At 29.8% G+C, this 144179-nt stretch overlaps 14 protein-coding genes and 1 non-coding gene across 20 annotated transcripts in view; 9 read left to right on the forward strand and 6 right to left on the reverse strand.

Annotated features, from left to right (window-relative positions):
* Positions 1–2440: 2440 nt before the first annotated feature.
* On the reverse strand, positions 2441–4978 carry LOC109805676 (uncharacterized). Its single transcript, XM_020367847.3, has 3 exons — positions 3868–4978; positions 3034–3576; positions 2441–2890 (listed from the first exon to the last, which is right to left on the reverse strand). The coding sequence occupies exons 1-3, from the start codon at positions 4846–4848 to the stop codon at positions 2786–2788; spliced, it is 1629 nt and encodes a 542-aa protein (XP_020223436.1). The 5' UTR covers positions 4849–4978; the 3' UTR covers positions 2441–2785.
* A 4821-nt stretch (positions 4979–9799) lies between these two features.
* On the forward strand, positions 9800–11854 carry LOC109806009 (uncharacterized). Its single transcript, XM_020368335.3, has 2 exons — positions 9800–10517; positions 11541–11854. Exons 1-2 carry the CDS (start codon positions 9861–9863, stop codon positions 11697–11699), a joined length of 816 nt encoding a protein of 271 aa, XP_020223924.1. The 5' UTR covers positions 9800–9860; the 3' UTR covers positions 11700–11854.
* Positions 11855–16267: 4413 nt separating this feature from the next.
* On the forward strand, positions 16268–31723 carry PHOT1 (phototropin 1). 2 transcript variants are annotated; one of them, XM_083065052.1, is made up of 25 exons: positions 16268–16488; positions 16606–16665; positions 17982–18615; positions 18720–18902; positions 19910–20001; positions 22834–23128; positions 23648–23867; positions 23991–24061; positions 24176–24282; positions 24694–24743; positions 24885–24989; positions 25271–25330; positions 25415–25504; positions 25915–25991; positions 26392–26476; positions 26789–26869; positions 27228–27331; positions 27847–27896; positions 28510–28616; positions 28737–28868; positions 29469–29520; positions 29977–30089; positions 30943–31083; positions 31184–31298; positions 31386–31723. In XM_083065052.1, the coding sequence occupies exons 3-24, from the start codon at positions 18032–18034 to the stop codon at positions 31292–31294; spliced, it is 2910 nt and encodes a 969-aa protein (XP_082921178.1). In that variant the 5' UTR covers positions 16268–16488; positions 16606–16665; positions 17982–18031; the 3' UTR covers positions 31295–31298; positions 31386–31723. The 2 variants fall into 2 exon arrangements, with proteins under 2 accessions (XP_082921178.1, XP_082921179.1); XM_083065053.1 differs by having other exon boundaries at positions 17996–18615.
* A 4103-nt stretch (positions 31724–35826) lies between these two features.
* On the forward strand, positions 35827–41354 carry LOC109806754 (uncharacterized). The gene is made up of 3 exons (XM_020369263.3): positions 35827–36159; positions 36356–40613; positions 40942–41354. Exon 2 carries the CDS (start codon positions 36447–36449, stop codon positions 40599–40601), a length of 4155 nt encoding a protein of 1384 aa, XP_020224852.2. The 5' UTR covers positions 35827–36159; positions 36356–36446; the 3' UTR covers positions 40602–40613; positions 40942–41354.
* Positions 41355–44484: 3130 nt separating this feature from the next.
* LOC109805743 (uncharacterized) lies at positions 44485–49961 on the forward strand. 2 transcript variants are annotated; one of them, XM_020367924.3, is made up of 3 exons: positions 44485–44854; positions 45062–49234; positions 49686–49961. In XM_020367924.3, the coding sequence occupies exon 2, from the start codon at positions 45143–45145 to the stop codon at positions 49220–49222; it is 4080 nt and encodes a 1359-aa protein (XP_020223513.1). In that variant the 5' UTR covers positions 44485–44854; positions 45062–45142; the 3' UTR covers positions 49223–49234; positions 49686–49961. The 2 variants fall into 2 exon arrangements, with proteins under 2 accessions (XP_020223513.1, XP_020223514.1); XM_020367925.3 differs by having other exon boundaries at positions 44485–44833.
* Positions 49962–51660: 1699 nt separating this feature from the next.
* Positions 51661–57929, reverse strand: LOC109805989 (P-loop containing nucleoside triphosphate hydrolases superfamily protein). 2 transcript variants are annotated; one of them, XM_020368307.3, is made up of 23 exons: positions 57783–57929; positions 57430–57687; positions 57201–57330; positions 56677–56832; positions 56112–56588; positions 55709–55806; positions 55450–55606; positions 55282–55351; positions 55032–55108; positions 54889–54942; positions 54729–54809; positions 54524–54635; positions 54299–54385; positions 54023–54198; positions 53777–53938; positions 53580–53687; positions 53345–53503; positions 53156–53239; positions 52856–53061; positions 52675–52776; positions 52480–52589; positions 52255–52406; positions 51661–52118 (listed from the first exon to the last, which is right to left on the reverse strand). In XM_020368307.3, the coding sequence occupies exons 2-23, from the start codon at positions 57603–57605 to the stop codon at positions 51897–51899; spliced, it is 3156 nt and encodes a 1051-aa protein (XP_020223896.1). In that variant the 5' UTR covers positions 57606–57687; positions 57783–57929; the 3' UTR covers positions 51661–51896. The 2 variants fall into 2 exon arrangements, with proteins under 2 accessions (XP_020223896.1, XP_020223897.1); XM_020368308.2 differs by having other exon boundaries at positions 57430–57674; positions 57783–57904.
* Positions 57930–73710: 15781 nt separating this feature from the next.
* LOC109806447 (chitinase 2) lies at positions 73711–74981 on the forward strand. Its single transcript, XM_020368857.3, has one exon. It carries the CDS (start codon positions 73888–73890, stop codon positions 74800–74802), a length of 915 nt encoding a protein of 304 aa, XP_020224446.3. The 5' UTR covers positions 73711–73887; the 3' UTR covers positions 74803–74981.
* A 3557-nt stretch (positions 74982–78538) lies between these two features.
* LOC109806581 (ruBisCO-associated protein) lies at positions 78539–79625 on the reverse strand. Its single transcript, XM_020369033.3, has one exon. It carries the CDS (start codon positions 79574–79576, stop codon positions 78782–78784), a length of 795 nt encoding a protein of 264 aa, XP_020224622.1. The 5' UTR covers positions 79577–79625; the 3' UTR covers positions 78539–78781.
* A 17342-nt stretch (positions 79626–96967) lies between these two features.
* Positions 96968–99387, forward strand: LOC109806671 (uncharacterized). The gene is made up of 3 exons (XM_020369144.3): positions 96968–97363; positions 97887–98060; positions 98867–99387. Exons 1-3 carry the CDS (start codon positions 97043–97045, stop codon positions 99089–99091), a joined length of 720 nt encoding a protein of 239 aa, XP_020224733.1. The 5' UTR covers positions 96968–97042; the 3' UTR covers positions 99092–99387.
* An 11849-nt stretch (positions 99388–111236) lies between these two features.
* Positions 111237–115262, reverse strand: GAF1 (Polymerase/histidinol phosphatase-like protein). Its single transcript, XM_020368160.3, has 7 exons — positions 114769–115262; positions 114612–114689; positions 114430–114510; positions 113087–113241; positions 112360–113008; positions 111579–112266; positions 111237–111428 (listed from the first exon to the last, which is right to left on the reverse strand). The coding sequence occupies exons 1-7, from the start codon at positions 115174–115176 to the stop codon at positions 111304–111306; spliced, it is 2184 nt and encodes a 727-aa protein (XP_020223749.1). The 5' UTR covers positions 115177–115262; the 3' UTR covers positions 111237–111303.
* A 2629-nt stretch (positions 115263–117891) lies between these two features.
* On the forward strand, positions 117892–118720 carry LOC109806056 (Histone superfamily protein). The gene is made up of 2 exons (XM_020368402.3): positions 117892–118038; positions 118157–118720. Exon 2 carries the CDS (start codon positions 118189–118191, stop codon positions 118498–118500), a length of 312 nt encoding a protein of 103 aa, XP_020223991.1. The 5' UTR covers positions 117892–118038; positions 118157–118188; the 3' UTR covers positions 118501–118720.
* A 1953-nt stretch (positions 118721–120673) lies between these two features.
* Positions 120674–121505, forward strand: LOC109805561 (uncharacterized). The gene has a single exon (XM_020367695.3). The coding sequence runs from the start codon at positions 120837–120839 to the stop codon at positions 121227–121229; it is 393 nt and encodes a 130-aa protein (XP_020223284.1). The 5' UTR covers positions 120674–120836; the 3' UTR covers positions 121230–121505.
* A 3371-nt stretch (positions 121506–124876) lies between these two features.
* Positions 124877–128089, reverse strand: LOC109805763 (receptor-like protein kinase HERK 1). Its single transcript, XM_020367953.3, has 2 exons — positions 127777–128089; positions 124877–127670 (listed from the first exon to the last, which is right to left on the reverse strand). Exon 2 carries the CDS (start codon positions 127563–127565, stop codon positions 125046–125048), a length of 2520 nt encoding a protein of 839 aa, XP_020223542.1. The 5' UTR covers positions 127566–127670; positions 127777–128089; the 3' UTR covers positions 124877–125045.
* A 13992-nt stretch (positions 128090–142081) lies between these two features.
* LOC109806044 (putative NOT transcription complex subunit VIP2) overlaps positions 142082–144179 on the forward strand; it is a 2802-nt gene continuing 704 nt past the window's right edge. Inside the window, exons 1-4 of one of the 3 annotated variants that reach the window (XM_020368386.3) lie at positions 142086–142503; positions 143328–143363; positions 143448–143654; positions 143789–144179. The exon at positions 143789–144179 is cut by the window's right edge and continues 241 nt beyond it. In XM_020368386.3, the coding sequence (XP_020223975.2) occupies positions 143328–143363; positions 143448–143654; positions 143789–144179 (634 nt within the window). In that variant the 5' untranslated portion in view covers positions 142086–142503. Of the gene's footprint in view, positions 143364–143447; positions 143655–143788 lie in introns of all 3 variants that reach the window. The other 2 variants (XM_083065265.1, XM_020368387.3) reach the window with 2 other exon arrangements.
* LOC114916417 (small nucleolar RNA snoR35) lies at positions 143322–143402 on the reverse strand. The gene has a single exon (XR_003804867.1). It is a non-coding gene; the product is annotated as a small nucleolar RNA snoR35 (small nucleolar RNA).

The following is a 144179-nucleotide window of genomic DNA, read 5'->3' on the forward strand; positions in this document are numbered from 1 at the left end:
AATTATTATAGAACTGTGATTCACTAAATTAGAAAATAATTTAGTTTAATTTTTCTGAATTATTTTATAGTTTAGTTCAATTTCTATGAATTACTTTTATAATTTAGTATAGTTAACATGTAGTTAGTATAATCTTTTAAATACTGTTAGGTGCTACTTTTTTTTTTCTTCTGTCATAACCCTTTTTTTAGTAGGCAAGATTTTGAGTCCCCATTTTTTGTTTTGAATTCTAGGTTTAAACTTTTTGTTATGTTTTTAAATTTGTGGCCTTTAAATATTGTGGAAGTTCTTGCATTTGAGGTTTTTTTCTTACTTCGTCGCACATTTATGTTGTTTCTTGTTTGAGATTATATTTACTTTAACTTCTTGTCTTTGATTGTCAATGATCCCTTCTTTGTTCAACATGGATGATAAAATGAAATCTATGCATGTTAAAATAAGAGCGAATGGTGAAAGCTCCTCAGAAAACATGACTCGTTGGTTTACTGCAGAGTTAATATAGTTGTCTATAGAGGGACAATAAATGCGCCCCTGCACCTGTGTTGAATGGCTTGTGTATGATTAAGGAGGAGGAGGGGGAAGAAGGAATATCAGTAACGGAGAAGAAGAATGATAATAGTAATGGGAAAAAGGAAAAAGGTACAGGAGAGGAAGAAGGAGGAACAATGATAAAAGAAGACAAAGATATCAAATACGTAGGGTATTGCCCCCTGATTTTTTTTTTAATGTATATTAAACTTTAATTATTTGTATATTTATAGTTTTTATTATAATCATAATTACATTTTCTCTTTTATTTAGAAATATTTAAGTATTATCTATTCTTTTAAGAGTATTTTCTTATTTACTATTATTATTATTTAAAAAATTATAAATGATTACATTCATAATTAAATGATTTTATTAGTTTTTTTTATAATAATTTACAATAAATATTTCATAATTAAAAACTATTTATTATTAATCTTTGCATATGAGATAAACTTATGAACATTATGTAAGTGATTAATAACTTAAACTCTGAGACGTACACTAAATAATAATTATTTTTTTTATCACTATTCTTTTTATGATTTCTTTATCTATTTTCCTCATGTTTTCTAACATGCTTTTAAATTTAATTGTGCGAGTCCAAACAGACTACATGTTGTGTAAACTTGGGAAAACAAATACAATATTGAGTTGCCCTAAATGTCTATCAGAGTTTGTTTTTCCTATAATAGTCATTGTCACAAACCTAACATTATTTTTATGTTACTTTATAACTATTTGAAAAGTAAATTCTTCTTGTTAAATTCTATTGTTGTAAAAGATAATACGACGAATATCAAAAGACATTATTTTTCTCAATTTAATAGTTACTTATAATATTATTAATAGGACATTTTGTAAAAAAATTATAATAATATATATAAATTTTCATATAAATTAACGATAGTTATTATTGATATGTGAATGTAACAATTAATATTTATGTTTAGTTTATCTTTTATGTAAATGTTTTTTTTTATATAATCTTAAAATATTTAAATAACTTACAAATATAATATTTTATATAAAACTTAATAACTATATTTTTTTTTACATTTATTTAATAAATTTTAGTTTCAAAAAGTCCCCCCACCCCTCAACACACTCAGCATTTCCTGGCTTTGTCCCTAGTTCACGCTAGAATTGGTCATATCACTACGTATAAAATCTCTCTAACAACCTCTTTTGTATTTTTTTTATGACTCTCATTGTTTAATGAATCATGTAACATAAATAACTTGAAAAATCTCAAATTCAAATTTTAAATATATAATTGTGTTAAATATTTAGTTAAAAAGTTTTTTTTTTCTTATCATTTATAATAATCTTATTCCACTCATGTAAGATTGTTTATAATATATAAAAAAGTACATGTTATTTATAAAGTAAAAAAAAGTGAGTAATGCAAGTTTTCATTACTAATAAAAATGTGTTAAACTTTTTAAAAAGTTTATTAATAATGTATTGTTAATATATTTCTTTGATTATATATAAATACACATAAATAATTAAAATTATATCTAAATAAAATAACTTTTTACAAGATAAATTATAAAATTAATGTATGAAGTTTGACTGGCAATATTTTGATAAATTAGGTGAGAATGTAAAGCTAAATAATTTCTTATAAGAAACAAGAAATGGATTTTTCATGGCCTTGCTTTTAGAAAATTGAGTTCCTCGTTCTCATTGGATATATAAGTTGAAATATGATTTGAATTGTTATTTCATGAAAGTAAGATAATTTGACCTTGTTTATTTTAACAAAATATTTTCTCGTTTTCAATGAATAATTATAAAAACATCAAACTATTCAATTTTTCTTTGATATTAAAAATATTTATATAAAAGTGAGTCAAAAGGAGGTATTGTGTTTGTAATTATTAATAATAATAAAAAAACTACAAGCATTTGTTAAGCTGAAGATCTTTATTGTCGTAGACCCCACATTAGACAACATTAATGACGAACATGGTATATTCCAGGAAAATTACAACTGCTAATATGCTTTGTATAATTTACATAGAGGAAAAAAAGAGAAATAATCATAACAGAAGATGACAAAACATTAGTCAAATGAAGCAATTTTACTTGTGCCAAATGGAGGGGGTTTGGTGTAACTAGAGACTAAATTTTGGGAATATATATTTCGAAGCTTAGTTTCCATCTTTTTGTACTCATTTATTTCTATGCATAGTGAAGTATATTAGAAACAATATATATGAAGACAAAACAATACGTGAGGGTTCACATGCTACAATTCAGTAACTTCGCCTTCTCGACAATTTCCAACCCATATATATAGAGTTGATGAGCTTTTATGTGATGACAAAACTCTACAACAATCCCTCCTCGGTGACTGCAAAAAGAAAGAGTAAATCATTCAGTTAATTTTCAACATGAATCAACATAACGACCCATTTTCTCAGTGAATAAAATAAATGGAACGATATGATCTCACTGTATGTGCATGTATATAGGTGAGTTTAAAAGCATCTCTACCTTTTTCCAACGCAATGGATCTGGTTTCTTTGTAACTACAACGGAGGTGAATTTCTCGGGTGAATTCATTCTCCATCGACAGAAAGGGGATTTTGTTTTGTCACGAGTATAAACAGTAATGATGTTTTTTGTGGCGGAGTCATAATGAGTTCTGGTCATATAGTAAACGAAGGGCTTCTGACAAGGGTGTTTAGCAACAGGCCTTGTGTTGAATGCATATGCAGTGTAATCAGCCCTTTTGTACCAATTGAGAAAGGTTCGAGATGGCATCTCCATTTCTCTAGGGGACAACACTCCCCTTAAGATTTGAACCACGTAGCCCCATGAAACAGATATTGACCAATAATTGCTTTTGTCATAGCATATTGATTGTTGTATTATGCTGCCAGAGTCCTGATTCACAGCTTCCATTAGATGCCTCAAGGCTCTTACTCTTGTCATCCTTGGGAATATTGGTTGCACTACATCAAGGTGGTGTAGTGACACAAGTGGAGTCACTGGATGTGCTCCTAGAAGGCCCAATAGGTCTCCATATACATCATACTGCATAAGCAATTCAAGGGTATTAAAATCATAAACTATTTCCGATAATAATAACACAAGAGTATTAGTCACATACTTTTTCACGTGCCTTTTGTTATAGATTTTTTTTTTCACGTTTCACTTGATAATATATATGACCTCTACATTCTAATTTCTAACAGAGACATTATCGTCCACCCCAGATCATGATATGTAATATTATGTAGAGGGAAAGTGATAGATTTGACATGTAATATATAATGAAAAGTATAGAGATAAAAATATTGTGCTAACAAATGTGTTATTTGTTACCTGGTGAAAGCCAGGTTCCCTTGTGAGTGGCACTCCTAACTCAGACATGCAAGCTTGAATTCTATCATCACTACCATATAAAGCAGGGTATCGTTGAATGCAACGATCCTGCATCTTTGCTAGTTCTTGGGCCAATGGGTAGCTTATGGCAAATCCTCCTCCACCATATGCCATGGCATATGAGAAATGAATGTTTTGAACATGGCTTTCAGATGAGCTTCCAATATAATAAAAGTGTCTATGGTCGTATTTGGATAGAATTCTAACCACATTATCAACCATAAACACAGTGTCATCATCCCCCATCACGAACCATCTCACATCCTTCAGTCCAAGCTTCAACGTCTCAGTCACCACCCTTGATATCCTTAACGCTGATCTTTGACCTTGACGATTCGTATATCTGAATTTTGATGTGTCCCCTGAGATATGAATATCGGGTAACTCTTCATTTCTTAGAGTCCTAACTTTTTTATCCATCCACACTACCCCTCTAGTTTGTTTAGGTCTCCACCATATCTTAATGTATTCTTTTCTAATATGCCATAAGTTTGATGAAGCAGCAATCCCAAAAACAATGTGTTTAAGCTCAGTTTCATGTCTATTAGACAATTGTTCCGGGGTTAATCGAACTACCACAGGAGATTTGTTTTCTTCCTCTTCGTTTGTGTCTTCTGCACGAGATTCTTCGTCTTCTTCGTCATCCTCTTTTGCTTGGTTTTCTACTAATGGTTTTTTCGTTTCAATGCTTTTCTCGGTAGCTGTAGTTGAAGATGTGTTGTTGAAACTACTTATCTGGAGGTTTTCTTGCGTGGCATCCTTTAAATTGGTGGTGGAAGTGGAACAATCTAGTTGTTCATTGTTGAAGAGGATAATGTTGGAAGAATAAAGGGTGTAGAGTACAATGGTGATTAAGATCAACCAAGTGATGATGCTTTTGGAGCTTGTGTGAAGCATGCGTTGATGGGAAGAAGAGTACATTTGGTTTCTAATTAACACTAAAAATTTTAGTTGAGATCTTCAATTTCTTTTTTCTCTTTCTGGTTACCGGTGGTGGTGGGAAGGACTTTCAAACACAGAATAATCCGGATCATAGAAACAAAAAGAAGGTATCATTCTTACTATTTTGTTCTCATTTGGTGCTTCTAAGTGAAATTTGTTACGGTTAGAAACGAAGTTGGATGCGATTTTTGTGGATACTAGGTTGACAATTACATTATATTGGTCAACACAAAATTTCTTTAGTTATTTCATGGTTAATTTATTTTATCAACATTTTGACCTTACTTGCTTGATCTAATTGGATTTGCCCTGATTAAATTGTATAATTAAATATAGAAAAAGAGTGAAGTAACTTAATTACTTTTTGGTAGAAAAAAATTGATTGTATTTCAAACAATTTTGTATACCATATTTAAAATTAGTTATAGATATAATCGATTTTAAATTTGTGATAATAATTGATTTTGTAATGTTTCCAAATTGTAAATATATCATCCCACCAACTATTAAATCAATTGTGAGACTTCTGATTTAGTAGCCTAACATCATAGATTATTTTTGCACTAGTGCATATACTTTTCAAATTTTATTTTGTACAATCGATTCAATATTAAGTTTATTTTGATAAATATATTAATAATATTTGAAGAAAGGGGTTTATTTTTTTTCTTCTATAAATAACAATAACTAAAAAATCAAATTTAAATATGAGGGACCAATACAAAATTATCTCATAACAAAAAAATGTTACTATCAAATAGTATTAATAAGTAATATATTATTTAAACTTGTGAAGTACACAATGACAATTGATAAATTTAGTCTCTATTATTTATTAATGGGGGTGTATTAGTTTAGAATTTCATAGGGTTTTAAAAGACTTTTTTTGAGTAAAAAAAGTTCGTTGGTATTCGATTAGGATTTTATGTCACTTAAAAATAATCTAGTGGTATTCAATCTGGATTTTCAAGATTTTTTAAAGAGTTTACTAAAATCCATTGGTATTCATTTGAAAGTTTTTACAACTTAAAAATGTTGGGAAAATAATTCAAATTTTTAAATTCAAATCTCTAAGATATCATTTAGATTTTAAAAGATATTGATTCTTTTAGGATATTGTTTAGAATTGAAATATATTGTATTTATTTTAGGTATTTGTTTCCTTTTTTAAAATAGTGATGTAAGGTCAATAAATAGAGACTCTTGAGATGAGAAGAACCACCCGACCTGTAGAGAGGGTCACCGCCTTAAACGAGAGAGGAGATCATATGAATGAGGATTTCCAAGTTTTGCCAGAAAACTTGTGAATGATGGTTTCCAAGTTTCACCCATAAAACTTGTGAGGAAGGAGTTTTCAAGTTTAACTCACGAAACTTGAAGGGAGGATTTTTAAAATATATGTAACACATTTTGAAGTAAATAATGAAAATCTTCGTGGACGTAGGCATGAGGGGCTGAATCACGTTAAATAAATTTGTTTGATCTTTTCCTATTTCTTTTATGGTATTATTTTAATATGTTTCTCATAATCATTATTGTGCATAAAAGAAAAGAAGTTTTTTTGTTCTCAACAAGTGATATCAAAGCCGATGGTCTGATCAGGTGACCGACTCGACAAGTATGATGTTTGGCAAGTGGATCCAAGTTTGGGATCCCTTGTGTCGAAAGTTTTCCTAACTATGGGTCCATGTGGAAGAGAGTCTTCCTGGTAACATGGAGGGTTAGGAGGCGTGTCCTGCTGTCACAAGGTCATCATGGAGCGACAGTACAAATACTTAGAGCGTAAGTGAGTTCTATAGACCACCATCGGATAAATACTTGTGGATCAATAGTTTCCACTGCAGGGGGTAAACCTTGATCCTTTGTTTGAGGGGAAGATTGTTGGAATGCAAGCAAGTTCCCACATTGTTCAAACAAGAGGATGAACATGAGTTTATATACACACAATTGTCTCTATTGGTTGAAGGGCCTTTTGGGTGATGTCCAAAAGCAAAATCGTGGTGACTGGGCCCGAAGCGGACAATATTCCACCAATGTGGAAACATGTATATGTGTGTGATAACTCGTGATGCACAACAAAAAATAATCCATTGGTATTCAAAAATAGGATTTAGATTCTCTAACTTTGAGAAATGAAAGTTACAGTAACTTAATGCATTTAAACCGTTAGATTTATAAAATAAATCAGATTGTGACACGTGTATAATATATATTTTGACTTAAATGTACACGTGTCACAATCTGATCTATTATTACAAATCTAACGGTTTAAATGTATTAAGTTACCATAACTTTCCCTCCATAAAGTTAGATGATCAATTTCCTTCAATATAGGAATTTTAAAGGATTGTTGTATTAAAAAGATTTTGAATGACTTTTTAATGGTATCTATAAATACTAAATTCATAAAACAATCTTATCCAAACCCGTCAACTTTTGGATGATTGTTTGAAGTGACTTTTCATCTTTTCTTTTTCTATGCTCATGTCTTCTCCGTTTTTTTCTCTTGCTAATAATAATGCATTATTACTCATATATAATACTGTACTACTGTTCCCATTCCATTCTCCTATTTGGTGAAACTTTTATATGAAAATGATAGTTTCATTGACTTGCTCTATTTTTTTCTCCGTTCTCTTTAATTGACTTACTTTATTTTTCTCCATGTTCTCTTTAATTGACTTGCTTTATTTTGCTTTATTTAGTTGATATTGTTTCTCGGTTATATAACACAGAAAACGTTTAAAATTTCAACTTTTAGTAATAATTTTTTTTATAATATGCGTCAAGAAAAAGGAAAGATGAAAGCTAATATTGATATCATGGTCTCTATAATCAACTAGACCTTCAATACCTTATAATTAATTTGGATTTATTAGAACAAAAAAATATATATAAAAGATGAATTTGAGTTAGAGTATCTGTGAATAGAATGAGATAAAATGGATCTTAGTTAGGGGAAGAACCCTCTCAGCACAAAAATTGGGATCTCTCTCCCTCTCTTGAATTTGTTACTCATATCCTTCCCCTTTTATGACTCAACAATTATTTTATTTATTTATTTTTACTATGAATTTTATTTATTTTTTATTGTGAAATTAGGATTTTTTGTATTTTAAAAAAGAAAATTAACATAAGACATTGTAATATCTCACAATTCAATACTTTCACGAGTAAATAATTGAAAGCAATTAAAAAATTAAAAATTATTTTGTACTTGTAACAAATTTCAAATTTTTTTTTCTCCTAGTTGATGTTTGTAAATTTCTAAGATATTTTAAATGAATAAAAGTGTATGAAAGACAAACTTTCACTCAAATACCAATATAAAATGAAGGGACATATTTAGTTATAAGAGAGTAGGGTAGCTGTCTTACTATTTTTTCAATCATTTATAAATTCATAAATAAAATATTTTAAATCATAAATTATAAAAGAATTGAAATGTTGTTTAGAATAATTTTTAGAATGTGCAATACTACATATCTTTTTTCATAAAGAATGTCATTCTGATAAATTTTCAATTAGAGTGGTAGACGAATCTTCATCTTCAACATTACTAATGAATGAAAATCATAATTTTGATTCTATTATTAAAACTAAGGAGCAAGAGCGAAATTTTTTTAATACTTGGAGGACTAGTATAGCTATGGATATGTGAGTGAATATTATTTAGAAAGATATGATATTACGAAGAATTAATATTATTATTTATCTGGACATTGTTGTTTTTTTATATTATTTTTTGTCTTTAACTCTTTTTAAATTTGAATGTATGAAAAAAATCTTGAACTCTTGTCGTATGTAAAAAATTTACAAAATTTTACAAAGTTCACAAATCCTCATAGAATCTATTAAAATCCTAACTTAAAAGTCTTGTAGAATCCATTAAAATCCTGATTGAAAGTCTTACAGAATCCTACAAAATCTTAAAAGTCATGAAAATCCTGCAAAATATTTTAAAATCTACAAGACTTTTTTCAACTAAAAAAGTCTTTTAAAATTCTAATCCAATACACCCCCTAAGTTCACGAGTTGAAATAATTAAATAAAATGACAAAGCAGAACTTTAAATTCAATTTGTACATTACTATTTTCTACTTTCACAATAGTTATACACGTTCTTCATTTTGACATTATTATGTCTAAGATACTTATGAGTATAGTCACTCAATATATATTGAGCACATTGATGTCCTAAGTTGATTATATTAGTAGTTAAAAATAGATGAAAACTTGTGTATTACCATGCACAATTTTTTTTTATTAATGTGAAATTTTGATTATTTTATTTTGAAATAAAGATATTTATTCTTTTTAATTTTAAAAATATAATTTTTTTTTATTGATATCTATTAATTGTTAATTTATAATGTCTATTCATACTTAAATGATGTTACATTATAAGTAATTTTTTTAAATAACATGTAATAAAAAATTTATTAATAAAATAAATATTAATTATTCATAAATATGTATATATATATAAACGGAAATCTTTTGTATGTTATTTTTTAATTTTTATTTTTATATGTCATGTGAAGTAACAAATAATTAAATAACTTTAAAATTTAATGATTCACAAATATCAAATGGATGATAAAATCAAAATTTTATATTTTTAAAAATAAAAAAATTAAATAATTTTTTTTAAATTGAGAAATTAAAATTATAAATTAATAAAAATAGAGATATTAAAAATATAATTTAATTTTTTTTCTTCATAAATCTAATATGTTGTAATTTTTTTTAAAGTATATTACTTTTTATTTTTAAATACACCGATTGATTTTGAGTTCTTTAGAAAATTTTAATAGGTTGGTAAGTTAAAAATAATTGCAGTTATTTTTTTTTTCCTTCTTAAACAGTTGGAAAAGAAAAAAACAGTTAATGTTATTTTATTTTTTTTGGAGTATATATATTTAAGGATAGTCTCTCCCAACATAAACCCTAAACACACGAACCTCATCCACAGTCTATCTCAAACCCCAATGGCAGAACGAGGAGGCGGCGATCGCGGCGGCTTCGGTCGTGGTTTCGGCGGGCGTGGACGCGGAGGAGACCGCGGGCGCGGGCGGCGGCGAGGCCCTCGTCGCGAAGAGGAGGAGAAGTGGGTCCCAGTGACGAAGCTAGGTCGTCTGGTGAAAGAGGGAAAAATCCGAAGCCTGGAACAGATCTACCTCCACTCTCTCCCCATAAAGGAGCACCAGATCGTGGACACCCTCGTGGGCCCCACCCTCAAGGACGAGGTCATGAAAATCACGCCGGTTCAGAAGCAGACCCGGGCCGGCCAGCGAACCCGGTTCAAGGCTTTTGTCGTCGTCGGCGACGGCAACGGCCACGTCGGACTCGGCGTCAAGTGCAGCAAGGAGGTGGCCACCGCCATTCGCGGCGCCATTATTCTGGCGAAGCTTTCCGTTATCCCCGTGAGGCGTGGGTACTGGGGGAACAAGATTGGGAAGCCCCACACCGTTCCGTGCAAGGTTACGGGCAAGTGCGGCTCCGTTACCGTTAGGATGGTTCCCGCGCCTCGGGGTTCGGGAATCGTGGCCGCTAGGGTTCCCAAGAAGGTGCTCCAGTTCGCGGGGATCGAAGATGTTTTCACTTCCTCCAGAGGATCCACCAAAACCCTCGGCAACTTCGTTAAGGTTCGTACTCTCTTGTCATTTACTTGCTTTACAGATTGCTGAAAAATTAGTTTCGTGCTTTCAATGTCGCAATTAATTATCGCTTTTTATCTGAATTGTTACTGTAATTTATTTATATCTGAAATGTTGATGATGGGTTTTGTTTGGTTCGTTAGATTAATTTAGTTTAATGTAATAATTTGGTTTTTGTTTGAATGTATATTATCGATTATTGATAGAAATGTTTTGAAATGAATGCTACATCTTCTTTGTGGTTTGTACCCTATATCATTACTTGAATCGTGAGTGGATGTCTTATTAATAGAATTGGACTACGGGATAATGTATAGTCCTGCCTTTTGCCTATGATGATTGTGGTGCAAGATACCAGTTACTTTCATTATATGGGTGTTGAGCTTTTGTGTATGAATGTATTGGATTAAATTAAACTACCAATTCATCCCACATGTATTATTCTTGAATTTTTTCAATTAATGTGTTTTATAAAGTTAGGGACAAATTTGAAGGATTTCTTTGTATTTAAAAAATTATTTAGCATAACTTCTTTTACTTCTAAGTTTTAAGGATCTGTTTGGATAAATTTTTTCATAAACACTTATAGGAGAGAAAAAAAAAAGGAAGTAAAAATGAAATAAGTTTCTCTATAAACTGAAACTAGCTAATGCTAGTTAATTTGTAAAATTTTCTCTCATTAGCTTTTCCAAAAATTTCATAAGCTAATTTTAGCTTATGAAGAAGCTTCCTTCATTTTTCCTTTTTTTTTTTCTTTTCTTACAAGTTCTTATGAAAAAGTTTATCTAAACATGTCCCTAGACTGTTTACTCAATGTAAGTGTTGGTCTGTGATGTTTTTTTGCTAAAATTGAAGGCATTCAAAATGCATCATGGTCCATGGATCACTTGTGTGATTTGTTACTTGTGTATCTATGTGCATAATATTTTTCTGGAGTGGCTATGTTAATGCAATAATAGCTTTAATGTTGTTTTAGTATCCACTCATAATGATGCCTTGTATTTTTGACAGGCTACTTTTGACTGTTTGATGAAAACCTACGGTTTTCTGACACCAGAGTTCTGGAAGGAAACTCGCTTTAGCAAATCTCCATTCCAAGAGTACACAGATCTCTTGGCAAAACCAACAGGAAAGGCTCTAATCTTGGAGGAAGAAAGGGTGGATGCTTGATTTGGCATTTTCGATGTTTTAGGAACTTACTTATATATTCTGTTGCTTCTGTGCTTTACTTTTGGTTGAGAAACGGTATATCGCTGTATGCGTTTTGATTGTTTTAAGTTTTAATTGACTCCAGTTTTGAATGCCATAGTTTTCTGCCTGTTTTATTTGGTTGTAGCAGTTGAATGACATCATTCAGCGAGGAGCAAGTGTGCTTTTATGTTGCCTCTTCTATTTTTCCAATATAAATATAAACCTACTGAGACAAATTAAAATGAGGATAGATAAAAGTGTTTCTTTTGCTAAATAAAAATGAGAAATTGTCTAAGAAAATGAGATTTGTCAGTTAAGGGTGTCTCATTATTTGAGGTTTACCTGGACAAGATTTTGAGTTTGTAATGAATGCTTTTTATAAAATTTCGTTATAAAAGAATATTTCAATGGATGACGTGTATATATATATATACCTTACTATTATTTTCTATTACAGTATATATATAAGTAATGTTCCTGTTTTGATCATTTTACCGTCAATTAATTAATATATAATAATATAATATATAAAAGATATTTTGTGTCGCATACAACATGTTGATAGTGTATCGATCAGTGTGTGGAGTGAGCGTCAGCGATCTGTATTGGCTTCTTTACATTTCTTTAGCATCACTTAACTCAATTCTTGGTAACTTCTTCACATCGGGCCCCCGTTTCTCTGACTCGACAATCTAACTTTTGGTTTTAAAAGCTCATTCTACAAGCGATGAAAGCGAATACTATCCATTGTCTAAGCGACTTGACTATATGAGATATGCATTTCATCTGCTTCATTCTAGTTGCTAGAAATGATCATTTTTAACACAAAAATGGGGCTTGCATTCTCCATCATCTGTCTTGTTCTTCCCCAATAAGGATGAGGAGCAAATTTCCAGCAAAGGCTGGAGCAGGAAATTTCCAACACAGGATATATTAGTTTTCAAAGTCTTCAATATTCTTGCTCTTCATCTTCTTGACTTTTTCTTGCTCATCAAAGTCTACTTTTTCATTTTCGAAGCAGTGAGGCAAATGGATTTCTTTTGGATTCCATATTTTCAGATTTTTGGTTGATGTTTTTCTTCTTTGTTGTATCTCGTAAAATGACTAAGGGGGAGCATATGGAAGTATTAATCCGCATATATCCACTCAATGTACCTAGAAACCGATGGATCTATCACTCGACCTACCAAACATCTAAAACAGAGGTCAGCATATATTAACCCCCTTTTTGTAGGGGGTTATGTTTAGTAGTGTGATATTTCCTTTTCAATTTGTTTCCACAATTATTTATTTTAAAATAATAAGGAAAATTTATAATTTTTTAAGAAAAAATTAAAATAATTTTTTTTTATACGTTAAAGCCCAACTTAACTCGATACATCATTCACCAAATTGGTTCAATTTGAGTTTAATGGAAAAATAGCCCAATCTGTCTTTGTTGGTTAGAGGGTAATGGGTTAGGCCCAAATTGACCCATGAATATTTCTAATTACATTACACCATTTAGTTTATTTAAAGACTAAATCTTTAAAAATATTATATTAACCCTATTAACATTTTTTTCTTCTTCATATAATATACATATGTATAAATTATTTCCATAACATAACATGAAATCCAATATAAAAATTCAATTTATAATATAAATATTTAGGTCTATTTGATTTATTAAAAATTATGCTACTGGATAAGACAAATATCATTATTTTACGTTTGATTTATAAAAAAAGGATAGAACTAAAAAGATGGAGAAGAATAGGACAAAAGTTTTATTATTTCTCACTCAATAAACCACAAGACAAGATTTTGTCTCAGGTATAAAAATATTCATAGGATAGTATTAGATTAAAGGATGATATTAGATCCTTTATAACATAAGTTTTAATGATAACAAATGTAAACATTTTCAGAAAATAGTTTTTCAGATCATATTATAAGACGAATTAGAATAGATGCTTGGTTATGATGATGTATAGTCTCTCAAATAAACTACTTCTTCTATTAGACAAGTGCATTTAATATATAACATTTATGATATTTGATAACCAAAACATATTTGTCTATAATATTCCATAATAGGTCAAAATGAATAAAAAACTTCTTTGGTACTTGCACTTCAAAAAGCAACAAAAACATATTACTAGAGAAAGGATAAACAAATCCCTCAAAGTATACGAAATCTAAAAAAAAGTCATTTTTTATTGACACAAGCAATAAATCCTTTTGTTTGGTATCATAAAGATGATAAGTAACCTCCTTGATTAAATAAAAAGTGACAATTTGATAAAAACACATTTATTACTCACAATTAATGCACCAATAAATACTTTTTCTAACAAGGAAGGAAGACGAAGTTAGACAAAACAAGCCTATGAGAGATGTTCAAAGATTTGCAACATTCATCTTCATGAAACACTTATATAAAAAAGCTCGAAGAAAGCATAACTTTTGTAAAAATTCACATTCATTCTTTCTGTAAAAAATTCTATACTTAATTTGGTCATATCATGTCTTGATAATAAGACAAAACAAAGTGATTTCCTAACTTTGACTTTGTGTTATTGCTTGAAGCCTCAAGCGGCTTAATTATAAAGAACACTTACAAAGAATTTGTTGTTAGAGAGTACTTTGACTGTTGAAGCTTAGAGATGTTTTGTTGTTCAAAAAATACTTAGGTAGTTACTTGAATAGACAAATAAAAAAATCTTTAAGTTAAGCAATGCCAAAAGTGACTTGTCAAAGAATACTTGTATCTTTGTAAAAAATAGTAGAATTTGATTAGGTTAATAAAAAAATGATATAGTCTCGGTGATTGAAACGAACTAATATAAAAATATCTTGTGTTCTTTTTCTCTTAAGTATTTTGAAAAATATTGAGTTTTTGATTGATATTACTTAATCCTCCTTCTACTATTTTTTTTCCACATACAATATTATATCAATACCATCTCAATTCTTACCATTGCTACCTAACACTACTGCCACCACTACCTATCATTGTTGTGGTTGGCCTCCACCCCACCATCAGTGCGATGTCACCCACCATCACCTTATTTCTATCATTGTTGTTGTTGCTTCCGTCAACATTATTACTATCATTATCAATGTTATTATTGTCATTACAATTTTTATTATCATCATTCATGATAAAATAATAATAAATTATTATGATAATTAATATTAAAATATTTTTTATAATAATTTTATCATTATTTTTGTTTGTGCTACCCATTATTCACTAAATAATGCAAAAACAAAAACAAAATTTATCTAGTAAATTTAACATTTGTCTTGTGCTTTTCAGTTTGTTTTGTACGTTAAAATGTATAAAGAGACTCTGTCTAGATAAATATCACTTCTACACCATAAAATTTGTCATTGTGCTCCAATAAAAATCTAAGCAATAACAGTATTTAAATTTTTTGCCGACTACCTCAATTCACGAGAAGTTAGGAATTGTAGGTTTTTCCATATAACATAACGAAAACAAAAAATAATGGGAACATTTTGTTAGATCCCACCTACATTTGCCCCACGTGGGTGGTTTGTTGTATTTCAAATTGTTTGGGTGAAAAAGGATGGTGATGGGCCAGTGCCGTAAAAAGGGTAATGCAAAGATCTTGTCCAGGAAAGATGAATTATCAAGAATATATAAGTACATGGCGAGGTGATGGTGAAGGATAGGTATATAACAGACACAATTAACCCACAGGGTACCCATTATTGTGAAGTGAGCTGGTAAAAGGACATAATAGCTTGAAGTTTCAAAGTTACCTACGTTATGTATGTACGTATGCAGCCATAGTCTGAGTCTAGAATAGAATCGCAACAAAAGTATGCAGTGGTACTTAACATTGACACACTCGCCTAAATGCGACCATATGATTCTACCACTTCACATGGTTAAGGGCCTACACTTGCCCACCCACAATACATCCCCCATCTCATCTCACTCTTTCTTTCTTATGTCTACTTTTAAAAATAAAAATATTGTAAATAATAATGGGATTGGAATTAGACATAAGCCTTACCTTCAAATTCAATTACTAAATTAGGTAAAAAGAAAGAAAGAAAAATATTAGCACGGAAGAATAAGTATTGGTTCTGTGAGATCTGTTTCAATTATTTGAACCCCCGAAATGATTATGATTTATGAGTTTATGCCATAAACTAAACTTTGGCCTTATGAGTTTGATGGTCATGACTCGAGCTACTTCAATCACTTCCAATCATTATGAAGTAGCAGCCACGTCAAACAGAGAATTAGCAAAACGTCAAATCTCCATTTCCATCCTACTTTATAGGGAAATTATTACGTTTATATTAATTATTGACGATAATTTGTGGCTGTGGCATACATCGATCACCATGGCATCACGTGTCCACTCTCCATGCCTGTCATTTGGGTGGGTGGGGGAAGGAGGTGTTAAAATTGAAACTTGAGCACGATAGATAGATATAGATATATATTATGATTACGATTTTCTCAATATCCAATTGTTCGTAGATATTTTAATTTGTAGGTTGTCTCTTTTTGTTTTTATCCTTTGCCATAATTTAACTAACGCAGACACACAAGCACAAAGGTCTTTCTCTCCGAACAAACCGGTCGGGTGAGCATGCAAAGACCAACGTGCTAATAGGCAAAGGTTTCTGCTCTTGTTGCTTTTTTCATGCTTGCCAACCCACTTCCTAGGTACAAAGAAAACTTGATATCCTAATGATTCAAAAGTTGAAAGCTGGTTATATGGGAGCCATGTGAAAAACAGTGGGTAGCCAAACCTTTTTACAATGATTTAGCTTCTCTTTTCTATCACTTATCTTCTCTTGCCATTTCTACAAAAGTCAAGTTTTCATCATTTAATCAAGTTTACTATTTCTGAAGAATTAGCAAATTTCAATCTTCCTGATCCACCTCCTTCACACAAACACAACGCAGCTTCAGGTATTTTCTTCTATCGTCTTGCATTAATTATTTACTCTGCCATGCCATGTTATATATCAATTATATGTATACCCTTTCTGATTCTTTCTAAATAATAACAATAATATATAAGTATCCCAGAAACTTACAAAACAAAGTACTACTATTAAATTGTAAGATTATTACATGCTAATTCTCCATTGAGCAAGTTATGTGAAAAGTTTTCTGTGAATTCTGTTCCATGTATGCTTGCTTTGCGTCATTAATCATCTTGGCTTTCACATTTCTACTATCATTAATAATTTTCATCACAGATATTTGGCTTCCTTAATTTTGAGACCTAGGCAGGGAGTAGTTAACTGCTATTATTTGTCATAATTAGAAAACAACCCATTTCTAAAATCAATGTCTCCATGAGGTCCCAGTGATGGAAAATTTGATATCCCCCTCTCCAATAGTCTCATTTTCATTTGGCAAAAATACCCTTAAAAATGAGAGGCACTTGAAGTTCCTTGCAGTGATGCAACTACACAAGGAACACAAATAAGATAAATGAACATTTGCAAAGACGAAACAAACCCCACGCAATTAATTCTTTGTCCTACAAGACCAGACCCGTTGTATCACACCACACAATTACATCACTCTCCAAAGTCTCCATTACAATTACTAACACACACGACTACCCGTATCTTGTCCCCCCCCAGAATTAAGACCATATTTTCAAGTCCAGTCCAACTGAGATTTAGATCTTAATTAACCAAGAATGTTTTCCTCGGAACAAATAAAGAAGCATTAATAATTGTGAAAATAGGCTATTCATATTCATCGACAGTGTAATCATCTATTATATTATGTATGGTTGGTTAATTTAAAAGTCATAATAATAATAATAGTTTTTAATTGATTGAATGTATAAAAATGTTTTGAATAAATGATTTTAATTTATAAGTTTTTATCATTTTTTTTAGTCTTTAAATGATATTTGACGTTGGAGACTAAAAATGTTAATATGAAAAAGAAAAAAAACCATATACATTTTATTGATTAAAATTTGTATTGAATGATCATATACATTTTTTATGTAAAATTTTTTATATTATCGATGAATTAAAAATTATTGTTAATATTATTTTTAAAATAATTATTGTAAAAGTAAAATCGTGAATTATGATGATATGAGATTACATAAATGTTTTTCCTTAATGTTTTTGTCAAATTGTTTTAGAGCATCAATGAATGAATGAGCATTAAAGTTAAACTCTTAATAATTTATTTTGTGACTATATCATTATTATTATTATTATTTACTAACATATTTAATTTGTATATAAGAGGTTCCCATATATAGCAAAGTGGGAAGAGAGAGAGAGGGAGATAGGTAGCGATGGAGCAATCAGAAAAAATAGCGAAGAAAGTATCATCAGCGAGAACATCATTTCCGAGAGATCCACGTGGCTCACTCGAAGTGTTCAACCCAACCGCCACCTCAACCAACGCGCGCGTGCGTTCGCCGCCCCTTTGGAAATCCTGGACCGACTCCGAAGAGCCGCGCCATGAAACCGCCGCCACGTCGTGGATGGCCATCACTCCGCCCGCCGGAGAATGCGGCGCCGCCGCACAGAGAGCCGCCGAGTGGGGCCTCGTGCTCCGCACCGACACCGAGACTGGCAAGCCGCAGGGCGTCGCTGCCCGGAACTCCGGCGGCGAGGAACCCAACGCCAAACTCGCCGCCTCTTCCAGAAGGAACTCTCAGAACTCCAGCAGAACCTCCGGCGAGTCTTCCGACGGAGGCGGCGGCGGCGGTGGGATTCCGAGAGTTTCGGAGGACGTGATGGGCGCGTTGTCGGCTTTCCAACAAACTTTCGTGGTTTCGGATGCTACCAAACCCGATTACCCGATCCTCTATGCAAGTGCCGGTTTTTTTAAAATGACGGGCTATACGTCCAAGGAAGTTATCGGAAGAAACTGGTAGGCACATATTTTTAAAATTATTTTATTTTATTTTTATTATTATTAAAAGATATAATCTATAACTGTATTAACGATTTATACTTGCGGTTGGGTGGTTCCAGTCGGTTTTTACAGGGCGCGGACACGGATCCCAATGAAGTGGCAAAGATAAGGGAAGCATTGGAAGCGGGGAAAATTTACTGCGGAAGGCTTCTAAATTACAAGAAAGATGGAACACCTTTCTGGAACCTTCTCACTATTTCACCCATTAAGGATGACGATGGCAAAGTGCTCAAATTCATTGGGTAAGCTAGCTTTTAAATTTTAATTTAATTCATCTGTATAATATTAATAATGGTGTGATTATCATCTTTATTATCTTAGTTGGAGGGTATGGGTATGGGTATGGTTGGGACTTGGGACCAAAATTGACGTATCGTTAGTTATGCTGATGGCACACGAGGTGTCTGTTGCAAAGTTTAAGAAAAGAGAGCGTGGACCGCGAGACCTGCATGCATTGCATTTCTCCTACGTTTGCTGCTGATAAGGACCACTCTCTATATCCTTTTCGTTGCATTTACAGGCTGCCAGATATCATATTCACTGTTTCTCTCAATTTCTCCATTCCATTATTCACTCTTTCTTTCCTTGCCATCAATGTGTGCAAAGAGAGAAATACTCTTTGTTGTTGATTGATATTTATCGAAAATTAGAATTTTTGGTAAATTATGCTGTTAAATAATATGAAATTTTCATTAAATGAAATACGGAATTTATTAAAATTTGTGATTTTTATTAAATTCCTGTTATAGAAAAAAGTCGGTAGCATTCCTCTATGTAATTAATTGTATTTGAGATTAATTTATATGTATTGTCATTGTAAGCAATTATATTTTAATGAATGCTATTTATGCTTTTTCTAATATCTTTTTTAAGTTTATTGAAAACTATAAATTTTGACATGCGGTGGAAGGATAACGTAAAAAGATTTTATACCGTAAATGCATGTTTATTCTATATTTATTAAAAAAATATTTAAGTAAGTATATAATTTATTATTTATAAGTATTTAAGAATTATAACTCTTCACCTTTATTTCTCTAAAAAAAACTCATGAGCTTTTTAATCCGCGAATATCTGAGTTGGAATAATAGCAAAATGGAAAAATCCAATTATATATTGATAGTATGTGAATGTGAGGTTGTTGTTGTGATTTTGGGTGTGAAGCATAGCATATTGATTGTGTGTGGACCTTGATGTAATGGAAGGAGATAGTAGGTGGCATACTTACCCAACGTGTCTGTGATGGCAGAATGCAAGTGGAGGTTAGCAAGCATACAGAGGGGTCCAAGGAGAAGGTGCTACGTCCCAATGGATTGCCCGGATCCTTGATTCGATACGATGGTATTCCATTTCACTTCCACTGCAATAATCCAAGGAACAAAAATGTGTAAAACCAAACACCAAATATTTTATCACTGGATGCTTACTAATCAATACATGAAATATTAGCCAAAAGAAACAGTAACTCAGTGACACACATGACTACCTTTCATATATATATATATATATATATATATATAATTTATAAGTGTCAACAATAAAAATGTAGTATAGAACAGTAATGTAAACCACAGGTCAGTAAGAGTAAATTAATAATGGCTCTGTTTGATAAAATTTTTTAAAAAATATTTATAAAAAAACTGTTTTTAAATAGAAATTATTTGAGAACCAGGTAAGATTTATTTAAAAAAATTAGACAAACACAAAATAGTAATACATTCAAACAGACCCAATTTAACATTTGAAATCTGTTGAAAATAGTAATACATTCAAACATCGTATTAGAATCTAACATGTATTTCGTACGATATACAAATATATTTAAATTATCATAAATATTAAAAATATGAACAAAATTCTTTTTGAATTAAAATTTGAATGAAATTAAATAAATCACGTGTAATTAATTATATTAAATCTAAAAATATAGATAAAAATTATGAAAAGCATATGCATAGTTAATTTAATAAAATATAAATTTAAAATTAAAAAGATATAATTCATTATGGAAGACAGAAAGGTAAGACTAAAATAATGTATTTCAATTGCAAAACTTGCTATAATGAAAATAATTATAAAAATATAACCTTGATATAAAATAAAAACATCACAAAAATAAAGAGAATGAGGAAATATTTTATTTCCTCTCTTAGTTTATATATAATGATAATGAGATAGATTATAACTTTTGTTCGTTTTATTTAATAAATATATAATAAAAAAATTAAACGTGTACACAGTCAAATACAACTAACAAAAAAAGTTAGATTTAATATACAAAATAAGTTAATAAAGTATATTTTAAATAATTAAAACTATAATTAACTAAGAAATTATAGACAAGCAAGTAAAAATGTTAAAAATCTTATTTCCATTTCATATTTTATAGAGTGCCATCATGAACTTGTAAATATAGAAGCTAAAGTTAAATAGCAACAAATTGTTGATCAGTGATAAGGAAAATTACATTTACGGTAAAACAGTTTAAACTTAAAACCTAAGGTATTATCTTTAGTTACTACTAACTACTAAAATTAGAAGTAGTAAAGCAATTAACTATTTATTCTTTATATAAAAAGAAACAAACAAAGAAACTAATAGTCATCTTATATCTTCTCCTTGTCTTTTTGTTAATAATTTTAAAATTTAGAATTATTTAACTAAAAAAGATTTTCCCATGCTTTTATAAAAATTATTAATGTAATTTATTCAATATTTGTGTTCTTTAATTTAGGGTTGAGGTTTCAATTTTGATTTAGACATAAATTCGTAACTAAATGAACTATTTTATTCCTATAGGTGAAACAATCTATTGGGAAAGAATTATACTTTCTAGTTATACAAAGAAAAATTAGTTACATTTACTAGTTTAATAAAAAAATTATCTCATTTAGTTTCATATAATATATTCATTGAATATGTAATTTACTGTACATATTATTAAAATTTCTCATCATCCAATTTATTTCATCACATTTATCTAAAAATTGACAAAGTAAAAATCATTTATTTTTAATTTTTTGTTATCATTTCATTAGTATTGTATACAATAGATAAAGAAAGTAAACTTTGATATATATATATATATATATATATATATATATATATATATATATTAATTTAAAATCTAAATAACGGAAAACTGAGGAAAAAATAAAGAGTGTGAATAAATATATTAATATTTTTTATAGGAAAACTTAAAAAGGATAAAAGTGGAAAGATAAATAAAAAAATGAGTGTGAATAAGTATATTAGCCTCACCTTTTAATTTAATGTATTAACAAATATTAAATACATTTCATGAATATTTTTAATTTAGATAAAATTAAAAAGTATTCCGTATAAATTAAAACAAAATTTTAAATTATAAAGGAGGCATATATAATGAATTCATGCAAAATATAAAAATCAATCAAGTATAAAAACAATTAGAATTATAAAAAAAAATGTATAAATCATTTAAAAGAATTTAAACTTAAGTTTTCTAAATATTTAAAATTAGCTTATGTTATTATTTAAAAGTAAATTATGATGCATGACCCGTTTCCATTAATCTTTCCATGCATACTCTTACGTGGAATAAATATATGACTGTCAGTCTGTCACCTTATAAATTCTAAAGAAACTTTTTGTACAACTAACGGGTCATTACCACAGCACTTATATATTATGTCACGCATAAGAAACACTTGATGGTTCAATGCAAGTCCTAAAGTTTTGACAGGATATAGAAAGACACGGACATTTTTGGGGGAACTAGAGAATATTGTTACTCTTCTAATACTATAGTGTTAAATGTGGATTTCTCTTGTTTTCGTTTTTCATAAACATGAGAGCAGCAAATATTGATATCAATTGGAAACTCTGAAATGAGGATAAGATCATTTCAATTGGCATACATACTTACACAACAAACCTTTATGGGAAAGATTCAGCATCGATCAAATTGACAATATGAAAGTCCAAATATTTTGTTGACCATGCCATGCAACAATGACAATTGTTGAGTTTTTAATGAGTTAACAAAATTTGAACATGTATCACAAGAAAATATGAGTGAGATCATAGTTGTTTGAATCCATGTACTGTAGTAATTTATATGGAGTAGTAGTTAATAGATTTTATAGTGTTTATATGCATGAAAGCACTAACATTTAGTGTATTGCATTGCAGCTCGTCAGAAAGAGAAGGCTACAAGTTCAGTATCTGAGTTGGTTCAAGCCATTAAGCGTCCTCGAGCATTAAGTGAATCAGCGAGTCGTCCCTCTGTCAGAAAATCAGGATATACTCAGGAAGAAAAAATAGAAGAAGAAGATGAAGAGAAAGCAGGACAAACATTAAGAAGAAAATCTGAGAGTGGGACTTCATTTGGACGAAAATTAGAAGAAGGAAATAAAATTTCAATGCAACGAACTAGTGAGCCACCTGAAAATAAACACAAAAGTTCTCATCGTCGTTCTTTCATGGGGTACATATTGTTATTTTATTTTGTTATTAACATTTCTTTCTCTATGCATGAGATAATTTCACACAAGTCTTTTATACATTATTTTTCATTTCATGTATGATCCATCCAATGTTTTAAAGTACGGTATCAATTCTAGTTTCGTCATGATGTTCCTTGATATTTCGAAGAAGGACAAAATTCATATGCAGTTTCATATGTATTTTTTGTGTTGTTTTTCAATTAGAGTATAAGTTTCACTTTGCTAATCTTTGCAATAAAAGTTCTTCGCAAAGGTCGATATAGATTAACAAAGTGAAACTTCAATTATATTATAGGAACAACAATAAAATAACACTTTATTGGACTACATCTAAGTTTTGTCATGTGAAATTTTTTAGACAAATATGATTAATGTGGCTGCAATTGCGTCTCAAAATTTTCACCGAGACTCCAAAACCTTGACATTGTTGTTGTAGTTGTTGTTTTTGAAAAGTTTTTTATAACACAATTCGCAATGCTATCTATCTTTGTATGCTTCAGGTTCAGGAGGAAAAGTCAATCCAATGATGAAAGCATGAATAATGAAGTTATTGAGGATGTTAGCTCTGAGAGTGAGGATGATGAGAGGCCTGATAGTTTTGAGTTAGATGACAAAGAAAAGCAGAGAGAAAAGCGAAAAGGCCTTGATCTTGCTACCACACTTGAACGTATTGAGAAAAACTTTGTCATTACTGATCCAAGGCTTCCTGACAATCCAATAGTAAGATTTTTTTAACCACTTGTATTATTATACTGAATATATGTTTCCACTTTGTGTTGGATTCCTGTACTAGAGGTAAACATGTAACACGGTAAAGTTTGTACTTCACTTTTACTTTTTTAGATATTCGCATCAGATAGCTTCTTGGAGCTTACAGAATATAGTCGTGAAGAAATCTTGGGAAGGAATTGCAGGTATGTTTTAAATTAAATATCATTGTACAAATATACTTATGCTAATATCGATTTACCAATGATAAAGGTTTTTCTATAATTTCAAATTGTCTTGTATGTTATTTGGCTATTTAGGTTTCTACAAGGACCTGAAACTGATCGTGCAACTGTGAGAAAAATCCGAGAGGCGATTGATAGCCAAACAGAAGTTACTGTGCAACTAATTAATTATACAAAGAGTGGTAAGCTTGTTTCATTTTCTGTTAGGAAAGCCACTTTCATAGGATAATTTCTTATACGTTGGAATTTATAAGTATTCTACGAATATTTTGTATATGGTAGTAGTGTGAAATATATATTGAGTTTTAAATTGATAAAAAAAAAAGTTACAATATATTCAACATCACACATATAGTTTATTATTAAGAAAAAAAAAAATAATTGTTACCTGTAAGTTTTTCATGAATACCATAACTTGTACTATTACTAGTCGATAATAAAACAGTTCAAAATATTAATTTGCTATAAATTCCGGGTTTAGAATCTTGAATATCTTCCTTAGTTACAAGGGATATATAGCTATTTAACGTGAAGATCAATAATGTTGCGATTATTATTACGCTTGCTATTGAAGATTTCTCCATTCAACCCAGGAAAGAAGTTTTGGAACCTGTTTCATTTGCAACCCATGCGTGATCAGAAGGTACAACATATGATGGTCCTCTAAATATGTTGTCATACAAATTTTCTTTTGGGTAGTTGATGATTTTCTTTCCACCTATATTTTCAACATTAACATAATATGGATGTTAGCTTTAATCTCTTTCCATTGTTGGTTTAATAGGGGGAAGTGCAGTATTTTATTGGTGTTCAACTAGATGGTAGTCAACATGTAGAGCCTCTTCACAATTGCATCGCAGAAGATACTGCAAAGGAAGGAGAACAATTGGTTTGGTCCTTATTCAATTGCTTCATTAATTCATACATTATCTCAAATCATCATCAACATCAAAATTCTAGCTTAAAAATTTAATGATTTTTTTGTTTGAAAATAGGCTTTGAATTTGAAAGTTCACAGAAGCTATGAATTATGATTCACACTGATACATTTTACATCTATTATAAGCTCCTTTTTTCTCTATATAATAGTAGGAAAGTTTGTTCAATTTATTATTCATTATGCTTTGTACATCCTGAGTTATAACAAGTCCATTTGAAATCCAACCTCAGGTCAAACAAACAGCAGAAAATGTTGATGAAGCAGTGAGAGATCTTCCGGATGCAAATATGGTAACATCTATTGCTATTAGTTATTTTTGTCTACTAAAGAGCTTTTGACTTTAATTGTGACATGAACATTTCGACATTTTTTAGAAACCAGACGATTTATGGTTAAATCATTCAAAAGTAGTTTACCCCAAACCTCATAGGAAGGATGATCCTGCTTGGAGAGCTATCCAAAAGGTATTACTTCCATATTTGAGTATGTGTCATGTTTACCCAATTTCTTGTTATTTTTATTAAGTGCTTAGTGATTTTTGAAATCTCTTTTATATTGTACGACTATAAATTACAAATATGGGAAAATGTAGTAAATACTTCATATCTCATTTGACAGTTGTGTTAACTTGTCTATGTTTTTTTTTTGTCTTTCTATAGTTTCTTTATATTTTGGGATGTAGTAAGTGATCATATTTTTCTCTTAGATTATATATTATATTGAAGATTATTTTATTGAGTTGGTAGACATGCCATTGTACCATTATAGTTCCTCCTTTTTTCCACATGGTATTTTGGACTTTCCTAGTCACATCTTGCATGTTTGATACAATTTATGTTATTTTGCAAATTTTTATGTGACCATGGTTTTGCAGGTTTTGGAAAGTGGAGAACAAATAGGCTTAAAGCACTTTAGGCCAATTAAACCATTGGGCTCAGGAGATACTGGCAGGTTTTTTTTACCCCTGTTTCTCTATTGCATTCCCTTGTTTCACAACTGCAATTGCACGGGTAGCATGGGGATGGGGGTTAAGTGTTTGTCAAGTATGAAATGAATTGTGGTTGTACAAAATTATGATGATCTCTACATAACCACATATGATTGACATACTATTTTAAGGTTTCGCTAATTGTACTAATAATTCTAGCTTTTTTTTAATGGAATTTTTGCATATAAAAAAAACCCTATAAATGAATTAATCCCTGTTTTTAACTAAAAATTTGAGCTAATATTTTATATCCCGATTAGAATTTCTTCGTTGATTTGGGTGATAGACAATTTCCTTCTATACCATTATTTTCCAAAGCAAGCATATGTGGCGGTGATAGTTTCATATATTATTGGCTTGCAGTGTGCATCTGGTGGAGCTATGTGGAACTGGTCAATATTTTGCCATGAAGGCTATGGATAAGGGTGTTATGCTCAACCGCAACAAGGTTCTGGATGTGAATTATGTGATTAATTAACATGACTTTTTATCACGTCCTACCACTTATACATGTTTATGTAAAAGTCATTAAATATTGTACCGGCTTCATTTCTTTAGTCATGCATTTAACTGCTGTTACTTAAGTCCCTAACGATTTCTCAATTTCTCAACATGGAAATAGTATAGTATATAATATATAGACAGTCGTGTTTTTAATTACCTTGAAGTAACAAAATTATTATTCTAATTTTAATTGTGTAAATCAAGTTATGGAATCATTTATCACTCATTGTATTATGATGACCTTTACTTTCTCCAGGTGCATAGAGCTTGTGCAGAAAGAGAAATCCTTGACAAGTTGGACCACCCTTTTCTACCTGCATTATATGCTTCCTTTCAGGTTTGAAACTTGAATATTCCTTTTAAATAGGTAACACAATAATTATTATTTAGCAAATACGAATAACTGATAGGAACATTAGGATTTTTTTTTTGTTATTTCACTTTGTGCCTTTCTACACAAAAGCCAACGAACGATTATAGAGCTTTCAAATATGTCAGATCACAACCTTCTTTTTTTTTTAATCATAAAGCCCTGTTTTATGGATAATGTTTCATAACATGTACTCTATTTTACCCTTAATGTTTTTATTTCCTATTACATTTAATTTTCAAGTTACAAAGTAGCGAGGATATTCACATGGTTGCTTTACTATTTATTGAATTTGTCAAATATTTAGAAGTTGATTAATTTGCAGACCAAAACACACGTTTGTTTGATAACTGATTATTTTCCTGGGGGAGAACTATTTCTGCTTCTTGACCGTCAACCAACTAAGGTTCTCAAGGAAGACGCTGTGAGGTATATCATATTACTACGTATGAATATATATAGCACTAGTTTATTGTTTATTTTTTATTTTTTATTTTTTAAGAAAAGATTGAATAGAGTAGATATCATGATGGAAAAGTGCTTTGTTGAAGTTATTAAATTAGTAGGGCGAGTAAAAACATTCTTTGAATTTGATTTTTTTTCCCTCCTTTTTATTCTTCAAATTTGTTTTGTGATTCAAAACTTGAAAATGAAATTTACATGTTTAAACTCTTAAGGTCATCTACCTCAATAATAAAAAAAACAAGGATTTGTTTAGGTAAATTTTTCTACAAGCAAATATAAGATAAAAAAAAAGTAAAAAGTAAAATATTACTACCTCTAGTTGTTTTAATAAAATTTTGTTTGAAATTATTCATAATAATAATAATAATAATAATTTTTTAAATATAAACTATTGATAACTTATATTCCCAAGAAAAGGATAATTTACTTGTGTTTCTCTATTTTTCTTTAACTGACATTTAGTTCCTTAATATTTATAGATTTTATGCAGCTGAGGTAGTGATTGCATTGGAGTACCTTCATTGCCAAGGTTGGTTCTTATTCGGCTTATATGTGTGTTTATGACATCACGACAACTAATGTTGTTGCTTTCTCTTTTAACTCATGAAATTGTCTTGGGAGATACTTTTTGACAAAATATTTCAGAATCTACAGAGTAAACTTATCATGCTGTAATATTTTTTTATATTTTATTTTTGGGTAAAATATTTTTTAATCCTTATAAAACTATAAAAATTTATTTTTTAGTCCCTCTTAATTTTTTTCATCCTATTTTAATCTCTCAAATTTGCAAATGTATCATTTTCTATTCTCTATGTATTTTAGATAATGTTTTAAAAAAAGTTATAAAATGTTATTTAAACTACTTTGATGATTAAAAGTAGTATATTTCTAAATTAGAGAGACTAAAATAGGACAAAAAATATTTAGAGTGATTAAAACCAAATTTGAGAAATTTTAGAGTAACAAAAAACATATTTTACCCTCTCTTTTTTTCAAGTCATCATGTGTTATCTCCAAAGTTATAGCAATTTGCACCACAAATTTTCGTCCTAGCATGAAATATATTCTAATATATTTTTTGATGGCATGCCAAGACACTTGCTTACAACAAAGATTAATACGACATTGTTTGGTTACAGGGATAATATATCGAGATTTGAAGCCAGAAAATGTTTTAATCCAAAGCAATGGGCACGTGTCTCTAACAGATTTCGATTTGTCATGTTTAACATCTAGCAAACCACAGGTTCCCCCTAAAAACTGAGGACGTACTTGATTGTGCAGTTTTTAATTAGAAGCATTATTGATTTTTTTAAAAATTTAGACCACTAAAAATGTTTATTTGTGTCTTTTTGCCTCTTTGCAGCTTATAATTCCAACTATCAATTCAAAGAAGAAAAAGAAGAAACAACTGAAAAGTCAAGAGGTTCCAATGTTTATGGCTGAACCAATGAGAGCATCAAATTCTTTTGTTGGGACGGAAGAGTACATAGCTCCGGTTTGTTATTGTTGGACATATTATATATTATTAATCAACAAAAACTATAGTTCATCATATGCATGGTTCAAATATGTATTTTATTTTGCGGCGAATGTACCAATTATCATACATATATATGATGTCTTAATTAGCGTGTTTAATTCATTCTTGGCATTTTGATATGAAATGTTTTACTCTGCAAATATTTGATAAAATAGTAAAACTTTGTTTTATATATGAGTGACAAGTTTGCAACATGGATGTGTTCGTTATATTTTAAGTGTAATGCATATTAATCAAAAGAGAAGAAAACAAGCATAAATTAATTATCACATGCATAAAACAACGATTGGACAAACAGTGCAAGACTTCTCCATTCACTTTGAGCCTCCATTTAGTATATAAACCCTAAACTGCATAACTTCTTATACTTTTATTGGATTCAACTTGAACTTTTAAATTTCATAGTGATAATTAATTTCTCGAAAGGGGAAGGGTGGATGTTGGTGTCCATGCAGTATACAAAGTTTTTTTATTGCATTTGTGCAATTTGAACTTCTTTGAAAAATTTTATGCATTTCTTAGATTTTGTTGTAACTAATAGTTCAACTTATGCAGGAAATTGTAAGTGGTTCAGGTCATACTAGTGCTGTGGATTGGTGGGCTCTAGGTAAACTTTAATTCTTATTAGAAACAACGGCAATTGTGAATCAAAATAAAATTTAAAACATTAAAAATCAACATAAGTAAGTTTGAGTGCCTTTTACATTTAATTTGTGAAGTGAATATTAATTAATGTTTCCGTAGATAACCAAATCAGTTCATATGCATATTCTAATTCTCTATTTCTTTCAACTCATTTCCTTTCTTGCCTTTTTCTTAACCAAGGCTATTATCCATTTTGAGGACATGATGGGTAAAAATTGGAATAGTTGTCAATGGCAACTCAAATGCTCTCACTTGCTTGTTGCATTTATTTCATGTTAAAATACTGTGGTTAATTGAAATCATTGGCCATATCATATAACGGTTGGACTCTTTCACAAACAAATGGTTACACTTGGGTGAATATTAGAAACAGATTAAAATTATATCGCAGTACTTAACTTCAATGCCTTTTTTTTAGGTATTCTAATATATGAAATGCTTTATGGGTACACACCATTTCGGGGGAAGACAAGACAAAAAACATTTGCAAATATTCTTCACAAGGATCTTAAGTTTCCCAAAAGTAAGCCGGTGAGTGGTGACCATCGTAATTTATTATACATTTGTTTCTTACATTGTTTCGCTACAATATAGTTTTTAATTGTAAATTCACCTTTTGAAATAAAATTTAAAAAAATTTAAAAAAACCCTCACATTATCCATTAATATCCAACACTTAGTAGGTTCCCAATGTCACTAAAATTTGCAATAAAGATGAAGCATATATATCTCTAAAATGAGTTAATCGTGACGAAAAAAATTAGTCTCTAATTAGATTTTGGTTAGAGACTAACATATTAGTCTCTAATTTAATGTTGTATACCATTAATTACCATGACTTTGGTCTCTAATTACATATCAAATTTTTATTAATTATAAAGACTAATTTTTAGGGTAAATTACTTTGTATCTAAAATAGCCTCTAAACTAGTCTTTATAGTGACTGATTACTTTTAATCTTTAAATTAATTTGTATTTGGATTTTTTCTAATGATATAATACTTCTAAAACATTTTTTAATACTTTATGTAATATTGTTATCGCCAAAATATCTTCAAATAAAAATAAATGACTGAAATTTAGTAAGTAACATTTGCTTTTAGGCTTGTGTATCATTTTTCATCTAATAAAATCATATGAGACAAATATCCATATAAATCGTATGTTTAAATACACCTAATTATAGATTAATCAAATCATAGGTTTGAAGGAAAGAAAAGTTAAATAAAAAATAATCGCATCAAGTTCTTACAAAAATCTCATTCAAATTACTCGAGGTTGTAGTTATATGAATCTTGCTAAATTGTAAAACTTCCAAAAGCTTGAATTGTGAACACAAATTAAATGATAATATTGTTTTAATCATCAATGAGATTTGATGCAGGTAAGTCTCCAAACAAAACAACTAATTTACTGGTTATTGCAAAGAGATCCCAAAGACAGATTGGGTTCACGTGAAGGAGCAAATGAAATTAAACGTCATCCTTTTTTTCGAGGTGTCAATTGGGCACTAGTTCGTTGCATGGTAACATAATAATTAAACTTTAGTAGTATTTTTCATTGTTACATTAATTTTATCAACATCTAATTTAACTTTGTTATGATTTGTCTAATTATCTTTCCAGCAACCTCCTGAGCTTGATGCCCCGCTCTTACTAACAACTGAAGAAGAAGAAGAAAAAAAAGTCAAAGATACAAATCCTGAACTAGAGGATCTACAAACAAATGTTTTTTGAAAAGGTAATTTCTTCTTCTTTTTTGTGTATATGTTGTGGTTGTTCTTCATTTTGGTGACTAGTTTTTAACATGTTGTTTTGTGGTTTGTAGAATTAGAGGATGAAGGCATATGGCATTCACGAAACACATGATGAATTCTTTGCGATTTTGAATAATTAATGGTATTTCAATCTCTTGCTCAGAGGTGCAAAGTTTGATTGTGTTCATTGTAATTTATATGAATGGAAGGATCTATAATAAGATTTTAGATTTAATGCTACTTATGCTAAGCCTTCGGGTTAGAGATTAGGGATTGGGACTATCAAGCAATTAGTCTAGTGTGAAAATATGTGTATATTTCTATAATAATATTTTGAGCTAAGTAAAATATGTCATGTAGTATTTAAAAATTAAATATGCGTTGTTAAACATATTTTTGAAAACTTCCACATTTGGAGTTGATACTTGCGAGACATTATTTCTTTCATCTTTGTCATTTTATATGGCTACTTTCATGAAAACTTGATTTGTAATTACACACCAAACATAAAAAAAAGGAAAAGAAAAATAAAGTTAAAAGCATACAATTAAAATCAAATTCGAAAAAGATGAAATAAGAGATAATATAAAGAAAACTAGGCTTCAATTTTGGAAAAAAAATAAAATTTATAGCTATGAAAATAAATCCAACAAATCATTAATAAAGGAATCTTTATTTTTGTATTGGAACATCATCAACATAATTGTTTTATATTATCCACGTTTTTCTAAGTATACAAATATTTATATCAGTTTCATATATATATATATATGGAGGGATTCGTTTACTATAAGAATAAGTTTACCTAGACTTATTTTGTTCAATAATTTATGTTCTACATCAAATATTAATAATACAAATACTATAAATTTAAAGTTCTTAATGTATAAATCAAGTCTGTTAATTTTAAAAAAATTAAAAATTATTTAATACTTCGTTTTATTAATTTAAATCAATGTCTAAAATGATTTTATGATTATCCATCAATTTAAATTTAATGAAATGAAGTATCAAATAATTTTTAAATTTTTTAAAAACTTGCAGATTTGATATATGCACTAAAGACTTTAATTTCAACGATTGAATTGATAAAATTTGATGTAGAATATGAATTATTGAACGGTGTAAGTTTAGATAAACTTACTCTTGAAATAAACAGATTCCCCTCTTTATATATATATATATATTAGAAACATACTCTTGCCACATATTCTTTTATTAGTTAAAATTTATTAAAAATCATAAATTTAAGCAAGTTTTAAGTTCTCATGTCACTCCTAATAAAAAAAATGTATTAATAAGTGTGTTTCTAACGATTTTGCTAAAATATATCATACTATTAGTATAGATTTACCATAATAATATTAATAATATAATTTTCATTATATAACTATAATATTTATACCAATGAAAACAAATTTAATGGCAAATCATTAGTAAATGAATATTTTATTTTTGTAATGATAGATCATCCACGCTAAATATTATGGTTACAGCTAAATAGTTTCTCGTAGGAGTTCATTTTCACATTACTTTTTTTTGTATTTAAATTTAAGGTAGTGTTTGAATCTTTGTAATTATCATGATTTAACTGAAAATTATTTTGTTCTTTTATGATATTGACACTTTTTTCTCTTGTTTTCTGCATTACTGCATACACACTGTCCTACCAGAAAAGGCCGTATATTGGGTATCAATATTTGAAAATTTTGTAGATATTTTATAGTTCATATATTTAGGTTTAGGAAACGACTTGTAACTCATAAGTGAAAATTATGATATAAAATAAATTATGTTGAATAAAAAATATTCACATGAACTCATGATCTCAAAAAGAAAATTAGTCACTAATTTATTATTTTCAGTAATAAATATTTCATAATAATATAATCATTATCTATAAAAAGGAAATAATGGTGTATTCTATTTAGTACTAGTGAAAAATAAGTATTTGATATCTCACCGTAAAAAAATGAAAAAATAAAAATTGTGCATAGTTAAATAAATTAGTTAGAAAAACAAAAATGTCTAAAAAAATGTGACATTAAAATAAGATATATTTTTTATTAATATTATAATTTTATTTAGTAATTATTAATATTATAAATCATATATAATAGATCTAATATGAAAGAGGAAAAAAGCTTAATGAATTGAGAATTACTTCTTAAAAGTTAGGAGTATTTAGACAGTCAGAATAATCCAATTAATAGATTGATCGATCATTTAAATTAAAAAATTATAATTATTTTTATTTTATGATAATATTTCTAATTTAATCTCTTGGTTATTTTTTTAAAATTTATATCAATATATTTTAGATTATAATATTTTTTCATTTAATAATCTAATCTAATGTTATAAGTATCTTAATTTATTTATTTCCGAAAAAAAATCTACATTTCGTGTATTTATAAATATTTTTTAAAATATAAAAAAGTATTAAAGAGGAAAAAGAGTTAAATGAAATCAAATAGCATAAGCAACTGAAGTGTAAAACTTTAGTTATAATATTTATTTTTTTACACCAAATATTTGTTATAACTAATATGGCAAAGTCAGATGAATTATATATTATTATAGATGTGCATTTAATATGCATTTTTTTTTTGTTAAAGTTTAAATATAAATTAATAAACATAAAAATTTATTATTAAATAAAATAAATATTAGAATCAAAATATATTTTATTTATCTTTCATCAATACAAAATTAAAACTTACATAAGATAAATAATAATAAACATAAACCTTTTTTAAAATTATAAAACTTAAATATATTTTTAGTTCTTATAATATGAATGAATTTTGATTTTATAAGTATTAATTTTGATAATTATTTTTTATTTTTATAAAATAAATAAATTTTAATTTTAATTTCTACAAAAATATTTTTACTTTATTTTCATTTCCATAAAATTTAAAGCACTATCTTTTGTCGGATAATTTTATGGAGGATTTATAAAAGGTTAAAAATATCACACATTAACATGATATTACTTGTAAGTAACACTAGTCACTTGTTATTTTAATAAATAAATAATTAGTTACAAATGATTTCATAATAATTATGATTAAAATTAATAGTTCTAAATTTTAAAGATAAAAAAAAATATTTTTAAAGATATTAAAAATATATTTAATATAAAATACAATAATTAATTTATTTATTATAATTAGAAGGATTGATACATTTCGTATCTCTAATAATTATAAATAAATAGAATATTAGAAAGTTAACTTTTTTTTTTATCTTAGGAATATAATTGTCCATTACTTTTTTTTTATATTTCAAGGATATAATGATCTACTAATAAGTGAAGACAAAAAATGATTACATAGTTCAATATTTCCTTTATAATAGGTCAGTATTAGGGGTGAACATGAAATCGAGACTCGAACTGAACCTAAAAAATTCGATAAAAATTATTACTTTAAGGTGGATTCGAGCAAGTCTTATGAGTAAATCGGATTAAAATTTTGATTTTATACGAGTTATATTGGACGAGTTCGGTTTTGAATTTTTAAACCTACTAAAAACCGAACCTAGTTGGAAATGAGATAAGTTTAAATTTTTATTACTTTTGTATAACTAAACAATAATGACCCAAACTCAAAAGTTTTTATTTCAAGTATAATATAGTTATCAATTAGTAACTTATTTTTTTTTCCTTTTTCTCATAACCTATATGTTTTTTTTGTCTTCTCATTCCTCATTCAACTTCTCAACACACTAGTCCATTTTTAGAGTTTTCTTTTTGTTTCTTTTTTTGTCTTTCTTTTCCATCTTCCTGTCTCTATTTTGAATACAACTTGTGCTATTGTGGTTTCTTATGAGTTTTGTAATTTAACTTTAGATTTCTTTTGTATATAACAACTATGAATTTTGTTATATTTTATTTTAGCTTCTTTAGTTTGTGAATGTTTCATCTACAAATCTACTTGCACTATCTATTGTCACCTTCATTCTATTTTTGTACACTGTTTTAAAAATATTTTTTTACCATTTTAAGTTTCACCTTCGTTATTAAGATAATTTGATCTACAAAAAATCTCAAATCTAATTATACTCATCCACTCAAATTTAAATCTGTTTCAACTCGAACTGCCTCAAATCAAATGCTCAGTTAGTCAAATATGAATCACATTTTTTTAAAGTCAGTTTACAATAGATCGAACATTTTTCATCCGAACCCAACCAAACCCGCCCATTACCACCCTATAGATATAGTTAGATTAAAAATCCAAATAATTTAATTTATCCATAAGCATTTTGCAGTTGGAAGTAAATTCAGTGAACTGGGGAGTGAAACGACGTCGGATGCAAAAGGTTTATAGCGGTTAATCTGGATCTGACGCGTAGGATCGAACGGTGAGAAATTGGAATGGCGTGGGCCCATGAATAAGTGGCAACTCACAACGGTCTCTCTGGACTCACTTGCCTCGCTCGTTCCCTCACTCAGTCACACACTTTCATCTTCGCTTTCTTTCTCTCTCTAACTCCTAAACCAAACCAAACCGAGCCTTTTTTTTTTTTTTTTTTTTTTTTGTTGGCACACTTTTCTTCTTTTCTCTCGCGGCCTCTCTCTGGTTGCGTTCATCATCCCTGTTTGGTGCGGTGGAGTTTTTGGTCTTTTCGCTCTTCCAATCACACGGTCCCTCTCCCTCCACGTCACCTTCGTCTTCTTCGTACCCTTCCCACCTTCCTTTCGGTCTCACTATATAACAATTTTTTCATTCCCTTAGGGTTTCCAAAATACATTCTCCAATATCGCACTGCGCAACCCAACCATGCCTTCTTCCACTCATCAATTTCTCCTTCCACGTATCTTCTCTCGCGATTCAGGTATTTTATTTCTCGCTCGAATCTCCTCGCTTCTGATTCATTCTTATGTTCTCAGATTTTTCTTTTCCTTCTGAATTCGCTTTTCTGGAATGCTTCTGTGCTTTAATTGTTGTTATTGATATGTTGTTATTGTTTTGAGGAAGTTGAGATTGGTTTTTTAATGTTGTTTTTGAATTTGTGGTGTGGCGATTGTTAGGGTTTTGATTGAGATTTGTTCGTTTGGGGTTCGAGTTTTTGAAATTGGGTCCCCGAGCGCGTTTTTCGGCGGCAGCTTGGTGGTATGTTTCATGGCAATTGAGAAGAACAGCTTCAAGGTGTCTAGGCTTGATTCCGAGTGTTCTCCTCGAAGTAGGGAAAGTATGTCTAGTGACGAAGAGGTGATTCGGCGGCGTAACTCTGCCGCGGAATCGGACGATGATGACGAGTTTGATGATGCTGATTCTGGGGCCGGGTCTGATGATTTTGATTTGCTTGAATTGGGGGAGACTGGGGCGGAGTTTTGTCAGATTGGGAACCAGACTTGCAGCATTCCGTTGGAACTTTATGATCTCTCAGGCCTTGAAGATGTGCTGTCGGTGGATGTGTGGAATGAATGCTTGAGTGAGGAGGAGAGGTTTGAACTCGCTAAGTATCTGCCTGACATGGACCAAGAGACTTTTGTTCAAACCTTGAAAGAGCTTTTCAGTGGTTGTAACATGCACTTTGGGAGTCCCGTTAAGAAGTTGTTTGATATGTTGAAGGGTGGCTTGTGTGAGCCGAGAGTTGCTCTTTACAGGGAGGGCTTGAGTTTTTTTCAAAAGCGACAGCACTATCATCTGTTGAGGAAGCATCAGAACAACATGGTTAGCAATCTTTGTCAGATAAGGGATGCTTGGCTTAACTGTAGGGGATACAGTATTGAAGAAAGGCTTCGTGTCCTGAACATTATGAGAAGTCAAAAGAGTTTGATGTACGAGGAAGATTTGGAAGTTGATTCTTCAGATGAAGAGTCTGGTGAAGGTGTATGGAGCAGGAAGAACAAGGACAAGAAAATTGTGCAGAGAATGGGTCGCTATCCGGTCCATGGGGTGGGTTCTGGTTTAGATATCCATCCACGAGGGCGGTTAATGGTTATGGACCAAGAGAAGAATGGGAAACAAAACCCTAAAGGCATACTCAAGTTGGCTGGTTCAAAGCCACCTTCAGTAAAAGATCCAACTGGTCGCTCATCTTCTGTCTACCATGCTTTGAATGTGAATGCTGGGCTAAATGGTTCAACTTCTGCCCATTCTCAACAGAATAAGTCAGTGGGATATGATTCAGGGTCAATCCTCAGGGTGAGGGATCAGCTGTGGAATGGTGACAATGATGAGGAAATGTCATATGGACTGCCTGTCCATCAAGATCGCAATTTATCACGTAGCAACCTGATGGACAAAACTAGTTATCTGAAAATGGGAAAGAGGCGTGACCTTCTGAGAGGTGATGAGATAGATACTGACAATTTGATGAGTCTGTCTCTGTCTTCAAAGACTGATCTACATGGATACCCTAGAAATTCAAACCAATCTTCTGATATGAAAAATTTCAGGGCAAAGCCATCTTCAAAGAAAGGTTCATACGAATTTTCTAGAAATGTTAAGTATCCAGAAAATGTTCAACAATTTGTTGGTAGTGATCAGGTAAAGTCTAGAATGAGGAGTTCACAGTTATCGCTTAAAGGCAATATGGCTGACTCAGCAGATTATGATGAACTTTTCTATAGTAATGAGACACTGGGGCAGGAATTTGGCATGGATTCTTCATTTAAATATGATGATTGGTATCGTAAGGGAAAAAAATGGAAGGTGGGGAGAGAGTCTCCTGATGTCAGTTACACTGCTTATAGATCTTCCTCGCCGCAGGTGAGTGATAGACTCCTATCCTCTGACTTCAGAGCAAAATCATTGCAGGAGAGGCTCAGAGGGACTACTAAGCAGAGTGGAGGAAAAGATGCAATGCCTTTCAGGGGTAACCAGATTATTTTAAGAAATGAGGAAACCGAATCAGATTCATCAGAACAGTTGGGTGATGATGAGGATAACAATCCTTTATTAAACAGCAAATATGCTTACTTGATGGGTACTGCTGCTGGTTCTCGCCCGAAATCATTTAAGTCTAACCTAGATCCCAAGAAGGCTAAATTTGTTACTGATTTGAAGCCACATGCAATAACACAATCCAAAAAGAAGGGTGGCTATGCAGAGCGGGCTCATATGCATGGTGTAGAAAATTCATTCTTAAAAGCAAAGCAGAAGGGTGAAATGCTCAATGGTGGTCCTTTTCATAAACAGGCTGGTAGATTTATTGAGGAGTATCCCTCAGGATCAGATATGCTTGATGATGGTGATGATGAATGGAGACATGTATACAAAACTGGCAAGAATGGCCGAATACGAGGGGAAACTAATGACAGATTAGACATGCCCTTATTAAGTGCATACACTGCTGAGAGAAAGAAGAAAGGGAGAACTGACCTTGATCATTCCATTCACAGGTCTAAATATTTGCATGATTATGTTGGCGATGAGGATGACTCATTTGAAAGACAGTTGGTTGTGGATAATAATGAAGTTGGACAGAGAAGTTATGGGAAGAAAGCACAAAAATATGCTGCAAATAGGGGTGATCAAAGTCAGAGATCTGAGGCACCATTGCTTGGTTGCACCTCGGCGACGAAGAAGCGAAAAATGAAGGATGATGCAGTAGATATTGGTGGAAGAGATGAATTTGGCAATCTTTTGTCAAACACACCAGCAAATGATTTGACTTATTTGAAAAGGAAGTCCAAGAAAAAAATAGAGGCCGATATGGTTAGTTCAGAAATGGATAATTCTGAATTGCGTCTTAATGATATGGGGACAGCTGATGTTGAACTGGAAACCAAGCCACAGAAAAAGACATTCACTTTGATCACGCCAACAGTTCATACTGGATTTTCCTTTTCTATTATACATCTTCTTTCAGCAGTCCGCATGGCAATGATTAGTCCACATGCTGAAGATAGTTTAGAAATGGGGAAACCCAGAGTAGAGCCGAAAGCACAGGAGGCCAGTGCGAATGGTGATATTTCTAACAATAAGATGGATGCTAATTGTGAGTCTGCTGACCATCTGAATATGCTGTCTCTTACTGTTCAAGAGATTGTTAACCGTGTGAGATCAAATCCTGGTGATCCTTGCATTCTTGAGACACAAGAGCCACTGCAAGATTTGGTCAGAGGTGTTCTGAAGATATTTTCTTCCAAAACAGCGCCCTTGGGAGCTAAGGGTTGGAAGGTACTAGCAGTTTATGAAAAAACTAACAGAAGTTGGTCATGGACTGGCCCAGTTATTCATAATTCACCTGACCATGATACCATTGAGGAGGTGACATCTCCTGAAGCATGGGGTCTTCCTCATAAGATGCTTGTGAAGTTGGTTGATTCCTTTGCCAATTGGTTGAAATGTGGTCAGGAAACTCTTCAACAAATAGGAAGTCTTCCTGCTCCACCTTTGGCATTGATGCAAGTCAACCTTGATGAGAAGGAAAGGTTTAGGGATCTGAGGGCTCAAAAGAGTCTTAACACCATAAGCGCTAGTTCAGAAGAAGTGAGGGCTTATTTTCGTAAGGAGGAAGTTCTCAGGTACTCAATTCCTGACAGAGCATTCTCATATACTGCAGCTGATGGTAAAAAATCTATTGTGGCCCCTTTGAGAAGATGTGGTGGTAAGCCAACATCAAAAGCCCGAGACCATTTTATGTTGAAACGTGATCGGCCACCTCATGTTACAATTCTTTGTCTTGTAAGAGATGCAGCAGCTAGATTACCTGGAAGTATTGGCACTAGAGCAGATGTTTGTACATTAATTCGAGATTCTCAATATATTGTTGAAGATGTTTCTGATGCCCAAATTAACCAAGTAGTCAGTGGAGCCCTGGATAGATTGCATTATGAACGTGATCCTTGTGTACAGTTTGACGGGGAAAGGAAACTGTGGGTTTACTTGCATAGAGAAAGAGAAGAAGAAGATTTTGAGGATGATGGCACTTCATCCACAAAGAAATGGAAGAGGCAGAAAAAGGATGCTGCAGATCAATCTGATCAGGGAGCTGTAACTGTTGCTGGTCTTGGGACTGGGGAGCAAAGCGGATATGATTTGTGCTCAGATCTCAATGTGGATCCACCACCATGCATGGAGGATGATAAGGGAGTGGAACTCTTGTCTACTGATACAAGGCTAAATGCAGATGCCCATGTTGATGTCAATGTTGCTTCTGAAGAAGGCAATGTTTGTGAAGGTAATTCAATGGCTTGGGAGGCTCTTGATTTAAATCCCAGCCGTGAGTTATGCCAAGAAAATTCGACAAACGAAGATTTTGATGATGAATCCTTTGGGAGAGAAAGGCCTGTTGGACTATTAAGTGCTGCAAGCTTGTCGTGAAGAATTCTACAGGTAGTTATTTACCTCATTTGTCACCTTTTTGATTGTATATTGCTCTTTGCCGTATGGGTACTTGTTATCTAAAACATCATAACTTCTTTGTTTGTGACACTGGCAGTAATTATTTTAAAGAAAAAGAGGCATTAGAGAAGTTTGATAGGGTTGTTTCGAGAGAAGTAAAATTTAAGGAAAATACAGTTTTTTTTTTTGGCTACTTGAAGGATATTCTATTAGTTCCTCCGATATTCATTCATTTCTTCTGCTGTCTTTTACTTGAATGGAACTTATGGCAATGGAGCATCTGTTAATGCTTGTGCAATCTATACATCTTTCTTTGCAGGGTTTTGGTCCATTGGCAATCGAGTTCGGTCATCCTAGTTGTAGCTGTGCTTGTATATAAATGCGAGCACAGTATCTTTGTATATTGATTTGATCGCAAAGAATAGAATAGAATGTGATCTTTATTGAAGATCGTAGAATTTGGTTAGGTTAGCTGGATGTTTTAACGGCTTTACACCCGATAAATAATACCTTTTGGGTCAAAATTTCTAATGATCTGAAGTTAGCTTCTTGCGTGATGGATTAAGGAGCGCAATTTGGCGTTCTTGTATTGCATTACAAAATTCTTATTTTATCTGTAGATATGACTCAATTAAGCATGATGTCAGAACATTCAATAAGTATGTTACCAAAATGAACACGTGAAAATTATTAATTACAACTCAGACGGAATCCAGAAGACGTTGTTGATCACTGCTTGATTCATATCTTTATGCTTGCTTGAATAATCCAGTCTTGAGAGCGTTATTTGACAAATGTCACCAGAGCTAGACATGTAATTTAACACTAGTGATTTGGAATGAGCCAGAGCTATCCATTTATTTATAAATTATTTTTGTTATTGTTCATTTTACCTTGGAGAGATGACGGGATAATTTGGTGCTTTGGGTAATTCATTCTGCTTTAGGTCACGCACAAAGTCAACCATATGTTTAAGAAAAGAAAAAATTTACAATAAATTAATTTACTTACTTTTAACTTCTTGTTGTTGACTTGATTTATATTCTGATTAATTCTAAGTTTTGTTTTTTTCCTCTCCGTTGTTGCCAACCAAATATTAATTTGAACTCGCCGGTAGTAACCAAGCTAATGTTAAGTTTAATGTATGCTTGAATTATCTTGTTCATTTAATTGTAACAGGTTGACCGGGAAAGGAATTTCATCCACTGAAACATGCAGATACAATTTAGGGATGTTATATAGTCGGCTTTAGCAGCCAATAAGGTGTACTATTTCTGCATTATAAGTGTGTTGTTCTAATTATTTTAGGTAGATTAAAAAATTATAAATAGATAAAAGAGAATAATAATTATATAAAATTAAGATTTTTTTTTTGAAACTAAAATACAATAACTACTTTTTAAAAAATATTATTAGAAATAGAAATAAAAAAAGGTATAATTAATATTATGTTAAAAACTTAATATAATACTTAGAGGGTGTTTAGGGGATATTACAATCTCCCATTTTACCTGATTTCTTTTATTTAGACACAAACAGTTTGCAAAATAAGTTGTGTTTAAGATAACAACTTAAAATTTGTAAACAATTTTTTTTCCTTGGAAAATAAATTGCTTTCACGAAGTTGAAATTTTAAACTTAAAATTATTTTCAATAATTTTTTCTTTTTAAGTTGATTTATTACATAAAAATTATTATTTTTTACTTTAACCAAACGAAATTCATCTTAAAATCATTTGTGTAAGCTTATAATAATTTTTTAATATCCTTATCAACTAGTAAAGATTTTGTCTGTGCTTAATCAAAACTCTTAAATTTGAATTCTAGATATTTAGTTGTGTTAAATATTTAGAGAAAAAACACATAACTTCTAAAAAATTATTTTTCCTTACATTTAATTGAAAGTAGTAAAGACAAGTGATATATTAGGAAGATAAATTAAGCCAAAATACGTGACTTAAAATTATTGCAAAAATTAACTTCTATATATAAAATACAAACAATTATCTTATTTGAGTGTTTTTTAGACTTTTCTTTGATCACAAGACTTTAAGTATTCTTTCAACTTCATATCAAATTCATTTTTTATTTATTAAAATTATTTATAAATTTTTTAATATTTTTAAAATAAATTATCAATAAATAAAAATAATCTTGTACAACAATACAAATATCTATTTATTCAAAATTTAAATATAAGTTATATTCAAACATAGTATTTATTTATATATAATTCATTTTAAATTTTAGTTATATATCATAAACCTTTAACCTATATATATTATACAAACTAAAATATTAGTTATCTAAAATGCTTAATAATTTAATTTATAGTTAAAGTATTTTAATTTTTTTATTACATTACATACCAATTAAGAATCATCTTAAATATAATTTATCAAATAATTATTAAAAAATTAATATTTTAATTATTCATGTTAATATATAATTGGATAACGTTATTAACATTTATTTTTTCTGAAATATATAATTTTATTTATAAAAAAAATTATTACATATACAGTTGAATACAACAATTATACAAAAATCATTATAACAACTTTTTTTAGGCTTAATTTTGTGTTTGATCTCTTAAGTTTATCAATCGTGTGATTTTAACCCTTCAAATATCGTAATTGTGTGATTTTGATCCCAAATTCTAATTGGACAATTTTAGTCTTTCAAGTATTTTACTTGTATAACTTTTGACCTATTTAAGTTACACTTGTTTTTGTATATTAAATATGAACATATATATTGTATGAAAATGTTTTTAGGTTTTTATTCGACAATAAGATTTTGAAAGATTTTTTTATAATTTTATTTTTAATATGATAATTATTTATAAATTAATTTTTTAATATTTTAAAAATAAATTATTAATAAATAAAAATAATATTATACTACAGTTTAATATATTTATCATAAATTTAAAATAGAATTTATACGTTTAAAAGTATCTATTTATACAAATTTTAAATATACTTTATATATTGAAATTAATATTTATTTTTATATATAACTTATTATAAATTTTAATAACATATAATATACATTTAATTTGTGAATTGTATAACCTAAAATACTATTATACTATATTTTTCATTCATTTATTAGATGATACATATTAATTATTAGTAAAATTAATAATATATGTAGTTTAAATAAGTAAAAAAAATTGTATTATTGCAATTAATACAATTTTTAAACGTAAAAAAATACATTATTGTTGCACTTTAAATATTAAAATTATTTAATTAAAATTCAAAGAAGCAAAATTATACAATTAAAATACTTTAAAAAATTAAAATTATTTAATTAATGTTTAAAAGATTAAAATCACACCACTGACCAAAAATATATTTAAACATTTTTTTCATAACTCAAGTGTATTGAACTATTTTTTTATGGTAGTTTAGTTTTTTAAAATTGAAGTTAAAATATAATTTAATTTAATTTTATAAAAGTTAGTTCAATTTTTAATAACTTAATTTAATTTTCAAAATAATTTATTTATAGTAAAAATAAGAAAAATTACAAAATAATTACAATGAAAATTAAACTTAGATTTTCATACTCCTAACTACTTCAACTCTTCTCTATCCAATTACTAAGTTAACCCTATCGGTGAAAACAGTTTTTTTAATAGTGGTAATATATCCATATTAGAAGTTGGATTTCAATTTCAATAGATGAAAGATGTTTTGAGGGGGAAAAGAATGAAGCGCGCAACAACGATGTGGGATGCAAACTGCAAAGAGGAAGAAGGTTACAATGGTTAATCTCCCATCTGACGTTGGAATTGCGTGGGCCCATGATAGACTGCCAACTCACAACCGTCTCTCTACTCAGTACTCACTTCCCCTCCTTCCTTCCTTCCTTCCTTTCTCTCCCTCACTTTCACACTTTCACACTTTCACACTTTCATCTTCTCCTTCTTTTCCTTTCTAATCCAAACCCAAACTTCACTTTTCTTCCCTTCTTTCTGCGTTGCAACTTCCACTCATCCCTGTTTGGCTTTTGCTCTTTTTCTCTCCCATCACCACTCTCCACTCTCCTCCCTCTTCCTCTTCTCTCTACCCATCGCATCTTCCTTTTGCTCTCACTGTATAACCATTTTTCATTCCCTTAGGGTTTCCAAAACACATTCTCCAATATCGCACTGCGCTACCCAACCCTGCCTTCTTCCACTTCCTCCTTTTCGCATCAAGGTCTCTTCTCTCTCGATTGCGGTATTCTATTCTACGCTCGAATCACCTCGCTTCCTATTCTTTATTATGCCCTGCAACATCTTTTCTTCTAAATTCGCTTTTCTGGAATGTGTCTGTGGTTTAATTAGTATTGATGTTTTTATTGTTTTGAGGGAGATGAGATTATTTATTTTTTTTATTTTTTTATTATTGTTGTTGTTTTTGAATATGTGCTGTTGCGTTTGTTAGGGTTTTGATTGAGGTTTCTTCTTCGGGGGTTCGAAATTGGGCCCTGAACGCGTTTTTAGCGGCTGTTTGGTGTTATCTATCATGGCAATTGAGAAGAACAGCTGCAAGGTGTCAAGGCTTGATTCCGAGTGTTCTCCTCGAAGTAGGAAAAGTATGTCTAGTGACGAAGAGGTGATTCGGCGGCACAACTCTGCTGTGGAATCGGAGGACGACGACGGGTTTGTTGATGCTGATTCTGGGGCAGGGTCTGATGATTTTGATTTGCTTGAATTGGGTGGGACTGGGGCAGAATTTTGTCAGATTGGGAACCAGACTTGCAGCATTCCGTTGGAACTGTACGATCTTGCTGGCCTTGAAGATGTACTGTGGGTGGATGTGTGGAATGAATGCTTGAGTGAGGAGGAGAGGTTTGAACTCGCTAAGTATCTACCTGACATGGACCAAGAGACTTTTGTTCAAACTTTGAAAGAGCTCTTTAGTGGTTGCAACATGCATTTTGGGAGTCCCATTAAGAAGTTGTTTGAGATGTTGAAGGGTGGCTTGTGTGAGCCGAGAGTTGCTCTTTACAGGGAGGGCTTGAGTTTTTTCCAGAGGCGGCAGCACTATCATATGTTGAGAAAGCATCAGAACAACATGGTTAGCAATCTTTGTCAGATAAGGGATGCTTGGCTTAACTGTAGGGGATACAGTATTGAAGAAAGGCTCCGTGTCCTGAATATTATGAGAAGTCAAAAGAGTTTGATGTACGAGGAAGATTTGGTAGTTGATTCTTCAGGTGAAGGTTCCAGTGAAGGTATATGGACCAGGAAGAACAAGGATAAGAAAATTGTGCAGAAAATGGGTCGCTATCCCATCCATGGGGTGGATTCTGGTTTAGATATCCATCCAGGAGGACTGTCAGTGCTTATGGAACAAGATAAGTATGGGAAGAAAAACTCAAAAGGCATACTCAAGTTAGCTGGTTCAAACTCAGCTTCTGTGTATCATGCTTTGAATGTGAATACTGGTCTAAATGGTTCAACTTCTGCTCTTTCTCAACAGGGGAAATCAATGGGTTATGATTCAGGGTTAAAGTTCAGGAAGAGGGATCAGCTGTGGAATGGTAATGACAACGAGGAAATGTCATATGGACTGACTGTCCATCAAGATCGCAATTTATTACATAGCAACCGGATGGACAAATCTAGTTTTCTGAAAATGGCAAAGAGGCGTGACCTTCTGAGAGGTGATGAGGTAGATACCGACAATTTGATGGGTCAGTCTCTGTCTTCAAGGACTGATCTACATGGATACACTAGAAATTCCAACCAATCTTCTGATATGAAAAATTTCAGGGAAAAACCTTCTTCCAAGAAGGGTTTATATGAATTTTCTAAAAATGTTCAACAATTTGTTGGTAGTGATAAGATAAAGTCTAGATTGAGGAGTTCACAATTACCACTTAAAGGCAATATGGTTGACTTGGCAGATTATGATGAACTTTTCTGTAGCAATGAAACACAAGGACTGGAATTTGGTATGGATTCTTCATTTAAACATGATGATATGTATCGAAAGGGAAAGAAATGGAAGGTTGGGAGAGAGTCTCCTGATCTCAGTTGCACTGCTTATAGATCTTCCTCGCCACAAGTGAGTGATAGACTTCTACCCTCCGGCTTCAGGGCAAAATCATTGCAGGAGAGGATCAGAGGGGCTTCTAAGCAGAATGGAGGAAAATATGCAATGCCTTTGAGGGGTAACCAGATGCTGTTAAGAAATGAAGAAACTGAATCCGACTCGTCAGAACAGTTGGGTGATGATGGGGATAAAAATCCTTTATTTCAAAGCAAATTTGCTTACATGATGGATACTGCTGCTGGTTCTCGCACAAAATCATTAAAGTCTCGCCTAGATCCTAAGAAGGCCAAATTTGTTACAGGTTTGCAGCCACATGTAACACAATCCAAAAAGAAGGGTGGCTTTGCAAAGCGGGGGCATATGCATGGTGTAGAAAATTACCTTTCAAAAGCAAAGAAGGGTGATCTACATAATGGTGGTCCTTTTCATAAACAGGATGGTAGATTTATTGATGACTATCCCTCAGGATCAGATACGCATGTTGACGGTGATGATGATTGGAGACAGGTGTACAAGACAGGCAAGAATGGCAGAATACATGGGAAACCTATGCCCTTATTAAATGCATACACTGCTGAGAAAAAGAAGAAAGAGAGAACTGAGCTCGATCATACTATTCTGAGGTCTAAATATTTGCATGATTATGTTGGGGATGAGGATGGCACACTAGAAGTTGTGGATAATAATGAAGTTGGACAAAGTAGGCATGGGAAGAAAGGACAGAAATATGTTTCAAATAAGGGTGATCGAATTGAGAGACCTGAGGCACCATTGCTTGGTTGCAACTTGGCAACAAAGAAGCGAAAAATGAAGGATGATTCAGTAGATGTTGGTAAAAGAGATGAAAATGGCAATCATTTGTCAAACACCCTGACAGATGATTTGAATTATTTGAAAAGAAAGTCAAAGAAAAAAATAGTGGCTAAGATGGTTAGTTCAGAAATGGATACTTCTGAATTGTGTCGTACTGATATGGGGACATCAAATATATCACTGGAAACCAAGGCACGAAAAAAGGCATTCACTTTGATCACGCCAACAGTTCATACTGGATTTTCATTTTCTATTATACATCTTCTTTCAGCAGTCCGCTTGGCAATGATTAGTCCACATGCAGAAGACAGTTTAGAAATGGGGAAACCTAGAGAAGAGCTGAACAAAGCACAGGAAGGCAGTGCAATGGGTGATCTTTCTAACAATAAAATGGATACCAATTATGAGTCTGCTGACCATCTGAACATGCCATCTCTTTCTGTTCATGAGCTTGTTAATCGTGTGAGATCAAACCCTGGTGATCCTTGCATTCTTGAGATGCAAGAGCCACTGCAGGATTTGGTCAGAGGTGCTCTGAAGATATTTTCTTCCAAAACAGCACCATTAGGAGCTAAGGGTTGGAAGGTACTAGCAGTTTTTGAAAAATCTACCAGAAGTTGGTCATGGACAGGCCCAGTTATTCATAATTCACCTGACCCTGATACTATTGAGGAGGTGACAACGCCTGAGGCGTGGGGTCTTCCTCATAGGATGCTTGTGAAGTTGGTTGATTCCTTTGCCAATTGGTTGAAATGTGGTCAGGAGACTCTTCAACAAATAGGAAGTCTTCCTGCTCCTCCTTTGGCATTGATGCAAGTCAACCTTGATGAGAAGGAAAGATTTAGGGATCTGAGGGCTCAAAAAAGTCTTAATACCATAAGCCATAGTTCAGATGAAGTGAAGGCTTATTTTCGTAAAGAGGAAGTTCTCAGGTACTCAATTCCTGACAGAGCATTCTCATATACTGCAGCTGACGGTAAAAAATCTATTGTGGCCCCTTTGAGAAGATGTGGTGGTAAGCCAACATCAAAAGCCCGAGACCATTTTATGTTGAAACATGATCGGCCACCTCACGTTACAATTCTTTGTCTTGTAAGAGATGCAGCAGCTAGATTACCTGGAAGTATTGGCACTAGAGCAGATGTTTGTACATTAATTCGAGATTCTCAATATATTGTTGAAGATGTTTCTGATGCCCAAATTAACCAAGTAGTCAGTGGAGCCCTGGATAGATTGCATTATGAACGCGATCCTTGTGTACAGTTTGACGGGGAAAGGAAACTGTGGGTTTACTTGCATAGAGAAAGAGAAGAAGAAGATTTTGAGGATGATGGAACTTCATCCACAAAGAAATGGAAGAGGCAGAAAAAGGATGCTGCAGATCAATCTGATCAAGGAACAGTAACTGTTGCTGGTCATGGCACTGGGGAGCAAAGTGGGTATGATTTGTGCTCAGATCTCAATGTGGATCCACCACCATGCATTGTCGATGATAAGGAAATGGAACTTTTGTCTACTGATATAAGGCTAAATGCAGATGCCCATGTTGATGTCAATGTTGCTTCTGAAGAAGGCAATGTTTGTGACGGTAATTCAATGGCTTGGGAGGCTCTTGATTTAAATCCCACTCGAAGTCGAGAGTTATGCCATGAAAATTCAACAAACGAGGATTTTGATGATGAATCCTTTGGGAGAGAAAGGGATGTTGGACTATTAAGTACAAACTTGTGAAGAATTCTACAGGTAGTTTATTTACCTCATATGTCATCTTTTTTATTGTATTTTCCCTTTTTTCCGTTTGGCTACTTTATATCTAAAATATGATAAATCAAAATTGTTGTTCGGAAGCAAGTGTTTCATTAATGTTATGAGTTGTTTTGAAAAACAAATATAAATTTAAAGCAAATTTTACGTTATCAATTAAATTAACAAATTTTCTTAATTTTGATGAATTTTGTTATAAAAAGGACGGAAGAGAGTATTAAAAAAAAAAAAAAAGACACTAGAGAATTTTGTGAGGGTGATTTCAATTGAAATAAAATTTAAATGAAACAGTTTTATTTTTTTTTGCTAACCGATGATATTGTATTTGTTCCTACCATATTCATTCATTTCTTCGGCTATCTTTTTCTTGAAAGGAAATTATATTAATGGAGCATCTCTTAATACTTGATCTGTTCATTTTTCTGTGTAGGCATTTGCTCCATCGACACTCAAGTTCAGTCATGTGGGTTGTAGCTGTGCTTGTATATAAATGCGGGCAAAGTATCTTTGTATATTGATTTGATCTCAGAATATAGTAGAAAGTGATGTTGAAGATCGTAGATTTTGTTAGGATAGCTGGATGTTTTAACGGCTTTACATCCCACAAATAATACATTTTGGGTCGAAATTTCTAATGGAGCGCCTTTAGCCGTTCTTGTACATCTCAAAACTCTTATTTTATCTCAATTAAGACATTATGTCATTACATCCAATTTGTTCAACCAAATGAATAGGATAAAATATTAATTACAACTCAGAAGATGATAGTGGTCATTCCTTGATTTTCTTTATGCATCGTTGAGTGAACTAGTCTTGAGAACGATGTTTGATAAATGGAGCCCGAGAGCATATGGTTAAATTTGGGGGCGTCCTGAAGAGGAATCAATTACCATAGCACTAAGAGCATCTATAATGGGAGTTGCTTATAAGGATTTAGGGTTTAGGGTTTAAGGTTTAGGATTTATAGTAGATGTTCTAAGTTATCCCGTCATCTCTCCTTGGTAAATTGAAGGATATCGAAATTTTATACTATGGTAAATTGATCGCTCATTGCAAATTACTTGTCTTGGACCACATGTTCATAGTTCTAGCTAAAATGTACGTGACACAGTGTTTGAAAAAATTAATTTACAGAAGAAAAAAAAATTAACCACAATTAATTATAAGTCATTTCATATGATGATCAGCTGTGAACGTGAGGATTCTTGACAAAAAGCTACATAGTCACCTATCTCACCCTTACCAATCAGATATAGTTAAATTAGGCTTAGTGTATTTTGAGAACGAGTTTGAATTATACTCTAAATTATACTTTAATTTGTTCCAATCGGTGTAATGTTATATATATATTTTTTAAAAGTTATTACAATAATGTATTGATAACATAACTTTTTAACTTAATAATGTTTTTCACTGACTTGATATAATAGTTATATCGGTTTCTTTTATCTTACTTAAACTATACGTATTATAAAAATATTTTTATTCTAAGTATATAGTTATTTAATTTTACAATTAAATTATATATAATATTAAAATTAATATAGTCTATCAATAAGTCAAGTTGACCAAGCATGTCTCAAATATTGTTGGGACTTGATCAATTTGAGTTTGGATTCAAAGATTTAATTCTATCAAAATTTAAAGTCAAATAGAGATGCATGTATACTCAATTTTGAAAACCTAATCAAACAAGCCAATTCACGAAAATTGATCTTGTGAGCCGTCCATTTACTAAAAAAATATGGAACATTTTAGAACTGGTGTGAATTATTCAATAATTGATCGAGCCGATTCAAAATTAGTTAAAAACCAGTTGAATCAGTACTATTTCAAATAAGAAGTTCTCTTAATTTTTAAAAATAATGTAAAAATATTTTCAAAATAAATAGAAAATACATGTTTAATATTTAATTTTATTATTTTTTTAAAATCATATTTAAAAATTTGTGTATATAGTTGTTTGTTGCTACAGGAATACCCCCACTATGAAGCTGCAGCTTTATGTCAGCCATAACCTGGGTCCCAAATCCCAATTATCAGTACGAACCCGACTTTGTTCAGTTGTTCCCTTTACCTAACTACTACCCAGAGAAATCTTTCTTCACATGTTACCAGCCTGTACAAAACCATTCCCTAGCTTCGGCTTTTGTCTCTTGTTCCTGACAAAGCATTATGAAACACCCGTTTTTGGCCAAGCACCAAAGCAAATTCCTTTATCTGATTACGCACAACATAAGCAGCTGAAATGTTCCGCTCATTCTCATCTTTCTTGCTTTCGCTTGTTCCTTTCCTTTAAAACTTATGCCTGCTCCATGTGCGAAAAAGTATCTATCCTATACTAGTACTACATTACAAATTCATCGACAATTTTTTTCTAGGCTGTAGCATCGTCAAGATGTAAGTTTAGTTTTCAACACAAACACCCCCAAAATCATATTACTTAGTACGTACCAATCTCAGATGACATCAATCATATAGGTTACTGTAAAAGAAGGTAACCTTTTACATATTCCGGCCTCCATAAATATAAGCCTTTTTTTCCTTTTTCCTCTATTTTCCAAAAAAATAAAATAAATGAACATATCATTTAACGGACTTACATCTGAACAATATGCTATTTACAGAGTTTCGAATGTCCCTAGTTGATAGCTGTAAGAGGAACTCTGGAATCTCTCACTGATTGAGCGGCTTCATATGCTCCGATATGTTTAACATCTCCATTTGCTAGTTTTGGAGATTTTGAATCCCAGAAGGACCTCAACAATTCCTCAAATGATGGGGTTCTTAGTTCTTCTATGGATGAAACACTTGGTAAATTGAAGAGCCTCTTTTTTGGTGTCGAACAAGAAGGTTCGTCGACCTGAATGTCATGGTAATTTGAAAAACATTATAAAAAAAAAATCTGGTAGACAGTGAACATTATCGAGGCTGAACATACTTATATATTTTGTGCAGAATATATAGTAATGGCCCAAGTCCTGAAGTTTCTTTCTTACCGTGTATTCATTGAGAAGACATTTCCCTGCATTTTCAGTTATCTCAACAATTCTGTGGTAATGGCCACCCTTCAGTTCTCTCAGATCACCACAGCATGGAATAATCATAGAGTTCAGATTTCCACAAGCTTCATGATCAAGTTGCAACGAATCTGCAAGTGTTTTTAACTTGTCAGCTGACATTCATTACCTAGACAATGCATAGATATAAAATAAATTACTGACGATCAATGGATGAGTTAATATCCTTGTTTGCTATTCCTGCATCTTCGAGAGTAGTTGACACAGCACTTGAGAATCGGGCACGGAGAGCTTGATTAGTTTCCATTCCTCCCCTGGCCATATAGCAATGTTAAAAAAGTTAACAAAATGTATTTGCCTTTCGACTGTTTTGATCTTATTAGGGAATATAAAACCTACCTGACAATAGTATCCACAGAAGCAGCATTTCTCTTCTCTAAACTCAGCAAAGACTCTTGAGCTTTTCTCCATTGCTGTGAACCTACTTTTGCCTTGTTGAGGCTGAAGTTGTTCGTTCAGTACAGAAATTGGCAAATAGAAGAGAATATACTGGAGTGTGGAGACAAAAATATATACATACCAGATTTGAAGAACCTCCACGAGGTCTTTCTTCCCAGATTCTACAGCGGAAGTATCCTCGTGATAGTTGGATTCTGTTTTTTCCATGTGAACTCTCCATTCTGCCTTGACAGAAGACGTGGAATCCTGCATGGTTAATGCTTCTTGCCGCAGTTTGCTGGTTCTACAGTTTGCACTTTCTCGAAGATCATTGACTGCCATTTGAACCTGATAAGTATCAAAAGGAATGTTATACTCAAGTACTCATCGACAACATTATAGGTAAGCTTAGCAATTAGCATGCTTTAAACGCGAAGGTTACCAATTGTTTCTTTCTAGCATTTGAACTTGCTAGCATTTCTGCCACTTTCTCCAGTAGTTGCTTTTCTTCATATGCAGTACACTCCTACGCCCGTAAAGAATGAGAAGGTTAAAAACAAAACTGAGTGTACAAAATTTCTGATTATGATTTATTCATTTATGTAATTCTCAGAAAAGGCACTGCAATCACCTCAAACTTCTTCTCAAGTTCACACAATTTCTGATCATTGACCAATTGTGCTTCTTCCACAATTTGGGTCAGACTCGATGCATGCCTGTCTATTGTCTCGAAAAAGTTCACCGTTATTTTAGATACTGCACGTGTAGTCTCCACTGCTCTAGCATGTGCCTGAATGAAAAAAAAAAAGCAGAAATTTCAGGATCTCTAACACAGAACTTCGGTCAATAAACTAAAATAAACAGACCTCTCGTTGTTGATGAGCATAAGTTGTTAAATTGGCCTCTTGCTTGTGGAGACTACTTTGAAGATCATTTAGTAACGAATCAGCTTCTAAGGCGATTCCTTTAAAAAGCTGAAGCACATAAATTAAGTTAAACAGGCCAAAAATCTGAAGTAGAATCAACCAAGTAGAAACGACTTTAAGGGTAATAGACCACTTACATCCTCCAAGGCAGATGAATGCTTGGCTACTTCAGATTTCAAGTCATCATAAGTTATCTGGTTATTTACTTTAAGCTCCTCAGCTAAATTATCCAGAGCTTTGATACCAGAACCATACATGTTTTTCAACTTTCCTACCCGTTCTCTAAGATCTTCAGTAGCCTTCAGAATCATACCAAAATGAGGTTCATAAATCTTCAAATTAAGTATAATAAATAAATACAATTGCATACTTTGTTAACCCACCTCTGCTTTTGTTGATACAAAAGACTGCATATCTTCCTCCATGTCCTTCAATTGCTGCTCTTGATGCATTACCGAAGCCGAAACTGTCTTGTGCAGAACTTCAAGTTGTTGAGCTAACTGAGACTGGAATTTCTGGATAAGTATTCTATTACCTTCTTCAATTTTATCCTTCCGCTCTAAGGTTGGAAAAGGCAATTTATGGGAAATTTCATCCCTGATGTCAGAGTCATGTGCTTCCTCCTCCAATTTAGAAAATCATTAGAGAATGATACTTACCAATTTTGGAAAAGAGGTTTGACACATCTGATGCAGCATTCTCAAGCTCTGCTCGTAGTTCAATTGCACGCTCCACAAGTGATTTCTCTGGAAAAGCAAAAATTGTTGACAACAAAAGATCAGAAGTATACTCTTACCGAAGCCATGATACGAGTATTATTTGAACCAACCCAGAAAATGTATTAAATAGGGAACACACCAATGGCACAATTACACATGACTAACCAGATTTTAGTAGATTTGATATCAAAAATTCCTTTTCCTTAATTGTAGCATTAGCTTGTTTGTGCCTTTCCTCAAGATCAAACAATGACTGCTCAGTTTCTTCTAGACTTTTCTGAAAATACAGATATCAGATGTAAGTTTAATTCTTGAACAGATCAAAAGTCCATGACAAAAGAATGAAGCAGTTATGAACGGTCACTTTTACCTCAGTTTTTTCAAGTTTATCACTTAATTCAGCACTCAAAAATTGCTGAGAATTGTAGAGTTCTTGAAGCTCCATCAGTTGCTACACACATGTGGCGAGTTCTTGTTTCAGTAGCTAAGCAATCATGATAAATATGGAAGTAATTAATAACGATATATACCTTATCCTTAGACTCTGCTTCTTGTTCCATGCGTTCTATCTTTTCAGTCATGGCCTAGAGAACATGGTTAAAATTTAAGATTAGGAATGTTGCCAAAATTTTAACAGTATTTCTAATTTATATTTAAACACTTATAAGGAAACCTTCTTCTCTGCTTCTTCGGTAAGGTAGCGATCACGTGGTATATAGATTCCATTCTTCTCTCTTGCTGCATATACCTCTGTGAAACATAAATAAAAAGTACTATATTTCAGCCTGAACTGTCAAAGAGATAAAGAAGGAGAAAATACGGGCACAAAATATTTCAGTATTTTCTCTCTACTTAAGGGAAAAAGAACAACAAGGAGAAAACATAGGGGCAGAAACTACATTAATATGGGAACAGTCAACTACCTTGCTTTAGTCTGTCAATTTCAGAATACAAATCCTTAATCATTGCAGATTTCATCATTTTTTGATTAATCTGAAAAATTAACCAACTTCAAACTATTAGATATGCTCCGCTGCCTGATAGAAAGAGAAAAAGGTTGACCAAAATGAAGGAGCAACTATAAAAGTCACCTCTGGTTTGTTCTTGATATTTTTGGCACGGTGTGCATAATCCAAGGTACTAAGGGTCTCTTCCAGACAGTGAATGGAAGGGGATATTGTGGCAATAATGCATGTTTTGGTTTTACCACCCAAGGAATCCCTCAACAGTCTGGTTAATTTGCTATCCCTGATATAATAAGATATATCTTAATAATAAAATCATTCTCCATATTTAAAAAGTCATAAAAGGAAAATGAGAATTGACTGGAGAAGTTGCAGTTACTCATACCTATATGGGACATGACCCGAGTGCTCAACTAGAGCATTAATCACTCGACCAAGTGTAAGCAAGCTTTTATTTATCTCCCCGGCCTCCCTTGCTCTACCCTGCAAGTATTTTCTTCTTAGTGAAGCTTACTACGAATTTTTTTCTTTTTCCAGACAAACTCCATATAGAACCAGAGATGATTCCAGGAGTGAAAAAGATTAAATAGACAAGCCCCAAATGGTAATTCAATTTCTGAAATATAGTAAAGGGATTAACAAAATTTTTGACATTATTAATACACTTACAGCCTGATTACAATAAGTTATCTGCCATGCTTGAAGTATACCAAAACAAACAGATTTTCACATTTTTCTAAGTTATACCATTTAAATTCATGCGCCAACTCAAATCTAATCATTTGTACCTCTCTTGCACCAGAACGGGAAATATTCTCGGAGCCAGCGAGGTCCACAAGATTTAGCTTCCCACATTTAATCATTTCCTCACCCTCTGGAGTACATTCCTTAATATGAATTGTGATAGAAAATATGGAGTGAGAACGGCTGCTTTGTTTGTTAAGAAGAGTCTCAGCTGTACGCCTTTTTGCGGAACCTTTTTCCAATATCTTGTAAATTTCATTTGCAGTGCAAACGATCTCTTCTTCTAAGCCCCTGACAAAAACTCCCCCCTTCCCATCCTCCATTAGAGCTATAGGTTTCTTAGACTTATCATCTATAAATTTTGATGTCTCCTCAGGAGCCAAAAGATCTGTTATTTCCTCATTGTAAAGCTCTAGAAACGTTACTTTCATGTTATACTCAGCGTTCTGAGCTTCCAATATATCAAAAATCTGTTTCACAGCTCTTGGGATGACACCAGCATCACTCGGAAATTCACCATTCTGCATAATCAAGTTGTAAAGAACGAAATAGACTTCAATACAAAGCAATGACAAAACACCATAAAGAGTTTTAGTTGACATGAATAACCTTCTTTCTTGCACCTCCTTCCATTGTGTATGTCTTCCCCGTTCCAGTCTGTCCATAGGCAAAAATAGTGCAGTTATAGCCCTCAAGCACTTCATACACAATAGGACACACTGCCTGGTCATAGAGCTCTTTCTGTTGAGAGTTAGGACCAAACACCTACGCCAAAATAAACCAAAATCAGGATAATATCACGAGACAATTTTCTTCCAATAACAAGAAACATAAAAATTAAAATAAAATAAAAAAGTCTATCGTCTTCCTTATCAATATCACGATTACGATTGATAAGAGAGTAGGTACAGAACGTCAAAATAATAAAGAACTTCAAATTCAAAATTTAATTCCTGAACGTTGTTAGTTATCGTCTGGAAATCTGAACGCACATTTAATGAAACTCTCTTACCTAATTTGAGTCTTCGATTCATAAGTCATTCAATTCACAATAACTTTTATCCCGCAGTTCGTGTAATCAAAACTCCAAAATAAGAAATAAAATAAAAGAACAGGAAGCAAACAAAAAAAACCTTGTCAAATGCGAAGGTTCTATCGATCTGTTTGTTGGCGATATTCTGCACAGCTGAGACCTCTCTTCTACCTTCGTTACACGAAATCACCACCGGCGTGTGCAGCCTCATTTCATCTTCACTCAACGGCCTGCAAAGACACCGAACATTTATTTCCAGTTTCAGAGCGATAAACATTAAACGAACTCAACGACCGAGTGAGCGACGAGTTATAGCGAGTGAAACTCACCTGCACCTGACGAGGACCTGCACATTGACGCCTTTGTCCTTGTCATACTTGCTGTGACTGTTGGAATTGGAATCCGCAGATCGCAGATCTCGCAGAGGCTTGTCGCTGGAGCGCGGAGTCTGCGACGGCGACAGCGGCACCATTCCTCCGCCGACTCTTCTCTGCTGCGCCTCCATTGCGGTTCCACCTTCTAAATCAGTTCGGCGAATCGCGATCAGTGAAACGCTTCTCTCGGCGGCGTTTTACTGTAACCGAATTCTGGTGCGATCCGCGTGAGGGAAGAGCGAAAGTGCGAGAAGAATAAAGAAATGTTTGGATCGAGAGAGTTTAGAAGAATTGAAATCGGAGCTTACATTACAGTGTGCCGGCCTTGCTTGCCTTCTAGTGTGTTCTGTTTCAAACGGAATTTCACGTGAGAAATCGTCAAGTCAAAGACTGTTTACACTTCACCAATTGCTTTAAGATATTTCTTTCTTTTTTTTAATGGTTTATGTGTATATATATCTCGAGAGGGAGTGTCTCTTTTGGGAGCTGAAAGAGAAAAAAAGGTAGTGCAATTATAAAAAATAAAAAATGGAAAATGGAAATTGAATTTGATGACCGTTACGGCGTTTGAATTTGAGTGACTGTAATTGACCAGGAAAAGGGAGAGGGTGACGGCGTCCATGTGGGACGTTTCTCGTATTATCCGACCGTTATAAAAGGACAAGCTACGTCAATAAAAGGATTATTAACATTTTGTTTTGAAATTTTTTGAATCCCATTATTCGCAACCAAAGAGCCAGCAATGCTCTCTCTCTCTCTTCTAATTATTTTTAAGTGCGCTTAGATTGGATAATAGAATTGCTTTTAAAAGAAGTAGCTCTCTATAATCACTGTTTTAGAAGAAGTAGGTGTTTCCTCAGCTTCCAGCATGGTATTATCAATATTTTTTTTTCATTTCCCTCAAAAATTGGATCAAATTGTTTATTTAATTTTAAACTAGATTCGATCAAAATATACAAATTGTTTCAACAGTAAATTGGATCATCCTATTTAAAATATTATCTATTTTAATATTTATTGAATCATCGTAATTTTATTTTAAAAAAATGTCTTAGTGGATTAAGAAAGAATGATGTTATATATTATCTTTAGTCTCAATTATTATGTAATGTGAGATTTTTAAACATACTAAAATAAAAATTTATGAAATTAAGTTAATCCAATGTTTTTTATTTAATTAAATATATTTAATTTATAAAATATAAAATATAAAACTTAATTTAAAGTAAATTTTATAATAAATATTTTAAAAAAAATATTATTGTTATAATATAATTTTATGTTGTATAAAATATTACCTATTAATTTTTTTATTGTTAGTATATAAATATTTTAAATTTAATATTTTTTATATGAATGTAAGATAGATTAAAATAAATATAAACATAATTTAAACCCACCCTAAAATTTACATTTGATTAAATTTTAAAATCTGAACTCGTTTAAAATTATCAACAATGTCGGGTTAGGTTAGTGAATAATAACATGTTTAAGTAGAAATTTATAAGAACTTTAAAAAAAAATCAATAGAAATTTTTTTTAAAACGATTTTAATCAGATTTTGCCCATCCTACTAAGTAGCATGCCAAAGACCCGCCCAAAAATTTGTTTTCATGGAGAATTTTACGTATATGTAGTGACGAATCCAAAAAATTTGTTAAGTGGAGGCAATAAAATATTTTATATCCTCTTTACTAAAAAAATTTAATAATTTTTTGAAAAGTATATATGATAAAAAATTTAAAATACCTTATTTTAATAAATTAAAATTATCTTATAAATAGAGTGATAATTTTTTCTTTTTCTCTTTTTGTTTGATATTATTTTAAATGTCAATTTATAATATTTTGTGACTTATTTAATATTAGAGGAATAAATTGATAAAAATTAATAGGATAAAAACAATAAAATTATTAACTTGTTTTCTTTTAGTTTTCTAAATTTCTACACTCATTTAAAACAAAAATATTTTATGAGTGCAATGTCTATTTTTTTATAAGAATAAATGTCTTTATTTAAATATGTTTAAGCTAAAAAAAATTTGTGTGACAATTACTCTCATTTCTTTTAATGTGGATTGTCTCTTACAACATACAATATGCATATATATGATCAAATGGTTAAAAAATAAAATAAAATTGAAAAATAACCTACATTAGTAAACTAAATTATATGACACATTTAATGAATGAGTAAAGAAGTACGTAATAACTCTTTTAGTCAAAAAAATATTGTATATTATAATAATAGTAATAAATAAGAAGGAATTTACTTATTTCAAGAGTAAATTTTGATAGACTTACTCCACTTAATAATTCGTGTTTTACATCAAGTATTCAACCGTTCAATTAAAAGTCTTTAATGTATATATTGAATTTATAAAATTTTAAGAAAATTAAAAATTATTTGATACCTTATTTCATTAATTTAAATTGATGAATAATCATTAAAAAAATATTTTATATGTTATTTTAAATCTATCTAACGAAGTATCATATAATTTTTATTTTTTTTAAATATTTGTAAACTATTAAAAGTTTTTAATTTAATATTTAAATTTTTTAAAATTTGATATAAAACATTAGTTATTTAAAAGAGTAAATCTATCAAAACTTACTTTTAGAGTAAGTAAATTTTTTCCTCATAAAAAATTAAAATAACTTTATCACAGAATAAAAGTAATTAAATAATAAAATAAAATATTAATATATTTCATTATATTAAATATAATAAGATAATTAAAATATAATTAATAATATATATTTTATAAAACAATTAATATTTAATATAAAAAAGAAGATAAACAAAATTTTAGTGGGGACAGCTGGCTCTACTACCGTATACTTGCATCCGTCATTGCATATATGTATCTTTTGGCTTGTGCACAGTTTATACAAAAAAAAAAAAAAAATTATTCAGTTATAGTTTAGTTTTAGCGGCATAATGAGATGCATTATTTAAGGATGAGTAATATTAACGACAGACACACTGCTTTGAATACATGTTTTTATAGTATAAAAGTTATATTATAGCAATATAAAAGTTAAAAGGGTGAAATGTTCGGAAGTGTTAATTATCTCTCCCGATATTCATTGGACTTGGACCTGAGATGGAGCATAATTAAGTGTCTGATATTGTTGAAATGTTCCTGGTTATTGTCTTTGTATGGAGAACACAATCAAAGTATGGAAAGTTGGTCCCTAATTGGAGTGGGAAAAATTATATATATAAAGTGATTTTTTTTTTTATGAATATATTGGGAAAAGATTTGGATGAAAGGGGTAGCAAGTTTGGTGGCTCACAAAATAAAAGACAGAGTGAGGTTTACCATGTCATGGTGACATACTGATACAAGTTACCCCACTTAGTGGCACATGCCAGTTGGTTTGTATGATTCCATCTTGCATTCCTTTTTCATCTTTTTCGTTTCTTATGTAGCTTCTAATTTTCATGCTTGACAGCATCCTATGACCAAATATGTTTTCAATTCATGTAAATCAGTAACAATATGTTTCGGTGTCAAATCTAAAATCCAGTTCTTCTAGGTGTTAGTTTTAACCAGTAAATAAGTCCACTTGGTTCGGGATTGAAATAATTTTACAGATTACTCAAGTACTACTTTTTTACCAACTTAATCTTATAATTGTTTGTATTAATTATTGTGAATTCAACATAATTAGTTCTATTTTCAAAAGTTTTATGGAATTATATTTTATAATTTAAGATTGTTAGTTTTTTTACAGCTTTATAAGATTGTTGATGAATGTGTTAAATTTTAACGATACTTTTTTTACAGGAAAGTTTTAACAATACTTGAGAAACGAAAAATATAATTTGATATATTAAATTTAAAAATAGCTTTTATTTTCAAATTATTGACAAATATCTTAAAGATAATTATTCATATTTTCCTATTTAAAATAAGAAAAGTAAGTTTTTAAAGTAAAAATGATTATTATAAAAAAAAAATACTCCCATATAAAAATTTATATTAAATTATAATTTCCCTCTTTTCATTTACATTATTCGATTTACTTTTATTATTTTTAAAATATTTAATTTATTTTTCTAATTTATAAAAAAATAATATTGTCATATTCTTTTAAATTAACACATTAGTGAAATTGATAAAATGACAAAATTCAACATTTTGCTAAAATTAAAAGACCAAGTTAAATAATTTTAAAATATAAAAACCATTTTAAATAAAAAAAATTAAAAGAGTCATTTAATTTCTGATTTGTTACCATTTCTTTCATCTAAGTAATTATTTATTTTTTGTTATCTAGATAAAATTAAAAAAAATTGCGTACTTAATATTTTATTTTATTAGATTTTTTTTCTCTTTTAATAATTTTATTTTACTATTTTACTTCAAAGTACCCAATTATAAAAATCTGACTCATCTTAAAATCGGTAAGAATCAATCAAATTAATTAAAAACCAATAAAAAAAGTTACAGTAATTAAAAAACATTTAAAATAATTTAAAAATAAATAAATATTACGCATAGAAACAAAATATTTTATTGATAATTATTCAATTTAGTACTTTAAATTTACATAATTTAATTTGACTCCTCTAATTTTAAATTGTTTAATTTGATTTTCTAATTTTAAGAGAATGTTAAATATCGTTTCTTTATTTTTAATATCATTAATATCGTTAGGAATGACAATAAGGTGTGACGGGTACAAGTTTTAATATCTTTATTTTTATCTTTGTTCTCATACCCTATACATATTCTCGTCCCCACACCTGATAAAAATAAATTTGTGTCTCATTTTTGTCCTTGTCAAGTATCAAGTATACTCATACCACTAAAAAATTAATTAAATGTTTTTTTTAAATATTATAAAAAAACAAAACTTTCAATATAGAGTAACAATTATAAAAGTACATTAATTAAGTTTTATTTGAAATAATTTTAAAATAGAATGCCAATTATATAAATATCAAATAAATTCTAAAAAAATTAAATTAAGTTTCTAAAAAAATAAACCAAATATTACCTTTATCTACACCCGATAAAATCAGATATTTTTTGCCAAAATCGAAGTGAGTTTTGAATATTACCACAAATATAGATTTATTTGTCATTTCTAAATGTCACTAATATCAATTTAGAAGGAATAATAATATTAATTTTTATATTAAAAAATAAATTAAACATTTTAAAAATAAAAGATTCTATTAGATAGTATAAATAACATTTTTTGGTTTAAAAATTACTTAAATCAAATATTTACAACCATTTCGAAACTACGGAAGATTAGTTTTGATTTATGGTTGAGCAAATGCGTGGAGGGAAAGAGAAATATTTTTCCTTTTATCCATCATGTTCAGAATGTGTATAAATAACCATCCAAACCAAACTAATCACATGTACTATGTTTTTCCTTTTATCCTACCTATTCCTTTCATGAAAACATGTACCGCGCCAACTATACAGGTACACGAATAGACAATAAATATTATATTTTAAATTAACTTAATCAACAAGTAAATTCAAATTACGATCATGTTTATTTAAGGTAATATCTTTGTGCACATTTTTTATTTTTTTATTTTTGTAAGGCTAATTTATTATATTTATGCCAGCCTAATTTGTATAATAATAATAATAATAATAATAATGTCAAAATTGTGTAACTAAATTGGATTATAATATATGGATAAGAAAATATTTATTTATTTATGTATTTATATTTTGTTAAAAAAATATAATCATTTAAACTATTTAATAATATATTAATTAAAAAAAACATTTAACTAGACGAGTATAAAAAAATATTAAATCTATTTACTAATTTTATTTTATAAATGAATATTTACTTCATTCATTAATATTTATTGTTTTAATGTAATAACTAGATGGTTTAAAAATACAATTAAATGATTCGGTTTATTAATTTAATTTATAATAATTGAGTATATAAATGGAATTTAAATATGAGTTGATTAAATATATATTGGACAATTGTCAACCCCACGTTCCAACTTGATATGAACTTGGCCTGCAAACTTAACCCAAAGGCAACTCCAAACTATATTGACATTAACTATAACCTTCAATAATTAAATTAGGAGAAAAATAAATTAAGTGGGTCATCTTTACTTAAAAGCCTCTTGTACCGCTATATATGGATTCAATTTACCTTAACCAGTTAGGTACGCGTTTGAAAACTTTGTAGCATGTACAGTTCAACATAATTAACAAATAAGTGAATTATTTAAATATGCTAATAGGTAGTGGACTATTCTACCTTAGAGTCCTTTCAATAATTAAAAAAAAAAAGAGGTCAATTTGTGCATAACCAATATGAAAATCATATGGATACGAGTTTCTAAACATAAGATTGATGTGATTTTGGAAAGTCACCTACTAGAACCAAACAATGAAGCTTCAAATAGATTTGGTTTAAGATTGATATCTTAATTAACCAGTTAGTTTAATTTTTAAAAATAATATTTTCTAATAAAATAAACAGTTTTTTTTTTTGTTTATCTAATCTATTTATTTTAAAATTAAATTTTTTACTATTTTTTTAAGAAACAAACTCTATTTTAAAAATTAAATTTTAAAATTATTTTTTTATAATCACATTTTTTTAATTTAAACAAATTGACCTAATATCTTAGATGAAATTAGATTAGCATTATCTTTTGGGAGTAATATCTTAATAATTGTTTTTATTTTTGGAATAGTCACCTTTTAGACCAATAAAAATATAAGTAATTATCATATCATCTATTTTACTATTTAAAGATATAAAAATATGAATAGTTATTAATTTCATCTTTTAAAATTGTACTCTCAATCTTGTTGAAATAGTATGTATTTAACAAATTGCTAATTTATTTTTAATTTTATTAATGTATTAACACAATGTTTATTGAGAGAATATTGAGATATTCTCATATATTGTCAAATATTATGATGCTCATGTATATAATATTATGATATTTAGGCTTGATATATCAATATTTTCTCATATAAAATTTAAATATATCCTCATCTTTTCTATAAATTATTGGGACATATCAATATATGGGACAAGGATTTGTACTCTAATACCTATTTTTCATAGTATCAAGAGTTGCATGGCTAAGATACACAATTGATCACCATTTTGTTTGTTGAAGACAATGCTACACCACCTTTACCTTCCATGTTCGCTAAAATTCAAATTTCTAGCAATCATGCACAGTGAATTCTCTAAAAACTTCTTGTATTATTGATATTGAGGCCTCTAATCATGTGACTAAAGATATATCATTCTTGTTTGACATCAAGAATGTTGCTTTATGTCCCCCTTCTTAATGAACAAATAATTGTTGTTACTAAAGAAAAAAGTGTAATATTTTCAAAAGGATTTTGTTTAAAAAAATGTTTTCTATGCACCTAATTCGCATTGTAACTTGATTTCGGTTACACAACTTGTTAACGACATTAACTGCTATGTTCATTTTGCCTCTAGTAAGTTTGTTATATAAGATGTACATTCGAGGAAACTGATTGGAACGAGTGAATGGAGAGATGGACTTTACTATTACAGGCAATCGTCTATAGTGCAAGCTATTACGATGGATGTTATATAGAGTGTCACAATGTAAATCTTCTAAGAAAATTTGGGATACTTTGCAATTAACTCATAAGGGAACTAGTGATGTTAAAAGATATAGGAAAAACACACTAGTTAGAGAATATGAATTATTACGTATGAAACAAGGAGAAAATATTTGTGATTTTCAAAAATGTACACATCTTATTAATCACTTGATTGATCTTGATAGCAATTTAATTTGAAGAAAAAAATTGAATCTTTAAGTGTTGCAATGCTTAGACAAATTTTGGCAAGTTAAGGTGACTACAATTAGGGAATTAAGGGACTTAACATTTATGTCATTAGCAACCTTTTTTGGCAATTTGAGGGAGTATGAGCAAAAGTTGCATATATTTGATGAAAATGAGTATCTGGACAAGAAAAGTAAAGGAGTCTCATTGAAAGCCTCATCATAAAGAAAATGAAAGGAGATAGCTAAAGAATTAAGCTCTTATGACTCAGACATGGAGCATTTCAACCTTATGGTGAGAAAGTTCAGCAAAATCTTGAGGAGGAAGAATAAGTATGTTCAAAGTTTTAATAAGAGGAACAACAAAAAGGAAGAAGGAAATCTTGTTCCACTTACTTACTTTGAATGTGAAAAGTAAGGACACATCAAGGTTGATTGCTTTATCTATCTAAAAAAGAAACAAGAAGATAATAAGGGTAAAAAAAACAAGTTAAAGCAAATAAGACTTATATAACGGAGATAATGATAAAAGTTCTTCTAGTGACATAATGGAAGAGGAATAAGCAAATTTGTGTTTGGTGCCTGGAGTGGATCAACAAAGTATAGTAAATGATTCATACCTTGAATCTTCTCTTAATTATGATCAGTTACAAGAGGCCTTCGTTCAAATGCACATAGAAGCACTAAGGGTTGGAACCCTCAATAGTAAGTTGAAAGACAAATTAAGTTGGTATGAGGACACCTTGGTAAAAATTGAACAAGAGCTAAAAGATTTAAAAATTAGAGCATGATGCTCTTGAAATAATTTATAAACTAAGCAAATGTTCTTGCACAATACATTTCTCTACAACAAAATTTGATTGTGAAACTTGTATAGTTTTAAGAAAAGAAAATTCTTATTTGAAAGTTACACTAGCAAGATTCACAAATGGTAAAGCAAATTTAAACATGTTGAAAAAGTAAAGATATATTTTTGATAAATCTAGAATTGGTTTCAATTCAAATGATAAAAATGTGTCTTATAAAAACACATCCAACTTTGTTAAGACATATTGTAGGCCATCTATTACATGTTTCTATTATTGTAAGAAAGGTCATACCACCATAAATTGCTATACTAGAAATATGGTATTCCTAGTGGAAGATATATTTGAATTGCTAAGAGTTAAGGTTGAGTATTAACATGCAAGGACCCAACCACAATTTGGTACCTAGATTTGGTCTTTGATTTTGTTGTAGGAATGCTTGAGAGCCAAAAGTCTCATGTGAAATTTGGATAATGATTGCTCAAAGCATATGATTGGTGACCCATCAATGTTCTCAAGTCTCAAGATAAAACATGAAGACTATGTGAGTTATGGGGACAACAACAAAGACAAAATACTTGGCTATGGTAATTTGGTAATACATCTTCCCTAATGATTGAAAATGTTTAGTTTTTTGAAGGACTTAAACACAACTTGTTAAGTATAAGTTAGATTTGTGATAAGTGATATAAAATTGCATTTGATAAAGATTGTTGCATGATTAGTGATTGCTTTACTAATGAAATAAGATTCATAGGAAATAGAATTAGGAACATTTATATGCTTGATTTGGAATTTGCATATGCACAAACACACACTAAATGTTTAATGTCTAAGAAAGATAACACATGGTTATGACATAAAAAGGTTGCACACATACACATGGATCATTTAAATAAACTTGTAAGAAAGGAATTGATAATTGAACTACTTAAACTCAAATTCTATAGGATACACTATGTGATGTTTGTCAAAAGGCAAAATTAGTAAAGGTTAGTTTTAAAAGTAAAAATATAATTTTAATTACGAGGCCTTTGCAACTAATTTACATACATTTATTTGCTCTTTATAGAATCATAAGTATAGGTGTAAACTATTATGATCTTGCGTTAGTTGATGATTTCTCTATATTTACATGGGTTGTATTTTTAGATGAAACAATATTTTTAGGCTATATTTTGCAGAATAAGGCTTATAGGGTGTTTCATAAAAGAACTCTTGTAGTAAAAGATTTTGTGCATGATGTGTTTGATGAAACCAACCCTCAAAAAGAAAAATGAGAAACAATAGATGATGTTGGAGAATTTCTAGATAGTATGTATATTAATAGTGAACTAAAGGTTGACCAAAAAGTGAGTGAATGCTTGTGAGTTGAATTGGTTGAAAGGTATTCTCCTAAGCTTGGACATTCAACACCTTATTACTATTGGTCTATACAATGATAGTCACTGGACTTTACATATTACTCAGAATCATATTTTTCATGAAGAAACAAAGCACATTGAAGTAAATTGTCATTTTGTTTATGATATTATCCAAGATGGTACCATTCTTTCTTCTTATGTTCCTACTACGATTCAATTGGTCGATACTTTTACGAAGTCTTTGGGTATGCGACAATTTAAGCTCCTCCTTTCCAAATTGGACATCTTTAAGCCACATGCTTCAACTCGAAGGGAGTATTGAGATATTATCATATATTGTTAAATATTATGATACTTATGTATATAATATGATATTTATACTTTATATATTATAATATCTTCTCATATAAAATTTTGATATATTCTCCTATTTTACATAAATTATTGGAACATATAAATATATGAGGCAATAATTACTATCTAAATACCTATTTCTTCAAACACCAATATTCAATTATAAATGCTCTAGTTAATTATGTAAAAAATCTAAAATGACAAAAACTGAAATATTATTGCTCTAAAAGTTAACCGTACTGAAACCCTCAATTTTTTTTAGGATAACACAAAATTTCTCTTACAATTTTTTTTCTTCCATGAGCAATTTTATTTGAAATACGGTTAGATACCTTTTCCAATACTAAATATGAAGGACTAACCTCTTTTCTGCTAGACACAACTTCTGTTAAGACATTAGCATCTGATTTCACATAAAAAGATGCATTAGAGGGGTGATGAGTCTGATGACAGAGATTAAAGATTTCTCTGTCAGTTCAAAGCAATGTATGTTTTGAATAGTTGAAATGGATCAGGTCATGTGAAAAAAGGAGGTTATCATAAAGTTACCTCATATTCTCATATCAGTTAAAAGAATATAGTGTCCACCACCCCACTAGTTACCAACTTGAGTCCATATCCTAACTTATAAGCCCCAAAGTTACACGAATTATCGATCCTTCAATATTTTTACTTGGGACATACTCTTTGTCTGTTCTTCGTACCCATCACGTCACTCCTTTTACTTTATGAACAGATGCCCCTTCTCTGACATTTACACATGACCAGGTTCTCACTCTTTTCTCCTCAAATATTTTCTCTTCGCATACATACATTACTGGTGTTGGTGTTACTTTTGCTCTTGGAAAGTTCGCAAACTAGAAAAGAACCAATCCTTCAAATTACGCAAGGTTGTTAATTACGGCTGCAAAAACTAAACCCTTTTTCATATTCTTGTCTCATTCAATATTTACTAACTAGTATTTTAATTATATGGAATTATTCCAGAGGTTCTACTACATTTCTAACACAGAAAAATCCTCTTTCTTCTTTTCTTATTATCAAAATTTTATTTAAAAAAATTAATAACAATCTAACCCTTATACAAACATAAATAGTCACAACCTGCTAACAGAATTGACAAATACACCAATCTATCTAATTAACACGAAGATGGATAACTCTCTAAAATTTGGCTACAAACTTGGTTCAAAAACATGATCTAAAAACGGATTCTTTTTCCTTTGAATTTTATCTTTAAAACTAAAGTCTTGTAACTCTTTTTCACAAAAGGAAAGATAGGAAAGAACGGAATGAAGTATACATGTGATAAGATACGATGAGTGATATGATATAAAAAAAAAATGAGAGAGAAAATATAATATTGTAAAAAATATTTAAAAAAATTATATGAATATAACTTTTTTCTCTCTTAAGGATGAAGTTTAATTGTCACGTACTACCGTTATAAAAAAATTAATATTATCAACTAATTATAAATTATTATATAATGTCTTTTAAGATAATTATTATAAAATTCCTTTTATTCCGATACATCTTAATTAAGTTTAATAAGAATATATAATTTTTACCTATTCTCCAATAAATTATCTATATTATTTAAATAAACAAACAAATATATGATTTTAAAATATTATAATAAAGTTGATATAATAATATTAAATATTTTTTATTTTTATTTAAATAAATTGATATGTTATATTTATTATACTTTTAAATGGTGTTAAATCTAATTTTATTAAAAGTCTTAATTTGATCTATTTTTTGATGGAAAGATTGTTTAATATATTCTTGATATAAATAAGCCATAAACTATTTTCATGATGCCACCGAATATTGCACCGGTAATTGCAAAGGGGACATAAACACTGCAAGAAAGATTAAAAAGGAAAGAAAAAGGCATTGGTCCGATTTTGCTTTCGAGGAAGTTGATGAAGTTCGAAGCATGCTTTCAATGGGATGAAGATATAAAATTGATTAATGGTCCCTAATATAAATCTTGGCAGCTCCCATGTGCTAACATAATTTTAATGGCTGAGAATGTACATTTGGAAAAAGAAAAAAAAAATTCTTAAGTACCACTTTTTTCCTGGTTTATTTCTACATATGAAACAATTAATTTTTGTAAGGAAATGTTTGGTATTGATTAATTGGAGCATAAATGAATGAAGTTAGTTAAGGTTAGCAGGATTCTAAATAACGGGTAGCATTAAATGATAAAGAAATAAGAATTAAAAAACATATAATATATTAAATAAATATTTAATATTATTTCCATTTTTCTTTTGGTTTTTATCTTTTCGGCTTAGTAAACGAGAAAAAATGTGTTATTTATTAGTCCATTTAACAATTTAAGATGACATTAATAACCAATTTTCAATTATATTCTTATATAACTAGATAAATATTAAATAATAATGGATTATTACTTTATTATTGAAGAGAGATAAAAATATAATAAATAAGAAATAATTTCTTGTACCTTCTAGATCTTCAATTGAACTGACCAATCTAAGTCTCTATACATTATCAACGCATGAGTTTAGATACTAAGTACCTTCTAAATTTCTAATAAATCGAGTAAGATAAACAGAGACTCATTTTGTCTTTAATGATTGAACATGGAGGATCATATACTTTCCAAATTGTCATATGACAGAATAGGCTAAATCTAGGGTTACTCACAGGATATTTACTGAAGTGATTTTCTAAGACTAATTAAGGTCGTAATTCTCGTGATTCTTGTACAAATTCGATTAGAATTATAAATGTTGTATAGGCTCGTTATAGAAAAGGGAATCAACACGTATTTCTAAAGATTGAAATCGGAAGAAAATATTTGTATCCATAATATGGTACCACACATATAAGGAGAAAAGATTTTTGACAACAAATAGGTTACACTCATTAAAAGTTTTGGGTCAGGATAAAAGTTAAGTTCTCTTAGAGTTCGTATTGTTAAGAATTCTTAAATTGTTATCCTTTTATCGAAACGCCTCTTATTTAATTTTTGAAATCATTATCCATTCTCAATTTAATATTTATGACTATCACTAACAAAATTAAAAATAAAAAAATAAAAAAACTTCTAAAAATATATTTTAAATTATTGTTTACAATATTCTACATGCAAGTGAATAGTTATCTAATATCTTTAAAGAAATTATCTATGTCTTTGAAATTATAGTGAGACATTATTTTTTATCCATAAAATAATAATATAGGCATTGAACTTAAATCTTTTTATTTTATACTTAAAATTATGTTTCCTTAGCATGACATATGATATATATATATATATAGTTTTTCATAACCTTGACAGGACAACAATAATCTTATATATAACCACAAACCCTTGACAAGGCAAACTCATTTTGGAGTGAATCAATAACACTCTTTCAAAAAGTTAAGGCATCGTTACTTTAATTCTTTTAATAGATTCTTCATTCATTCTTTTAAAAAATAAAATATTTTCATAATAATCTTTTAAAAATGTACTATTTATAAATTTTTGCGTTTAAAGATGCAAACTGATAGTCAAATTCACCCACGACTAAAGTGAGAAATAAGGATAAATTCAATAACAAAATTATATTTTTAAGAGACTAATTAAAATATTATTAAATTAAATGTAATATGACACATGTAATGTGAACATTTATCAAGAAAACTAGTTCAATTGATTGAATAAGTATGTGTGTTGTTATGATTTTTTATTTATTTATAAAAATCAAACCTGGTATTAAATTGGACATTTCACGCATTCAACTAACTTAATTAGATCCCTTTCTTTGTTATAAACTAATTACTATTGAGTTTGATTATATAAATAAAATAATATATTTATTACCAAAATAAGTACAAGTAGTTAAATGTCAAATTATCTAGTGTTATCATTCAATAATTATCACACACGTAACCTAAAATGAAAAGAGAGGGGGGAAAAAAAGCTATCACTCACAAAACCTACACAATTTGGCTTTGGGTTGAATCACCTCTAAGCCCATGCATTAAACCAATTGTTCTCCATTTTTTGTTGTTGTTATGGGCCTTTCCATTTATCAGATCCATATGGGAAGAGACTGTGAAACTGGAAAGAGAATAAAACAATTGGGTTGGGCTTTGAGCCTTTGGGCTCTAAAACTGGCTTCAGAGAAATATACCCATTGGGCTTCTACGTCCATTTTTCAGGTTGAACTCCGAAAGTCCTTCTCCAGGCCCAAAACAACGGAACACAAAAAGTGTCTTCATCTCCCAGAAAAGGTTTCTTATTAGAAACTAAAACGATCGAGGGCAGGTAAATTAAGATTCTATGCGCTTTGCATTCGAAGACAAATTACAAATTAGCTTAGCTATAAACATTACTTACCACTCTCTCCCAAACAGAACCACCAAAATTCCTACCAACTTAAATTTCACATGGAGTGTAACCCAAACGGATTTGAAAGAAATAACCAGTCTAACTAAATCGAATTTTATCAAGAGTTTGAACTAATTTGGATAGAGTTAATTTTTGAAACAGCCCCAACAGATTTACTTGATTCACGATACATTTATATTGAGTAAATGAGTTTGGCTTTCTTTTTATTTTAAATGTTTTATATAAAAAAATTTATTCACTTAAATATATTTTTAATCCATGTAATTTATAAGATGAACAAGTTTTTATTTTGATTTCTATATTTTTTTATTATATATTTTTCATCTTTTTAAAATCTGTAAATATTATTTTTGATCCCTACAAAATAATTAAATTTTAATTTTATTTCATGTAAAATATTTTTATTTGATTTTCATTCTTCTAAAATTCAAAGTTGGTATTTTATTTTCAATTCTTAATGATCATTTTAAATATATATATATATATATATATATATATATATATATATATATATATATATAGTGTGTGTGTGTATAACACATATTTTAAGAATTTAAAAATAATTTAGAAGTGACACACATAAATAAAATATCAGAAATAATTGTGAATACCGTTTGGGATAGTCACACAATCTTATGATAAATACACAAGTAATTAAAAAGAGTCACATAATAATAAGAATTAAATTAATAGTTTAAAATTTTGTAGGATAAAAAAAATTATATAGACTAAAATTAAAACATGATCATTTTACAAACACTATAAACATATTTAAGCAAAACTCATTTTTTCTTAAATTTATAACAAAAATCATTACTTATAAATATGATACACTTAAATTTAAAACCAAGCAAACTTATGGATGGTATAGTTAATAATTTGAGTGAAATCGAACTTCTATTTTTTTTTTCATACTTCTACAACCTCTTAACACTAAAAAAAAACATTATGATTGAAAAGACAAATCTATTTAAAAGGTGGTGAATTAGTTTTTTTTTTTAAAAGATAATTTGTTGATAAAGTTAATCAATATTTTATACCAATAACACGTTAAAAAAAGTTTTTTTTTAACTAAAACCTTTACTTTATATGAATTTAACAAAAAGCTCTTATTACAAATTTTAACTCATTACGCAATGTTTGTTTTTATTTCTTACATATTACACAAAGTCTCTTATGTTTTATAAATATATTACGATTAAATTTCTCTACCGTAGTGGAATTTTGAAATTATAAAGCCCTCAAATAATAAAAATAATAAGAATATAAAAATAATGTACTAAAAGTTTATATTTTGAATTAAATAATTTTATATAATTATTTTTACTCTGTTTTTATTCATTCAATTAAAGAGAGAGAGAAATGATGTACTTCTTTCAATCTATTCAAATAATATAAATTGTTTATTTATATTTCATTTCTTTTTATTTGTTTATTTCTATCCGAGTCCAAAGAAAACAAAAAGTTGAAAACTAAAGTGGACAAAATCAACTCTGGTAGGCGCTTGTGGCTGCAGTGAGAGATACTTGGCATTTGCAAGGCAACAACAACAACAACACAGACCATGTGGTTTCCCATGGAAAACGAAAGGTCAAATGACTCGAACTTAATGGTCAATGCTTGAACCCTTTACGTTTGCACATTTCTCAATCTTTAGTATCATATAATCTAAGACGGATTCTAGCTTTTCTAATCATCTTCACAAATCACAATGCCACTTCCCAAGCTTTGCTTTCTCCTTTTTTCCTTTCTTTCCCTTGCATCAACCCAAGTTAGAGCAGCCACCTCTAACTCAAACTTGTTCCGAGAATACATAGGAGCTCAGTTCAAAGGTGTCACATTTTCAGATGTGCCCATAAACCAAAACGTAAAGTTCCACTTCATTTTGTCCTTCGCCATCGACTATGACACGTCATCGGGTACCCCTTCTCCCACAAACGGAAAATTCAACATCTTTTGGGACACCCAAAATCTCTCCCCTTCCCAAGTCTCTTCCATCAAGACCAACAACCCAAATGTTAAGGTAGCACTTAGTCTCGGAGGAGACACTGTTTCAGACACTTCCGCTTACTTCGATCCATCTTCAATTGATTCTTGGGTTTCCAACGCCGTTTCTTCACTCACCACCATCATAAAAGATTACAATTTGGACGGAATCGACATAGACTACGAGCATTTCAAGGGAGACCCCAACACTTTCGCTGAGAGCATTGGAAGACTCATTCAAACTCTCAAAAGCAACGGGCTCATCTCTTTTGCTTCCATTGCTCCTTTTGATAGTGATCAAGTTCAAACTCATTACTTGGCCTTGTGGAAGAGTTACGGGCATGTCATAGATTACGTTAATTTTCAGTTTTATGCTTATGACAAAAGCACCACCGTCTCTCAATTCATCGATTACTTCAACAAACAAACCTCAAATTATAATGGTGGGAATGTCTTGGTAAGTTTCAATAGTGATGGAAGTCGTGGGTTGACCCCTGATAGTGGATTCTTCACAGCGTGTAGTATGCTCAAGAGTCAGCAAAAACTTTATGGTATATTTGTTTGGTCTGCGGATGATTCCAAGGCAAATGGTTTCACCTATGAGAAGCAATCACAAGAACTTTTGGCAAGTCCGAATTAGATTTTAAACTTGATATGCTTTAGATAAATTTTAATGTGTTAGTGTGTTCCATTTCCATGACAATTACATTCAAAGTAATAATGTTTGCGTGTATAACGATGTATACATAAGTCTTTATCATTTGTTCTCTTAAAAATTCTGAGAAGTTATTAAATGATATTGGATCACATAATTTTTAATTAGTCTTCATATAATATGTAAGTAAATATAATTATTGTTTTTTAATAAATTACCTAATAATTTTTCCTCGAATATTCAAACCCTAAACTAATAATATCTTCTTTGATAGAGTAAAACGTGTTGTTTGAGTTAGACCATGGCCCAAAAACAAAATAAATAAATAACAAGAAGAAGCGTTACTGTGGATAAATTTCGTTTGGGACGCAACTCCATTTTCTTTTCCGAGTGGGCCAACGCTAGGAAAAGCTGTGGTTGCCAATAAAGAAATATAGTGAACTTGTGAAGGTTGAATTAGATTAGTGGTACGAAGAAGAACCTTAGCCTTATCTCAAACAACGATGTCAATTCTGTCAAAATTGTTATTTTAATGTAGTGTTTTCATTATCAAAGCAATTAAGAAAACATTTAATTTTGAACTCTCTGATTTGTGAGGAGCGGATTTAATCTAGAAGAACACATTAGACGACAAGTGCATTCTTTGCCAAAGCAGCGATATGACTATTACATATAAAATTGGCTTTTTTTTTATAATAACCTAGTTCTTGTAGCAAAACAAATGAAGAAAATGAATGAACTGTTAAACTTACATAAAATGAATTAAAAACTTTAATTAAGTTCTTTACCCAACAATTAGAAAAAAAAAATTTAAATCCTACGTAATATTTAAAATAGTAAATTTGAGTTTAACTCAACCTTATAAAACCAACTTATAAGGTGAAGATTATTTTTCACTTATTGTTTATGGTGGAATTAGTTTACGGATTGTTTTCATTCGAACTAGCACGGGCCAACGTTTCAATTTAGGTATCTTATGTTGTGAATGTTACGAAACGGGAATAGAAGGAACAAAAAGATTAATAGTTACTTGTTTCTAAAGATTCTTCAATAATTAACAAACAATAATTTTCATATACATAAATGCTAAGATGAACAGAATGAATAATGAAGATACTTGCAATACAAATCATGGTTCAAATTGTATAATGTTCCAGAGTTACAATGCCAAAGCGCTATAACTACGTAATTAAAAGAAATAAAACGAGAGAACTACACTAATTCTACTCCTATAAAACAAAAAGGAAAGTGGCCGAGAATTAGTCATACTCAAAAACGATTCCTTGCACGAAAGTCATATGCGCAGGCAGAGAGTGCTTCAGATTCTAGTCTTAATATGAGTTTTTTGACCTTTGTAAATGACTACCTTTCACATATTTATAGCACCATTCAAGAGCAGTTAACTTCATGCATGTGTCATTATGGGGAATAACTGCTATCCACTATGCTTGTAACGTGGGTTTGGGGTATAACTTCTCAACCGCTCTCCCACGTGTTTTGTTTTCTCGATCTGGACTTTGATAACTACCCTGGTGCAACCATAACAACTTCGGGCAACTTCCCTAATTTTTGAGCATACGTTGTTCGACTCGAAACAATTCTTTTCGACCTCCAACATCTATTACTGGTAGGCGTTAACTTCATAATATTCTTTAGAGAAATCTCATGCACTTTTCCGAGTAGGAGTTTTCGAGTGGCCCTAACACTTATATATTAAGTAATTGTCTAATCTTTAGTTGACGTGAAATTTAGATTTTTTCCAATACACCCCTTCACATCCAATACTATTAAGCTTGGTATGTGGATAAATGGTGGGTGACCATTTTTAATGATCTTGAATTGGTGGAACTGGAGTTTTTTTTCAATATACCTCCTCATACCCATGGTGCATGTATCAATGGTGGGTGATTCATTTAGAGTGAATCTAGATAACTCTAATACTATCTTAAAATAGTGAATTTAAGTTTAACTCAACCCTACAAATTCGACTTATAAGATGTGAGTTATTTTTCATTTATATACTATTTAATTGTTTAATCTTTCATCGATATAGAACTTAGATTTTTGCCGATAATGTCGAAAGCTCATTAAAAATACATTAGGAATATAAAATGATTTCCATTATTGATGATGGCTTTTATCCTCGTCAATCTCTCCTCCGGTAATAGCTTGAGAGACCTGAGAGACGCGACGCGATCATTTGTACGTTTGCATTTTGCAGGCTTCCTCTTAATAGGCTAAAATCCTCACATTCTTGGGATATGTGGTTTTATTTAGTACATTCTTTATTTGGGCTCTGTGACCCATTTCCTTACCTGACATTGGTTACTTGATTTGGGCTCCAGTCCAACATCTTCTGGTAACTGTAGCTGATTGCTTCATTTGCAAGTCTAGTTCTTCTTCACGGACTCGGGGTACTCTAAATTTCGGAAAATTAATTTATTAAGCTTTTGTTCTACGGAATGATATAGTAATATTTTTGAAATTTATATTCTTAAGAATAATACAATCAGGAATATTATTTTTGAAAATATTTTTAAAAAATTGTTTAGTTTATTTTAATATTTCTAAAATTTAAAATAATTTAAATAAAAATAAAATTATAGGTGTTACGTAGAATAACTTCCTATATTGTTATAAGAATATCACTGTTCTATATTTTTATAAGAATATCATTGTTCTATCCTTTCACTATGAGAATAAAACTCTCTTAATAATTAAAAATGCAACTTTAAAAAATTGAAATCTTGTTTCATGACCTTCAAATAAACATTTCCACCATCATATTCTTGGAAAAAGATAACATGAAATAAATACTCTCGGTATACACATAACATTGGCTTCTTGGCAGAATAGTCTTGAGAATGACATGTCTGTTAAGTTTTACTATATTTTTTGCAACCAGTGAGAAGACATTAGCCATATTTTTCTACAATCGTTTAAATTCGTTGATTTGAGAGTCTTCGAACCAAAACTCCTCTCTTCAATTCATTGGATTAAAACTCTCCTCAATGCTCATTAATTCATGGCGGGGAGAAAATGAAGCAGCTATTCAAAAACTATTTCCCAAACTCTGCTCAATTCATGTGTCATGTGTGACTTCAATTATTAAACTGTTATATAATCACTGTCATTATGCATATAAAAAATGCGTGTCTGTTCAATAAAATGTTTTAACTTATTTATAAAATAATTAGTAACAAAATTTTAATTTTATTATAATAAATATTTTATTTAGGTTGTTACTTGCAATACACAATATAAGACTTTTAATTAGAACATGCTGAAAATGTCCAATTTTTTAAAACTGTTATGTAATGATGAATTAATAAGATTAATACAAATGATAACTTTTTAATATTAATTTCATTAAAATTTATATTTTTGATAATTTCTAATTAATTGACGATATCAATACTCCAATAAAAAACTTTTCTTATATATATGGTGGCATATATACAATGAAAAAAAAAATAGAGAAAGACGTTAACAAGATTAGTTATTGTATTAATAAGTCACTTAATTTAAATTAAAAGGATTGAAAAATAGAATCCGAACAAGTCAATTGCCTTCTATTTGTTTCATAAGAAGAAAAACGAGCGAGAAGAAAGAACATATATATATAAACCTTAACATGAACCTCTTTGATGTTCTCTAGCGTTATTTTTGTAATTGGTATAGTTGATGCGAAGTTGAGCCATACAGACGAAGAAGACATATATATATAAAAATCGAAATGAGCTATATATATAATTTAGATAATGAAACAAAGGAGGGGGGAAATGGGGAATAATCATTAATTATAATTAGAAAGAAATAGTTTATTATTGTAGTAATAATCTATAACATATTAAAAGAAAAAGAATAGGATTAATAATTATATATGAAGGGTTGAAGTGATGGTGATATTATTATATGATATTGTGAGTATATAGTAGATATGCAGATGCATGAATTAGCTAGGCTAGGTAGAGGGGGGTTGCGAATAGTAATTATGGTAATGAATGGAAATGCCAGGGGCTCGTTTCTTCTTGAGAATGTCGATTCCAGCAAGGAAGAAGACGATGGGGGACAAGGTGGCCCAGTCCTCGTTCTCAGCGCTGTAGCCAGCAAAGAGCTTCTTCCTCGGATAAACATCCTTGGCGAGATGATTGTAGCGCTGAACCAACGTGGTGGGGTCGTAGACTGGGCCAACCTCGTTCTGGAACTGGTAGTCAACCCAGTCAACGTAAAGCGAGACGTCGTTGTAGAGCGTGGAGTAGAACTCGTGGTCGAGAGCGGAGGAGGGAGAAATGGAAGCTAGCGTCACCAGCCGCTGCTCCTTCAGGTTCCTTATCAGCTGTCCCACGCACTTGATAAAGTCACCGGGGGAGGCATCGATGTGCTCGTACAGCACGTCGATGCCGTCGACTTGGAGGCTTTGGATGATGGGGGTGAGGGAGGCGGTGGCGTTGGAGGCCCATGTTTTGGTGTCCAGGGGCTTGAAGGGGTAGATTGGGCCGCGGTTACCTATGGAGATGAACACTTTCACTTCCACGTCCTTGTGCTGCTGCTTGAAGTGCATGATGGAGTCCAGGCTCACCTTCGTCTGGTCCCAGGTGGGCCTGAAGACCCCATTAGTGGGGGCGTCTTTCTCGTCGTAATCGGTCGCGAAGGTCAGCGCGATTTGGTATTGCTTTAGAATTTTTCCCGACACGAACACTTGCTCGAACGAGTCGTCGTAGGTGTATTGACGGAAGATCGACAACATTGTCGACATTTTGTTTTCGATTCTTGTGTGGGAAATTGGGTACCCCAACCTACGCTTATATATACTTGAGTTGTGTGCGCTGTGCAGGGTTGTCTTTAGGGGAAAGAATTCATCATATACTTGGGGAACATATTAGTGAACACCAAGTCTCTTCTTAATACTAAAAAGGGGAAAGATTAAAAAAAATTTAAAAATACAAGCATAATAAATAATAATATTAATAGGGGTTCATGAAGTGTTCACGTATCATTATATTGTATATTTTCGTCTCCTTGTTATCGTTTTTTCTTTTACTAGAAGAAACTTACTTCATTTCAATAGTTGGGTACTGTATCAAAAGTATGGAGATGCTAGCTTATGAGCAATTATGTTTCCTTGTCTCCCTGTGAACTCAACTTTGAAGATTGGTTTAGAACTATAAGACCTCTGCATGTGAGCAACGATGGCACCAAATTTGAAAACATTTGTATCGATAGAACTAGTCAAATGAGTAGGATTTATTAAGAATCATTTATTTTGAAGTCTGGCCTGAACTAAATTAATTTATTTTATTTAATTTTTATAAATAAAATTTAAAAAATAATAGATTAAGTAGATTTCTGATTTTAGTCCAAGAAATTAGTGTCCTGGCCTCCTGGGTAGAGGATATTTTGAACTGCTAACTTGCAATCTAGTTCAAATATTTATCAGTTCAATCTTAGCTCAAGTGCCTATTGTATAGCAATCAACAAAGACATAACTTCCCCACATCAACTAATAGTTGTGGCGCAAAATTGGCTATAGTCATTCGTTAAACACATCTCAAAGCCCGTCAAATTATCTTCACTAAAAAAAAAACAGCATTGGTTTATTTATTAACTTTGACATCTAATATTTAATATAAGTATTGAGTTTGTTGGTGCAATTAACGTTGCGATTGGTTTTTAAAATCATAAAATTTGACTTCGAATTTTGGCTTAATAAAAAAATAATGTTAAGAGGGATAATTTTAAGACACTCAAGATCTCGAAAGATACTACTTTTTGAAAAAATCAGTAGATGTTCATGTCAATATAATAGTATAAAAAAATAGAAGTATTGATATAACATTACACAATTGAGTCATAAAATAAAAGTGATAAAAACAATCTAATTATCATTTGATAAAATTTACAAAAATTTAACAACATTATTAAAATGTTATAAAATACCTCTTTGATAATTTGTAACATTTTAAAAAATGTTATCATTAATATTTAAAATGTTATTAAAAGTATTTAACAACATAGATTTTATCTTACATTTGATAAAATATTGCAAAGTTTATTAACAATATTATTTTTCTAATATTGTTACAAATATATTTTGTCATAGTATATGAAATAAGTTAATGTGAGAATATAAAAAAAGTGTTGCATCAATGTTCGATATTAAATATTAGAAGTCAAATTAATTAATAAAACAAAATTATACAACTAAATTAATGAGATAAAGTCAGAATAAAATAAAAATACCAAACTTATCAAGTGACTGAAAGTTGAGATAAAAAGGAAGTAAAAGGCAAGCTTTAGAGTTAGCATCAAATCACATCCAAAAGGGTTGCCAAGCAATGGAACTTGTTGAAACAGCAACATGATTTCACCAAATGGCTATGTGAAAAAAACTTTAGTTCCTCCCTATTGGCTACTTTTGGATGTGGTCCGAGATTTCCGAAAGCTACTTTCACTTGCCCTCATTAGTAGATCACTTTAACTCTTTGGCAAAATATTTGTAAGATTTTCTAATTAAAGTTTTTTTAATAACACGTCTAATTTTTTGTTAGAAAGTTTAGTGTAGTTATCCTTTTCTTCATGATTCAGTTTGAGAGAAAAAAATATTACCTAAAATATAATAATGGTCCCTCATTTTTATTTAATTATAATTTCAATTTGCCTTCTTAGATTTTAAATTTTTCATTCTAATCCTTAAAGTATTTTTATTAAACTAATTGATTATTTCATAAAGACAATTGCATTAAAACTGTTAATTTTAGTTACCAAGTTGATAAGATTAGTGTAATAAACTAATGCGAGGATCAACTTGGTCTAGTAAAGACTTTTTAAGAGAACAAAGTAAAACTATTAAACATATAAATTCATTTTAAAAAAATAAAATAATGGATTTAGGATTTAGATGACATATAAATTTGTTGGAGACGCGGTGAAAACAATTCCTAAAATAAAATACTTGAACGCGTAAGTGAGTCATGAAGTAAATTGGGTTAGATGACAAAGATTAAATTTGTTTATATGGTATGGTATAGAGAGTAAACTTAACCCATTGACAACCAAATGCATGTATTTTATCTATAAATGTCAAAATCAATATCACGCGCTACACAAGGGATTTAAGTCGATTCTTTCACTCAAAGTCTCAAACCGATACATTTTTCTCCCTTTTGCAAAATTAAATAGTGCTCTAATACCCATTATACAAAAAAAAATAAATAAATGGTACCTATTAAAAACTTTTATTTTTTTAGTTATTCACATATGTCATCTAGTGAAACAATCATATTTCTACTATACCCAATCTATTAGTCACCAATTAATTAGTCTATTTAAAAAATAAGTTTGAAATTCAATTAATATGTTAATTTTTGTAATAGAATTATTATCAGATTTATCATCGACTCGTGTAATATACTGGACGTGAGTGAATGGTTAAATCAATTGGCCCCTTATTAAATTACATACAGTGAAAGATATTATTAAAGGTAACACTTTCGGAACCAAGTTATGGAAGGGAGAAAATTAAGTTTTTGGCAATTCTTCTCGTGAAACCTACTACCTAAATTTTGATGGAGATAAAATGGGCCAAGCCTACAAAGTAATTCACTCGTATGTACATGTCTATAAGTTTTGATTGTTATAATAAATAAATAAAGATAATGTGTTAACTATGAGAGCAAGCTACAGATCATATAATGTGTTAACTATGAGATAGCTAACCTACTAATAACGTGTTGGAGAAAGCTGGCATGTTTGTGTATTTAATTAATTTATATTCACATATGTTGCTTCTGCATGCATGTGTTTAAGTTTAAGTGATTATTTTTGGAAGAGTTAATTTTAATACTTTAAAAAACCAATATATGATTTTTTTGTACATTTTTATTACTTTCATATAATTCATTTTTAACGATATATCTAATGCATTTCAGAAACCAAATTTTAGGATATAAATAAATTATCCAAGAATATATTTTAAAAATTAATTTCTAAAATGATATTTAAAAAAATTCATAATAAGCTTGTGTTTGATAGAGAGGAATGAAATAGGTGAGAAATAGAGTAGAGAAAAATAAAAAGTGAAAAAAAAAATTGTAATAAATAAAGTAGAAATTTAATTGTTTTGTTGAAGAAATAAAACACATGGCATGATTAATATACAACCACTAACTTTGCCTCTCATACAAGTTGGCTAAATGTTTGTAAAAATTAATTTTAAATGAAATTAATTTTAGTTACAATTCGTATATTTAAATGTTTGTATTTAAAGAAAAATTGAATAATAGAATTCAATATAAAAAGTTTAGTTTAATAATAAAAAAAAATACCTAAAGCTACTTTAACTCTATTCATTTTTAATTCAGAATCAAATCTTTAATGTAAAACCAAATATGGAACCAATGACTAATTCAGTTAGTTGAAATTGTGTTTATCTCGTCTTCAAAAAAGAAAGAGTTTGGGAACGACAAATATGAGATTCTTTTTCTTCTTCACTTAATTAACTCCTTTGGCTTGCAAAATAGTTTTTTAGACAAAAAATTGAGGTGTTGCATTCGTAAATGGAAAAAAAATAATAGATTTAAATAATTTTATGGCTCGTTATGCGTGAGATCATTTTATTAAAAATTCGACCTTAAATTTTAAATTAACAATTGTAATTAAATACTTATTTTTTAAAATAATTCATTCATTTTAAAGATGCAAAATTTATTTTTTTCATCTATTGAAATCGAATTTATATTAGAGAGTCTATAAAAGCTCAATGTAATCTACTCAACTAACTCATTAAGAATTCCTTAATAAAAATATAATTTAATTGCATAAAAAAAGCCTTACTTAATCAAAAGTGCAATTAACCTATTACCTATATAGGATAATGCTATAAATAAAATACTATCAATACTATAAATTAAATAAGCCAAATGGGTTAGAGGCTTGTGATTCAAGTTACACCTCCACCTTTTATAGGATAATGGATCAAAAAGTTCTTAATTAAAAAAATTAGAAGACTGAATTTACCTAATTAAAAATAGAAAAAAGTATGAATTGAAAATTGTATAAAAACTAAAAGAACACGAAAGTTCAAACAAAAAGTATGAATTCCATGGGCCTTTTATAAAGGGACAAGAAAATTATTTGGCTCATGATATATACACCTCATTTTTTCTACAAGTATACCTCCTTTATTTTTTTTTAAAAATTATTAAATATTGTAAACTTTTTTTTTAATTTTTTAATTTTACACCTCCAACTTTTAATTTGTTGCTTTTTTCTTCTTTTTCACATACTTTTTTTTTTCTCTTTTAGTTTTCACATGCTACCAAAATAGATGTAGTGAAAGAAAGGTAAGGGGGTGCATGTAAAAATTGAAAAAAGGAGGAAAAATATGTGAAAAAAAATACTAAATTAAATATTGTGGATGTAAAATTAAAAATTAAAAATTAAAAATTAAAAAATTAAGAATATTTTAAAATTTTAATTATCTTTTTTTTAAAAAAAGAAGGTGTACTTATAGAAAAAAGGAGGTGCATATATCATGAACCAAATTATTTCAGGCAGGAAGCCCCATGAAGGGACCAGAAGCCCAATCCATGTGTGTCTCTTCGTATAGTGTAGTCCTCCTCCCATGTCTTGTACATAACAACATTGAATGACTGGACCAAGAGAAGCCAATAATTTTGCTTCATCGGAATTTCTAACAGTAATTCATTCTACAGTTGAGATCAAGAAAAGATAACTTACCTTGTCAAGACTAATATTTATGTTCAAGATTCAATTTATGGTGTAGTTAATTTTTTTCTGGCTATCATGGTTAATATTTAGTTAAATAGTTAATTAACAATTCTTAATTAAAATTGAAGATTTGTTATCATAGAAACTATAATAATAAAAATAAATCTTTTATAATGTTAAAAAATTATTCTTGATCATGAGATGATTAAAAATAAAATATTTATATTTTAGATAAATTAATATGTGTGTTGATAAATTATATTGGATAAAAAATAATACATTTTATTTATTAAATTACATAGGTAAATTATGTGTGATGATGAATTGACCTAAATAGTATTATTTAATGGTTAATTTTACTGTTAAACTGTCAATAAGAAATCTTATGAAGTGTAATACTATCTGAAACTATTATTGCAAATTTATAAGTTATATTTTTTTATTATAGACACCTAACACATTAAGGTGTTCGTCGAATGGATGAGGTATAATAATTAATGATTAATTTAAAAATAATTTATCATCTCTTCATCATGAGTTTGAGCTCAATTGTATATGATTAAGTCTTTGAATGAGATAATTAAATTAAGAAATATTTTTTTATTCAGATTAAATGTAAAAAAGAAGTGTTTTTTAATTATTTATTATTTATTAACTTATTTGATTTGATAATAGAACGATTAAAATTAAGATGTTTAGAATTTAAATCTTAATTTTGAATATGAAATAAATTATGTTGAAAGGAGAATATTCACTTTGTGTGCGCTCATGATTTTCGACAGAGATTAATTACTGCTTCTAACAATAGATATTTTGTACTAATACTATATAACTTTTAAAAAATTAAGTCATTCAACATGACAAACCAATCATGTCAATACATAATAAAGCGGATGACAAACCAATCATGTCAATACATAATAAAGCGGTTGAATTGAACCTAATTTTTAATATAGGTTGTGTTTTTATGCAAATTAATCCAGTTTTTTTCAAAAGAAAAGTTGAATATAATTTAAAAGAAAAGTAAAAAAAGATTGGTCATAAATTTCATTAACTTGATTTTTTTTTTACACAAAATAATGAGTTTAACTAGGTTCAACTTGTTAGGTCAAGCCAAAATTTTAACACTTTTCTACAATAATGATACCAACTCTAAAATTAACTCACAACTATAATGATAAAAGAAAGTACTATATTATTCTTCTAATGATAGTTGAAGACAAAATATATATATATATATATATATATATATATATATATATATATATATATATTATTCATATGTCAAGGAGTTTTACTATATATAAACCATTATAGTAGAATAACTTGAATCATGAAATTAGTATTGAATTTATGTTATTACATACAAATAGTTCTATTTTTTTAAGAAAAGTTTATTAATTGATAATTAAATTATTGAATTTAATGTAATCAAATAAACATTTTTTTAATTGACATACATTGTATTTTAGTTAATATTATAAACATATAATTACGTAATATGTAAAAATAAGACATGCCATTTAGCATACAAAAATTGTCACGTATGAGTATGACTTGGTGAAAGCTTTTCAAATTGTTGCAACGACTAGTAAGTCATGTTCCGGTTGCAATTTTGGTTTGGTTTGAGGTTTGACTTGGTAAAAAAAAATCCAATGACATGAAAGAGAAAGGCACGTTGGGAACATAAGGATAATCAAGATTAAGTGAGATGATTTCTAAATTGAGAGCCATGAAAGTGAACGTGGATAAGATTGAATCAAATTTAATTAGTGTGCTTAGTAATTAGTATTTGATATGAATGATATTTTCTCGAGTGTTTTTTTCATAATAAAAGGCACTTTGCAACTCAAAGAAGGATGCACATACTGCCCCTACCCTTTTCTTCTAGTACCAAATAATTTTTTGAAAAATACTATTACTGTAATACATTTTGACACTTGACTGAATGTGCTATGATTGAATGATTGAATGATTGAAGTATGGAAATTATTACCGGCAGTGATGATAAATTTTGTATCCCAACATATGAGAAATGGTTTGTTGAAATTAAGATACATGAATGATTATTGATAGAATTTTTAAGTCGCTATGGACATAGTATAAGGCCGGTATATGTCTCAATAACAGCACCAATGACAGGTAGCTAGATTGCATCATGCTGTGTTTGTGAATTTTCATCCAAGCATTACCTGCCAGCCAAACTCCTTTTGACTCAACATTCCACATTGCTGTCTTGTGATTCATTAATTCAAGTCTTACTTTCTTTCGGACAAGTAAGATTTTAGTTGACCTCTGCACATTCCCAATTATACCATAGAGCCTATTTATTTGGGGAAGGTTGATGTCTTCTTTTTCTTACTTAGAAGAATAAACAATGTACAATGTGAGAAGGACACTTTACTTTTCTTATTTCCACACATTTTTACACTCATTTATTGAGATAAAATTTTGTTTGACTTTAATAAGATCTTTATAAATAAGTAGTTCAATAATGAGTTGATAATAGATAATTTAATAAGTTTAACAATAATCGATAATTATTACGTTTTAATTTAACTCAATCTTAATTTATGACTATGCTCATTTATATAATTTTTTTGTTTGTCATATCTTTAATTAATGTGTAACTTCAATTTTTTTCAATATACATCTAATATTCAATATTATTAAATTTGATATATGATTCTTTTATTTGATATAAAATAAGAGATGAGTTTTTTTCTCAATGTACTATGAGTTTGACTTTAAGAAAATTGATTAAGAATTTAAACTAAAATTTATAAAATTCACTTGCAAAATAAAAATTACTCTTTGCTAAATTAACTTTTTAATGTAATTGTATACTCAAAACTTCATTTTGAAAATTGTAGATAAATCCAAACAGTTTCACACCATTTGATTCATATGCTCCATGGTGTATTACAATTAAGCTAACAACACTGGCTCATTATCATACATGGAATTTGTGCACATCTTTATACATTGTAATTAGCATGCAACCTTCCACCAATTTGTAGTGTTTGGGATATAGCGACCTAGTCCTAGATGATGGTCCGAGCGAAAATGACCATCAACATGGAGCTTGCAGTTCAAAGGGGCCAAAGAGTTGAAACCCCAATTTGAAGTGACATATGAGCATTGGAAAATTGTACATCCATGATAATAGCCCGGTGAGATAGATTCTAATAGAAATTATGGTGCGAAGAAAATGTGAACCAATAAAGTGAACAAATATGACAGGTGAGAAAGTGATAGCTACGGAGATGACACTGGTTATGTGTAATCATTTCTATCCATTTTCCATTTTCTTCGATCCATCGCATTCTCTTCTTCTCGATCCTTCAATATCCGTATTTGGAAAAGACATTGAAACAAGCCTCATGTTAGTGACAAATGCACCCATATGTTTTATAACATGGACATTGAAAACAATGGATTAAAATATCCTCTTGCAAGGACTAAGCAATTCGCAGAGAATTCGGTTTTTATTTTTGCATTGCCATTATTACTTGAGAATTTCGTGAATTTTGTGTTACTCTGTTGTGGTGGGTGTCTCCTTGATGTTACAATATGGGTGTTATTCTTTCTGTCTTTCTCTATCAGAAAAAAAGTACTGTTGTTGTTCCACTATAAGATCCATTATTTTTTCTTCTTCTTCTTCTTATTTATTTCCCATTTTATATCTCCTTGAGACTTTCTTTTATGCAAGTTTAAGACGCACAACACACAAATCAACTTCTTTTAAAAAAAATAATTATTAATATTTTAATTTCTTTCTTATCAAGAAAAAAGTATTTTTAATTTCTGGCATAGTATAAAGAAAACAGTTTTCTTTAAGCTTTAAACTAATATAATTATTATAATCTTTTTAAACGCGCAGTTTAATTAAAAAAATTAGTAAAGAATACACGAACCAATTGCCCTAAATCTTGATCCAAGATATAAAGTAGAGAGAGAATGAAAATCTTGATCGAGGTGAATAAATAGTGCAATCAGACCACACTATTAATCTGATGAACATTATAATGATGTAAATGAGAGAAATATTACTAGCAACAGTATCAAATAACTTTTACCTTACGATTAAAAAATCACAACATCTTCGTTTTTGTTTGTCTTGCTCTTCGATATTTATTTAACTGTCTTTAAAATTTTGATTTTCTTAGTAAGTTCTAGAAAAAGTAATCGATTTGTCTACCCTTTGGTTCTGTTCCTGTACGGACATGGAAACTAGCATGGAATTGAAGTTATCAGTGACGTATTGAAGACCTGTGAGTTTTTTCGTTTCTTTTCGTTTACAGAAAAGTTTTATGAGAAAAATAATTACTATCACGATCGTGTAAATTTGTTTTCATAGACATTTCTAATATTTTAAGAGCACCAGATTATTAACACTCGATGTAGACAGTCATTTGGTTTAATATCATGCGATCGATGACTACATGTATTTAATTTTTCAATAGTTATATAAAAATATATAAATTTTAGATGAGAAGGTTCAGAAAAGAAAAGCTTATATGCAGGTAGCAGAAGAGTGGGAAGAGAGTGAAGTGAGTGGAGAAACTGTTTGTGGTGTTGAAAAGAGCCCACAAAGGTTTATAAAAGGGCCTTGTTGGGCCATAGGGAGTTTCGTTGTCCACTATTCATTGGGAAGGTTCAGCTTTCCATCTAAGCAGAAGCCCCACTGGCACTCTAATTGTCCCGTGTTTCATATGAAACACCACATCATTATATAGTAGGATTTAGGCCGGTGCTACAAGATTCTTTTCTTTTCTTCTCTTCTCTTCTTCAACGCTTTCTCATTGCAAATAAACTCTTGATACAGAAGCACTCATCTCGCATATTCAATCATGCTCCATTACTATAACTAAACTAATTCTTGTCTAGATTTGTAGGCCTGATTTCTTGAAATTAAAATTGGAAGAAAAAAAAAATCGCTTCTAATTCATTTGCCAGTATGAAACGAGAATATTATTTGACCTTTTGATGTAACATTGATGAGAAGTCAACCGACATAAAGGTCCTAAACACACTTTGCCTATGCCGTGTCAAATAATGGTTTTGGAAAGTGGAAAAACGTAAAAGTAAACACACTCTTATATGTTATCTATGTTTTATGTATAATAAAATTGTTGTGACTATGGTTGGAAAATAATAACAAGTAACTTTGCGGTTGTCCCATTAAAGATCAACAATTATATGAAATAATTTCTAAGTATACAAATAAATGTTCATGGTAGTGAACATTTTCACTGATGTCTTCCTTTAGTTTTTTTTTTTTTTTTTCTTATTGCGATGCAGCAGTTCCTAGGTCAACTTGAGTATATTTCAACTTTTTTTATTATCAATCTAATAAAAATTAAATAATTCATGTCAAAGTTTTTCGGTAAATAGTTGCTATAAGATATAATTCAATCTCACGATGCTTTATTCGATTGCTATTATTAGGGTTGACTTATCTCAAAATGTAGAACTTGAAGCACAAAAGATATATCATATCAGCGAGCAGAAGATTGATAATGGCAGGGTCTATTCAATATCCTGTATTAAAACAGAACCACAAGTACGTTTATCCTGATAAACACATGAAATGGGGTAAATGTGCGAAACCAAGTTGTCAATTCAAGTTGCATGTTGCTATACGGAAGTGACTCAGAAAAAATATTATATGCAGATGCAGAACGTGTTGTGGGGACCGAATAATGGTGACAAAGATGTATCAAGTTTAGTGATTAACATCGAAATGCAATGAAATGCAATCAATTGAACATAAGTTATTGACAAAGGTTCAATGGATCATTGTTCCCGGACTACACGTCCAAATTCTGGTTTGCCAAATGTCTCTCATATTGGGATCGAACCGGTTATTGACCAATTGATTTTATACATTTCACGTTCACTTCTCAGTTACTTTTGGTAACAATCAGTTCATGCAACTGTGTGTGTATTCAAGTCTAGGTGCCAATTGATTTTCTGATTTTGTTCGTTCAACAAAAAATGAATGCTACTTTTTCAAGGGGATGCGGATTATGGACGATTCTATTGGACCTACCTTAATAGAAAATATGCCTGCTAGCCTGGTCCATTTTATGTTCCCACTTGAGTTATTAATTTAAATAATAATAATAATAATAATAATAATAATCTGTTTCCGTATGCAAATCACAATAAATGTGTCAGTGTAGCATTTAATGGGTCATCAATTAATAACACCAGGAAACCCAAGTTATACAAAACAAACACTTGCAGAGACTCATCTCAGAGTACAACAAATTGTGATACTCACATTGACATTAAGTAAAAAAAAAAAAAAAAAAAAAAAAAAAAGTAGTGGGTATTTCGTGAACATTCCTCAAGATCATTAGTGGTGTACAAAGTTGATTCTTGTACAAGATGGAGGTTACATCATTTCCAGCTAAGTAATGGCGAATGATTGCTTCTTCTTCTTCATTTAGTCTCGAGAGAGTCCTTTGGTTTGGTGAGTGGATGCAGGTGAGTACCTACAAAAAGTAGTTAATGGGTCATGAGAGAAAAGGTTGTTTTCACAAATTAAGGTCATATGTTCCAAAGGGGCAGAACAAAGTGATAGTTACTGTTGGATTACTTGTATATCACCTGTATGTTGCTCGTATAAAGAGTATATTAATCTTGAGAATTAAGAAGAATTAATGATAAAAATACGTCAATTGTTACCAATTAAATATACAACAGCTAAAATTGACATGTAAACAGGTCAAAATTCACATAACAAAAGTGTAAGCAATTCCGATTTTATATAATATGGATCATTGTGTCTTTATTGTTGCAGTTGCAAGGCAATTCCCATCAACGAGAGCATGTGTAACAGCTAATTGCATGATTTTGTTTATCCTTTGCGATATGAGAAGCTTCTAGAATGAAGGCAGTATAAGAAAATCAGGATAACTTCCATCAAGTTCTTTGTAATGACACGTGGATATTCTCCTTTAATAATAAACAACTTCTATTAAATAAATGCGCACGTATAATCATTTAATTGAAGAATTTTATGAGAAAGATGGAAAGCAACTTCATCCAAGTTTTGTCTATAAAGTTATTGGGCCTCAAATATCATCATGACAAGTCAGTGATTTGGTCATGTGAAAAACCTAGCAACCCATTTCAGAAGATTCAAGAAAGTTTAAATCCAATGTCATCCTAATAAGCTTCGGGCTACAGTAATTTATCCTAGTTTTAAGAATACCACTTCAAAATATGTTTAGTAACTTTGCCACAAAATAGTTTAAGAAAAGCCAGTATAATCACATCACACTTTGTAATGTGTAAATTGCTATGCAAATAAAATAACAAGGGCAAGTTGTAGTTATAATAACATATAGTACTCATGTTATTAATTATATTTTTATATTTTATTTAACTTTTAATTAATGTACACGTGACAATGAAAGTAGAGATATAAGCTGAATGGATAATCTGCAAACCCGTCTAATAAGTTTGAATCGAATTTTTTTAGTATTTTAGTTAGATCCAATTCAATTAAAATTCGGCCCTCTATAGATCAAATAATGGATTTTGTGTTTTTAACTCATGACTTGACCCGATCCAATCATAAATAATAATAATAATAATAATAATAATAATAATAATAATAATAATAATAATAATAGTAGTAGTAGTAGTAGTAGTAATAATAATAATAATTAATTAATTAATAATAATAGGGTTTGAATGATCATTTACTTGAGACAATACTTACTATCACTCTCATTCAGTAATGAGTTTTGTGTATTTAGTTTGATAATATTGTAACAATATAACATATTTATTTTAAATTTTATTAATCATATTTAAGATAATACTCGTTATCGCTCTTATTCAGTAACAAATTTTGTACTTTTAGATTGATATCATTGTAATAATATAATTACATATTTATTTTAAATTTTATTTTATTTTAATTAATATTGATTTTTTGAGTTGATAATAAGATATAAATTAAAAAATTTTTTTGAGTTTATTTTGTATATTTATTTGCTTTATAAGTTGATAAAATTGTATTTACAACAATGTATCAAATAATTTACCCTATTTTAAAATATTTAATTTTTTATTAAAAAAATAAATAAATATGATTATGTTGACCCAATCAACCGAATCCAACTCAACTCATTCATGATTGAGTTAAGTTGGGTTAGGTTTTAAAAAAAAATGCACAAACTAGACCTAACCTAATTCATTAAATTTTGATCGAATCGGATAACAAATTTATCCAAACTCAGGTCAATCCAACCCACTTACTCAAGATATTTAGGATTTAAATCTTAACCTTTGAAATGAAATATATTATATTGTAAGAAGAATACTCATTTTTATACACTTTTTGGATTAAAATTAATCACTATTTTAGAGAGAAGATATTTGGTGTGGATATCATGGTTAATCAATTGTGGGTGTTGAAATTCTAAATCTTGCCTACCAACCTAAAACTAGGGAGGGCCGAGACTAACGATGATCAGGAACCTAACTATATAGAGCTAAGTTAATAAATGAGTATTGCAAATTGTATGACTGTCTCCATGCGACTGTCACATGGAAAGAGGGTGTTGAAAATTACACTAAGTGGTGGTGGGCTCAAATGCTAGTTGGGTACGATTTCATAACCTTTCCAAGGCAGTGTTTTTTTATGCCAAAAGGACCACGCGAGAAACAGCTAGTACTTCCAACTTCCTTCTTTGACCACTGCATCAGACTCTGACATTAGTGACCTTCAGTCTTCACAATCATAATTTATTTTGGAAATTATTATAAATAAATTATTAACTTAATTACACTTTTGTAAGTGACGTATTATAATTGTATAATTTAATATCTTAAATTTTAATTGGGTGAATTAAGTTTTTTTAATTATTATAATTCTGTGAGTTTATAACTCATCAATTTTTCATTAACATATTTTTGTTATATAGCACTGCATGACCATGACATGTTCATATCATATTTAACATATTTTATTCACATATAGCATTAGATAATGATATATTGATATCATTTTTACCATATTATGTTGACATAGCAATAGATAACGACATGTTGTATCCTATTTAACATATTTTGTTAATGTAACTGATATATATGTCCTTATATGACTTAATTTTTATTCCTATAATTTTGTAATTATGAAGTATAAATCATGTTAAAGTATTGTTAGACCACACGACATTTATCACTTTATCATCCAATGTCACATTATAAATTATAATAATTAAAGGGCATAATTAGAATTTGAAAGAGTGAAATTGTATAATTAAGATAATTTAGTGACTAACTGTGCAATTAAGTCAAATAAATAAATTGTTTCAGATCAAGAAAGATTTATACTCAATGTGCGTAATTTGTATCATTTACAAAATGTACTTTTAATTAGGAACCCATTTTAATTTTTAGAACTATTGTTATTAATGTTATTTTTATATAGAATTTCTGCTTTGTTTTATATAAAGCTTACCACTAAAATAATTTCATACGTGTTTTTGATTAAAAAATTATTTAAAACACAAATAAACAATAGCCTAATGTTGTCATAGTTATGTCATAATTATTATATAATATATATTAAAAATTAATAAAGTGATAAAATATAAAAATACTCTCAATACTATCAAGAGGTCAATAATATATTACTGCTAACACTATATATATATATATATATATATATATATATATATATATATATATATATATATATATATATATATAGAAATCTTACTTTAAAGCACTTAAAAGTTCTCAACCCTAAAAATTCCTTCTTGAAAATATATATTTCATAAGAAGCCCTCTATTTATTTGAGTCCCCAGCCCCAGCTAAACATCCACTACATGTATTTTTCTTGGCCGGTTGATGCAGATAACATGATTTTCCTTTTGTTTAACTTGTAATCTTACATACTCTACATTTTGAGAATCGTGTCGGTAGAAAAGAAGAAAAAGGCCAAGTTTATTTAATTTCTTGATGCGTTTTCTTTTAATAGAAGCATTCTTATGAAATAGTTTTATATCGTAATTTATCTGTATGGGTAAATTATATTTAAATAGTTTAAAGTTTAACAAAATTATTGATATATTTTTCATTTTGATTTTAAACAGATTTTTCCCAATTTATATCGCAGTGTAATATTATTATCCTAGCTTCTTGTTATCATATATTTTTTTCTGATGCCTTATGTTATTACAAAAGTTGAAAGAACACACTGCAATTAAAAATTGAAAGGATTTTAGATATAATTTTAAACATTAGAAAATATGAGTATAGTTTAGCCAATACTTTATTGACATTTTGGTTTCAAGGCATACAATGTTCAAATTAAATGATATTTATCCAAATCCAATTTAACAGTATTTATAATTTTATATATATAGATCTTTAGCAATTCATCATTAGTGCTCTCAGGTATGCGTATGTAAGTTTTCTTTCACATCAATTATATATCTTTCGGCAAATCATTATTAAGAAGACGACTTGCTGCTTAGAATTAAACTGTACCCATTTCTTAAATAAAACAAATTAAAAGGGCTAAATCAAATGGAACACTGTAATTATGGCTCAATTTCTATAAACTTTTCAACAATAAGCACTAGCAGGAAAATAAAATAAAATAAATAAAACATTCTCATGAATTAAAAATCAAATCTATACATGTTAATTTGATCCACCCTATGTTTATTTTGTCCAACAACATTTCCGGTGCATCAACTATTCGTCTATTCCCGTCAGAAAACTGTAAGACTTAACCTATGTTTTCATGTCTCATACTTGTAGATTTTGGACTCAAATACCGCACTATCCATGCATACGTACGGGTTACAAGTGAATTAAACTTGATTCGATATACTATTAAAAGTCTCATATCATTTAATAATGATATTTTAATAATGATAGTATATGAATATTTTCTCTCCTTGATTTATTGAAACACTTTTTCATAATAATCTAACGCAATCACCATGATAATGACAAAAGGTTTATAATTAGAATATTGATGCTAGAAGAAATATTTTGACCACTCTTATCAAGAGTTTAGGTTACTCTTACTCCTTAACTTTGATTAGGTAATTTGTTTTGATATGTTTAAAATTCTCAAATCGTCAAAGTGAACAATACCTCATATGCCACTAGATTTACGGTTAGAATATGAATGTTAAAAGAAATACCCAAATCACTTTTTTCCCTTAATCTCAACTAGATAGTTTGTTTCGATATATCTAAAAGTCTCATATAACTTAAAAATTGAGAATAAAAATAACTTATAAATATAACCTAACTAAAAAGCTTGTTTTGGTATGTTTAAAATTCTCGCATCACCAAGGTGGATAATATCTTGGACGTATTGACCTTAATAATGATTAATAGACTTATGGTCGAAACATTAGCACTAGAATATGAGGCTAGGTCATTTTTGTTCCTTAGCCTTAACCGGAGAGTTTGTATTAATATATCTAAAAATTCAACATCACTTAAGAATCAAGGGTTAGGATAATTTATAAACACAACCCTCCTCTTTTAATCTATTAAGATACCATTTTAGAAATAAAATCGTAATGATCCAACGAGTATTAAAATAGACAATACTTTAAATATAATTACACCAATGTTCTTATGATCGAAACAAAACTCAATTTCCATAAATAAATTTTGTAATTCATGCTAAATTATACATGTTTTGAAACGATGCATGAGTCAACCCAGTCCTAGAGTTAAAATTAATAAGGAAAATGTTTTAAGTTGGAATCTTTCCTACTGATAATAGTTCTTCAAACATTTTTAAAAAGCGGCCTCACTTCTTTGTTAGGCCATATAATGAAGGCATTGTTTAGAATACAGAGCCTAATTGAGAGTAGCTAAATTGGGACATAAGAATTGTCTGTTGTGAAAGAGGAAAGTAGGATGTGAGAGTGTGATTGAATGTGAAGTGACTTGAGACTTATAAGCTAACAGTGTCCTCTCCCCCTTTTTTTTTTTCTCGTTGACCTCTCTTCTCATCAGAACCAAAACCAAAAGGTTTCATTGTGGATGTGAAAACTCACACACAAAAGAAATAAACAAATGACCCATTAAAAATTTAAACTAAAGTGACCTAAATTGATCATTTAACTGCTCTATAGTTAAGAAGAATCATCTTGACTGTGACTAATTCTACGGTGAATTGGAGGGGAATGTTTTTACTTTTTAGGTTATACTGTTATAGTTATACCTCGTCTGTGTTGAGAGACAGAGGTCAACGCTTTCCCTAGCTTCTTTCAAATATTACGTCACCATCCACGTCACCCACACCTCTCATCCTATCTTTTTTTATTATTACTTATTTTTTAATTACTAGAGCTTGAGAGACAGTAACAGTGTTCATAACATAATTCAGAAGTGTTTAAATTGTTGGCACCAGCAGCATACCATTTATCTTCACTCTCTATCTCTCTCTCTCTCTCCTTTCACTCATTCATTCTCTTAGTTGTGACCATGTATGCACACTCCAGCACCACCTCATCACCCCTCCCTTCCCCTTCCTCTCTCTTCCCTGACATCACCGAGTTCGATGTCCTCTCCCAACTCAACAACTTGGACAGTACTAGTTGTTACTACAACAGCGCTAGCAACAATAATAGTAACTGTAGCAGTTACGGTGGGTCACCCTCTCCCACTTCCAACTTGATGCAGAGGAGTGTTAGCGCCCATTCCTTCAACTACAACAATGGGACCCACCACCCTCTTTCTCCTCTCTTCGCTGAATTGCTCCACGACACTCCCGTTAGGAGAGTTTGCAGCACCGGTGATCTTCAGGTTCCTTACTTTTTCTACCATTTCTTTTCCCTACACTAAATATTCTACCAAATTTAACTCAAACAACTCGTACCAATTAATCCATGCAACCATGTTCATTTTTGTTGCATCATCATTTGTTTTTCACACTTAGTTATTGCTGGAATACACTCAGTGTCTCACATCATTAAAACATGAAGAAAAATATAAGCTTATATATGCATAATTGTCTCAATTCCTAAAAATGTCATTTTATAGTGACAAAAATAAATTCATAAAGATTTGGACTATACTGTTTTTATAGACTAACAAGTATGATCCAGAATGCAAAGGATTCATTTAAAGAAATAATGGAACGATCATATCCCATGTTTTATTAATTTGATTTGAGGTTAATTAGGCTATAACGTTTATTACTTTATTAAATACTTTCGATATTAGAATTTTATGTCAACGAGAATCTGAGATTCTTTTTTTTTTTGTTGTAAAATGCATTAATTATGAATAAATATTTTGTTTTGAATAAAGTGGAACTTTTGTACAGAGGATTAATGGAGTGCTACATAATCATCACACGGATAGTCCATTATCAAGTGAAAGTAGTATGATCATAGAAGGAATGAGCAGAGCCTGTCGATATAGCCCCGAGGAGAAGAAAGTGAGAATTGAAAGATACAGAAGCAAGAGGAACCAGCGGAACTTCAATAAGAAAATTAAGGTTTTCACTCTCTGTCTTTTATATTTTTTAAATACACACACAAACACGTTATTTTTGTTATATTTACTTTTTGTTGCTTTCTATGTTTTACTGTTAGGAATAAAGTCCTGGGTTGCATCGATTTAACTTTCATACACTAAAATAAACAGTATATTCCAAAAGAATCACAGACTTTTTAGTAGCTTTCTACGTTTTACTGTTGTGAATAAAGTCCTTGGCTGCATCAAGTGAAATTTTATACACTAAAATTTATATTCCAAAAGAACCACAAATCTACGAATATGGTGGACGACACTGTGTGAAGAGTAAAACCATTGTCAGCCCGCATTTTTTAAATTCGTTTCATGATCTATCATTGAAAGCAAAATCATGTCCAAGGTTGAATTAAGAGTTAAGAGATACAGTAAAATGATAATCCATTTGACAAAATCTTGGTTTAAAGAAAGAACCGAGACATTTTCAATATAACAGGACAAGAATTTGTTCCCCATACGCTTTGCTTGATAGATAGCCCCTGCTGGCCATACAAAACATTAAATAAGTTCATTTGTAAATTATGTGTGCATAGACTAATTTTATTTTTTCTTTTTATTTTTTTTATAATCTAAACAGATTCTTAATCTTGTTCATTAATGTTACTGCGTACAATTAATCTTAATCTTGGAGAACATGATCAATCAAACGTTTTAATAACCATGTACCCTTTATGTTACCCTCCAATTCATAGTGCAATGTTTTTACTTTTTAGTTATGTATCAAAAAACTAAGGTGAAATATTAACTCATTTTGTTTTGGCATGGAATCAGTATGCTTGCAGGAAGACATTAGCAGATAGCAGGCCACGCATTAGAGGAAGGTTTGCAAGGAATGATGAAATTGACAAGAACAGTACAATTCAGTGGAGCCAAATTGGTGGTGGAGAGGAAGAGGATGAAGAAGAAGAGAATTGGGTGAATATCTTAGATTCCTTAGTTGCTGCAAATTTTGCTCAAGAGTCTCAAGGCAATTCTTCCTATGGTCTATTCTATTAGAATGATTAAATAATAATTTCATGTTTGATAACCTAGTTGTTTTTGGGTTTGTTTTTCATTTTCAAAATATTGTGATGCACCTTTTTATTCAGTTTAGACCAAAGTAGTAATGTAAATATAGTTATTTGGGTCCTCTGTGCAATTATTAGACTTTCAATCTAGGGTGATGTTTTTGAGTGCCCTGTAACTTTTTATAGGATTCAGCAGCTAGCAATGTATTATTGTACTTCTTGTTAAAGTCTAGAGGATGTGTTCATAGTTTTATTATTATATCATATTCATATCCTTTTGTTGAAGCACTTGGTGGAAAAGAGAATAGATAGTGACCATCACTTGCGTTCTGAGGGGATGTACCCATCACTTTTTTACTGTGGATTTGGGGCACGACAACAATGAAGTGCTCTGAATTTGTTTTCAGGTTCAACAACCAATAAAGGAGAGGCCATGGCAACTAAGAGGCTAATCAAGCACTTGTTTTAGATTCAGAATTATTATGGCCATAATCTCAGTTTTCATATTTTTAAAAATGATTTATTATTAATTTGAATTATTAAGTAATAAATTTTATTAAGATATGATGTATTATTTATCACCTATTTTTATTAATAAGACTATGCAATCTTAAGATTGTATTGGTTGAATAATTGGAAATTTTAGATGAAGATAAATTGAAAAGAATACTGTATTATAAAATATATTAAATAAAATTTCATACAAATAAAACAATAATTGATATTTCATAGCATAAATATATTTTGGTGGACAATATACCATTTAAGACATACAAATATTTATTAGTAGATAATATACCAATAAATATTTAAATTATGTAAAAGTTAATATACACTATACAGTATCACAGAAGTAATATCAAGTGACTTAATGATTGTATTATTTTTTTAATCCTAAAAAAACTATTAAGTGAGCTAATTGCAAAAGTTTGACATTTGTTGTCGATTAATCTTGTTTTGTATACCCTAGAGGCTAAGTTTATTATCGGATTGAAAGTTCATTTAACATAAATTATATATATAATAATAATAATTTAAAATTATTTAATATCTCATTTATATATATCCAAATTAAAATACCTTGTTATTATTTTTAAATTTTTAAAAATGATATAAACAAACAATATAACATATAATTATATAATTATAATTCAACTGTTCTCTATATAATTGAAATTATTGATGATATAATATTTGGTTGAAATTTTATCAATAAAATGAGTTGAACTTAGTGGTAGACATACATTGAAATGAGAGTATGTACATGCATCCGCTCACTTTAAAAATAATCACATGTAAATAACATAATTTAAGTATGTTTTACTAAAAGTCCCAATTTCTCATTTATCTGATAATTTATTACTTTTTATTTAAGTATTTAATTTAAATGTCTATTTTTTATTTTTGTTTTTTAAATAATTTACTCCCACTTACTTAAAGTTATGTGTGTATATAGAGAAATTAAATAAGTAGGGTGAGTTGCATGTACCTTTCCATTTCTTACAAATCTAAGGTTAAGTTTATTTTTTTTTACAGATTTAAGCATGTTTCTAATTCTTATAATATACATGTTTTATGGTTTTAGACTTTATTTCTTACAAAATGTTTCTTATGATTCTAGTCGTATAAAATTTTATTTTACAATTTTAGCTCGTCATTGTTTATTAATGCGAGAAATAATCTATAAAGGATTAATTGCGATGTTTCTTAAATAATAAGAGTTAAAGTAAATATAATTAAAAACTAAAATTTTAAATAATATTTTATTGAAAATACAATCATAACAAAAAATTTATGAGACTAAAAACAAACAGCCATATATATAATAATTTTTAATTATTATCATACATATTTTTTTATAAGATAATTATGTTGAAATCAAATCATATTATTATACATGATAAAAGAAAATTTTTTGAATCAACACAATTGTATATCTAAAATTCAAATTCGATATTATTGATTAAATTAGAACAATCTTATATAATTGATATGCATATAGAGTAAAAATAGTTATATAATAGATATTAAAAAATATATTTAAACTTTTAATTTTGTGTATGTATGTTGAAAGTTGTAAACTAGATCCGAAATGTGGGTGATCCTTAGCAAGAACAGGATGGCATATCTAAATAGAATGTTGGGATGGTAATGCTCTGAAAATGACTAAAGAGTGTAAGTTGGAAGCATAACACAACATAAGCATTGTCCTTTGAAGATTTGAGATTTGAGATTTGAGATTTTGAATTATGCACTTTCTCTAAAGCAGTCAAGCCAAGGGCCAAATTCAATTTCACGTGATATGCTTCGTGCCATTTGCGTTGCGGTCAAAGACACAACACATTCATAAGAAACCATAGTGGGATTCCAGGATTATTATTTTAGCCAACCTAACCAAACACTCTCCTCAGTGGGATTCAAAAATCTTTAATTCAAAATAAATTGTATTTAAATAAATTGAGACTAAATGCATCATTATTCAAAAAATCTTGCTCGTAATCGAATGTGTAGGATAATTATACTCTCTCCGGTGTTTTACATAAGAAAGAAATAAATAATTTAGTAGATACAGTAATTAATTTCATTGATAAACTCATAAATTAAGTTTTGTTGTAAAAAATATCCTTTAAATTGAATGATTTAAATAATAGTTACATTTAACTGACACTACATCTAATGCAAAAGATAACTTCTTTTTTTTTTTAATTAAAGAGGATAATGCTATATTGTTAATAAATTAATAAATATATTCACTTGTAGTAGAATATAAATTTTTTTTAGCAATTAATATATTTTAAAATAATTTTTATTTTTAATAATTATAATCAAAAAAGGGTATCCATTTTTTTTAATTTATCTCTTTTACTTTATCATTTTTATTTTATTTCTAAATTAAATGACCATTAAAAAGTATTCTAGCCGTATAAATTATTTATCATAAATCTAAATATAACTTATATGTTCAAAAATATTAATTTATTATAAATTTTAATTAAATATATAATTTCTATATTTAAAAATATTTATTTATTACAAATTTTAGTAATATAAAATAAATATTTATCTTATCATTACATATATTAAAATACTAATTAATAAAGTTTTGGTAAGAGTTGCAGCATTCACAAATTTCAGGCCCCCATTTATTTCGTTGTAATTTTGATTCCAAATAGTGATTAAGTTAAGCAATCAATTTTTTTGCCACTAAATTCAAATTTGTTAATTGAAATAACAATCAAAATTAATTAAATAAAATTAAAAATATATATGATAAGCAAAATTTCATAATTTAGGAACAAACTTTTTTCACTAGATTTAGTATAAAAACAATACAAAAGACGTCATATATCAAATGTAACATTTATGTTAAATCTTGTTTTCTTGATCTTATTGGAGCATCAACAATGTGAGAATATTATGTGTGTATTTGTTTTGAACAAGACTTAAAGACTTAAGTTAGATCATTAGATCATTTATTTCTCTTCGTGTCATTTTTAATTAAATAGAATATTTGAATTTGAGATTTTAAAACCTGAGAATCAATCACAATACTAATTAGAATCGATGACTATACTAATTAGATTAACAAATACTGGTAGAATTAACTCAATTTGATAGCATTAATCTCAATTAATGATGTCACCTAGGTTAAAAATAATGCAACTAATGATGTAATGTTTTTCTAATGGTTATTTAATTTAGGTATAAAAATCCTACCTTAGGCATAACTTTGGAACTGGCTTTAGGAATTAGGCAAATCCAATGTCCACCCTTCCAACATGGTAAATCCAATACTCAATTAAAGTCTACTTTATATGGCTATCACTAGTGTTACATTTGACTTGTAAGGGCATAACTGAGAATTGCAGTTATTGTTGATCCAAAATATTGGCTTGTACATCAACTTGTAGAGCAAGTAGTCAAGTTGTAGTAACACCCGCAGCCATTTTGGCCACCAACAAGCAATTAGGACATACTTTATCTTAGAATTAGGTAACTCATAAAAAATGGTCGACTTCATTATGAGGAACTAAAATCTTAACTTGTTATGATAATCTTAACTTGACATTTTCTTTTTTTTTTTTTTTTTTTGCTAAATAACAAATTTTTTTATTGGAACTAAAATTTTATCATGATCTAAAATAAGTATCGATGTAGAAATTTATTGAGAACTAAGGTTAAATTATTTAGTTAAAAAATATTTATTTTATTTGATCACATAAAAGTATATATTACTTGACTATAAAATATATTACAAATAAGTTTTAAAAATAATTTCATTAAAATAAGTTAAAAAAAAATAACTTTTAGAAAAATCATAAATTACTTTTGCAGTTTTAAATACTACTACGGTGTTGTACTTCATATAAAAAATAATAATTGAATACATTTTTTTCTAATTATAAGAAATATATACTTACTTTAACATATATTAATTATTAATTTTTTATATTTTTTATTTATGATGAAATTTATTGATAAAACACATTTAAAATTAAAGTGGATATACTTATTGTCTAATAACAACACAAGTGATATAGATTGGTAAAACTTTTGAATTAGATATTGTATCACTAAATATAATTACTAGTTAAACTATTTAATTTAAAGAGAAAAATTAGAATAAAATTTAAATTTATAACATTATTTATTATAAAAAAAATAAGATACTATATTTAATTAAGTTTGTAAAAATATCTTAACATATTTAGGGTCCACTTCGTAAAAAATCATAATACTATATATGAAAAATATATTTGTTCGACGTTTAATTTACAAATGAGTTATAAGACATGACAAAAAAGATAGAAGAAGAGTAGGACAAAATCTTTTTATTTTATTACTCAATAAACTTTGAGATAACTTTTTGTCTCAAATAAAAAGCATTCACTATATGCCAAAGTTACCCCGACCCTTTCTAATGATTGTCAAATTCGCATACAATTTTTATTTAATTTAGACAATTATTAATATATTTTATACTTGTAAATATTATTTTTGATCATAAAAAATTTAGTCAGGACTTAATTTTATTTTAGGATTTAATTGTTAAAAAATTAAATATTTTTAATGTCTTTCTGTGTTGAGATATAACATCGGAAAAAAAAATACTTTTGAAGTTAGAAGTCTTAAAGAGGAACCATGATTCCAAGCTACATAAAAGATCACTCTAAGCTAGTGAAACTTGCTCAAAGTAACCACATTGTAGCTTAAAGTGAGCAAAGATAAAATTTACTCAAAGCTACCACTAAGTTTGTTTTGAACTAGCACTTCATTCAAAATTATCGTCAAGCTAACATTGAGCTAGCATCTTGCTCAAAACTACCGTTGAGCTAACTTTAAACTATCGCACAAGCTCGCTCAAAGCAAGCCACATGGACGAGCAAGAACATCTAACTTAAAAGTCCATTAAAACATATTATAAAAATAGAGTTTCTAAGAGGTATTTGTATCATTTAATCTATCAATATTTCTCTAAGCATAATTCTAAAGAGATTAGATAGAGTGCTTGTGAGGCTACTCTTACAATCACGAATTACTTAAAAGTCTCTCTTTTATTGTGTAATTTATAGTTATAAGTGATTAAGTCTCTATTATTGAAGATTGAGATATCTTTGTGTTTTTCATTCAACAAAGTCTTTATCTAATTAATATTTTTATTTTGGTACTTAATATTTTTTATGGCCCAACACTACTACTGTTGTCCCTTACCACCAATACCTTGTCCAATTGTTATTAGTTATCATCACTATTACTATAATTAGTATTGTCGACATCACAATTCTCACATCATCATCATTTCCATTAAAATAACAACAATAATAATAATAATAATAATAATAATAATAATTATTATAATAATTAATATTATAAAAATATTATAATAAAATTAATATTATTTTATTTATATTATCCATTAGTCATCAAATCATGTATAAAGTAAAAAAGTTATTCAATAACTTAAATATATTTCATGCTTGTATCAAACACATTTTATATTCTCATCCATAAGACAATATAAATATAGGAGTAAATATATACTTTATTCCATATCAATCGGTCTACACTTTTTGACAATCTTAAGTTTCCCAAAATATTTGAAATCATTTGTTTCGTGAGCATGTTCTAGCATTCAAAGCAAGCAACCTCCCATTTTTATATTGCTTGCTTTTTATAGTCTTTTTCTTTTAGAATAATTAATTTAAACTCAAAAATGGTTTTCTACTTTTTACTCATCATTACTTAGGAGTTAGGAGGTCGTAGATACTACCTGAACAAGTTGTGAAATTCAGGGTTGATACACAATAAGTGTTGATAACAAGTGTCTTCTGAGTGCTGTTTAAAAAATCACAACAACATTTTTTTATTAAATTTTTCATTAGAATATATTAAAAATAAATAAATAATATATTCACTTTCAAAGATTTTTTTTATACTATCATGAAATAACAAAAAGTTAGATGTGATTTTTTATTTGTTAAAAATAATGTAAAATAAATGAAAGAAACCGTTCCCTTCTAATAAGCATGAACCTCTTTTCTCCTTTTATTAATAATATTTTTTTTAAAAATGTATTAAATTGTAAAGTGAGAGGAGGTTATGAAATTGGTGGTGGTGTGAAAGCAAAAGGGTAGCTACAGCTTCTAAGGTAACAACCAAAGGTGGGGAGGACGGCCCTATTCACCTTTGTTGGCCGGCGGTGTGTTAGCCACTTGGTTAAAGGCCACCATTAATTAATATCATCAAATGATAACTAGATTCAAATGTAAAGTCAATTTCAATTATTGTTACTCTTTATTTTTCTTCTGCTTAGTTAGTTTTTTTTTTATTTTTCGGTGCTATTGTTATGTCTTCTCAAAGCTTCTAAAATAATAGGACCTTCATGTAAATTTTTACTAATTTTGATATCAATCTTTTCGGAGTTTTGAAGAGTTTTAACTTCTTAATTACCCGCATAGCAAAATTGGAACTCCAGCTACTAGCTTCTATCAGAGTACACACAGCAGCACAGTGGTAATGTTGGTGACAAACTCACTGCTCCAATGATTCTGATGTGAACCCGTATCAATGGTTAAAGTTCTTTATACGGGTGAGCGACAACCTTTATTATGTAAATCAATTTTGAAAATTGAGTTAAACGTATCTTTCTATAATATTGTTGAATATATATTATAAAAAATATTTAATCCTACAAATTTCATGTTTAAAATGTTTAATCCTTGAGATAAGATGAATATATTAGATATATATTTATCTATTTATCAAAAGAGTGAATATAAAGTAAGCATAATCACTCTTTTACAAAATAGTTTTGTAAATTTAAATTTGTTTCAAATTCACATTCTAACATGATGGTTCATGAGTTGTTAAATTTATAAGCCACTAATGAATCACATGCAAATATTCAATCTACCTATATTTGCCAAAATAGTGAATATAAGTAAGTATAATTACTTCTTTACAAATCAGTTTTGTAAAATTAATTAAATTAGTTTCAAATTCACATTCTAACACAGTATATGAGTTATTGAATTTATCAACTCATTAATGAGTCACATGCAAATGTTCAATTTAACAAATTTCTCACTTAATACAAACCATATTTAACGGATTAAGTTAGATTCAAATATATATATATATATATATATATATATATAGAGAGAGAGAGAGAAGGGGGGAGAGAGATCAACTTACTCCAATAATAAGTTTATTTAAACTTACTATACATAATAACTCATGTTTTACATCAAATTTTAACGATCCAACTATTAAATTAAAAGTTCTTAATGGATAAATCAAGTCAATAAATTTTTAAAAAATTTTAAAATTATTTAATACTCTATTTCATTAATTCAAATTGACGAATAATCATAAAAATATTTTATACATTAATTTGAATTAATGAAACGAAATATTAAATAGTTTTCAATTTTTTGTAAAATTTGCAAAGTTTATATATGTTTAAGAATTTTTAATTCAATGATTAAATTATTAAAATTTAATATAAAATATTAGTTATTAAATAAAATAAGTCTAGGTAGACTTAGAATAAGTAAATTCTTTCTTATATATAATTAGAAGAAGAAAAAAAAAAAAGTTCAATGTCACATTTGAATAGATTCCATTAGCAAAAGGGGTTTCGTTCTTCCCTTTATGGTGAATCATTGGAAGCAGAAAACCACACGGTGGATTTATTGTGGGAGCCCCACCCCTTGAGAAGAAGGAATATTAAATAAGTGCATGATATAGGGATAATGGATGGTATTATAATGAGCTCTACTAGGAGGTAGCTAGGTATAAAATGCAAACAACTACAAGGTTGGAAAAGGGTTTCTTAATTAATGATGATGAGTCGAGTTGATTAAGTAAAAAGATCATGTGAGGGGGGTCCTCTCCAAAATCAAAACTACTACGACACCGTAAAGTACAAGAAAGTTATATGGTAATGGCAAAAATATATTAACAGCACATGCCTTCCAATATCAATTTGGCCCGACCATGCATGCACTAGTCCGAAACTTCTTTTCTCTCTTTCTCGAAGACAGTCCAACCACTATATTCGTCTAATAGTGAAAAATTAAGATAAAATACTCTCCTTTTACATTTATATATAAATAAAAATAACTAATTTAATAATATATATTAAAAAATCATTAAATATATTTAATTTTATGATAGATCGTGCTATCATTTAATATGTACCATTGTGATATTTTTGTATTAAGAGGGTTAAATAAAATTGATTTAATTATAATTTGTTTATATTTTAGTCTAAAAAATTTAAATATTTTATTTATATACAAGTTCAAAGGAAGTATATTCAACATCATAAGTTTAAATTTTAATATCATCATAATAATTTGAATAGATATAAAAAATAAAAATAAAAAATCGATCCCTATACCAAAAAAAGATCACTATTAATAAATTAAGTCTCACAATATTACTAATTTGATAAAAAAAAATAGTACTTTGTTCATCATAATTAACTCAGCCATTAAAGGATGTAATATGGGACATGAACATCATTGGCCCATTTCCTATGACTAAATGATAGTAGTGAGTTACCATATAAAATGGATTGAAGTCGAATCATTGACAATCATCTCCACTCAGAACATGAAGAAATTCTTATAGAGAAATATTATAACCCATTTCGAAATTTCTCATGTTATCTAAGGGTGTCTGTGAATTTGATTGGATTAGTTTCGAGGGAGAAAACCATTCGATCCAATCTCTTAGATTTTGTTCATTAATCATTTAATCAATTTTTTTTTTAAAATCAAATCCAATTCAATGTAATCCAAATATATATATATATATATATATATAAGTCATAATATACAAAATTACAAATTGATAGATTATCTCAATTTGGTAGATTATCTCAATTTGTAATTTTGTATATTATGACTTGTACTACTATATTTGATTCCAATGAGAAAATAAATCTAATAACGTTGATTGAACATCCACAATCTAATGAGCAAGCAAAGTTGGCAAATAAGGTAATTTTAACATAACTAAGATAACGCTTGGAATTGGCAAAAGGTGTATGAGCTGAGTAGTTGTTGAAAGTTTTATGTTCTTACAGATACACTCATCAGTCTTCCACACAAGAAACACCTTTTAGGTTGATGAATGATAATAATGTAATGATACCCGTAGAAGCTAGTGAATCTTCATTTTAGAGAATATATTTTCAAGATGAGAAAAATGAGATGGAGTTAAGACCTAAACTCAATTTGATAGAAAAAAAAAAATAGAGAAAAAAACATTAATGGTGACAAAAGCATGTAAAAGAATAATGACTAGAAAATTCAACTCTGATTTAAAACCAAGAGGGTTTCATTAAGGGAATTTAGTGTGGAGCAAAGGGTGAAGCACAAACACGATGTGAAAAAAGGGAAGTAATCAATTAATATGGACAACTCATTTAGGATTCAACAAAATCTAAAGAATGAGGCTTATAAGTTGGAAGAATTGAGTGGGAAACCATTCCTAGAACTTAGAGTTCTACACATTTAAAATTGTATTATAGTTGAAATCTTATTATAAGTAATGTACATTTTTTCTTACTCATTTTTTTTTATTGCTGTAAGAACGTGACAGGGTTTCTACTAGGAGGGCTTTTAATGAGACACCATTCGGATGAGCAATAAAAGAATTTCAAATTTTATGATTTCTAAATTGATCAAATAAATGACAAGATTTCCTTTTCAAGGATTATTCGATCAAGGATGTGTTTTCAAACAATCAACTCCCCTAACAAGTATCAAGGCTTCCCTCCCAAGAACACAATGGACTAAGAATGTGCTTTCAAGTAATTTATTTGCTTATCATATGTCAAGGCTCCTCTCTTAAGGACACACTTGGTCAATGATGTACCTTTTAATAATTTAGTTACTTTTAATAATTTAGTTATTTAACATATATCAAGACTTCCTTTATTAGGACATACTCAACCAAGGATATACCTTAAAGTAATTTATTTGTTTGATGAATACGAAGACTTCTCTCCCAAAAACTTACTAAACCAAGGATATGTCTTTAACAACTTCTCATCTTTAAAACTTAAAGATTTTCTTTTCGAGGTTTGTTTTCGGGTGTAGACTCTCACCATTAAAATTTTAAAGGCATTGTTTTTGGGATGAACCACTTGACCAAGATTACACATTTGATTAAGTTGTTTTTAACTAAATTTTCGGTCAAAGATAAACCCCTCGGTTAAGGAAGTATTTTTAATTACAAATTATATTGAGACCACTCGATCATTGATTTTTAACTTGAAAAATTTTTAAGATATTTCTTATTCCATGACTACTCAGTCATTGATTTTTAACTTGAAAAAAAAATTAAAATTTTCTTATTCCATAACTACTCAGTCATATATTTTTAACTTGAAGAAAAATTAATAATCTTGTAACTACTTGATTATTGATTTTTAACTTGGAAAAAATTAAAGAATTTTCTTATTCTATGATTAATCAATCATGTATTTTTAACTAAAGACAATTAATAATCTTGTAACTACTTGGTCAATGATTTTTAACTTATCGGATTGAAGGGAAAAGGCATGTATACCGGTAGAGTTCAGGCTAAGGACTTATCGGATTCCTGCCAAGGACTATTTGGAAAAGCCTACTAAAGATACAATAAGCTCATCTACCATAGGGGTGCGAAGTTAACTAGTTTGGAGTTTTAGGCCTGACACTAAGGCCCAAGGCCAACAAGGGTATAGAATAAATAACTATATTTTGTAAGATAAAAAAAACACTTTAGATCACATTTGTCACAACATTTATTACCTCACTCTTACTGAAGCCAAACACTGATTTTTAAGTGTTGGAATGATTTCTACAAGTACATTCATTTTCCTTCTCAGGTAAAGTATACCAAATACTATAAGAACCAAAGACTACAGAGTCAAAAACTATGGAACTGAGTATTGCAAGGAGAAGATGAATTTACTATAGCACCCCTTTCCGTCACAATAATGTTACTTAAGATTTGAAATTCATTTGTTTCGTGACATTTATCCGTGTACTAGATAGCCGTGTTCTTATTTTTTTTAAGCCTTAAAAACTTCACAAGCATTCAATATTTATTTTTTCTAGTAATATTAGTAAAAATAAATTGTAAGAATTAAAATATTCATCATAAATACACTAATAATAAAACCTTAACAACAATCTTGCATTTTGCGCTTAAACTATAAACATTACTCAAAAATATTTAACTTTGACACATTAATTTCAATATTTTGTTACAATATGATTTTAATTATGTTAAACAAAATCTCATACCAACACAATATTTGACAATTTAAGTCTCCGGTTTATTGAAAAATCCCAATGGTAAAATATTGCAATTCCTATGGGAATTACAGCTTGAAATGGAATGTTCATGACTTAATGGTCATTCCATGATTCCATGGTTGTTCCCGTCAATGAATTACGTGTTTGGGTCTACGTCAATTATTCATGATTTAACTCATTAAAAAAAACAGGGAGAAACTAATATTAGCTGCTTCTAACGGTATATACCTATTAAACTCCTTTTAGGTTGTTTATTCTAATAAAAAAATATAAATGCAAGTTGGCAAGCACGTAACAACAGTTAGTATACCAGTATTGATAATAATAAAGAATTAGCTCACATATAATAAGCCAAGTAACAATAATAATCCGGAAAAATAAATTACTTTAGCTTAGTTCTGCTCTTGCTTTTTTTACCTTTTTTCTTAAAGGGCATTGTATTTAACAATCGTTTGAAGGGGAATAAAGGTAGTCCCCGACGTGTCCTTCGCTTCATTCTCAATCCACCTGGAGATAATGGATATATACTTGCATCACAAAACTTAAAATGAAAACGTGCAAGTGGATAATATGCACATACATGAGAAGCCATGAGGAATGAAATAATTAGGAAATTAAATGATTAATACTTGTCAAACTAAGGGAATGAGTGGATACCTGATACCGAACGAACTGAAGCAAAATGATCAGAATCGGTGCTCACTTCACCAAGCTTTTTATCTTTCATTATAACTTCTGAAAATAAATGTGTTGCATCTGTGGAATCATCTTCCACTTTCATCTCATACGATGTTGGCTGTTGCATCTCATCAGTTTCAACTGCATCAGTTTCCTGTTTGTCAAATTGTTTATCCTCCATTGAGGTATCAGAAATACGTGTGTTGACTGTTTGCTCTGCAATTTTTAAGTCCTCATTTGGCAAAGCATTATGGATATTGCCAATATGTTCATTTAAATTAACATTAGAACTTTTCTCATTATGTTTATCATGAACCGGGGCAGGAAAAGTAATATCCAAGATTTCTACATGTGCAACATCTAGTTTGGCATCGTCCGAAGATCCACAGAGTTTCTCGTTTTCAGGTGGTTTTCTAGTATCCAATGTATTGCTTGAGATGCAAACATTTGATTGTGCATCAAGTTCTTTTGCTTCAAACGGGATTAAATCTACATCTGAATCAATAAAACTTTTTTCCGACTCTCGGGCATTTGTCGAAATGTCCATCTCCATAGAATTGAAGGTTTCGGTAGTTCCACTATGTATAGTTTTCTCCAATAAATCATCACTTTGTTTCGGTGATTGAGAGCTTTCATCTTGCTCAGCACAAACTTCAAGACTATCGGGCTGCACAGTTAAAATGTTAGATACATGTGTTGAAGGTATAGGTGACGAGTGATTAATTTTTGTAATTTTTGTGGCAACAAGCAGGAAGTTTACCTTATTACTGGAGAAAACAGGTAAAGCACTGTTTGCAGGTAAGAAATTCTTGATTTGATTACCATGGGATGGAAGGCTCTCCACCACTGAAACAGAGTCAATAGCTGTTGGAATGTTTATCTCCTTTAAATTGACAGCTTCAGTAGTTCCACTACGTATATTTTTCTCAAAAATCTTGTCACAGCTAAAAATGTGACTTCTTGTAATAGCATCTGATAAGGACTTTTCATCTTGCTTAGGAAAAACATCAAGTATGCTTAACTGCTCAGTTAAGTTGTTAGAAACAGGTGTTGACTGATTTGTTTTTTCGGCAACAGGTGAGAAATTTATCTCGTTATCTGGACACACAGGCAAAGCATTGTTTGCAGGTAAGATATTCTTGATTTCAAAACCATGAGATGGAAGGCTGTTGACCAATGAAGTAAAGTCAATGGCTTTTGCAGTTTTTGATGCTTTATGGGAGTCTACACAAGATTTTTGCACGTCATCCAGCAGGATATCACCTTCACCACTGGAGATGGGATCCCACTTCAGTAGCTCTTGATACTGATCTTCTTTAGAATTAGATGCTGCATCTGATGATAAAACTTCTACTCTTATTGCCTCTTTATAAAATCGTTTTTTCCTTAAAGAATTAGCTAAAAGGATCCTGCAAACCATTCAGAATGATATTCAAGACATCTTCCTGTAGAACCAAACGCAATGAGGATTTTAGAAAAGTTCCTACCTACAGTTTTTAGAGATAGCTGCATTAGCTCGCTCCTTGGAGAGCCCAAACAATGACAACAAGTTTGCAACATCGCAAGGCCCTCTGAGCTCATTCACTGTAGGAGCAGCACTTGAAAATACAATGTTTTGCCCCCGAGTCCAATCCATCAACAACTACATGTTTAACCATTGCGTAAGTCTGTGCATGTCTAAATGTTGTAATTGTAATCACATAAAAGATTGTCAAAATCATAGATCTTACATATACTTGTATGCCTATGAGGGTCTATTGGTCTAATGATAGGCATGAGAATCATAAGATCAGAAATGGAGTAATGAGAATAGGAAGTTAAAAGGTGATGTGAATCAAAGAAAAAACTGTGGTAAAGTATTTTATTTTGAGGTTTTTAATATTATATACACAAACTTGACAGGCTCATATTTAAACTTACACATCGGTTAATCAGCCTATTTTAGTCCCTGCTTATAAATACAGAAGGTGCATCCCACACACATCTTCAAACAAGAACTCTGTGAAGTACATAAATTCCATTCCAAACACAAAGCAGAGGTATCATCTCCCTGAACTTAAACAACCTATGTTTACAAAACACGACCCCAACTCACCTTAATGAAAAAGAGAAGACCCAATCAAAGCAACATGACATTGGGCTGGTACAACTCAATCATGGGCTTAATATTTTGCAAGCATATACCACATTACAGGTAGGAATGGAAATATTCAAAACAAGGAGGGTGAGCTGTCAGTCAAATTAGCTAAAAGTAAGGGATCTGTCTATACATTATACAAACTATACAAAAAAACTTCTAAATAGAGCTAGAGCCCATCATGCTAACCAGTAACCACTATCACGCTATAGCATTTTTGGAGCCAGCCACTACACCCTACTATCCGAGATTTCAAACACTGATCCACTTGTAAGGCTCTTTATGAGGAGGTAGAGGCTGACATGTGATAAATTTTTGCACTCTGTTATTTCCCTTTGGCTCTAAGCTGAGCAGAGGTGCTTTGCAATCTCGAAAGTATTCATCGGTCCCTAGAATTTGGAACTTGATATTTTTATTTCTACTACAGTTTTATAATAAGATCCTACCTGTATGATATACCCTATTGCAGGTATGGGTGAGTCTAGCAATAGACAAAACGTCAAACCTCTAGTTCAAATCCTTTAATTCAAATAACACCAGCATGCCCGAGAGTGAAAGTAAGTCCACCAAACACACCACAAAAATTCATTAAAAAGCCACACATACATATACAAAAAAGTAACCAACCAAACACCATTTAACTATCTAATCTTGCAGTGCATTCAGTGGAGTACATAGAAAAGCAGCAATCACCTTGGCACTGGAAATCAACTGTCTCCTAATTTGAATATCAGCAAAAAAGCCAGAATACGTGACTTCAAAACAAACCCCACGCTGCAATGCATACCAATACAATAAACACGCCACGTGTTAAATTTGACCTCAGTTTCAGAAAATTAAGAAACGAGAGTCAGAATGAGAACCCGAGAACAAACCTGAGTAGCAGCTTTAACCATAGGGTGCTTCAATCTAAAAGGCAACTTAGCCGAGAAATCAATGGAAATAATATCCACCTGCAATGAGAATAGTTTCAGCTTTCAACAGCAGAATTAACGAATGCATGAATGTGTATGTGTGTGAGAATTAACGAACCTCCATTGTCTGGCAGGCGAGATCAAACGCGGTCTGATTGGAGGGTTTGACAGCGACCAAATCGTAGGTCTTGAGAATAGGGTTGGCGGAATTGAGGGCCTGGGCCTGGGCAGGGGAATCGACGCAGACGGTGAGGCGCGTGTACTGACGGAAGGGGGTGGAGAGTGGGACTCCGAGGAGGTGGCGGTGGAGGTTGGCGGAGAGGGAGAGAGAGGGAAGAACGTTGAGGAGAGTGGTGAGTGTTAGGGGGGCGATGGAGCAACGGTGCTGATCGGACATGACGCCCTTGATCGTGCGGTTGTAAGCGATTCCGGTGTAACCTAACTCCATGGCCTTCACGGCGAGTCTGGTGCGGTTGCTTTGGTCGGTGGGTTGGGGATAGGGTATGTTGAGGTCGAAGTAACCCATGGCTCAGTCGTCACCGCCACAGGGTTTAGGGTTTTAGCCCCTTAGCCTCTGCGACCACACTCTTAATGTGTTTGGGGTCTAGGGTTTAGGTCGAATATTGATATATATCTATTAAATTTAAGAATCTTTGATGGTCAAAATATAATTAGAGTATTTAGCAAGATAAAAATAAATAAGATAAATTTTTTATTCATCTAACAAAAGTGAAAAATGAGTGTACTTGTTTATTTTTATTTAACAATAGCATTTTAAGAGGTTTTCTCAAACTTTCATCCCTCACTTTTTTTTTAATTTATAATATATTATAACATATTAACATATACAAATAAATTAATCAAGATTGGTTGAGTCATGAGAGTTTAGATTCAATGTATAAAGATGCACTCCCTTTTTATTATTCTAATTAAATTCTCAAAACAATATGAAGTTTCTCCAACATCAACCACAAAAAATGTGCACTCATCAAATTCTAGCTCCCATTATACTGATGATTGAATGATACAAATCGCAATAGTAACCATACATCACCAATTTGGAACAATGTTTTCTTCCCAACTGTATTTGTCTTCACGTGCTCATAAGAGGAAAGCCCACTATTTGTTTGTGCTTTTATCACAATCAGCAAACACCAAAGTCACTACCAAAAGTTGCCCAAACATCAATGAAATTTAGGGCCAAAAACACTAAATCCAAAAAACATAAATGTGTTTATTAATGTACCTTTTCCACAACTAACCAATGCACATGAAGCATATTATAAATATACTTTTTAATTTTACTAATAATTCGACATAATCACGTACCTTTGTGTTTTCTTTCAAAGGTGATAAAATATTCTTTAAAATAATGGTATTTATGCGGCATCAATTAATGAAAGTAACTAGTAGACCATTGAAAGTGATGAAAGATGAAAGCAACTTGCAAATATAATGTCTACTACAAGGTGGAAGGAACATTTATGTGAGCATTGTGCGAATAAAGGGTCTGTGCCAAAATGAGAAATGAATAGACACATTAGTTATTTAATGAGTAATTAAATCTTAACCATTAATTTTAATCCAATGGTTGAAATTAACTCATTTCTCCCACATAAGAAACCTCTCTCTATCTCTCTCTATGTATATATATACACATACTTATTATAAAGGAATACATGTAACTGTTTTTAGTCTCTAGTTTTTAATGGACCATTGTATTTTTCAAATATTAAGAAAGTAATAAGCAACCATAATCACTTATCCATTACTATTTATTTTATTTATTTTTAATTAAGAGGCACAAAGTACCAATTGTCCATACTATTGTGCATAAAGAGAGACTAAAGGGGTCTACTTACTCCAAAAGTAGGTCTACTTATATTTTACTCAATAATTCATGTTCTACATTAAATTTTAATGATTTGACTATCAAAATAAAAAAAATCTTAATGTATAGATCAAGTATGCAAAGTTATACAAATTTTAAAAATTATTTGATATTTCATTTCATTAATTAAGATTAACGAAAGGGAGTCTTAACCATTGGATTTTGAAGAGGTTTTAGAGAGTAAGAAAAAACATTATTGGTTACAAGTTGTAAATGAAGAAATGGAGTATTTGGATAAAAATTAAACTTGGAAACTTGTGGATCTGCCCAAAAATCAAAAGGTAGTTGGATGCAAGTGTATCTTTAAGAAAACTTAAGGTATTCCAGGTGTGGAAAAGGCAAGGTACAATGAATGGCTTGTAGTTAAAGGGTTTACCCACGTGGAAGGGATTGACTATAATGAAATATTCTTACATATTTATATATTTTTTTGGTTAATTTCATTTTATTTTTTTATCAATTTATATTCGTGTCTTTTGTGATTGAAATTCATTCACTATGATCAATTGAATGTTTTTTCAAGGATAAAATTTGATAAGAGGTAATTGATTAATTGTCCGAACCTCTTTGCATTTCATATTTAAATCTAATCAATTATGTATCCTTTGAAAATAATACCAATTAATATGATTAAAGATTGAAATTGATTTAATATCATTGATTGATAAGACAATCATTATTCAACTTCTCTAAAAATACGAGTATGATGATCTAACTTAGTAGATATGTGAATATTTGAATAACAACAAAGAATGTTACTATAAAACTTTAAGAAATTATCTATGTAGGATTCAAAATTACAACATACAAACAAACATATGTGTATATATAACCTAATTCTTTAGTTAAAATAACTGCCAAATCATAATAATTTTTTTGCTTACATAACAATATCTTATTTGGTGTTAAAAAAATATTATTTTAATTTATTTTTCTATTATTTATATAAATTTTTCACTATTTTATTTTTTTATATCTTATTTACGTTATTTCCATCTTATTTTTATTTTCCCCCTTTAATTTAAATTTTTATTTTTGCTCTTTTTATATAAGTTATCGTTCTCGTAAAATGTATATGTTGATAATAGTTTTATTTTTGAGTAAAGTGTAAAGTTCTGAATTAATATTGATATTTTCTTTGACAGATATTTTGATTTGTAAAAGATATATTAATATATTAATTAGTAAAAGATTAGCGGGCAAAGTTTAATTGGCGTACCCATGTTACAAAGAAAGGTTGAAATCCGCGGGACCGAACCCGCCAAACGCCAGGAATCACTTTTTCAAACATCCTACCCAAGCCACGTCATCGATCCAAACTAAATCTCTTTTCCAATCCACATCGTTCATAGAAACCAAATCAACGCTCCAGAACCCTCCTCGAAAAATAGCGCACGGATCGACACAGTGTCCTTGACTCTTATAAAACGCATCCGCATCCAAATCTTGATCCCATCACAAAACGCCGAGCTTCTCGCTTTCACACTCCAAACACAGGTAAGTTAATTTCTCGCATCACAAATTCACTTACGATTTCATCTATTTTTATTTTTTTAGTTTTTAAATTTTGTTAGTTTCATTTCATGGGCTAAAATTTATTATCTTTGTGTTATAGATTTTGATTGGATTAATCGGAGGCCTCAGAAGATGTCTGGTCGTGGAAAGGGGGGAAAGGGATTGGGAAAGGGAGGAGCGAAACGACACCGTAAGGTGCTGCGCGATAACATTCAGGGAATCACGAAGCCAGCGATTCGGCGTTTGGCTCGTAGGGGTGGCGTCAAGCGTATCAGCGGTTTGATCTACGAGGAGACTCGTGGGGTTCTCAAGATCTTCTTGGAGAACGTCATTCGTGACGCCGTTACCTACACCGAGCACGCCAGAAGAAAGACCGTCACCGCCATGGACGTCGTTTACGCGCTCAAGAGGCAGGGAAGGACCCTCTACGGGTTTGGGGGTTAGGGTTTTCTTTAAGCGTGTTTGCTTGATTTTTCTCGCTGGGGAAAAGTCTTGCTTCCATGGAGCGAAATTGGTGTTAGTTTTGGGTTTTTGGTGGTGTTTGTAGTTGAAAGGGAAAGATTAGGAGCGATTTTATGTTTTGTTTCATAGGTAGTTTGGTTGTTCCTGGGAACTGTGTGATGTAACTACTTTGTTGAAATGTAGAATTATTTCTGATTTCCTATTCTCTGCCTATGTCTCTTCTCCATACTCAATTATGTCTGAATTGTGTTTTGTTGGGATCTTGTTTTTCTTGGTGTCTAGTGAGCACAAAATCTTTTTGGATTAACAGACCCAGAATAAGGTAGTTTATTGTTAAGGAGCTTAATTCTGTCCTTGCATTCTTCTGCGTAAACAAATCGTCAAAATTTGCAGAATTTAATTTCTTAATAAAGGGGAGGTGACCATTTATTATGGGCTATAATATATTTATTGGGTTTTTTAATATAAAAAATGCAGCTTTTATTTAATTGTGCTTTTGCAAATTGTATTTTCTTTTGACCCCATGCTCGTTATTTAAGAGTAAATTATAGCATTCGGCTCTTCAAATATTGTCGAGTGATTGGGGCATACAATAATAGTGTTATAACTAGCTTCTTGGAGCTGGAGAGAAACACATTCTACTGTGCATGTGGAGTTTTATTTGCTTTCCTTCTATTTTTAATTTATTTTCATTCATTTAATTTTTTTTGGTTTGGAAACTTATTGTTCAAAGAAATTCTGAAAATTGGTCGAGATATTAGATAATAAATTAGTTATAAAAAATTGCGGAGGTGTGAAGATGAAAAAGTAATGCTTATTGGTCCACTTTTCCAGAAAATGGCCCAATTTAGTCGATGGGCTGCCAGTGTGTTGAGCCTACTTTAGGCAAATGATAAACACACCTCCATTTCTTTATAAATACCCTTCTTTCTTAAAATTTATTTTTTTTAATTCCTAAATTATACTTTATTTTTTAATTTATAATTTTTCAGATTTACCCCTCCCTTCTTATTGTTCTTATTTCTTCTTTGTGCACTTCATTCCTTTTTCTTTACTTTTTCTAGGCACCTCCTTACCTTCCTTTCTGCATTTTTCTCTTTTCTTTTTTGGTTTTGTCATAAGTTGTAAGTGAGTTTAATATCGAAGGAAAAGGTGTCAAATTAGATACATTTTTTCTTCTAAGTAATTTTTCTCACTATTTATTCTGGAAAGTGCTTTTTGGAATAATAAAGCTTTCATTCCAGAAAGTACACTTAGGAATAGTAAATTTTTTATGCTGGAAAGTATTTTTTGAAAGTGTGCTTGTTACATAATTCCAAAAAATATTTTCTAGAATACTAAATTTAATGTTCTGGAAAGAACTTTCTAGAATTATATAAGAAACACACTTTCAAAAAATATTTTTCAAAACAATAATTTTACTATTTTGAAAAATATTTTCCAAGATACTAAAATTAACGTTTCAATCAAGAAAGATATTTTAAAAATTTTATTTTAAAAAAAGAGATTAAAGGTGTATTTATAAAAGATAAGAGGTGTATATATCGATATATCATCACCCCTACTTTATTCACGTTGTTGTGGTATAATTCTTGTGTATTGAAGAATTAATAAGTACACAAGATACCAAAGTGGGGCACGAATAATTTGCAAGGCAGCAGAAAGTAACACTTTTTCGTATTTACGGAGAAGGAATGTGGAAGCATGACGTAGGAATGTTGGAAAGTTAAAATTATAGTAATTTGAGTATACCAAAAAAAAAAAATATGTCAAGAGAAATGAATTTCTTAAATGGATGTATTTGGAGGAATTAGTTTTTGGATTTGTTGAGAGATATCGTTTGAAATTCGAAAATAGAATAGATAATAGTTATCTTTCTCAAATAATATTTTTTCAGTGGCTAAATTAAATTTTTACCTGAATTTATTGTTTGTAAGATTCATAATTTGTCTCATGATTGCAAAATTTGATCAGGAAAGAATCATTTGGATAATAGAAAGTTTTTATGAAATCAGAAAAATGATTATTAATTGCTTGAACAAGCAATGAGTTAATACATGTTATACATAGGATAGGACGATTCATAATGTTAAAAGATCATTTCAAATGACACATTGACAATGAATATCCGTTGGACAATTAAAAAACCGATTCTGTCACATCCCCTCGCACTTATCTTATACAAACTATTGCACCACATTCTTCTTTCCTTTGGTGACTGAAAATTGCACTACATATATAAAAGGCTTAGGTTATGTACATGATACTCTCGCAGCCTCTCTCACGTTATGTTGTGGAATTAACCCTTTCCAAAATCCATGGCTTCTGCTCGCATATCTGATTGTGTCAAAGATTCACGTCTTCCCCTTAGGCCAACGTTCGTGAACCTCTATAAGTGGCCAGAATCTGATGTAGAATTTGTGAAGACTGTGAACTCTAACAGTCCTAGAGGAATTGATAGCTTCTCGTGTAGGCAAATGTACTTGAGGAGCTACAAATTCTCTAGGAAGAAAGTTGGTGTCACTCAGAAGACCCTCAAGTGTTTCAACAAACTTAAGGAGAGTGTGGTTTGTGCTACCAATAGATTAAATTTTAAGGGTAAGTGTAAGGTTCTAGGAAGGGCCAAGGATGTTACTTTTGCTGCCTTCTCAATCTTTCAGACCCTTCTACCATGCTCTGCCAAGGTCGATGTGCTTCATCGTGATTTCTAATCTCATGGTTTTTATATATGTTCTGCTATGTAACGTGTGTTATGAAAAGTTAGAGAAATGGGTTATGAAAATTTCGACCACAATTATTGCAGCAATTGTTTTCAGCGGCAGATTAATATTAAAGCTGTTATTATGCGTGAGACTTGAATAAAAATGACTATAATTAAGCTTCGTACGTGTGTGTCTATGTATTATTATTATTAGTGGAAGTGTCTGTAAATGTGTTTGTAACATACAAATGTCTTCGCCTTTTCCACTGCCTACGAGGTTATAGAGAAATTAATCTCATGACGTGATTATATATGATTAGTTTATATAGTTTTATTTAAAATTATAAAGAATTGTGTATATAAAATTAAGAATGAACTTCTCTAACATTTTATGAAACAAACATAATTACATCTGATGGAATAAATTAAGAAATTTTTGATTAATAGAAAATAGACATAACAATAATAATATTATTGAAATTTATTACCGTGGTTACTTTTAACCCAATTGACGAGTGGGAAGAGACGAAGAGTAGGACTATAGTAGCCTTTGGAATTTCCGTCTTAAAAGCCGGCGGATGCACGTGACGTGGTGACAAGTTGGGTAAAAATATTTTGTAGATAATTAATTATTTTACTGCATGCATTGTATATGATGTATATTTACCATTGCATGTGTGAATCAATTGTGAAGTTATTTCATAGTAATATTGAATTCAAGTTTTTTGTATGTTAAATATTAGATAAGAGAGTTTCCCAGCCTATTTAATTCGAACAGGATCATTTCTCATAAAAGATATATGTGATATAAAAAAAATGCATATAATAAGTATTTTGCATAATGTATTTTTTAATAAATATTTGTTTTTATTATATAAATTATATTATCATTAACATAAATAATAAATATATTTAAGTGTGTAAATTTATGTTTAGATTTTCACTTTAATAATTTAATTAACAAAAATAATATTGTTTTACTTTGTTATGAAATTTGTAAGACGTGTTCACAAATTTATAAAATCACATGTATGTGGAAATAAAGTAGCACTAAATACTAAATATATCTTATTTTATAAGTCACATAGTTAATATAATATATCTTATTGCAAGTGAAGACCTATTTGTGAATTTAATTTTAATATAATATTTGTGTAAAGATTTTACATAGACAACTAATGAATTTTTATGTGTGTATTATAGTGATAACAAAATTTAAACTTAAAGATTTAATGTTTATTACTTGAACCTCCACCTGATTCCAATGGATAATAATTTTCAATTATATATATATATATATATATATATATATTTTTTTTTTTTTTTGTTAATGTAAAAAAAAAAAAAGGCACTATCATTGAATTCAATTAAATCCATTATTTGTACTAACACTTATTTTTTATAGTGACTTATTTCAAACTGATTAGATAATTTTTCAATATAATCGATTTATTATCATATTTTAAGATCATGTGCAATGCTAGTGTAAAGTCATGTCATGAATACCTCAATGTTGAAAATGAATTGCTGGTTGCAATATGTTGGTAGTGGGCTTGGTAGTAGGTGAAAAGCGAGTTAGAAGAGAGTGGAAGTGGCGGATGATGTGAATTGTGTCTTAGCATTATCTATAGATTCATCTTTCTAGTCATGAAATTTCTTATTACCACTACTGACCCCAAAAATGAAAAAATAGCATTTTTATGATAGAGATGGGGACCCGCTATGGTGAGAATATGCCAACAGAACACCATTTTTTTCAACTTATATTTTGGTTTTGATCATGGGTGAGCAAAAAAAAAAAAAAAAGAAATTCTACGGTACCCATATTATTTGGGAGGGTACCGGTACAGTTGTAATTATAATTTTATTTTATATTTTATATTTTTAATAATTTATTTAAATAATATTTATGATATTTTATTCTTTAAATTTTTAAATTATTTAGTCATTTTATTTTTATTTTATATATTCTAATTTTATTTGTAATAATATTATTATATATTTAAATAGTTTAATTTTAATAATATTTTAAGTATATTTTTTGTCTTTTCACATAAAATTTTTAATTTTCTATATTTTAATTTTAATAATTTTTTAAATATATTTTTGTCTTTTATCTTAAATTTTTGAATTTCTATATTGTAATTTTAATAATTTATTATTATTATTATTATTTATTAATTCTTTTTTTTATAAATATTTTATAAAATTATTGAAATCTTATAATTTTAATCTCTATAATTTTATCTTACTTTTCATTTTATAAATATAATTTAGATTATTTATTTTATAATTAAATTTTTTTTTTAATTTTTATATGTTTACAAAAAAATAATGTATTGAAATCCCTTAATCTTTGAGGGTACCGTAGCAACTCCCAAAAAATAATAGGCTGTGCTGTGTGTTTTATATAGCATTTTCTCTGGCATTTGCAACTTGAGAAATTTCATGGTTACTCTATTATTACCCGTATAACACGTTCAATGGCGAGTGTTTATTTTCCTCTCCACTTTATCAGAAATTAGCATACCAGGCATCTTTTGCAATTGGATGAACTTAGGAATGGAATTAGGGGTGATTCATATACTAATGAACTCAGCATTACATTTTTATTTCAAAATAATTACAAAATATTAAGTTCACACGGGCCATTTTATTTTTATTTATACATTTCATTTTAACATTCACTTTTTATGTGAGACATTTTTCTGTCATATATTAGCAGACAATAAAAATTTGTGTAATAATCAAGTACTTAGTACATGCTCAACAATCTTTGACATTTAGGTGTGTTTTAAAGTATGTGATTTGTACTACCGCACAATTTGTATATTTTTAATACTCTGAATGAGATACATCTTGTACTCTACCGAGTATAATTTAATAAAAATTCTGTTTTGATCTTAAAAAAGACACATTGAACAGTTATATGCAACTTAATTTTTTACTTTTAAAATGCATATTTTAGTCTTTAAAGTGCATGAGACAGTCTATCTGTTAATTTTTCAATTAAAAGCTGGTAGAATTTGTCAGATAATAAATTTGTCACAGCATGCAAGATTGATTCTCAATTAACAGAAATTTGTCAACTTAAAGTTAAAAGTAAAATACTTAATGGAAAATGGTTCATCTTACCGAAAGAAAAATTTTAACTGGAAGAGAAATTGATTCTTATATTTTTCATGAAAGAGGTCAAAACTGTGAATGACGCATTATTTGTAAATGCTGCCAAAAAACAAATCAAGGAACTTTGCCAATGCATGAAGATCTGAACCATGCAGCTTGTATTAACAGAAAATACACAAGAAATAAAGTGCAGGAAGGAAATGACAGAATATAACAAACCATGTAACTTGTATTAACACTAATTGAACAGTATAGCAATGATACATATGCAGTATTATCTCAGAGAAGCTGCATGCTGGGCAATTGGCTAAAACCCACTCCTACAATACTCTCTCTGTTCACAAAAAGTATATGAAGGATACAAAATCAAAACATGTAACTCAACTCTATTATGGACGAATAATCGGATAACTTTGCCACACTTGCTGATTCATGTATTTCTCCAGCTGAAAGGTACACCTGAATTATGCTTGATTTTCAAGATCAATCAATTCAAACCTGACAAGCCAGAGATTCAACAAGAAGATGCTCTGACTACCAATTAAGCAAACATGTTTCATTAACTCAATCTTTCTTTACAAATCCATATGTGCCTAATCTTACATGTGGCAGAGAACTAGTGACAAGAATACAAACAACAAAAATCATAACTGAAGAGCAAAGTTATACAGAATTTATAAGATAGGATATCCAGAGCTATCTATCTACCCTCAGATTTCACCAACTGTGAGAACACCCTACTCATAGAAACACCAGACAGATCATCCACACTTGAGCCTTCAAAGGGCGGAACAGTTACAGAAGCACTTGCATCCTGATTGAAATTGTTGACCCGTGGAGATAGTTCACCAATCATATTGGTGCTGTTTTCTTCAGGATCACCTTGAACCACAGCCTCCTGAAGTTGGAGAGCATACTCCAAATTCCACAAGACATCTCCCATAGAAGGCCTGTCAACACCATAGTCAGCCAAGCATTTCTCAGCAGTTTCTCCAAACTTTCTCAGAGAATCTGGTCTGATTTTGCCTGCAAGTGTTGAATCAATGATTTGCTCCAACTGCCCTTTCTGCTGCCATTTCATTGCCCATTCGGCCAAGTTTACCATTTCTCTAGGAAGTGTCGGATCAATGACAGGTCTTGCACAAAGAACTTCAAACAGAACCACCCCAAATGAATACACATCTGACTTTTCTGTTAGTTGTTGCCTCCTGAAATACTCTGGATCAAGGTATCCAAAACTCCCCTTGACAGCTGTGCTCACATGTGTCTGGTCAATTTCAGGCCCCGTTTTTGATAATCCAAAATCAGCAACTTTAGCCATTAGCTTCTCATCAAGTAGGATATTTGCAGACTTCACATCACGGTGAATAACTGCTTTAGCATAGCCAGTGTGAAGGTAATGAAGCCCTCTAGCTGATCCAATGCATATCTCAAGCCTCTCCTTCCAGCTCAAGCTTGGCAGACCAGAGCCATATAAATGACTCTTGAGAGTTCCCTTCTCCATATATTCATATATCAAGATCATTTCATTCCTTTCATCACAATAACCAATCAAAGACACCAGATGGCGATGGCGGAACTGAGACAGCATTTCAATTTCAGTTCGGAATTCTGCAAGTCCTTGTTGGGACCGTGGATTCCCCCTCTTAACTGCTACCTTTGTACCATCACTTAACTCTCCCTTGTACACTTTTCCAAAGCCACCTATCCCAATAACCCAACTCTCATCAAAGTTGTTTGTAGCTTCCTGAACCGCCAAAAATGGGACACGGTACTCAAAGTTTGAAGCAGCACTTAGTGTTGTGCCATTAGAATATTTACTTCCCATGGTATGAGAAGTAGTTCCATCATTGACAGATAAAGGAACCCATGTCTTTGACTGCCTTTGAGCCAACCTTCTTCTTTTCCTGCATAGTACAAAGAAAACTCCAGCCAAGACAACTGCAACAACTACCCCAACAATCATACCCACAATCACGCCAATTTTCTTAGAACTTGAACCAGAAGTAATAGCCACAGATGCTGCTCCTCCAATAAGACCGCCCATAGAATTGTTCATTTTCATGATCTCCAGCCCATTCAAAATGGCATTAGGAAAATTTCCCATGCTTGAATCAGAAGGGCCAATACTTAGGCGAAGCGTATTCTTGTCAGCCAAGGGTGTAACCAAATCTTTAAAATATGGAACACCCAAGACATTATTGCTATAAACACTGAGATCAACATTGGAGAGAGCCAGCTTGGAGTTAATATAAACATTGAAGTAGAGTTCATTGAGGCTTTTACTGACTACATCACAGAAGTGAAGCCGAACAAGGTACTGAAATCCTGGATTCACATCAAACTGCCATGTCACATTGAAAATATTACGTGGATCATGAGTCGAATTCATCTGTGTGAGAGTACCATAAACAGTAGGGGGAGCAGTGTTTTCTGTTGCTATCCCTCCTTTCTCATACTGAACAGCATCAATATTAGAAAAAAATGAGGCAAGGTTGGGCTCCAAAAGAAACCTTTGATCTGGAATCCAAGTTCTTTGAAGGGTGTCATTCATAGGGGTCACAACTGGACCACCCATGTTAATCCTCCAAACTGTCTCCAGTGCCTGTGTGACCAACCCAGAATAGGCTTCTGATGGGTCTAACACGGAAGCATCATCACCAATTAGGTCATCAGGGGCAGAAACAACTTCAATGGCATTCACAAAAGCAGTGGAATTTTGTGAAGGGGTAAAGGTCACAACAAGGGTGTCTGAGGTCACATTCACTGAGTACTCCTTCATGACAGGATCTTTCTGCATGTTGAGGCTACTGAAAAGGACATGGTCTTGAGTTGCAACAGTGAAATTTGTAACACTCAAATTGTATTTTTCATAATTGGAAGGGAAGAAATAGAGACGGATCCAGTGTCTCCCCCTTTGCTTAATTGGAAAAGTATACTTTGAGGATCCAGTGAAGATTCTCGCGGTTTTATAGAGAGGTGAATCATCAGAGGAAGTGTTTAATTTTAAGCTGGTAGTGGCAAGAATATGATCTTGTGTGGAGAGGAGACCCTTGGATGAACTATCCGATGTGAAATTGCGCCTACCTACTGAAGTAGTCGCAGGTGCACCACAATCTATAAGATAATTATCTTCTGGAACAAAGGTGGCACAAAAGCATACAAGGGGCAAGATTGATAAAGCACAGATAAACAAACCAATATTTCTCCAATCAATCATTGTGGCATCTAGAAACGAAAGGAAAAACCACTCACTGAGGATTTTTTTTTTTCCTTTCAAATTTTTTCTCTCTTTGAAGCTAATTAATCGAATCGTAGGAAGACTCTGGTACAAGCAGGAAAACAAAGCAGTGAGCTTCTACTAATCAAGCAAAAACTACACAAGTCAAACACACAGAAAGAAGGATAATAACAAAGACAGAATATTGAACCTTTGTACAGTTCCAGCAGAACCAATATTAAGCAAGGTAGAGAGCACAAGAGAAATCTGAATTCTGAACTGAAGTGCCCCTTTTGGATGTTTTGAAAGAAACTTTAATTCAAATACTGACAGGAGAAGAACAGGTTCAGTTCAGCAAGAATCTAGCTCAGCGCAAGCTGTAATAGTCTCGATGACAACCTTAGCTATTGACATATTCATTCATACATTTTTTTTTATTTATTATTTCAAATAATAATAGAGAGGGGGTTCTCAAAACTCAAGGGTTGGGTGGAACTGGAACCATGTGGCGATGCAAATATACATTAAACAAATTAAGATATGTAAGGTAAGTGTGTTTAGGTAGCTTGCAATAGCAATAAAAAAAGGAATATCAACTGCTATTATTTTTATTATAATTTATAAATTATAACCAAATATATTAATAAGGAGAGAAACAGATTACAGATGGACTGTTAAGACAATACCACAGGATTGGTTTGACAATTTTGGATATTTTTGTTGGATGGTTTTAATTTAATACTGTATTAATAATATAAAGGAAAGTCGTGCCTGCCAGTGTGAATGTGTTCACATTTTTTAGGAAATTGACATGCAAAAGTGGGAAAATGAATCAAGTGTAATCTTATCGCGTAAAATTGAAGTTTCTCAAACACCACTAAGAACAAAAGTTCCTAAAAGTTAGTCGTAATTATTTAACAATACTCACTTGAAAAGTAATTTGTGAATGTACCCTTTTTCCTCCCGAGATTCTTGCATGTCAATACTAAAAAATAACTCCATGAGCTAATGTCATGTTTCAAACGATGATAAACGTGGCCTAGACAGTGGAGTAAATTTCATCCCATCTTATATCTTTTATAATAAGTAAAATAATTACAGAGAAGTTGAAAATTTTTCTCATTATAAAATTAAAATTGGGTTAGTTGATGACGGACTTTTACTTAAAATTAATAATGTTTGGTTTTACGTTTTTTAATTTGCTAGAAATGCCGTTCTCAAAGATAAATATATAAATAAATGTTCTCATCGAATTGAAATTTGAATCAGCAAGTTTATGTAGACGGAGCTCCAAGTGGATGATCCAACGATAGTGGTGGGTAATTCAAGAACTCTGACAGACATTTGACTGAGTAGTAATTTTAGCAGAGTTTCAAATATATTATTTTTTATCGATTAAAAATTATAAAAATTGAACGACAACTCGTTAAATGATGAATAAATATACATTTTATGATTTTTAAATAATCATAAATAATATGTTTAAGAATGTGTTACGGGTAATTCTTTATAGTGTTTTAAAGATGATGAATATGATGGGTGGAGGAGCAATGGGCAGGCACATAATAGTCATTCGTATTATTTCAATAAGTGGTTCTAAAAAATGTGTTAAAAATTTCTCATGTCTTTAGGTCAACTTTTGCTTGGTAAGTTGATCTCAATTATCTAGCAAAATAAAATTTTCTTTAACAGTTGTTTACTTTTTCATAACTTCAACCATTTTTGAAATTTAAATTTTTTATACATTCAAGTTTCAAGTCCATTTATATTTCAAACACTTTATTTTAATTTCACATTATTGTTCTTCCTGCCTCTTTCAACTTTGAAATGTTTTTTAATTATCTACATAAAAAAAAAGTTGCTTTTTACTTTCATTAAAATTTGGCAATGACTAAAGTGGATCAATAAATAAGTGATTTATGAATAGGCTATCATTATAAATTTTTAGATATAAAAATAAATAATCATTCAAATATTTTAATAATAATAGAACCACTAATAAGATAAACTTATCTATAAACTATCCATTTAATGATCCATCTTAGTAATAGCATGTAAATTTATAATAATATTTTTAAGTGCTCTTAATTTAAATAAATTTATATTTAAATTTTAACATCTTTTTAATTTTAAAGTTCAATCTTCAAGTTACATTCTTAATTTATGTAATTAAATTTTGTAATTTTTTTTAAAATTTTTTTACATTTTGATAATATATTATTTATACTTTCCCATTTTCATAATTGAGATAAGTATAACAAGACATTTGTTAAAAATATTCATGTCTTGTCAATTGAGGTTAAAGAGTTGAGAATCCTCCCGATTTTACAAGCGAAAGTAGCATATCAAGACAAGTCTACTGATGTTGAATGTCGTAACATTTATCTGATAGATATATTTGTCACTTATTTGTCATGACTCAATCTCTAGGATCGATTTTAACCTAATTTATTAGGCAATGATATTGGATCCAACTCATGTCACATGAACATACTATTTTGGTAGAAAGATATGAAGGAGAAGAGAGCAAAATCTCTCCTAACTTAATTTTAGTTTTCTTCTAATATTAGAATATTTTAGAAGGAAAATTAAATAATTTAAAAATATTTTAGATCTAAATAGTTACTAAATTTTCTTAAAAATTTTCATTCATACCAAAACTTTATTAATTCAATTTCCTTCCAAGTAAATCAAATAGATATTTTATACGTAATTATATTTATTTAATATCACAAAATAAATTTCTCATATAATTAGATTTTAGCATAAACAAGAGAAAGTTTGTTATATATTTGGACATTAAGGTCTTAATCAAATTATTAAATTAAGAGTTTGACTTATATAAATATTGTTTGATGGAAAATTTAACACTATAAAAAAGACAGATCAAAATTACATAATTCCTAGAAATGAATTTCATTGTGAATAATTATAAATTTAGTTATAACTTTTGAATAAGAATCTTTCAAAAAGTTTTTTTTTTATTATTTCAATTGTGTCACATGATTTTTTATTTTGAGTATTTGTTGTATTTAAATTTTAAATCCACATGTATATCGATACTTACTAAGAATAAAAGGATATTCACTTTAAATATACACAATTTTTAAATTGTCTTTGTTTTAAATTTTTTTTACTATTCTATCTTTATAACTTTTATATTATATCTTATTTTATTTTTTTATTTATAATTACTTAAAAATCATTCAAATCTTTCAATTATTAACAATTGATTCTTATTTAATTTAAATTAATTTTTATCTATTATTTTATTTTTATTTATTTTAAAGTACACAAAAATATGAAGTGTCTCTTTCTTGCTAATATAAATAAGAATATTTTATAGATAATTTGAACATTTGATATTGTTATATTATTAATTAATAAATTTCAATTAAATTTTTTAAAATTTTTTGACATATAGTACATGTTTTGATTTAAATAAACTGTCTTTATTATTTTTAAATTTTAAATTTAATATTTTAATTTATATTTAATAAATTAAAATAAGTTATAATAAATTTCTAGTATATTATTTATTTTTTTATTATAAAATTATTTAAAAACATACACCGACAAATTAATAAAAATAGTAATTTATTATGGTCTTAACTTAACAGAAGAAGACGCAATAAAATAACTCATCCTGTATAAAATAGAGAAATGAGGTGACTTGTCACCAAATATGTACAGTAAGCTTACAGCTCGTGATAATGGATGCGATTTTATTGAAAAATTATATTTATACATTTAAATTTTTATATTATTATTTTATCATTTTATAATAAAATAAAAATCACACATTTAAATGTGATTTTAAATATATTTGAAGAAAACTTTAATTAAAATGCAATGACAATATAATTTGTTTTTAGTATTATTCAATTGCGGATCATCTATATATTAAAATATTAATTTTATAACAATTATTTTAAATTTTAATTTCAAATAATCGGCCCTATATATTAAACATGATTTTTTTTATCTTATCTATTTGATAAAAAAAAATTTATATATTTTTAATTTTTTTTATCTGATTTAATTTTTATTTACTATATTTATTTATGGATTAAATTTTAATATTTTAAAAATAAATTATCTATAAATAAAAATAATATTATAGTATAACATAAATTATTTATCATAAATTTAAAATATAATTTATATATTCAAACATAATATTTATTATAAATTTTAATTATATATAATAAATATTTACTTAATATATTGCACATGTTAAAATATAATATATATGTATGTGTGAGTGTATATATGAAAAAAATAAATAGCACTAGTATATATATAACAAAATGACACTAGTATATTTTTTGTCAACTGTTACATTGTTTGACAACTTTTAATTAATTAATTATTTTTTAATATCGTTAGATTGAAAGTAGTTTATTTTTAGATTATATTTACAAAATTTTATATTAATCTAAAATAATTTGATATCTTATTTATATAGATTAAAATTGACGTAATATATATATATATATATATATATATATATATATATATATATATATATATATATATATATATATATATACTAAAATAAAAATAATTTGACTATCTTTAAATTGCTATTTATTTTTAACAAAAGTTGATATAAACAGATGTGAAGTTATAATTTAACAATTGAATCAACAAAATTCACATATATAAAATTGTTAAATGGTGAAATAGTTGGTAAAAATTACATATGTGACACACACACACATTATATATATATATATATATATATATATATATATATATATATATATAGATATATAGATTACTTGAACATTTATTTAAGAACTTCTTTTCTTATCCTTTTTAATTTATATAATCACTTTAAAAATTTACAATTCTTTAAATCGTGTATATTATTATTGTTATTATTTATTTATTGTTAAATAAAAAATAATATGATAAAATAAGCAAAATAATTAATAGTTAGGAAGGAAATAAGAAATGTTTTAAATTAAGAAATAAGCTAATTAAAAGAAATGCTCAATTAGTTTTGTTACAAATTAGTTTTTTTTTTTTTTTTTACATGAACATGGACAAATTTGAATCTGAAGATTCTAAACTACCCATTTTAAGTATCTGATTTTTGCTCTCGAATAATTTAAATGTATAGGTATATCAATGCTGTAAAAAAAGTATAAGTATTTCATCGAAGATAATATATAATGAAGAAAAACTAAAAGTAATGAAAATTATATTAAATATTTGACAATTTAATAAAAAAACGGTAATTACTTATAAAAAATATGCGTGTATATGTTTAGCTTCGTATCAACTGACCAAAGAGGCTTAATTGAAGAAAGAAGTACACTGCTCAAAAATTATATTGAGATGAAGACTTTTTCTTTTGTTTTTTTCGTTTTGCTTGTTCTTTCCATTGTACTCGGTATATTTTATCTTTTTTATTTATTCAACATAATCATTAATTTAAGATTATTATTTTTTAAAATTCTGTTTTGCTTTGAAATAAGTTTTTGAGTTTGAGATTCATTATTTAATATCTAATTGTTTATGTATGCGTGACACAGAAAATGGAGGATCATTGAGAGTGATAGAGGTAAAAAAATTGCGAGAAAAAACTATACTACTACTGTGATAATGATTGTGTCAAAGATTGTCCTAAGAAATATGAAAAGACGTCGATTGGTATTTGTAATTGGCCTAATATTGAGTGTATATGTCGATACCAAAATAGTAATTTATGTTTATGTTTTTATTTATTTAAAATTTTTATTTAAATTTATAAAGGAGTTACAATTCCATTTCATCATGAATATTCATTTTTGTAATGTTCGACGGTGAATTTAAAATAAAAAAATATTATTATTATATTTATTTGTTTATCTTTTGCTGGCCTAATTCATTTTTAGAGTATGACTATTTTTCATTTCTTTGATAATTTTAAGATCAAGGATCTGAATCAATCCAAAAAAATTGATGAATTCAAACTAATATAAATCGAAAAACTTTGACCATTTTGTATCGTTGGTTTGGATTGTATTGAAAAAAATGAAAATTCAAACCAATACAATGTTGATTTTTATAATTTTAGAAAGATTTACGATTTATAAGAAAAATGTTTAGTTTTGACCAAAAACTCTTATAAACTTTCAATTTATTGTTAGTATTACAACATTTAAATTGACACTTTACAATCCATATACATTTATATTTGTTTTTATTCTCTTCATTTTGTTTGGGCTAGAGTTTAAGTGAGTTTATTACAACTACTCATGTTGCATAAAAATAAAACATAGCATTGATTTACATTTTTATTTTTTAATTTTTATTTTTTTAAAATGATAAATTTAATGATCCTATCCAACTCAACTTAATCATATTTATATTGGTTCGGATTGCAAAAAAAAAAAAGAGTACAAATTTAATCTAAATCAAATTGTGCCTATTTTTAATAATTTTAAATTAATATATTAAAAAATTGAAATAAAGTATAAATCCAATCTAAATCAAGGAGTTGATTACAAATAATTAATATATTGAATTCAATATTTAATTGTCCGTGCTTAGTTTAAGGAGAAATTTTATGATACTGTTGTAAAATAAAAAAAATAAAAAAGTAAAATTTGATATTTTTCTAAAAGAGAATATTATCTTTCTTTTTATAATTTTTTTCAAATAAACTTAGACTTTACTCAAAAAATTGATATCTTCGTAAAAAAAAAGAAAGTATTTAGTGATAAGAATTCTTAAAATTATTTTACTTAAGAAAAATCTTATAATTTTTTTTTAATTATTGAATAATAGTTTTTAAAATAAATACTTCATTTTCAAGACAATTGTTTTAAATTTGCAGAGAAGAGGATTTCAAAGTTAATAAAAAAAATTTATGACAAAAATTTTAGGTTAATTTTTTTTTTTTAAGTTTTTAAGTCAATATAGTTATTTTTTAGTCCTTACATTTATCGTTTTTAATCCCTTTTAATCCATATAATTTAAAATAATTTCTTTTAGTTTCAATACTTATAATTTTTTTTAACCTTTTAATCCTTATCATTAATTTCATTTTATAACGGTATATATTTTATGTTGACATAACATAGATATCAATTAAACTTTATATCTCTAATATTAAATTTATATTGCTATAATCATTTTAAATTAAATCTTTTAATATTTTGTACCTTTTTTATATTCTTATTTACAATATTCATTATTAAGATATTAATTTTTTCTCTCACAAAATTGAAAATCTCACCACGTTGACACAAACCAGATAAAGATAAAAAAAAAAAAAGTAATGATAGAAACTAAAAGAATTAAAAAAAAATACAAGTATAAGAATTGAAAGATATACATCTTAAAATATAAGAATTAAAAAAATATATAAAATATTAAATTATAAAAACTAAAATATAAAATAAATAAAATTATAAAACTAAAAAAAAATATTTTAACTAATTTTTATTTTATATTAATATTATTGATATATCTTTTATTTAAGTTGTTTAGTGTTCAAATTGTTACTTTGACTATAGAATATGAGAAATTTTTACTGGAATAATATTTTTTTTTTTTAAAAATTACAAGAATGATCACTGTGCAGGATTATTTACCAAGATAGAACCATTTACTGTTCAAGCTCAGAATTCGGTTCCCGGGGAACCGAATTCTGAGTTGGTTTTAATTTTTTTTTTTTTCGTGTATGGGGGTAAATGTGGGCTGATCTGGGAAGCGGAACGGCCCGTTCCAAAAGCAGAACGGGACGTTCTGCTTAAAAAAACAGAGTGCAAATTCTGAATGTGAAACGGCCCGTTCCGCTTCCCAGATCAGCCACATTTGCCCCATACACGAAAAAAAAAAAAAATTTAAAACCAACTCAGAATTCGGTTCCCGGGGAACCGAATTCTGAGTTGAAAAAACAAAAAAAATTACATTTTGATGCTCAGAATTCGGTTCCCGGGGAACCGAATTCTGAGCTTGAACAGTAAATGGTTCTATCTTCCTGCACAGTGATCATTCTTGTAATTTTTTTAAAAAAAAATATTATTTCAGAAAAAAATTCTAGAATATGATACTTACTTTATGTAGACTGATGGTGTTCTTCGTATTCCCTACGAATATTATAGTTAAGAAAAATAAATAATAAATAGTATATTATCATTAATTGACTTTACGATTAGTTTACTTTAAAAAAAGTATGGCCCTTTAAAATTAGACGCGTGGTGAGGAGAAGAGAGCATTTATGCGTGGACCTGAAACCGTGTGCCTATATGGTTGCCACCTGCCACCGCAACTGGGACTCCTAATCCATTCTAATTTATTTTTTATTAAATCTATTTTTAGTTCTTTAATAAAATTTATTTAGTTCTAGATTTTAATTTTTTTAGAAATAATATTTTTTACACTAAAAGTCAATATATCAATGGAAGAAAAGGTATAATTACTAAAATACAAATAGTAAAAATCTAGATACTAAAATTAATGAAAAATTAAAAAGTAAAAAAATAAATTAAAAATTTTCAAAGAATAAAAACATTTAATTCATTCGTTTTGGAAAACAGTGATAAGATTCGTTTTCGACCAAGTCCAAGAGAAAAAGCCGGTGATACGGGCCCTGTCCGAATGCACCTTTCCTCTTGCTCGCCGCTAATTCAGGACTAAACCAACTCAACCAAAAATACAAATGTCGTCCACATTTTTTTTTTATAGATTTTTTTACAAAAAAGTTTAAATATTTTATTTTATGAAATCAAGGCATAAAAAGTATATATAAATAAAAATTTACATAAAAATAATAATTTTGTTAAAATATACTAATAACGTATATATATAATAGTATTATTTAATTACATACTAATTTAATAACTCGTGTCTTTACTAGTATTGAGTCTGCAATGTATATATTTTAGTGTATTTATTAATTATTTCTATTTTTTTAAAAGTATATATTAGCACACACACACATATATATATATATATATATATATATATATATATATATATATATATATATATATATATGTGTGTAGATATTAGTATACATATATTAGTATATTGGTGTTACGGTTAATTATCAAACTTCAATTTTTTTTATAAATATGGTCACACTATCAACAATGGAGGACTACTTTAAATCTGGGCTGAAAAACTCCTTAACAAACATCCCTATGCTAAGCTACAAAACTTGCATTAAATCTGACTGAACACTACCTCATGGCCCGATAAAGAGGGCGATACCACAACACATAGGATCCAGGAACAGCAAAAATAAGATATAATAGCAAGAAATCAAATAGTTGGGCCTACGATGTGAGACAAGTCAGTAAAGGCAGATGATAGACACACCTCCACTCTTGTATAAACATACTCCCTTTTTTAAAAAAATATAAAAAATGTCTAAATTACCCTTAAAATAAAATAAAATTCCTAAATTTACACCCCCTTCCCCACACTTCACACCCCCCTTCCTCGCACCCTCACACCCCACACCCCCTTTCTTCCTAAAGTGACAAACATTGTAGTCCGCAATTGCACCCACAGTTTCTCTACAGTGGCCAGTCTCTATTGTTCACCAGAAGCACGAGACCCGCCCCAATTGCAGCGAGCGTGGCTGCTGGCACACGCATTGCACAGAAAAAGTGTTCACCATGGATTTGTCGATGAACACTATTTGTTTGAAATATAGTACAATTGTGGAAATAGCAAACCTGTGCAGTGTGTCCTTTCTTGTTACGGAGTCGCGAGAGGTCGACGCCATTGAATGTCATGTTGTTGACGAAAAGCTGGGCTTGGTGGTCATCCCCGCAGGCCCCAATAATTCCGGTGGAAATTCCGAAACCGCGAGTGAGTCCGCGAATTGTGTTGGCGACGCTGCCACCGACGAGAGTTTTGATTGAAGAATTGGATTTAAGCTCCTTCAGTATGTATTCGAGTTCTTCAATGGCAACCTATATGAAGAGGGAATTGAGTTAAGCGCATTATAATTAGTGATTAAGGGAAGAGAAAGGAAAGGCGTAATTGAAAGAGAGATAAAACAGACGGGGATGGAGTCACCGCGTTCGCCGGGAATCTGGTGGAAGGGGGGTGTGAGGGTGCGGGGAAAGGGGATGTGGGGTGCGGGTAGGGATGGCAAATATACCCGTACCCGTGAGTAATACCCGAACCCGTCCCGACTTTGACGGGGAATACCCGGTTTGACCAGGTACGGGTACGGGTACGGGTAAAACCCGATATATTGAATCGGGTACGAGTACGGGTACGGGTATGTACTTACCCGCCCCGTACCCGTACCCGTACTCGTCCCCGTTCTCATTTTTAATTTAATATTCACTTTTAATTTAATTATATTAAAAAAATTTAATATTTTTTTACGTATGATTATTTATTATAATGCGAGATAAAAAAATAACCTAATTATAATTATAATATAATAAAAAAATTTTAAAAATATTATTTTTTAAAAAAAAATAAAAAATAAAAAAATTGACGGGTACGGGTACGGGTACGGGTATACCCGATACCCGACGGGGACGGGGATGGGGATGAAAATCCATACCCGACGGGTATGGGGACGGGGATGGGGATGAGTTTTACTTGCGGGGACGGGGACGGGTATCATGAAACCCGTACCCGCCCCGCCCCGTTGCCATCCCTAGGTGCGGGAAGGGGGTGTAAATTTAAGAATTTTATTTTATTTTAAGGGTAATTTAGACATTTTATATATATTTTTTTTAAAAAAGAGGTGTGTTTATATGAGAGTGGAGGTGTGTTTATCATCTGCCGTCAGTAAATTAGCCATGACTTGGCAAGATTGATGGGCCAATAAGGTAGTCCCCCAATGCCCAATAGTGGGACCATATTTGAAAAAAAATTTCTTAATGGGGATAGTAATATTACTTAGAGCATCTACAATTTAAATGGGTCTCACTGTGTCACGTCACTCATAAGCAACTCATATTATATTTTTACAACTTTTGCTCCAATAAAAATTGCTTATAAGCACCTCAACTTTTTTACAACTCATATTACACTTTTTGACACCTCACATTATATTTTATGATATATTTTTATAAAATTAATTATTATGAATAATATATAAATATGAATAACTAATAATTAAAATAATTTTCATAATTAAAAATTTTCAATAATAAAAAAAATTACATAATAAAAAAAATATCAAAATTTTTAATAATAACTAGAAATTACATAATAAAAAAAAAACCAAAAATTACAATAATAAAAATAAATTTATTAATAAAAAGAAATACAAAAAATTACAATAATAAAAAAATTACATAATATATCAACTCTCTCACTCTCTATTCACGTCTCACTCTCTCTACACTCTATCTTCACTCTCGGTTCACTCTCCCTTCACTCTATTCATTCTCTCTTCTCCCACCGCACTCTCTCTTCACTCTCTCTTCTCCGACCGGCGTGCGGAGGTGGTCTGGGCAGAGGGGTCGCGCGCGGAGGGGTCAAGGGCGGAGGGGTCGCGTGAGGTTCTGGCGGAGGTGGTCGCACGCGGAGCCGCGCGGTGGTTCTGGCACACGCGGTGGTTGCGGAGGTTCTGCTCGCGACTGACGGGGTCGGTCAGGGGTTGCGCGCGCAACTGGGGTTCCGATCAGGGGGTTTCGCGCGGCAGAGGTTGCCACCGGAGGGAGTCGACCAACAACAGTAACAGGTGAGGGAAGTTTTATAGTTTTTTTGGTTTGCAAAACCGTTCCACGTTGGATGACCCTCTTCCAATCAAATCTTTTCATTTTCAATTTTACAGGATTAAGAACCGTTGCTTCTGCAAGCAACAAAGAGAAAAATTTAAGAACCGTTGCTGCCACGTAGATTTACTCCAACAGAGATTTCTTGTAAGCACCGTTGCTTACAACTAAGACACGCAACAAGCACCTCTCGCTGGAGGTGCTCTTACAAGAAAAAATAAAAAATAAACAAGGCTAGTATCCAATGAGGATAGCGAAACCATATTTAAAAGAAAAAAAATTGATTTCCCGCTAAGGACACTATTTACAAGAAAAAAATAAAAAATAAACAAACCACTTTAAATTTAAAATTATTAGTCTCCTTACCTCTTAGAGACTCAAATCCGCAAGAAAAAAAATAAGAGAAACGACTCATTATATTACTAGCTTAAGGTTTATGATCCCAGAGCTCCGACTCGACTTCCTCACCACCTCTTATGATTAGTTGCAAAATAGTAAAGAAGAAAAGGTTCAAGTGAAAAAAAAAAAAAGAAAGGGAGAAATAATGAAAGAAGAAATAATCATCTCTCTAACTTCTTCTAGAGAACGTGTGCTCAAAGTCTATCAACCTTAGAATTCTCAACAGCAATTATCAAATCAAACAATAAAATTATGAAATGATGGTGTTACAAAAATAAATTAATTCAAAACTATTTATTTTAATAATAATAAATATAATTAAATATATAAACATTTTAAACATTTTTTCCTATTGGAATTTTAAAATTACTGATTAATAAAAATTTGTTTGACAATGATATACAAATTAATATTCTATCATATTTAGTGTTAATTGAAGAAATTCAAATATTAATTAATGAAATTATGGTAAGTAAAAAGTTATTTTATTTGAATAAATAATTGAAAAATAACTTAATATTCATTTGATTTAATATAAAATTTATGATACATGTTGAAATATTAAAAAGTTATCTTTAGCATTTACTTGCTCTTCATTTATCGCGACTAACGCCAATGCCATCCGTCATTTGTGTGCAATGTGTTTCAACTGGATTTTCTTCCTTGCGATTTTTTTTTCTGCACAGTTTGAAAATTGATTTAATATTTTGCTTATGGAGCCTGTAGATCCTTAGACTAGCTTCAAGGTGGTCTCATTGAATTCTTGTTTTATCCACAACAGGGGATAAACTTAAGTTTATATCTGATAACCTGAGGGCTAAATGTAAATATAAAATTTACTATGTGAACTGTGGTGCTTACTTTATTTGAGAGTTGGATGCTTTCAAGTGAATAGTGCTGCATTTGATGTTATTCTAGCATTTTGTTATACTCAGGTTATTGACTGGTTGTGAGGATCTTCACTGGTGTTTTTCAATGCAGTGATGATTTTTGGCTTGACGATTTGAAGTTCATGCAATGTCAAGCTTACTTAATGTATTCCCCATGTCCAGCAAAGCAAGAGTATATGTTCAATTGTCTATCTCTATTCGTCGTCAATTTACTCAATTTGAACTGTCATCGCTATCAAATTGTTTTAATCGAGAGCTTTGTGCGACCGAGATCGCAACAAGACAACGAAAATAAAGTAAAAAATATGAATCCGTCAACGATCTTTATTTTTATGAAAAAAACATTAAAAAAATCACGAAATAGAGAATGATCTACAAAAATTAAATTTTTGAATTCGAGAGTCGATTACATATAAGGAAGGTATTAGCATCTCATAATGTTCGTTCTAAGACGATTACCTTTAATTAATTAAATAAATTATTTATAATTTATAACATATTTATTTTACCCTAGATTAATTAAAATTAACTATAACAATTAAATGTATTTTATTAACTAATGCATTTATTTTATAAAAATCAAAATGATTATATAAAAAATATAATATTATTTTTTGGCTCGACAAGATTTATTTCCTGTTCTTACGTATTTCCATATGCAATGGAAAATCAGAGTCACGTAATTTTTTTGTAAAAAAGATTTGTGTGTTTATATATATTTAATTAAAATTTATTTATTTAAATTAAATTTAATATTTTTGAACTGTTTGAGCTCATTCACCTAAAAATATGAAATTGACTTAGGTGTACACTAAAGTCAATTCAATAAAATATTTAATTTGAATTATAATTATTGTTATTGATATTATTGTTACTACAATATATACTTAAAAGATATTTTTGGTTGGATATTTTTATTTTGGAAAAAAATTTAAAGATATTAAGTTGTCACAACTTGTATCTTAAATTCAAAGGTTAAAAATATGTCACATTTAATTAATCATTCTTCAAAAAAAATCTTTGATATAATAACTTCGAATATTTATGTTGAATATTGTGGTAATATTTTTTATATTAAATTATATTTTAAAATTTTAATAAAAAAGACTTTAAGATGACAAATTGTCACAATTTGTACCTTTAAACTTTAAAATCAAGAGAATGTCACGTTCAAATAATCCTTTTTTAAAATGATAGACATCACTAATATAAATGAAGAATCTCATAGTAATTATTATTATTATTTTTTTTTAGGGGATTATTATTATTATTATTATTGTTATTATAGTAACTATTACTATGATTATAATTATAAGTATTATATTTATTATTATTATTAATATTATTATTATTATTATCTACCTTTACGTAATCTTTATTTCGCTTTTCATAAGACTTGATTCTCTTTTACAAGACTACTTACTTTTGTAATTTGCTTACGTTAACAAATGAAAGGTAATAATATTTAAGTGACAGGAGAAAGGAAAAAATAAAAAGAAATGAATATACAAAAGGAAAATAGAAAATGATTCAGCAGAGAAGGAGAAAAGGAGGGGTCTCATCAAAGCAACGTACGAAAGGAAAAAAAAAAAAAAAGAAGAAGAAGTGACGCAGTAGAGAATAAAGGAGGAAAAGATGGATCTCGTACGAAAAGATAAATAAGAAATGATGCAGTAGAAGATAAAGGAGAAAAAGAGATCGCACAAAAATTCTAGGGTGTTCGTGAAAAAGAGAAAATGCAGAATATAAAGGAAGAAAAAGAAAGATCAAACGTTAGGTTTACCGGAGAAGCTCTACGGGAAAGAAAAATGTGTTGGGTTCCTTTCGTATGCTCTCATATGGATGAACTTGGAGAGTGCTGGAGTGAGATGAAAAAATAAACAAACAGCTCCAATGACAATTCAATATACTCACTATTTTTCACTCAAGAAATGATAAGAAAAGAGAACGGAGGTGTAGTTTTCCTTTTCTTCCTCCCCTTCTTTTTTCTTTTTTTTTTCTTCCCCTTCTTCCCTTCTCCTTATAAGAAGAGAATGTGTAGAAGACCAAAAACCATGCTGCCCAAGAGTGATAACTAGCTTAGTTTGTAGTCCCAAAACCACTCTACGCACATGTCACAAAAGCCAAATTGCTTATACTAAAATAGTAACTGTAAAAGACAAAGAAAAAAAAGTCATACTAGCCACAATATAAAAAACATGTCCGTTGATACAAAGAGAGATTTGACTTCCTTGTTCTTTGTCTTTTATGATTCTTTCCTGTATATATATTGTTAGAGTTTAAAATATGGGCTGTAAAATATTTTTATTCTTGAATCATTGATTTGAAAATTAGTAGAAAGATTAGTTGAACAAAATTGGTGTATACAATTTTGATTCATTTTCATTGAATATGTATATATAGTTTTAATTTCTAGGTTGAAGTATGTGACCTTTTTCTTTTAAGTTTGAAGTTCCTGCTTGTATTTTTTCTTTAAATTCAAGTTTAATCACCTTGTCAAGTTTTTGGACTCATAGTTAGTGCTAACTGTTCTCTGCTTGCAATTTACTGGTAGTTGCCTCTTTATGTATGGTTAGCATATGGTTGATTGTGTGCATGTTGGATATATCACATGGAATTAGAAATTTTTTTTTGTAAGTTTTCATATTTTGCTGTTGTTGTAGTTGTATCTTGTAAGATATTGATTTCCACTTCTAGCACATGTCTATCTTTAATGTAAATTTTAATAGAGTTCTGTTTGCATTCTTCTTTGAATGGGTCTGCTTCAAATCTTCTAGATGGTGTTGGATGGCCCTTTGCTACGACATTCTCTGGTCAGTCTGGTGTAGCCTCCACAATTTTTCATAACTCTAGTGGGAAAATTTGCTAAAGCCAATCCTTTCTATCTTCTCCTTTAGTTATATAATTGTCAGGTTCTTGTTGCAAGTTCAATTCAGGGATTGCACAACATTCATGGGAGCTTTAATGTACCCAACATGCCCAATACACTTGCATCAAGAAACTTAACAATAAATAGCGTTCTAACTAGGGGAACTCAACAACCTTCGGCAAGCCTTTCTAATGGAAGATTTGCATCAAGTAATCTACTTGTTGCGCTCTCACAGGTGAATGCATTTGTGTTTGAACATCTTGAGAGTAATACATGAAATTTTAAGCATATTTAATTATTCTTTTTGTCATTTTGTTTTTGTTGGTGTATAACTTGAAATTTTTATTTGTCTATCGATCATATTTGCAGCTATCTCACGGAAGCTCCCATGGACACTCAGGAGTCAACAGTAGAGGAGGTATAAATGTTATAAGAAATCCTGGATTTAGTAGTAGCACAGATGGAGTTGCTGGTCCTATTCCTAGGATTCTCCCAACTTCTGTTGCAATTGGTAACCGAAATACTGTTCCAAGATTGGGACTGTCCCTAATTTTGGGAAATGCAGGTCCTCGAATCACTAGTTCGATGGGAAACATGGTTGGTGGGGGGAACATTGGGAGGATAAGCTCTGGAGGATTGTTTATTCCAGGTCTTGCTTCATGTCTAAATTTAAGTGGAAACACTAGATCTGGTGGTTTAGGCCTACAAGGACAAAATCGATTGATGAATGGTGTGCTTCCGCAAGGTATGTATCTTGGTA

Source organism: Cajanus cajan, chromosome 10, assembly GCF_000230855.2.
Source record: "Cajanus cajan strain Asha chromosome 10, NIPB_CcT2T_4, whole genome shotgun sequence".
Taxonomy (NCBI): Eukaryota; Viridiplantae; Streptophyta; class Magnoliopsida; order Fabales; family Fabaceae; genus Cajanus; species Cajanus cajan.

Excerpts from the sequence above, each read along its gene's own strand:
- LOC109805676 (XM_020367847.3), bottom strand. The coding sequence starts at position 4,848 with ATGTACTCTTCTTCCCATCAACGCATGCTTCACACAAGCTCCAAAAGC. Across the intron at positions 3,577-3,867 it reads GGGAACCTGGCTTTCACCAG|TATGATGTATATGGAGACCT; the intron begins GTAACAAATAAC and ends TTGCTTATGCAG. Across the intron at positions 2,891-3,033 it reads ATCCATTGCGTTGGAAAAAG|TCACCGAGGAGGGATTGTTG; the intron begins GTAGAGATGCTT and ends TTCTTTTTGCAG.
- LOC109806009 (XM_020368335.3), top strand. The coding sequence starts at position 9,861 with ATGGCAGAACGAGGAGGCGGCGATCGCGGCGGCTTCGGTCGTGGTTTC. Across the intron at positions 10,518-11,540 it reads CCCTCGGCAACTTCGTTAAG|GCTACTTTTGACTGTTTGAT; the intron begins GTTCGTACTCTC and ends TATTTTTGACAG.
- PHOT1 (XM_083065052.1), top strand. The coding sequence starts at position 18,032 with ATGGAGCAATCAGAAAAAATAGCGAAGAAAGTATCATCAGCGAGAACA. Across the intron at positions 24,990-25,270 it reads CAAAGGAAGGAGAACAATTG|GTCAAACAAACAGCAGAAAA; the intron begins GTTTGGTCCTTA and ends ATCCAACCTCAG. Across the intron at positions 25,992-26,391 it reads GGCTCAGGAGATACTGGCAG|TGTGCATCTGGTGGAGCTAT; the intron begins GTTTTTTTTACC and ends ATTGGCTTGCAG.
- LOC109806754 (XM_020369263.3), top strand. The coding sequence starts at position 36,447 with ATGGCAATTGAGAAGAACAGCTTCAAGGTGTCTAGGCTTGATTCCGAG.
- LOC109805743 (XM_020367924.3), top strand. The coding sequence starts at position 45,143 with ATGGCAATTGAGAAGAACAGCTGCAAGGTGTCAAGGCTTGATTCCGAG.
- LOC109805989 (XM_020368307.3), bottom strand. The coding sequence starts at position 57,605 with ATGGAGGCGCAGCAGAGAAGAGTCGGCGGAGGAATGGTGCCGCTGTCG. Across the intron at positions 55,807-56,111 it reads CCCGTTCTGGTGCAAGAGAG|GGTAGAGCAAGGGAGGCCGG; the intron begins GTACAAATGATT and ends AAATACTTGCAG. Across the intron at positions 53,240-53,344 it reads AACTTGAGAAGAAGTTTGAG|GAGTGTACTGCATATGAAGA; the intron begins GTGATTGCAGTG and ends TTACGGGCGTAG.
- LOC109806447 (XM_020368857.3), top strand. The coding sequence starts at position 73,888 with ATGCCACTTCCCAAGCTTTGCTTTCTCCTTTTTTCCTTTCTTTCCCTT.
- LOC109806581 (XM_020369033.3), bottom strand. The coding sequence starts at position 79,576 with ATGTCGACAATGTTGTCGATCTTCCGTCAATACACCTACGACGACTCG.
- LOC109806671 (XM_020369144.3), top strand. The coding sequence starts at position 97,043 with ATGTATGCACACTCCAGCACCACCTCATCACCCCTCCCTTCCCCTTCC. Across the intron at positions 97,364-97,886 it reads GCAGCACCGGTGATCTTCAG|AGGATTAATGGAGTGCTACA; the intron begins GTTCCTTACTTT and ends ACTTTTGTACAG. Across the intron at positions 98,061-98,866 it reads ACTTCAATAAGAAAATTAAG|TATGCTTGCAGGAAGACATT; the intron begins GTTTTCACTCTC and ends GCATGGAATCAG.
- GAF1 (XM_020368160.3), bottom strand. The coding sequence starts at position 115,176 with ATGGGTTACTTCGACCTCAACATACCCTATCCCCAACCCACCGACCAA. Across the intron at positions 114,690-114,768 it reads TCGCCTGCCAGACAATGGAG|GTGGATATTATTTCCATTGA; the intron begins GTTCGTTAATTC and ends TTCTCATTGCAG. Across the intron at positions 111,429-111,578 it reads TTCAGTTCGTTCGGTATCAG|GTGGATTGAGAATGAAGCGA; the intron begins GTATCCACTCAT and ends CATTATCTCCAG.
- LOC109806056 (XM_020368402.3), top strand. The coding sequence starts at position 118,189 with ATGTCTGGTCGTGGAAAGGGGGGAAAGGGATTGGGAAAGGGAGGAGCG.
- LOC109805561 (XM_020367695.3), top strand. The coding sequence starts at position 120,837 with ATGGCTTCTGCTCGCATATCTGATTGTGTCAAAGATTCACGTCTTCCC.
- LOC109805763 (XM_020367953.3), bottom strand. The coding sequence starts at position 127,565 with ATGATTGATTGGAGAAATATTGGTTTGTTTATCTGTGCTTTATCAATC.